This window comes from Martes martes, assembly GCF_963455335.1.
Source record: "Martes martes genome assembly, chromosome: 9".
Classification (NCBI taxonomy): Eukaryota; Metazoa; Chordata; class Mammalia; order Carnivora; family Mustelidae; genus Martes; species Martes martes.
Genome location: NC_137896.1, coordinates 86,420,461 through 86,540,094, shown reverse-complemented (window position 1 = coordinate 86,540,094; position 119,634 = coordinate 86,420,461). Strand labels below are relative to the sequence as shown.

General features: G+C 44.0%; 1 protein-coding gene and 1 long non-coding RNA gene across 6 annotated transcripts; one reads left to right on the top strand and one right to left on the bottom strand.

Moving 5' to 3' along the window:
• Positions 1 to 53,883: 53,883 nt before the first annotated feature.
• On the bottom strand, positions 53,884 to 55,562 carry PCBP1 (poly(rC) binding protein 1). The gene has a single exon (XM_080814842.1). It carries the CDS (start codon positions 55,299 to 55,301, stop codon positions 54,231 to 54,233), a length of 1,071 nt encoding a protein of 356 aa, XP_080670968.1. The 5' UTR covers positions 55,302 to 55,562; the 3' UTR covers positions 53,884 to 54,230.
• Positions 55,563 to 56,034: 472 nt separating this feature from the next.
• Positions 56,035 to 113,548, top strand: LOC308349914. 5 transcript variants are annotated; one of them, XR_013967491.1, is made up of 7 exons: positions 56,035 to 56,093; positions 56,528 to 56,648; positions 57,477 to 57,567; positions 69,218 to 69,375; positions 76,529 to 76,710; positions 89,389 to 89,525; positions 112,876 to 113,548. It is a non-coding gene; the product is annotated as an uncharacterized lncRNA (long non-coding RNA). The 5 variants fall into 5 exon arrangements; XR_013967493.1 differs by lacking the exon at positions 56,528 to 56,648 and having other exon boundaries at positions 56,035 to 56,174; XR_013967495.1 differs by lacking the exons at positions 56,035 to 56,093; positions 56,528 to 56,648 and adding an exon at positions 56,813 to 57,244.
• The last annotated feature ends 6,086 nt before the right edge of the window (positions 113,549 to 119,634 follow it).

Here is a 119,634-nt window from a genome sequence, read left to right as displayed (position 1 = left end):
TTGATCTCATTTCAGACTTACCCCACACTACCACTGCAGGGTGATCCTAGATACTTCCACCAGAAAGGGCTCTTCAGACCCTGCACCCATCTGCTCCCCACCCAGCCACACTCGAACCTGCTATCCATTGTACACCTCCTCCATTAGTCCTAGGAATCTCCCATCCCTGGGAGATAACTGTTCAGCTGCTGCCTTTCAACATTGCAGCCACCATTTGTACCCTGGAGTGAATAGCTCAAAATCCTCCGTATTCACATAGCTACCTGTTTACTGCACGGACTGATCATCATCAGACAGTGTATTAACAGGTCTTAACTTCTCCAGGCAACGTGACTATGCCCCTCATGTGGGCATTATGAGAACAACTTGCTATACCTCCACCTACAACACTTAGGTTCTACCCTATCTTGTCCCTGCTTCTACCAGAACTGCTGTCATCTTAGCAGCTTACTAGCTTAGAGGAGTAATAAGCCGCTCAGAGACCTAAAAATGTGACTCCAGGAACCACCCACCTAAGTGAAGTTCTGTAGGGCTACCACATGGCTCTCTCAAGGTACCGGATGTCATCAGCCCTGTGGCCTTCTGGGCCCAGAAATTCCCAGTCATCGAAGTCCATCCTTTCACTGATTCCTGTTACATCCCGTCTGCCAATAACCTGCGGCTTCCCTCCCACCCACATGTGCACACACACCACATACACTCCAGCCCTGTGCATAAGTAGGTGGCCCCTAGCTCTGGCCACCTACAGAATGTAACATGTGCGTGTCATCTAAAAGGCATTGTCTGTCAATGTCTGGTTCTCCCCCGTCAGGACCCAGAACTTGCCCTCTGCTAGAATAACCCAGGGAAATCCCACTGTATCTGCTGAAGGTAAGAGAATGGGCAGGGACTGCCCTGCTCCAGAGCTTTGAATGACCTGGACCCTCTCAAGTATGTGTCATATATAACACAGAAAAGTCAACCACAGAGAAAAACCTTACCCCTCAACCTATTTCTTTCTCTCTCTTTAATCTTCTAGATTCTGATTTCCTAGTTTTCTTCCTTTCAATTTTGTGATATTTTCTGATACTCCTTATTGGATGCTTTTGTTTGTTTTTAAATGAGCTCTACACCCAACTTGGGGCTCGAACTTACAACCCCAAGATCAAGAGTTCCATGCCCCACCAGTTGAGCCAACCAGGCCCCACTTCCATGCTTTTTTTTAACCCTTCTTACAGACCTTCCTCCCTGACTGCCCTCCCACCATCCTGCTCTCCAAGCTTCCTCCACATCTTTCTACCATCCTTCAGGGGCCTCACCAAGGGAGCAAGATGCCTTGTTTTACAATAGCACTTTAACATGCATAGGCATCACCCAGGGATCTAGTTAGAATGCATATTCCAATTCATAAGTTCTAGGGTGGGAGTCCAAGATTCTGCCTTTGTGTCGTCAAGCTGGATGTAGAAAGTACAGGACCGTGGAGATGCAGCTGGACTCCAGACTGCACTTTGAGAGCAAGACCTAATACCTGACTTGGTACTGTGACTCCCACCGCTCACTTCCACTAATGGGAGAGGGCCTTGCTGGAGGTCGATGACACCTAGCAGTCAGTGGTGGCTGCTAGAGCACTAGCGAACATTGCACCTAAGTGCTTCAAGGCGGCGTGTTACTGTAAGCTGCTTTATGGCACGCTCCCACGAAGTTGCTCCAACGCCTGGAGCCACTAGCCAGCCTCCTCCGAACTGGTTCCAACTAGCGTCAGAGAAGTATAAAGTCTGTCTGTAACCACACACATTCCCCGCGCCGGTTTTTCCTCCCTTCTCTCCAGCACCACTTTTTCATTGTTCCTAAGCCCTGGGCTCAAACCCCGACTCTACCACTCGCTATTAACTGTGTGACCTTGGGCAAGTTATTCAGCCCTATGGCCCGGTGTCCTCATCTGGATAGTAGCTATTACCCTTTCACCTATTGTTTGCACTTCTCTCTTCTACCGTTTTGGTTTTTTTTTCCCCCTAACAGCCTCGAGGCTCCAATGGTGCTTGTTTAATGTAACAGAAAGGCTGGAAGTAAAAATGAAGGGGTGTGTGTGATGTTGGTATTCATTTTGTTCACATCCTTTCCCTTTTTCTTCCCCAAATTTCGTATGACCAACACTATTACTTTCATAAGTTCGAAAAAGGTAAGGTCATACCCATAAAAGAATGGGCATAAAGATGACTCCGCACTCCACAGAAAGGTGGAAGAGAAAAAGAAAGACGCCCCGGGACCGCGGGCGGGGGCTGGTCACGCGGCGGCCACCCGCTACCCTCTCCCCCGCGAGATGACGTCAGTCACGTTCTCCTCCCGCCCGCACCGCCGCTTCCGGCCGGTTTGGCAGCTCTTTCTTCCACCAGGCGGCGCCGCTGCACGTTCTGTTTGCCGACGCCTTCTGCGCAGCCTCGCTGGCGGCCTGGACACGTCACCACCTTCGCGTCCTTTCTGGAGAGCGCGGGAAGGCGAGTGTGCTGGAGGGTGGTGACGACACTGGGGTTCCCCGCGTGGCTCGCGGAGGCGGGGCCGGGGACGTGGCGGGCGGGGGAGGGAGAGGGGAAGGAGGTGGCGCCGCGCGCCGGCTGACTGCGCCCCGCCCGCCTCGTGACCCACTGTGAGGCCGGGCGGCTGAAAAAGGTGCTGACGAGGCGGTCTGCACCGGGGAAGCGGCCCCGGGCCCAACGGGGGGGCCCTTCGGAGGTCGTTCTTGGGCACGGGCCGTTCTCAGACGTGCCGCGGGAGTCCCGGGCGCCTCTAGGCTCGCCTTTGGGCCGGGTACCAACTTTCTGGCACTCTCGTAGGGGCGGGTCCGAGCGCGCGCTGCGACCGGCGCGTTCTCCCGGCAGCGGCGTGGATTCGGGCACGTGGGGCTGGGCCGCACCCCGGCTGCAGACTGCGCGGCTCTTTGGAGAAGGCGTAGCCGCTCCCTCCCAGCCTGTCCTCCTCCCCCGCCTCCGAGTGTTGGCCGGCCCTCCCCCTTGCTGGTCCTCCCTGCGGGGGAGAGAGGAAGAACGTGGGTCCTGCGGGGAGGCGTGGGTTTGAATCCTGACCCCCTGCTTAGTGTTTTCCCTGAGCGAGTCATTCAGTTATCTTCGAATGTCGGTTTTGTCCTTCGTAAAATACAGATCGCACCATCCACTTAACAGATCTACTCGTCTTCCCCTAACAAGAGTAGATGATCAATCAAAATATAAAAATTAATTTCCACTTTTTGCCACGGGTCTGGCATTAATCGCTGGGTGCCCTTAAGAGAAGGTGTAGTTCCGTGTACCGGTTTTTAAGAGACAGGGCTTCCCTTTTCTATGAGCTCCACAGCCTTCCCAGTGGCTTTGTAAGGAAAGAGGGCAAAGGGCTCATCCGTGACCTAATGAGTTGAACCTGGGGTCTAATCAGAATTTGGGGAGGAGTGGTTTCTAGAATTTTCCCTGGGTGCCAGCCCCTGTGAAACTACTTAATGAGGAACCACAGGATTTCCTGCTGGGAGCCCTGTCTACAGGGTGCACACTGTCTTGGGGCACCCTTCAGTTGTCTTCCTTTTGTTGCTGTGCCTTCTCAGGATCCTTCATCTCATATTACATTGCTGTGGCCAAGTCATTTTTCTTGGAATGGTCTGATCCCTGAGGACATGCAAGCCTCCCAGAGCTTATAGGTGGCTGGTTTAACTGAGTAAACAGAATGCAACAGTATCTCCTGGAAGGAGGAAAACTGATGTGTCCCAAAATGCTTATTTAGCATGTGTCACAGACTATGCTAGGTTTTTCGCACAAGTTACCATCTCATTTGATTTCTACAACCTGTCCTGTGAGCCAGGTGGAATTATCATCCCTTTGCATAGTAGAGGAAACTGTGGTTCAGCAGGTTAAATAACATGCCTCACAGCAAGGATGTGGTAGAGCCAGTGTGCTTGGAGACCATACTAAGGTTTGGTTGCATGGTTCTAGCAAGAAAGAGGCAGTGCCTAGTCAGCCTTTCTCTAGGGTATGTTATGCTCAGGACCATCCTAGAGGGTATGCGTGAAGGCATGTTACACTGAGGGCTTCACCTCCATATCCCCATTCTCTGGCCATCCTTGCCGTTTGTATCAAAGCAAAACCAGATTAAGTGACAGATAAAGGGCAGCATTTGTGGCTCCAAAAGACAGAGAAGGGGTAGCTTCCCCCAACTTTGCCTTAGTCATGGATGTGTTAATGGAAGGACTCCTGTATATTAGACTTGGGCCTTTTTTTAGCAGGAGCTAAACCTGGCAGGAGCCACCTCTTCTTGCACCTGCTGCTTCTACAAACCATCGCTCATTTGCCAGTCAGCAACGGAAAAGGCAGAAATGTGGTTGCCTGTGTAATTTGGATCCGATGTACCTCAGGGGGGATGGCTGTGTTCTCTGTATTATGTTGTGAGAACGGCAGCCTGTGCCCACCGCTGAGGTTGTATGTGGAACTGCAAGAGACAAGAGAAAGACAACAAAGGCAGAAATCCCCTCTCCATTTTCATTTTTTAAAATCTTGAACTTGGCTAGTGCAAAAGATAGAGAAATTATGGGGATAAGGCAAGGTAATAAGGACTCAGGTGTTTTGGAGTAGGTCCTTAAAACTCAGGACTTTGTAAGGAAATATTCCTTGGTTTTGAGCAAGGCAGGTAGCTTCTGCTCACGAGAGCAGATGAGCCTACGTGACCCAGGGCTACTTTGAATAGACAGGTTTTTTTCTTTCTCTTTGGTGCCAAAGCAGTCCTTCCTGTCCTGACTCATGGTCATAGTTCTTGAAACCTACAAGACAGGTGGTTATAGTCTAATTGGAGAAATGTTTTCTGTTTTGCCTAATACAGCCTGCACACCTAAGTGACAGGAAATGTTTGCCTTCAGCCCAGTAAAATCACATGTAATGGATGATTAGCTAACCAGGAAAGTAAACCTTGAAGTTGTAAATGTATTGCCTCAAAGTTTGAGGATACCCCAAACACTGATACATGACTGAGAGCAATCTCAGGAAGGAAAGCGGTTGTAATTTAAGTCTAATCGATTGAGTTATAAAGCATTTTGGAGACCTGAACACAAGGGGTTTGGCCATCCTGGGAAGCATAGAAGTAAGCCCCAGCACGGAAAGGGCAGGGTGGGTCTTGACTAAGGGGAGGTGAGCTCCATGATTTCCTTGGTCAGACTGCTCTTGTAGCAGGGAAGAGAGGCCTTGCCCTAAAGGAGAGATGTGACTTCAGATTAGCTACTTTTGTTCTAAGTTCTACACTTTTTAAAAAGATTTTATTTATTTATATGAGAAAGAGAGAACACGAGCAGGGGAAGAGGCAGAGGGAGAAGCAGATTGTCTGCTGAGCAAGGAGCCCTACTCGGGGCTCAATCTCAGGACTCTGGGATCATGATCTGAACCAAAGGCAGATGTTTAGCCAACTGAGCCACCCAGGTGCCACCTAAGTTCCACATTTACTAAGCAGTCTTAAGACCATGAGGAAAAGATCAGCCAGTCAGGTAAATGAAAGCATTCCAGTCCTTTAGAATGTCTGCTATTCTTTGTGTGAATCCATACATTGATTAGCATTTGATTTATATGTCCTTGGGTTCTGTGTGAACTTAGTTAATAGGTGCTTGAGAGATGGGTCCCCTTGCAGTGGGCTAGACTAGAGGTATAAGGCTCAGATCTGGGTTCTTGTTTTAATTCAGCAAGGTGAGTACTGCCTCATGGGGACCTGTGGGAAAAGAGTAGGAGGTGGGGAACAAGGGCAGGAAGCCAGCTTTGCCAAGGAAACACTACCCTTGTCTTAATTGTTGACCTTCCTATTGCAGTCACATCCAGGCACATTATCAGCGCAAGGCAGAAAGTGCTAAATTGTAGTTGAGTGACACAGGCATTGAGTGCTGTGGATTTGGAGGAAGGTGAGATTACTGTGGAAGGTTAAAGGATGATGCCCCAAGAAGGTGGGTAAGACTTGCCAAGTGGATGTGAGTTCAACGGATGGAGATATCAGAGATGGAGAAGAAATACCCGCTGCCACTTTAGTGAAATTCCCCTCCAGGGCTCATGTAAAATATGCCGTCATGTGATCCCTAGCAGTTCAGCCAAAGGAAAAAACCTTGTGGCCGGAGAGAGGGTAGTAAGTCCCAGAGAAAATGAAGTAAAGATCAACTGTTCATTCAACAATTTCTTCACTCAACATTTACTGAGTACCATGTGCCAGGCACTACGCTGGGTCCTATGGATACAGAAATGAACAAAACCAGGAGCTCTACCTTCAGAAAGTTAATAGTCCAGTGAGGAAAGAGAGAGAAAGACTATGAAAGGAAGAAAGGAAAGGAGAAGGAAGGAGGAAGGGAGGAAGGATGGTGTAGTATGTCAGATGTGCTATGGAGAAAATTAAAACAAGGGGTGGGAGAATAGGAGAATATGCTGAGGTGTTTGCCTCCCAATTTAAGTGAATTATTTGCAAGTTAATATAAGGTACAAGGACACACAGTCTTTGATTATTTTCTGTGAGTTGGAAGCTGACCAGGTTGTGACCCAGGAGACAGAATTTGTCTGTGAATATGACTCACTGCCTGGGAAGAAATAAGTCAAGATCTGAGTGGAACATTTTCTTCTGAAAGCCAGAAAAGCCAGGTGTGATGACAGAGGAAAATGGAATTGTACCCTAGACCCATAAATATAAACACTGTGCTTCTAAGACAAAGGTTGTCCTGGTGAACGGTAATAGAGCTAAGCAGGGAAGAGGAAGGAGCCAAAGAAGCACCTTCTCCACTACTTTTCCTGCCCAGGGCGTGGGGAGGAAAGGAAGTCAGGCCTGGAGATGGGTGACCAAGTGGCGGGGGAATATGCTGAGACCACATGTTTCCTCAGGAGGTCCCCCTTTCACAGGTGCAGGCATGAGGGAGAGTGAACCCTGTCCACCTTGTGCTCCGCAGCACTGTTTTTCTGAACCAAGAACTTCGGAACTATAAAGTTCATCATATAGCTCGGTGCCAGAGGTGAAATTGGAACACAGAAATTTTGGCATTCTGAAGACAGAATGGTAGAAGGAAGTAGAAGTTTGTGGTTGAGGAAGGAAGGATCAAATGTGGGACAGTATGAGTACTAGTGTGAACAGGTGGTACCCACCGGAACAAGGTGGAGAGATGCACAGCGGGCCCTCAGAAGTCTGTGCCAACCTGCAAGACGTCAGAGGCTGTGGTCACCTACGTTCTCTTTGAAGCTGGGGAAACGGGAGGAGGTGAGGTTAGTAGCTGAACGAGGCTCAGTAATTTACATTCCTGGTTCTACCTACCACTTTATGTGGTGAAACTTGTACCCCATGTCTGTCAAATCTTACAAATTTGATCCAAGGCTGTTTAAGACAGGGCCCTGTCTGCTCAGAATCTGTGCATGAGGGCTTCCCCAGGCCAGACTCCTTGAATCAGTTCACGTCCCCATAGTCCCAAGCTCTTCTTCCCTGGGAAATAAAATAAAACAAAACAAAGCAAACTGTCTCTCAGATTTTCATACCTGTTTTTGAGTTCTCCTTGCAAGCTGACAGATTTCTGAGAGCCTCAGGGACACAATCTGGCAGTTTCGCATCTGTCGGTTATCTTCTATTTTTCAGTTACAAAACTGTGTTTCAAGCCAGGATGTTCTGACAGGAAACCTGAGTAATATAATGCGCCTTCTTCCTGCTGATGTGTTCTGTGTGGATATGTAGAAGCCACAATGGTGCAGTAGCTTCTTGCTGCTTTTTATAGTCTGTGCTGCTCATTATCCCTTAACCTGGTTGGGCTTTTCCTCAGAGAATAGGCTGATGCAGAATGAATCTCATGGTACCACTCCTGGGGATACTATACATGTGTAATAAGGAGTGGGCATGTAGTCCATGGGGCCTTCTGCTCCACATTCCTAGCAAATTTAACAATGCTTGATGGCAGTGTTCCGGCCCAGCACTCAGCACCCAGCACCCTCCAGGAATATATGGTGTGGTTCTAGACACCTGAATCCCTGCCAGGCTCTGCCTCGCTGAGAATGACTTGCTTTTAGACTCCCATTTGACTTAAGCAGAACCTTTCATTGAACACATCTGGCATATATACATCTCACATTTCCTGCACATTAGCAAAAGAATTCTAGCTAGTGAAAGCTGGAAGCTGAAAGCTATGGCACTATTACGACTAAATTAACACCCTGAAAAGGTTAGTGAATCTTACGTGGATTACGTTGCCTACAGTTTGACCTCTGGCTGTGATCTTTGCAATATAAAAGCTGTTTCCCCAATATTTTAACAAGGGGAGAGGCAGGAGAAAGCCATTCCTATAAGTCTTATTTCTGACACACACAGCTAACCACAAAAATGTCCACAATGCAGTGATATAATTGATACCTTGCAAATGGATTTAAAGAACCTAACTAATGAGTCCAGACACATTTATGAGCTGAGAGTGTCCTAATAGGGTTATTAGAGATGTGGCAGGAGCTGGGTCTCATGTTTGTTTCTGTCCCCAGCACAGGGCCTCTGATAGCCATGGATACATATTAGGTGTCGATGAACAGTCATGGAATTACTAAATGGAAATTTACTGGAGCTCTCTGCACTGTTAGACTCCACACACAAATAGACCTGCCCTGTGGGATCCTTAACAAGAGCAGATAGTTTATGGGAGCTGTCACTCGAGTTGATTGGCGAGACAAAGTGAAACCAAGGGAGTGTGTTTTTAAACCAAATATATTTACTCTGCTAAATTTTACAACTGGAATGTTCTACTTTGGGTGGGGAGTTGTACAAAATGACGTCTAATTTGAGGTTTGTAGGTTTAGGAAAATGCAGATTTTTTTTAAGGCACTGAGATGAACCCAGCAGGGCGAGCTGGCAGGAAGTCAGACTGTGGTCCTTGCCTGTGAGCATGACACAGGCCAAAGGAGAAAAGGAAAATAAGGCGGCCAGAGCTACTAAAGCATTTTACAAAGTTTTGCCGAGCTTTCCAGGTTTTTCTGGAAAAAGGAAGAAAAGAAAGAGGAAAGGGCAAGAAGAGGATTGGTTAACAGCTGGCTTCAGAAATGCTGACAAGTGGTTTTGCCTACTGGTTTTATTTTTCTAAGTCAGGGATAAGGAAACTGAGTGTGGTTGGCCTGGCTCTGCTTGTTGGCAAGGCAGTCTCCCCTGGGCTTTGTGCTGATGCTGTTGTTAGAGCCACTGGAGGAGTCCAGAGGCTGCCCTGTGTGTCTCATTGAGAAGGAGATGCAGACTGCCCTCTAAGGATGTCTGAGGGGTGTGGGACCATAGAAAAGATAGGAGCTTTGTTTTATTTTATTTTGCTTTTAAAATGTTTATATGTGACTACTTTTCGAATAGGTTATACATCTACATGACTCAAAACTAAGAAAATATAAAAAGGTATAGAATGAAAAGTCTCTGTTCTGTTCCTGTGCCCCATCTGCCCGTTTCCCCCACCTCAAATGGATAGCTCTGTATTTAGGTTTTTGTTTATCCCTCTAATGTTGTTTTTATGTATATGCAAGCTAGAACAAAGATACGCTCCTCTTTATTCGATTTTAAATTTAATGGTACCATGTTACACACATCTTCTGCACTTTGTTGGGGTCCCCCCCCTTGACACTGTATTTTCTTTCTTTTTTTTTTTTTTTTAAGATTTTATTTATTTATTTGACAGACTGTGAGAGAGGGAACACAGGCAGGGGGAGTGGGAGAGGGAGAAGCAGGCCAGGGAGCCTGATGCAGGGCTGATCCTGAGATCATGACCTGACCTAAAGGCAGACACTTAACCAAGAGAACCACCCAGGCACCCCAGTCCTGTCTTTTCAAAACATTTCCTTATCGGTAATACAGAGAGCATTGTCTTTTTTTTTTTTTTCGGCTATAGACTTTTACAGTATATGGTTATGCTATAATTTAACTGGTTCCCAGTGAGGGATATTTAGGTTATTTCAAATTACAAATAAAGGCATGGACTTTAAAGACAGATGTTCTTTCAAAACCCAGTCCTGATGTTAAGTAGATGATTGACTTTGGGCCTCATTGCCTCATCTGTAAAGTGGGAATTATTTTAGATTTTTATTACCTGTCCCATACATTGCTGTGAAAGATTAAATAATATAATACACAACGAACTTGAGAGAGAGTACGTGCTCTGTAAAAACAATATAACTTGCAACTGGGCATACTAGAACATACTCTCTTTTTTTTTTAAGATTTTATTTACATATTTGACAGCAGGAGCAGGGAGGAGGGGCAGAAGAAGGGGGAGAAGGAGGCTCTTCATGGAACAGGGAGCCTGAAGTGGGGCTCGATCCCAGGACCCAGGTGCCCCTAGAACATATTCTTGAAAAAGAAGATATGTTGATTGCTCCTTCAGAATCACTGCATATTTGTTTTTAAAAGTCCAGATAAGTAAAAAGAAAAATGTAAATTGCTCATAATCTTATCACTCAAAAAAATTACTGCTAACTTTTGAGTTGTGTCTTTCTAGTTATTTCTCTAACCAAAAGTGCACATAACAATTTCTCAGTGGAATGGTACTGTACGTGCTGTTTTGTAACCTGTCTTATTTAGTTAACAGTGTATTACAATCATCTCTCCATATCATAAAATATTTTTCTCATTGTTTTAAATGACTGTATAGCATTTTAGCTTATGGATATACAGTAATTTATTAACACTTCTCTTTGGGTAGACATTTTCATACGTAACTATTTAATCTTTTTGGAATTAATTTTTATATATAATGTAAGGTCAGTAATCTAAATTTCCTTTTTACAAATGGTTAGCCTAACTTTCTTTTTTTTTTTAAGATTTTTTTTTTAAAGGTTTTATTTATTTATTTGACAGACAGAGATCACAAGGAGGCAGAGAGGCAGGCACAGAGAGAGGAAGGGAAGCAGGCTCCCTGCCGCACAGAGAGCCCGATGCGGGGCTCCATCCCAGGACTCTGGGATCATGACCTGAGCTGAAGGCAGAGGCTTTAACCCACTGAGCCAACCAGGCGCCCCCTTTTTTTTAAGATTTTATGTATTTATTTATTAGAGAGTGCGCAGGAGAGGGGTGGAGAAGCAGAGAGAGAAGTAGACTCCCCGCTGAGCAGGGAGCCTGATGTGGGACTTGACCCCAGGACCCTGGAGATCATGACCTGAGCCGAAGGCAGATGTTCAACTAACTGAGCTCCCCAGGTGCCCTAGCCTAACTTTCTGTATTGAATAAGCCATCTTTACCCTAACAAATCAAATTACTATTTTACTTTTATTTATTTTTAAAGATTTTATTCATTTATTTGAGAGAGAGAAAGCATGAGCTGGAGGAAAGGCAAAGGGAGAGGAAGAAGTAGGGACCCTCTCCCTGTGGGGCTTAATCCCAGGACTCTGGGATCATGACCTGAGCGAAGGCAGATGCTCACTGAGCCATCCAGGCATCCCTTGAATTACTATTTTAATCGTATTCTAAATCTTTATAAATGTATAGGTAGATTTGATTTTAGATTTTATTTTGTGAACTGCCTTCTTTATGCTTATATAGCAATCACAATTTCATTAAAATACATTTAAGTTTCTAGGGGCGCCTGGGTGGCTCAGTGGGTTAAAGCCTCTGCCTTCAGCTCAGGTCATGATCCCAGGAGGTCAAGCCCCACATCGGGCTTTCTGCTCAGCGGAGAGCCTGCTTCCTCCTCTCTCTCTGCTTGCCTCTCTGCCTACTTGTGATCTCTGTCTGTCAAATAAATAAATAAAATCTTTAAAAAAAATACATTTAAGTTTCTAGTGGTACAAGTACTTTTCATTACAGTTCTGTTTTTCAAGAATGTTATGGCCTTTTTTTTGGTCTTGGCCATTCCTTTTTTTTCCCCCTTTACAAACTCTACCCTCTCTTGTCTTGGCCATTCTTATGTTCTTTTTCTTTCATAATTTTAGAATAACTTTGTCAAATTCCTTTTTTTTTTAAGGTTTTATTTATTTGTTTGGCAGAGAGAGACACAGTAAGAGAGGGAACACAAGCAAGGGGAGTGGGAGAGAGAGAAGTAGGCTTCCCACTGAGGAGGGAGCCCTGTGTAGGGCTTGATCCTAGAACCCTGGGTCATGAATCTGAGCCGAAGGCAGATGCTTAACTGAGCCAAAGAAAAAGAGGTTTACTATCAATTGCTTTTTATTCTACATTTGAAATTAGATCAGTGCTTAAAAAAAACAAGTAATTCATTCTTTCCTGCTTTATTTTGCCCTGTCTACTGCCCTGATACTTCTGAACTTAGACCCGAGCAAAAGAGGTCCCTACTCTGGAACCTATACTTTACAGGGCTCCACATGTCACAAAACACATAAAATAATACTTCTCCGCCGGTATCAATTTTCTACTGCTGCTGTAACCATAAGTTTAGTGGCTTAAAAGAACACCAATGTATTATCTTATAGTTCTGGAAATCAGAAGTCCTAAAATCAAGGTGGAATCCTCCTGGAAGCCCTAGGGGAAAATCTGCTTCCTTGCATTTTCTAGCTTCTAGATGCTAGAAGCTAGCATCTAGAATATTATTGTATTCCTTAGCTTGTGGCCCTATCCTCCATCTTCAAAGGATCTTCCAATCACTTTCTTTTCCTTTCTCCAACCTTCTTGTCTTCCTATTAGGACCCTTGTGATTACATTGGGCCCACGCAGACATTCTCCCATTTAAAGATCCTTAATCCCCCCTGCTAAGTCACTTCTGCCATAAAAGGTTAACATATTCCTGGGTCTTGGGGATTAGGATATGGCCATCTGTGGGGGCTATTTTCAGCACACGATAGCAGAGATATAACAAATTCTTGCCAAATAAAGTATGGCTTCCCAGTAGTGCAGAAAATCAGCTTTCTTTGTATTTACTTTGTGGTTACAGAGGTACTCATGGATTAGCAAATATTCACAGGTTTGCACATAACAGCTGAGGAAATGGCCTTTTTCAATATTAAAAGACTCCTATTCTTAAATTTATATATCTGCAATATGCATGATTTTTTGTAAATTAGATATATATTGAATCCCAGAATTATAAATTGTTCTGGTTTAATAGAAATATATCATGTTTAAATTTTTAAAAAACTAAACAAAGTTTTGGATTTATTTAAATGTTTTATAATTCAGCCATCAAAAAAAATTAAATCTTGCCATTTGCAAGACATGGATGGAACTAGAGGGTATTATGCTAAGCAAAATAAGTCAATCCGAGAAAGACAGTTATCATATAATCTCACTCATATGTGGAATTTAAGATACAAACCAGAGGACGATAGGGGAAGAGAGGAAAAAATAAAACAATGAAATCAGAGAGAGAGAGAGACAAACCATAAGACACTCTTAATCATAGAAACAAACTGAGGGTTGCTGGGGGATGGGTGGGGGTGGATGGGGTAACTGGGTAATGGACATTAAGGAGGGCACATGATGTAATGAGCACTGGGTGTTATATAAGACGGAAGAGTCACTTACCTCTACCTGTGAAACTGATAGTATATGTTAATTAATTGAACTTAAATTTTTAAAAAAATTTTTAAAAGTAAAAAAATAAAGTTTTCTATTCATTAATTATGAATTCTATTTTGCCTTTTAATTTTAGTAGATTTTTTATTTATTTCTACTTTTTTAAAGTAATCTTTATGCCCGACGGGGGTTTCAAACCCACAACCGTGAGATGGAGTGACATGCTTTTTAGTATATACTTTTAAATATCTTAGAAGAAATATTATTTGTGAAGACATGAAAATAGCTTTAATTTTTTGGTGGTTTATTTTACATTCTCATGAGTTATTCAAATTTTATACACTTCAAGTACAATCATATTTTAATTCTTTTTTTTTTTTAAGATTTTATTTATTTATTTGACAGACAGAGACCACAAGTAGGCAGAGAGGCAGGCAGAGAGGGGAAGGGAAGCAAGCTCCCTGCTGAACAGAGAGCCCGATGCGGGGCTCGATCCCAGGACCCTGGGATCATGACCCGAGCCGAAGGCAGAGGCCCCAACCCACTGAGCCACCCAGGCACCCCTCATATTTTAATTCTTAATCCATAGGTAAGTGCTGTGTAAAAGAAATTAAATCAAGCAAACAATTTTAAATGTAGTAGCTACATTTTATAAAGTAAGAGGAATGGGTAAAATCAATTTTAATATTATATTTTATTTAATTCAGTGTATCCTAAATATTATTTCATTTTGTAATCAATACGGAAATTATTTTTTTAAAAGATTTTATTTATTTTTTTATTTGACACAGAGAGAGACAGCGAGAGAGGGAATATAAGCAGGGGGAGTGGGAGAGGGAGAAGCAGGCTTCCCACTGAGCGGGAAGTCCGATGTGGGGCTTGATCCCAGGACCCTGAGCCCAAGGCAGACACTTAATGACTGAGCCACCCAGGCGCCCCTCAATACAAAAATTAATTATCTTTTTGTGTGTGTGTGTGAGTTTCCAAAATCCATGTGTATTTTACCATATCATTAGAGATTTGCCAAATGAATACAAGAAAAATAATTTTGTGGCATGTCTGATAATTTAAGAATTATGTATATCTAATTACTCGTTATATACTATGGGTCTTTTAGCAGTGCATCCTGATATAATGTAAAAGTGATTAAATTCAGTCAACTTTGGTATTTTTTCAAACTTTCAGCAATATGAAAATCATAGTTTCACTCACATTTTGCAATTTTGTTGTTATGAAAGTGTGTTTCATATGATATATGGGCCTCTGTTTGGACTCTTGCTGCAAGCCCTGCAAATGCTGAAGGTGGGCCTGATTACTTTCTCTCCATCACAGGACCAGGTACAACTGGAAGGGGGAGTATTAGGCAATATAGAAGCAGCCCTCTGGGATAGCATTTATCTCTGTGCTTGCTGATTCTTGAATATCTTCCCACACTCCCTGTGTGGTTCCCTTCAACCTTTTCCCTTTCAATGAATTAAATGTTACTCACTAAATAAATTAATGTGGGTTATTTTTGCTGTCTATAAGGAGTTTCACATATATGTGTGATATACAATAAACCCTGTGAGGTAGGAAGTAGCAGACAAGGAAGCAGGCTGAGAAAGTTTAGGTGAAACGACCAGAGTTTAACAGTAACCAGGGTTCCTCATTCTAAGTTCTTGCTCTTTCTGCTTCATTTTGTTGTTACTCTATATAAGCCTCTGGGCTAGGCTCTGGGAGATTCAGCCATGGGAAGGAAATCAACTCTCCTGGCCCTCAAGTTTACAATTCACTAGGAGAGGTAAGACAATACAAGAAATGTTGGTCCCAGAGAGGTACACATCAAGGGCTGTGGTTCTTTTTTTTTTTTTTTTTTTAATATTTATTTATTTGACAGAGATCACAAGTAGGCAGAGAGGCAGGCAGAGAGAGAGGAAGGGAAGCAGGCTCCCCGCTGAGCAGGGAACCCGATGCGGGACTCCCTCTCAGGACCCAGAGACCACGACCCGAGCCGAAGGCAGAGGCCCAACCCACTGAGCCACCCAGGTGCCCAAGGGCTGTGGTTCTTTAGAGAAGAAGAAATTCCAGCTATTTGGGAGAAGAGAAAGGCTTTGTGGAATAGGAAAGATTTGGGTTGGGCTTTGATGTGGACCAGGAGAAATAGGGGTTAGGGAAGCATGGTAGGCAGAGCAAACAGCATGAGCAAAGGAGAATACAGTGGAGCCCTGTGGCTGAAGCTCAGGGTCTGTGTTCAGGAAAAACAGAAAATGTGGGAAAGGGACAGAGCTGTCTTGATGAGGTGTTAGATGTGAGGTTAGGGATTCTCCATTTTATTCTGGTGGCAGTGGTGAACCCCTGGAGACTTTTCAGGCAAGAAAATAACACGTTGAGGGGCGCCTGGGTGGCTCAGTGGGTTAAAGCCTCTGCCTTCGGCTCAGGTCATGATCCCAGGGTGCTGGGATCGAGCCCCGAATCAGGCTCTCTGCTCAGCAGGGAGCCTGCTTCCTCCTCTCTCTCTGCCTGCCTCTCTGTGATCTCCGTCTATCAAATAAATAAATAAAATCTTTAAAAAAAAAAAGAAAGAAAAGGAAAAAAGAAAATAACACGTTGGGAACGCTGCATTAAAAAGAGGAAAAGTCAGAACCAAGGAAACCAGGTAGGAGGCTATTAAGCAGTCTAGGAGAGCCTCAGCCAGGGTAGTGGTGGGAATGGAAGTGAAGACACATCATGGAACACAGCATGGCTATAGAATCTATAGAGGCTGACTGCTGATGATCAGTGGAGGGGCAGAGGCATGGGTGAGGAGTCAAACACACCAAATGTTTTATCCTGAATACCTGGGAAAACAAGTGTTTCTGTTGACGTAAGCATTGAAGTCAGGAGGATAAGGTGGTCAGGAGGAGGAGTGAGGCAGGATGGGGTGGGGGTGATGGGGAATTGAAGAATTGGTTTATGGAACCTTACTGAATTACTAGTGGGACATCGTGGTAGAGATACTGGTCAGTGGGGTGCCTGGCTGGCTCAGTGGGTGGAGCATGTGACTCTTGATGTCTGGGTTGTGAGTTCAAGCCCCACGTTGGGTGTGGAGATTACATAAATAAATCTTTTTTAAAGAGAGAGAGAGAGAGAACTGGTCAGCTGTTGGAAAATCAGTTCTAGAGGTCAGGAACAGGTTTTAAACTGGGATAGGATTTAAGGGACTTTTGCACTGCATTCGTATTGGAGTTCTAGGAGTGAAGACATGCAGGAGAAAGGTAAAGGACCAAAGAAAAAAGATACTTAACAAGCCGGTCCTAAGGATGACTTTAGTTGATGCTCAGAGACCAATCTGCCCCACTCCATGCAAAGCAAGATTCTACGTATGGGTATTCTTTACTCCCCAACTCACTGGAAATCCAGCATTAAAAGAAACCAACCTAGGGGTACCAGGGTAGCTAAGTCAGTTAAGGATCCAACTCTTGATTTAGGCTCAGGTCATGGTCTCAGGACTCAGAGATGGAGCACCACGCATGTCAGCCTCTGCTCTGGGTGTGGAGCCTGCTTGGGATTCTCTCTCTCCCTCTCCCATTGCTCCTCTGCCACTCCTTTGTTTTTTTATTTTTATTTTTATTTTTTAAGATTTTATTTATTTATTTGACAGAGAGAGACACAGCAATAGAGGGGAACACAAGCAGGGGAGCAGCAGAGGGAGAGAGAGAAGCAGGCTTCTCGCCAAGCAGGGAGCCCGATGTGGGGCTCAATCCCAGGATCCCGGGATCATGACCTGAGCTGAAAGCAGACACTGAACGACTGAACCACCCAGGTGCCCCATGCCACTCCTTCTTTAAAAAAAGAAAGAGGGGTCCCCGGTGGCCTTAACTACCTTCTTCTGAAAATCCTCTTGCCCCCGCCCCCACTTTTTGGATATGTTATCTCTCTTCTGATTCACTCATTTGTTCACCCAATCAGCAAACATTCACTGACTGACTGTTGGATGCCAGGCATAGTAAAGGTTGCAGGGGACACAAGGGTAGGACAGCTAGTCTTGGCCTTCAGGTTTGTCACTCAGAAAGGGTCTCCCCTTTCCCTGGCTACTCCTCCACTTCCCTCACTTCCCCCGAAAGTGCCCCCAAAGAGAGGCATTTTGTGGTGCAATAAAAAACAGGATTTAAAGGAAGGTAACTGCATAGGGTGAGACCCCACCTCTAGTCTCTAACTAACCACATCTTCTCTTCCACTCAGGCCCCTGAACAGTCTAGGAACTTTCTAGAAGTACATGCAGGGAGACGGAATGGGTTCACTGTGGTAAGAATGGCTGACCACCCACAGAGATCCCTATGGTGTCAGCTCCTCAGAACTTAGTCTGACTGGCCCTCAGCCTTGCCTGGCTCAAGAGCTGATTTATTAACACACAAAGACTGGATCAGCTCTCAGGGGCCTGACTCATTAACCCAGCTCTCAGACACTGATGTACATGCAAGGATCGTATTTTGATCTGCTAACCAATGTTTTTTTTTCTCAGTTTCCTATTGCCCTCTAACCCTCCTTCCCTCTGACATGGCAGTATACTGTGAGGCGTCTTTTTCTCAAGGCACCACTCAACAGCACAGTGCAGGCGACAGAAGACTAAGGACTTAGATCTGTCTGATTAGTCCTCACCCTCCACCCCCACCAGATCAAGTTTTCCCAGACTGGAAATGGGCACTGTCTAGGGCAAGACCCTGGCACTGGGCTCCTGTGAGGATCCAAACTTGCCCCTCAAGTATCCCCGTACCTGAAAGCACAACAATAAATAGCAGATTAAAAACACCATGAGAGACCAAGAGAACAACTGCAAAAGAAAGGAAGAGCCTCTTCCCTTCTTTCATGAAAAAGGGGACCCCACATTTTCATTTCACACCGAGGCCCACAAATTACATAGGTGACCCTGCTGGCGGGTAAGGCATTCCCAAAGGAGTTAGCCAGAAGTCTAAGAATATTCTGGGGGTATTATGGCTTCAGTAAGAATGTAAGTTAGCCCTGCCCAAATCTGGAACAATGTTGGGGCTATTTCAAGCCACGTGAAATGTCAACAGTAGTGACAGAGGACGATTAGCAAAGCAAATGTGAAGTGAATGCACATGTGATAAGGAAAAAATCAAACTTGCTAGGTGTGTGTTGGCTGACCAGCTTCATTTGGAAAAGGCAGATGGTGGGTAGAAAAGGCTGTCTGCGTAGTACCTGATGTAGGAAAGATAATGTTATGGTTTGAAGCTGAGGTCCAAGAAAGAATATTTGAGACTCTTTGGTGCAAAAAGGTGATTTTATAAAAGCCCAGGGACAGGATCCGTGGGCAGAAAGAGCTGCAATTTGTTCATGAGGAGTGACCATTATATACTTTCAAGTTGGGAGGGCCTTAGGGATAGAGTTAGTCTCTGAGGAATTTTGGAAGCAAGGTTTCCAGGACCTTGAGGGGGCTAGCTGTTGTTGGGAAAAGGTCATTTATTACCGCCTAATAAAACCTTAGTCATGAGACCCTTCAGATATATATCGGTGAGCCATATGCTTGGGGGATGATTGCCAATACGTATCTTGAGGGATTTAGAGATAAAGGAAGTTTCCAAAGGAATTTTTATACTTTATAGTAGACTTACAGGATCCTGATGTGGGGGCGGTTCAGGGCTAGGATTGCCTTTCCCCCTTAGCAAAGTGTTAACATTGAGGCAGTTACAGTCCCTTGAGAAATGTCACCCTGCCTGTTTCAAGGACTTTGTCAATGGGCTATTTGTCAAAGGGACTTTAGTAGTTTTTCTTCTGCCTTTGTTTCCCACATCAGTACCCTCATAAGCAAGAACTGAGTTTGTTTATCATGATAATTTGGAATCTGATCTATCAAAACTTCAGAAAATCTTGATTTGAAAACAGATTTGATCTCTTCACATTTTCTTCAATATTAGATGCCATAAAATTCTGGTTGTTGGGCACCTGGGTGGTTCAGTGGGTTAAAGCCTCTGCCCTTGGCTCAGGTCATGATCCCAGGGTCCTGGGATCGAGCCTCAAATTGGGCTCTCTGCTCAGCAGGGAGTCAGCTTCCTCCTCTCTCTCTCTCTCTCTCTCTCTCTCTCTCTGCCTACTTGTGATCTCTGTCTGTCAAATAAATAAATAAATAAAATCTTTGGAAAAAAAATTCTGGTTGTTGGCAATTTATTACTCAACAATGGTCTCGTTTTCATTCAGTTCTTAGGAGAGTTGAACTTACTTCAAATCGGTCTTCTTTAGAAAAGAAATTACGTCAGATGTTTGTCTTCTTTTTTGAACTTCCCATTCATACTCCTCATTTTATTTATTTGGAAACACTTCCTACATATAAAAAATGACATTTTGTTTGTTATATGTGTTACAAATAGGTTTTCCCAGTTTGTCCATTGTCTTTTAATTTTGTTCTTCTGGAATGTCTCCAAGCCACATCATCTGATGGAAATGAATGAGGTCATACTAACAGTAATACTGAAATCTCATTATTTCAAATTAATAATCACCTTATTTACCACTAATAATCCTCAACATTTAGTGAACATGTATGAAGTGCTTCAAGTGCTATTAATCCCCACAGTTAGCCTACAGTGTGGGTACTATTGTCAGTTCTACTTTAGAAGTGAAGAAACTGAGATAAGAGGGTAATTTGCCTAATCACACAGCCTACTAACGGATGGAATATGGGTCTTGATCCCAAACCCGTCTGACACCCATGTCCCATGTTCCAACACTGCACTGTCCAATACAGTAGCGATAAATGGCTGTTGAGCACTTGAAATGTGGCTAGCCTGATTTGAAAGACTAAGTGTGAAAGAAAGAATAGGAGGTAACCTCATTATTAATTTTGATTACATGTTGAACCAGCATTTCGAATACATTGGGCTAAGTATTTTAGTGTTTATTTTTATTTTTTTAATGTAGCTGCTAGAACATTTTAAATGTGAAACATAGGACAGTTCTAACCACTTTCTTATACTGCTGTTCTTTGCATGGGTGAAGGCAGTCTTCATGGTCCCTTGTGTCTTTCATGGTTATCATTCTGTTGGCTTTTAAATTTATTGTTAAACTAAAACCTCCAGTTTTGTTTTTTGTTTTGTATGATCTAAAATCATTCCAGGACCTCACTTTCTTGAATATTCTTAGTTCCCTCCACTCTTTCTCATTTGACCAGGTTTTACCACCTTGTCATCCACATCTGGATATTCTCCAGTGCATGGCTTTGTCTCCCACAACCTCCTAAAGAGAGAATACAGCCTTGGCAAATACAAAGGTGATCCCCCCAAATTCACAGACACAAAGTAGAATGGTGGTTTCCAGGGGTTGGGGGCAGTTATTGTCTAAGGGCTATATTCCGTTAGGATGGTGGTAACATTCCGGAGATCGACAGTGGCCATGGTTGCACAACCATGTGAATGTACTTAGTGCTACTGAACACTGTACACTTAAATTTGGTTACAGCGGTAAATTTTATGGTATGTGCCTTTTATGTACAATAATCATAAAAATGAAACTCATGCATATTACAATATGGAAGAACCCTGTAAACATCATGCTAAGCAAAATAAGCCTGATTTTAAAAAGGACAAATATCGTAGGATTCCAGTTCCACGAGATAATCTAGAATGGGCAAATTCGGAGAAGCCATAAGGAGATCCGAGACTACTCATAGCGGAGTGGGGGAGGTGGGGAGTAAATGGCTGCTGCTGCAGGAAGAGACGAGGGAGTGGGGGCCGCGGGGGCGCGGCGGCGTCAGGGAGAGGGGTGCAGACGGAAGGCCCGCAGGCTGTACGCGCCGGGCCCCTGTGCTCCCCGCCCGGGCGCTCGCGGCTTTTTGTGGATGGCCGGCGGCAGCAGTCCCGGCCGGGGAGTGCCGGCCGCAGAGAAGACGCGACCTGGGCAGCTGGGGCTGGGGCGACCGACGACAGAGCCACCGCCGGCCGCCCCCCCTCCCGTGAGCTCCGCTTTCTCCCCACCCTCGGTTAACAAAGAGCTCGAGGGAACCCTACACTGACTACGCTTGCCGCGCGGACGTCCACGAACTGGAAGTAGCCGCCGGCAGCGAAGCGAGAGGTGCCAGGGGTCCGGTGCCGCTCGGCCTGCGCCGGCATCTTCCCTGCTTCGCGGTCTTTTACCCCCGAGCCTGGGGCCCTAGGCGGTTTTTTGTTTTTATTTTGCGCTTGCTCCTTTTACCCTTCAAGTATTGAGGATTTCCCCCTCTCTCTTCCTCTTCTTCCACCATCCCAGTTTTAGCCAGCCAGCAGATACTTCCGTAATTTCCCCCGTGCTCACGTAAAACCACACTAACACACTCAGCACGCACACGTTTCCTTTTGTTTTCCAAAATGGCATCCCAACATACGCCACTGGCATCTTGCCTTTCTAGCACACGGTGGCAACCCCAGGTCCCAGGCGGGTTCACGCTACCAAGGGGCCGAATATTAGTCCAGGGCGTGAAGGCGCCTCAGCTCCTGTAACAGTTCTGTGGCTCATGCCCTTCCCCTTTGTCTGCTGTGTTTCACCGCCACGGCCGGCGCCAGCCCCCACCGCCAAACGATTCCCGTTCGCGCCAGCGCGGTCTGAGAGCGCGCTCTCCGCCGGCCCGCGAGCACTCCTCAGGTCCCACCGGGGGAGACAGTACCACGTCCGCGCCCGGGATCGCCGGGATGCCATCCGGGCAGCGCCCTCTCCATTTCCCTCGCCGCCTCCTCACCACTCCCACCCGCCGCTCTCCAGGGCCCCTTCTCCTTCCTCGCACCGAGATCTTCCCCGGGGCCCTGGGCGCGCTCTCTGCCCACTCCGGGCCTCGGTCCACCTAACCCCTCCCCCTCACATTTTCAGTCTCGTCGGGCCAAGGTGCTCTCAGGAGGAAAGGAGCGGCCACTCCCTTCTGCTAATTCCCTATTTCTCTCCTGACATTTACTACACAGCTTGGAAGACTGTTTCTGGTTAGTTGACTTCGATTTTATATGCCCAATGCTCATCATCCAAAGATGGACTCTGAAGGGGAGAGCCAGCCGACCCTTGTCTGCTCACCCCCCCCCACCCCCAGGTCACCACCGACAACGGTTGTGTACTTTCACCCCCCTAGAGTTCTAGCGGTGTGTGTGCCACAAACAGCCGCAGAGGCGCTGACCGCTCTGCATTGGCGAAGAACTTCTTGGAAGTCCACCTGCTCTCTCTGGCTCCTCACCAGCCTCTGCCCCATCCTCCCCTTCTGCCCTTCTCACACCGTGGAAGCTGCTTTCTTTCAGGGCCTGGAAACTCCATTCTAGTCCCTTGCCCTATGCTCCCTCCCTTATCTTATCAGGTGCCTTGGGCGCAGACTCTGCAGCTTTTGCAGTGTTTACTTCTCCGTCCCTCCTTTTTTGTTCCTCTGACTCCGCCTTCTTTGGGCCTCATTTGTCACCTTGCCAAGCCACTGCTGTAGTCTCCTGGCTGTCTCCTCCCCGAGGTCTGGCGTTGGTTGATACCTCGTCTTGCCCCTGGTGGTTGATCCCGTATTTCTTAGCAAATACCAGTGCAAGGAAACGGGTCCTTAGTTTCCAGAGATTGATAAAGGCCCCTTTCCCCATCCCCACCCCACCCCCAGGCCACGACAGATAGCACTTGTGTACTTAAGAAGTACACTTAACTGACTGAGCCACCCAGGCGACCCTTTTTTGTTGTTTTTTTAAGCCATCTCTACGCCCAGCGCGTAGGGATGGAACTCACAATCTTAAGATCAAGAGTCACATGCTCCACTGACTGAGCCAGCCAAGCGTCCCTATAACGTAAAAGTTTCCTCAAAAAGCTGAACACTAAATAGTGTATGTGCAGAGGGGTGTAAGAGGAAGAGATTTGCCCACCACTCTTCATAGTTGTTGTTGTTATTGCTGTTGTTGCTTTTTAAGATTTTATTTATTTATTTGACAGAGAGCCCAAGTAGGCAGAGCGGCAGGCTGAGGGAGAGGGAGAAACAGACTCCCTGCTGAGCAAGGAGCCTACATGCGGCTAGAACCCCGGGACTCTGGGATCAAGACCTGAGCCCAAGGCAGACAACTAATCAACTGAGCTGCCCAGGCACCCCTCTTCATAGCTTTTTTTTTTTTTTTTTAAGATTTTATTTATTTCTTTGACAGATAACAAGTAGGCAGAGAGTCAGGCGGGGGGGGAGGGGAGCAGGCTCCCTGCTGAGCAGAGAACCCGATGCGGGGCTTAATCCCAGGACCTTGAGATCATGACCTGAGCCGAAGTCAGTGGCTTAATCCACTGAGCCACCCAGGGGCCCCTCTTCATAGCTTTTTATTAGGCCTCCAAACAGGGCACCTGGTGCCAGAGAACTTGGGACATATTCCAGTGCCTGACTCTTACACAAATAGCTCCCTCCTTGCCTCCCAAGAGTAAGGGATTCAGGATGGAGGAACCAGAAGGCTAGTGCCTCAGAGGAGGACACAGCCTGTCCCAGATCCAAGGGACAGCCCTTGGCCTGCCGCTGTGTCCCTATGATCTCATGTTCCATGGTTTTCTGCACCATTTCTCCCAGCTGGACTGTGGACTTAAGACAAATAGAACCTCTGAGGGCCTGCTTTGACAATTTCCAGAGTGGGTTTACAGGAAAGGCCCTTCCAACAAAAAAGGAGACCCTAAGCACAAACACTGAAGAACTAAGCTCCAAAATGAGGGGCCATGGGCCATAGGAGTGGGCGAAAATAAGCCATCACAGACGATTGGGGAGGCTCAAGGGACTCCAGAGAGAAGGTAGCATTTATGTTGACCATGGAAGGGTGGTAAGAATTTGGCAAGTGGAGATATGATCATTAATATAAAGCTATATGGTTATTATCTTACTCATATTTCATATCCTAGGGTGGGGGGGGAGGTGTTTTGTTTAAAATATTTTTCACCTCTTTATTATAATTTTCCTTACAGAAAATGTGGAAAATAAAGATAAGAAAAAGAACAAACATTTCCTATAACCCTACCAACCAAGCAATGGTTCTCAACCTTGGTTGCACATTAGAATCTTCTTGGGAGTTTTGTTGTTGTTATTGCTGTTTTTATTTTTATTTATTTATTTATTTATTTATTTATATATTATTTGACACAGGGAGAGATATCACAAGTAGGCAGAGAGGCAGGCAGAGAGAGAGGGGAAAGCAGGCTCCCCACTGAGCAGAGAGCCCAATGCAGGGCTCGATGCAGGGCTCGATCCCTTGACCCTGGGATCATGACTTGAGCTGAAGGCAGAGGCTTAACCTACTGAGCCACTCTGGTGCCCCTGTTGTTGCTGTTTTAAAAAATGTTTTATTTTGGGGTGCCTAGGTGGCTCAGTCAGTTAATTGTCTGCCTTCAGCTCAGGTCATGATCCTAGAGTCCTGGGATCGAGTCCCACATCAGGCTCCCTGCTTGGCGGGAAGACTGCTTCTCCCTCTGCTTCTCTGTCTCTCATGAATAAATAAATAAAATCTTTTAAAAAAAAATAAAGATTTTTTATTTTTAAGTTATCTGTATACCCAACATGGGGTTCAAACCACAACCCCAAGATCAAGAATCACATGCTCCACTGACTGAGCCCCCCTCGGGGCCTCTTGCCTGTGGGCTTTAAGCAATGCTGTGAACTATCTGCAGAGACTCTGATGCACTTGGAATGAGGTGAGATCCCACTGCCCCCTCTCCAACACACACACATACATTCGTGCTCATCGCATCCGTTAGCAAATCCTGCCAGCGTACCTTCAAATATATCCAGTATCTGAACCCTTCTTACCACCTTTTCTGCTATCATTCTAGTCCTGCCTTCTGCCTGGGTTTTTTGTTTGTTTGGTTGGTTGTTTATTTTTTAAGATTTTATTTATTTATTTGAGAGAAAGCACACAGGGGAGGAGCAGAAGGAGAGGGAGACATAACCTCCAGCCAACTCCATGCTGAGCGCAGAGCCCAGAAAAGGGCTTCATCCCCAGACCCTGAGATCATGACTGAGCTGAAACCAAGAGTCCAATGCTCAACCGACTCGAGCCACCCAGGGGCCCCTTCTTCCTGGATTATTGCTGCAGCCTCCTAACTAGCCTCCAGTTTCTGTCTTCAGATCTGACTCCCAAGTCTGGTCTCTACATTGCACCTTCCAGAGTGATCCTTTATTTATTTATTTATTTTTAAGATTTTATTTATTTGACGCATAGAGAGTGCAAGTAGGCAGAATGGCAGGCAGAGGGAGAGGGAGAAGCAGGCTCCCCGCTGAGCAGAGAGCCCTATGTGGGGCTCAAACCAAGGACCCCGGAATCATGACCTGAGCTGAAGGCAGACGCTTAACTGACTGAACCACCCATGTACCCCTAGAGTGATCCTTTAAAAGCATAAATTAGGTCATGTGTTTTCTCTACTCAAAATCCCCCCACGGCTCTCTGTCTCCGAGTAAAAGGTAAATCCTTAGAATGGTCACGATACCCTATAAGACATGACCTAGCTACTTCACTGACTTGTCTTCTGCTCTCCTCTTTGCTCAGGGTACTCCAACCACACTGCTTTGTTGCTTTTTTTTTTTTTTTTTTAAGATCTTATTCCTTTGGGGCGCCTGGAGCTCAGGTCAGGTCATGCTTTCAACTCAGGTCATGATCCCAGATCCTGGGATTCCCTGGCTCTGTGGGGAAACTGCTTCTTCCTCAGTCTCTGCCTGCTGCTCCCTCTTCTTGTTCTCTCTGTCAAATAAATAAAATCTTAGGGGCGCCTGGGTAGCTCAGTGGGTTAAGTCTCTGCCTTCCGCTCGGGTCATGATCTCAGGGTCCTGGGATTGAGCCCCGCATCCGGCTCTCTGCTTAGCAGGGAGTCTGCTTCCTCCTCTCTCTCTGTCTGCCTCTCTGCCTACTTGTGATCTCTGTCAAGTAAATAAATAGAATAATAAATAAATAAATAAATAAATAAATAAATAAAGTCTTTTAAAAAAAGGCACTATGCTTCAAGGACAAAATTTAAGAAAAAGAAGAAAAAGATCTTACTCATTTAGCTGAGAGAGAGCACAAGAACAAGAGGAGGGGGAGGGGCAGAGGGAGCTGATATGGCGCTTGATACCCTGACCTGAGAGGAAGGCTGATGCTTAACGGACTGAGCCACCCAGGCGCCCCGCCTTTTTGCTATTCTCCAAGCAAGCAAGTACGTTGCTGCCGCAGGGCCTTCGCACTTGATGTTCATTCTGCCCAGACTCCTTTAGTAGTTCTCACCTTCTTTTCATGTCTCTGAGAAATGGCAACTCATCAGAGTTGGGTATCCTGACCGCCCTAAAAAAAACCCCGCAAAGTTCCTCTATATCCCACAGTTGCTCTACCCTCTTATCTGCTTTAGTTTCTTCCAGGACACTTTTCACTACCACACCTATGATATCTGTTTTGTAATCCCCGGCCCCTCCCCACCAGCTTTAAAAACTCACAAAAATCTCTCTTGAAAAAAGCTTTTCTGCTACAGTCTCAAATCTCTCTCTTGATATTCAACAGTCCCACTGTCCACCTTCCCCAAACCCAAGCCTAGGTTCCCCAAACTCCTCCCTCCTCCTGCCTTCACCTGCCAGCTCAGAAAAATGAACACCCAAGGAGCTACCTGGCTTTCCCCCAACCAATGGCTCAAACTCAAGGCCAGGTCAGACTTTGCTAGGGAACTCTGCCACTCCTGTGCTTGCATGTGTTTATTTATTCATTATGCTTTTTTACACAATGGAGATCATAACATTCCTACTGTTGGACAGTTAAGATGTTTTCCAAGTTTTTACTATTGTAGGCAACCTTGAACACACCCATGATTGTTTCCTTGACATAAATTATTTGAAGAAGAATTATTGAGCCAAAGGGTACATCATTTTCAAGGCTTCTAATGTGTATTGCCAGATTTTCCTCCAGTTTAACTAATTATAGTCCCATCAGCTAGTATGTGATAGCTTTTATGTTTTACATCCCTGGCAAAACTGGGTATTTAAGAAACACGGGAAGGGGGCGCCTGGGTGGCTCAGTGGGTTAAAGCCTCTGCCTTCGGCTCAGGTTATGATCCCAGAGTCCTGGGATCGAGCCCCACATCAGGCTCTCTGCTCAGCGGGGAGCCTGCTTTCCCCTCTGTCTGTCTCTGCCTGCCTTTCTGCCTACTTGTGATCTCTGTCTGTCAAATAAATAAATAAAATTAAAAAAAAAAAAAAAAGAAACACTGGGAGGTGAAAAAATTGTAGCTTGTCTTAATTGACATCAGAGAAGTTGGACATCTTTTTGTTTCCCTTTTTAATTAATTAGTTAATTAGTTAACTAATTTCCCTTTTAAAAACTGGTTTGCCTCTCCCCTTTTCTCTTCTGTTGGGAGATTAGGCTTTTTATCTTGATTTATAACCTTTATTTTTATATTAATATTTATAGGTCTGCGTGGTTTGGTTGGTTGAACGTCTGACTGTTGATCTTGGCTCAGGTCATGATCTCAGGGTCATGAGATCAGGCTTGTGCTCAGCAGGGAGTCTGCTTGGGATTCTCTTTCCCTCTCCCTCTGCCCCCCCCCCATGCTTGCTTGCTCTCTCTCTCTCTCTCTTTCTCTCTCTCTCTCAAATAAATGGGTGAATATTTAAAAAAAATTTTTGTGGGGCACTTGGCTGGCTCAGTTGGTGGAACATGAAACTCTTTTTTTTTTTTTTAATATTTTATTTATTTATTTGACAGAGAGAGAGATCACAAGTAGACAGAGAGGCAGGCAGAGAGAGGGGGAAGCAGGCTCCCAGCTGAGCAGAGAGTCCGATGCGGGGCTCGGTCCCAGGACCCCGAGATCATGACCCGAGCCGAAGGCAGAGGCTTAACCCACTGAGCCACCCAGGCGCCTGAACATGCAACTCTTGATCTTGGGGTTGTGAGTTCAAGCCCCATGTTGGGTGTAGAGATTACTTAAAAATAAAATAATTTTAAAACAAATTTACTATTTGAAATGTGTATGCAAGGTTTTTTTTTCAGTTTTTCACATTTCTATTCTGTTTTGCTCTTTTTAACATAGAAAATTTAAAAATAGGGGTTCCTGGGGGGCTCAGTCGGTTAAGCATTCAACTCTGTTTCAGCTCGGGTTGTGATCTTGGGGTCGTGGGATTGATCCCCACAGTCCCCACGTGGGGCTCAGCGTGGAGTCCTCCCTCCCCCTCTGCCCCTTCCTCTGCTCATGCTTGCTCACTCTCTCTGTAAAATAAATAAGTAAGTAAGTAAATAAATAAATAAAATCTTTAAAGAAAGGGAAAATTTAGAAATATTCACAGGTTTCTGAATCTTTTCCTCTGTGGCTTTTGGTTTTGGTTTCATGCTTCTAGGTGGCAAGTTTTAAATAGCCCCCGTGATATTCCCTGACAGCTGAGACCTCGTATTAACTGGAGAGGATTATAAACCTAGATAGACATTCCAGCTCTCAGTCCACCTACCAGTGGCTTTCAAACTTTTATCCTGTGATTTGTAATAAAAATACAGTTTATATTGCAAACCACTACACACAAAAAATATTCATTTTATTTAAAGAATTATTTTAAAATGTTTCATAAAATCTTACCCTAAGTGCATGGGATATAGTCTGATATTTCCTGTTTGATTAATTCTATTTTATTTCATTAAAAGAAAGTATTGATCTCGACCCAGTGCATTGATTTAACAACACATTAATGGAGTCTTGACCCAGAGTCTGGAAAACACAGACAAACCGTGAAGAGGCTGATTTTTCTCCCTCCCCAGATCTTACCCACTTCAATGGCACTTGCATTCATGTCCCCCTATGGGAGGGTGATGGAGGGGCCCATCATCAGGCCATAGAGGAGCCCTGAAGACCTGTGTACCAGCACTGAGGCTGCACTAAGTTTTGAATATCTAAGAGGCAAAAGCAAAAAACTCTGGTTTGGGATTTCAGTCCTAAGGTTTAGAATAAGGTTCTTTCTAGTGCCGTGGTCCCCAAATCCTTACCCTAACTATACTGCATTAAATGTAGTCCTAGAAAACTCCTCTTGTCTACCGTGTAATCCGGGATTTGGCAACAAATGGTCAACCGGATCTGCTCCAGCTCAGCTGTTCCTGCAATTAGAGCCCAAGAAAAGGGTGACACAATTTTCTTGGGCAGAGAAACTAATCCAGTGCATTCTTTGCACGTGCATTTAGACTGGCATGGAGAAGCCAGCCCCTCCACGTAAAGGTGGAGAATCGTCAGTAATACATTCTCGCAGAAGGCTGAGAACATGAAAGGAATTAAGAAGTGATGAATCCATTAGAAAGTCCTCATGAGATACATCAGCTTGGGATTTGGGTCAGAAGACTGAAATCAAGTCCCCATTCTGTGTGGGGTTTCCCAACATTCTTGTTCTAGGTCAAGTCAGAACTCCTCCGTGCCTCGCTTTTCTTATCCATAAATGGTCATAATAATAGCAGCTTCCTCAGGGGTGCAGAGAAATGTAATTGAAATAGCAGTAAGGTGCCATGCTATGGGGGTGGCTGCTGTTGTTGACTCAAACACAGGTCTTCCTGACTTTGAAATCCTGCCTGAGCTACTGGCTATTTAATTTGGTTAGTGATTTGTGCCTATAGCTGAACTTGAGTTAGAGCTAATGGTTCTAATAGCCTTAAATGAGTTTCAGAATTTAGGCCAGGCACTTCTGGTTATTGCTTGTTAGGATTGGCTGTGCATGGACAAGTTTCTCTGCAGTGAGCCTAAATGCAGTTAATGGAGTCAAATGCATGGCATACATTTTAATTTTCTTTTCTAGAGCAGCCTCATGGGTTCCTGGAGAGTGAACACAGCCTGCCTCCCGGGCAGCTCTGGGCTTTCTGGATTGTATGCTTGCTTTCTTCCTGCCCTGAGCCACCCTCTGACCCACTCAACACCCAAAGGTGTCTTTGGAAGACAAGTTCCAGAGTAGCCACGTTGGTGCAGTTAAGAATGAGTTTTGACACTTTTAGGGGGCCGCTGAAGTCATAACGGCAGATTCGGGGCCAAAGTTTAAGTTTGCAAACCTGGATAACCCTGAAACTGTGAATGGAACAATATGCAAAGTTTTAGGCTGAATTTGTAGCTCAGGACATTTCTATAGGGGCTTTTCCTGGTGACAGGAAAAATTTTCTGTTGTCCTCTCCCTTCCCCCAGAAAATTTCCTGCTGGAGACACACCTGAGGGTCTGCTTGGCCCTCAGGGATCCCATCCCCTCTTCTCTGAGAAGAGCCAACACTTAAGATGAGCCCCAGTGGCCATGTTTGGGATCTAGGACTCCATTTCCCTGGGCAGAGCAAACTGATAGGGCTGTAGACACTTAACCCACGCAGGCAAACTAGATTCCCTCCCCTGGGAATTTGAAACCTGAACAGAGAGTCTCTGTGCCTGGCAAGCTTGGGCTGTATCGCGTGAACCACTGCATTCTAGAGAGATGGTCCCCCAGCTGCCTGGTTCCTGCCGGTCTGGTCCTGTTTGGTAGCTCTGCTTTCGATTCAGTTCTCTGAGCCACCGGTCTCCTTCCAGTAAAGTCCCATTTGCATCAGGCAGTCCAAATTGCTTTGGGAGGTCAAAAAGAAAAAAACCAAAACCAAAACCAAAACCAAACCAAGCCAAACAAGAAAACCTTTATAAATATAATAGCATGGAGTAGAGAGGCATGGTGAAATGGAAAGAGCCCGGACTTTCGATGTTTTTCTTTTTTAACTCTTTCCGCACCCAGGGTAGTCTAGAATCTTGATTCTTTAACTGGCCAGCAGTATAAATTTAGGCATTACTCTTCTGAGCCTTGATTTTCTTGACTGTGAATGAAATATAGATCACCTACCTCATAAAATATGTTCTTTAATTAGTCGTGTTATATTTATTGTGATCACTAAGGGGACATTTTTGCTTATTTCCTAGACCTGGACTGAATGACAGTTGTAGCTTCTGGAAATTAGTGATATTAGGGTACTTTAGGTATCATTATATTTGAATATCTTATTAAACCAAGAATCTTCTCTTTCTCCCTCTTCTTTAAGAATAAAGGATTTTAGGGGCACTGGGGTGGCTCGGATGATGGAGCTTGTAATTCTTGATCTCGGGGTTGTGAGCTTGAGCCCCGAGTAGGGTGTAGAATTACTAAAAAAATAAAAATAATAATAATAAACTTAAAAAAGAGGGAGTGAGGGGATGGGGTTACGATAATGGGCATTAAGGAGGGTATGTGATGGGGTGCCTGGGTGGCTCAATGGGTTGAAAAGAGTAGTGCTGGGGGGGCGACTGGGTGGCTCAGTGGGTTAAACCTGTGCCTTCAGCTCAGGTTATGATCTCAGGGTCCAGGGATCAGGCCCCACGTCTTCGTCTTCGGACTCTTTGCTCAGCAAGGAGCCTGCTTCCCCCTCTGTCTCTGCCTGCCTCTCTGCCTACTTGTGATCTCTATCTGTCAAATAAATAAATAAATAAAAATTTAAAAAAAAAAAAAGGAGGGTATGTGATGTAATGAGCACTGGGTGTTATTTAAGACCGATGAATCACCGAACTCTACCTCTGAAACTAATAATGCACTATATGTTAATTAATTGAAAGTAAATAAAATTGAATGTAAAATTAATTTTTTTTTAAAAAGGGTTTTCTTGGGAACCTGGGTGGCTCAGTGGGTTAAAGCCTCTGCTTTCGGCTCAGGTCATGATCCCAGGGTCCTGGGATTGAGTCCCGAGTCGGGCTCTCTGCTCAACAGGGAGCCTGCTTCCTCTTCTCTCTCAGCCCTCCTCTCTGCCTACTTGTGATCTCTGTCTGTCAAATGAATAAATAAAATCTTTAAAAAAAAAAAAGGGTTTTCTTTTCAAACTCAAAGGGGTTTTTGTTAGTTCACCTTGAAATCTCAATGGACAGAAGGGTTAGGGATGTGGTGGTAGCAACTGCACATTCAGAACGGTCCTTTTTTTATTTTTATTTTTATTTTTTTTTTTTTTAAAGATTTTATTTATTTATTTGACAGACAGAGATCACAAGTAGGCAGAGAGGCAGGCAGAGAGAGGAGGAAGCAGGCTCCCCGCCGAGCAGAGAGCCCGATGCGGGGCTCGATCCCAGGACCCTGGGATCATGGCCTGAGCCGAAGGCAGAGGCCTAACCCACTGAGCCACCCAGGCGCCCCCAGAACGGTCCTTTTTTTAAAAATTGCGGTAAAATACATGTAACATAGCATGTACCATCTTAACCATATTTAAGTGTGCAATTCAGTGGCATTAACTCCATTTGTACTGTTGTGTAACTCTAAGATGGTCTTTTAATATCTAAAATACTTGCATTGTAATTTAATGTGTGTGCGTTACTAAAAATTTACTGAAAATGTTTAGACGTCACTAAAAATGAACAAAAACTTTAAAACCCTTTGTCAGACTGCTTGTCTCTATTTTTCTGGAATGGAAACTGTTAGTATGACTGTGACTTAATATGAACTGGATCAAGTCCTAAGCAGTTTTGACCTCTGTGCAGGGTAACAGCTCTCAGAAGCTAGTGCTGGAAGAGAATTTAGGAATTGCCCAATCCAAGGGCTTTAATTTACCTGGTCGCCCATTTTATTGTCATTCAGGCATCAAATCTTCACTGAGCCTGTGTCCCAGGAACTAGGGTGGGTGCTAGCCGGACACAGCCAGCCAGGATGGCCAAGCTACCATCCTTCCCAGTGGGGCTTGTGGCTGTCCAGAGGAGGTCATGACAGCACCATAGGGCCGAGGGCTGGAGGGCAAGAGAGAAACACACATCTGCAGGTGATGAGATTTAGAAAATGTCTAGGAGCTTGGGTGGTTCAGTCAGTTAAGCATCTGCCTTCAGCTCAGGTATGATCCCAGGGTCTTGGGATCAAGTCCCATGTCTGGCTCCTTGTTCAGTGGGGAATCTGCCTCTGCCTGGCTCTCTCTCTCTGCCAAGTAAATAAATAAAATGTTTAAAAAAATGTATGGGACGCCTGGGTGGCTCAGTCGGTTAAGTATCTGCTTTTGGCTGAGGTCATGATCCCAGGGTCCTGGGATTGAGTCCCATATCTGGCTCCTTGCTCAGGAGGGAGCCTGCTTCTCCCTCTGCCTGCTGTTCCCCCTGCTCTTGTGCGCGCTCTCTCTGACGAACAAATCTTAAAAAAAAAAAAAAAAAAGAAAAGAAAAGAAAAGAAAAAGAAAAATGTAGCCTGGAGACAGATGTTGAAGTACTTCAAATGACAGAAGAGTTTGGGTGCCCCCCCTCCGCCCGCTGTCAGTAGCCAAGGCCGTGGGGTGGTAATGGAACTGGAGTCTGATCTTAGACTAGGGAGTAAAAGCGGTCAGACACAGGTACCTCAGAGCCAGTGGGGGTGGCACTGCAGACAGATGGTAGGCTGAAGGGGTGGGAAGTTGGATTGGGGGCTGTGTGAGAAGCCTGTTGCACTCAACAGCTTGGGAAACGTTGAGGGTCTTTTTAAAATCACACAGGGACAGAGCCAAATTCATAGCTCCATCCCAGGTGAGCTCTGTATCGAAGTGACTGCAATTTGAAGGATTTTTCAAGACTCTGCATATCAGAATTTGCTGATATCTCCTTTCGAAGATGACTCCCACCCGGTCATGTTCTTCCCCTCATTCCATTGCCAGTCCCCCCTCCCCTTCTCCCCACCCCGCTGGAGGAAAGTCCCTCCTCTGAGAATATAGTAGGATTGAAACTTGCTAGAAAAATGTGAAGCATTCCTAACTACGCCACCTCCACACCAGCAGCAGGCTTCGCAATGCTATCTTTGTGTCTTCAGATAAAGAGATCAAAGTTTCTCCAAGATCTGATTCCCCAGGCTGATTTACATGAGGACGGGTGGGGGCGGGGAGGATGAGGATTGGCAAATCTGCAGAGAGACTGCAGATGGAAATTTCTGTTTCAAAGGTGAAGTCTCCATCGAGTTTCGTGTCTGGCAGCGCTGGGTCTGCACTAACAAGCGAACCAGCCCCGTTCTCTGACTGTGGTATCAGACACAAAATCTAGGGCAGAGTCTGACCTCAATATAGAACCCTGGAATATCTATCCTGGAAGGGGCCTTAGGTCTGGCAAGGCCAATCCACCTATTTTACAGATCGGGAAATTGAGACCTCAGAAGTGGCACACCAGACCTAGAGACAAGTGCTCTTGGCTTTCTTTTTTTTAATTGAAAAATATTTTATATATAGCATTGTGTAAATTTAAGGTGTACAATATGTTAATTTGATACATTTATATATTGTGATATGATTGCCATTATAGCAATAGTTAGCACCTCTATCATGATACATAATTATGCTTTCTTTTTAGGGGTTGGAGTCATTAAGTTCTAGGGTCTTAGTAAGTTTGATGATTATAACAACAATATTGTTGCTTATATTCAACATACCGTGCATTACATCTCTAGGGCTTATTTACTACTCACTGCAAGTGCTCTTGCCTTTTATGTCCAGTATACTTTCCACAGTCCCCAGCTGCTTTCATCCACTAGCATGTGGGTATAGTTTAATAAATAAATAAAACTTGAGAGATTAATAAAACTGAACAGAATGTGCCCTAAAGTAGCAATAAAATGCAGCAATTCAGAAAGAGCCTGAGTCAAAATTCTCAGCCTTTAAGAAACTCTCTAGCCCCGGGGCACCTGGGTGGCTCCGTAGGTTAAGCAATTGAACGGTTTGACTCTTGAATTTGACTCAGGTTGTGATCTCAGGGTCGTGGGATTGAGCCCAGAATCCTGCTCCACGCTTAGTGTGGAGTCTACTTCTCTCCCTCTCCCTCTGGTCTTCCCCCTGTGCATGCACGTTCTCTCTTAAATAAATAAATCTTTATTTTTATTTTATTATTTTTAAAGATTTTATTTACTTATTTGACAGGAGAGACCACGAGAGAGGGAATACAAGCAGGGGAGTGGGAGAGGGAGAAGCAGGCTCCCCAGGATCATGACCTGATACTAAATATACTAAATATATAAATATACTAAATATATAAAGATATAAATATACTAAATAAAGATACTAAACGACTGAGCCACCCAGGCGCCCCAAAACAAATCTTTAAAAAAAGAAAGAAAGGAAGGAAGAAAAGAAACTCTATGGTCCTATCTCCCTTCCTTCCTTGTAGTGAGCTCTGTTTACTCTGGCAACCCCATGTCATGAGTTTGGGACACTGGCCAGCTTCAACTGGTTGCCATCAGAAACGTAGAATGGACTGGGGGAGGGCAAATGAAGGAGCCTGGGGCTGGGGGATCCGGTCTCCATTAGACCAGTTAATTTTTCATTCTGGTGATTCTCATCCCTGGTTATACCTGGGCAGCTTTTAAAAATGCCAAGCCCAGGGGTGCCTGGGTGGCTCAGTGGGTTAAAGCCTCTGCCTTCAGCTCAGGTCATGATCCCAGAGTCCTGGGATCGAGCCCCACATCAGGCTCTCTGCTCTGCGGGGAGCCTGCTTCCTCCTCTCTCTCTCTGCCTGCCTTTCTGCCTAGTTGTGATCTCTATCAAATAAATAAATAAAATCTTAAAAAAAAAAAAACAAAAACCAAGCCCAGGTTCCAAACCAGACTAATTACATCAGAATGTCCAAGGATACAGGTCAGGCATCGGGGTTTTCAAAGCTCCCCAGGTGATTACACTGGGCAGCCTAGGTGGAGAACCACTATCCTGAGGTTGCATCTTTACTCCAACCAGCATGCCCTCAAAAGTTAGACAATCTTTGTAAAAGAAATTGGGAAAGGGGTTAGGGCACCTGGGTGGCTCTGTCACTTCAGCGTCACAATCTTCATCTCAGGTCCTGATCTCTGGGTTGTGAGATCCACTCAGACCTAGGGCTCTGAGTTGGGCGTGGAGCTAATTTAAGATTCTCTCTCTCCCTCACCTCTTCCCCACTCCCTCTCAAAAGAAAGAGAGAAAGGAAGGAAGGAAGGAAAAAGAAGGAAAGAAAAGAAAAAAAGAAAAGAAAGGAAAGGAAAAAAGAAAATTGGGAAAGGAGTGCCTGGCTGGCTCAGTGGATAATGCGTGTGACTCTTGGTCTTGGGGTTCAAGCCCCATGTTGGGTGTAAAGATTACTTAAAAATAAAATCTAGGGGCGCCTGGGTGGCTCAGTGGGTTAAAGCCTCTGCCTTCGGCTCAGGTCATGATCCCAGGGTCCTGGGATCGAGCCCCGCATCGGGCTCTCTGCTCAGCGGAGAGCCTGCTTCCTCCCTTCTCTCTCTGCTTGCCTCTCTGCCTACTTGTGATCTGTCTGTCAAATAAATAAATAAAATCTTAAAAAAAAATAAATAAAATAAATAAAATCTAAAGAAAAAAAAAAAAGAGGGGCGCCTGCATGGCTCAGTGGGTTAAACCTCTGCCTTTGGCTCGGGTCATGATCTCAGGGTCCTGGGATCCAGCCCCCCATCGGGCTCTCTGCTCAGTAGGGAGCCTGCTTCCCTGCCTCTCTCTGCCTGCCTCTGCCTGCCTCTCTCTGCCTGTCTCTCTGCCTACTTGTGATCTCTGTCAAATAAACAAATAAAATCTTAAAATAAAAATAAAAGAGAAAAAATTGGTAACGAGAATGCAGATAGATTGCTGTATGTTTCAATAGCATTAAAAACCATTTAAAATGTCTGTGTTCCTGAGGGGGGGTGGGTTTAACTTGGGTGTCCTCTGCCATGTGACAGCTCTTTCACTGTGTCAAGCATGTTATCTGTGATGAACCCCAATTAGACTCCAATGTCCTTGCCACCAGGGAGGCAGTGTGGCCAGCTGGTTAATAATGAAGGTTCTGGGGGCGCCTGGGTGGCTCAGTTGGTTAAGCATCCGACTCCTGATTTTGGCTCGGGTCATGATCTTAGGGTTGTGAGATTGAGCCCTGGGTTGGGCTCTGCACTCTGCATGGTATCTGCTTGAGATTCTTCCTCTCCTTCTCCCTCTGTCCCTCCCCCAGTTGCGTGCTCTTGCTCTCTCTCAAATAAATAATATCCTAGAAAAAAAAATAACGGGGTTCTTTTCACTGACTTATTTTCTTACCTAGGGCAAGTTACTGAATTGGTGCAAAGTGCCTGGCAAGTAGTCAACCTTGTAAAACACTGGAGCTATTAGTATTATTATATGTGGCTTTGTACCTTCATCCTTCCTTGAGCAAAGTCGGTGTCCAATAAAAGTTCGTTTGTTGGTGGGCATAAGGGCAGCACTGTCCAAGAGAAACATCATGGAAGCCACAGATGTCATTTCAAATTTTCTAGCAGCCATATTTTATTGTATTTACTTATTTATGTATTTTTTAATATTTTATTTATTTATTTGACAGAGCATAGCAGGGGGAGTGGCAGAGGGAGAGGGAGAGGGAGAGGGAGAAGCAGGCTCTCTCTCCACTGAGCAGGAAGCCCGATCCGGGCTTGATCTCAGCGATCCTGACCTGAGCCAAAGGCAGACGCTTAACTGACTGAGCTGCCTGGGAGCCCCAAGCAGCCCTATTTTTTCTAAAGTAAAATGAAACAGATGAAATCAATCTTAATAACACAGTTTACTTAGTACATCCGAATATTATTGTTTCAACATGAAGCCAGTATAAAACAGTATTAATAAGTTAATAAGGAGCTATTCTACGCTTTTCCCCCCATACTAAGTCTTTGAAATCTGGTGGGTATTTTAAATCTTAATTTAGACCAGGTGCATTTCATGTGCTCTGCAGCCACATGCTTGTGACAAGGGGCTGCGTGGTGGGACATCTGGGGTTCGCGACCCCACAGCTGGCATGCTCCAAGTTTCCATTAAATGCGCCTCTGGCCTGGCTCTGTCTGCTGATCCCTGCTCGCAGGGGCATCCATGCTCTGCCCAGGCCTCGTATTCCAAACTGAGTCCATTTTGAAAACCCCAGTCTTTATGTGAACAGCCCCTATGCCTTGGCAAGCTCCACTGGGCTCATCCTTGCTTCAGCTTCCCTGCTGACCCAGGAAAATTTGTGGCCATAAAAGGAAATTTACATTTTCGGTCAGAATTTTTACCAAAAAAAAAAAATAATAATAATAAATAAATAAAAATAAAGCCTTCTGCCCAGGGGCAGGGCGGGAAGTTCCCAGGAGCCGCTGTACCTGTGACTCTTCCCACCCGGGCCCCGCCCCGCTGGGGGTGGCAGCCCCGTGGCCCTGGCAGCCCAGCAGCATGAGTCATCGTGGTCACTTGTTAAAGCTCCGTCTCAGAGGCGCTTTTGTTTTTCAGTTGAATAGGCAGCCCAGAGCGGACACACGCAGGCGCACAACACTCGCACTTGCAGGGAACCAAGCTGAAGGCGTGGTTCTTAAGCGGAAAAGCGTATTGTTTGTCATAATTACAATCATAGCCTTGAACCTGGCCCTCCACGGCTGTTCTAGGGATCGCAGGGTCTCCGTTAGGGAAGCTGTCTGTGGGTGAACTTCAGGCAAGAGGTTGGAGTAGAATTCAGATCCTTACCGAAGAGCAGAACAAGGCAGGAATTCGCCCTACTTTGACTGGGGAGACGTTCACAGCACCCCCCCCTTTGCCCCCCAGGAACCCGTGGCTTCAGCCAGAGCACCAGAGCGTCTCCTGGTCCTCCCCCCAGGGGTGGAGATTCAGCATCTAGATGTGCAAATTGCCTTTTTTGACCCCAGCAATTCTCCACTGTGGTTGCCCATTAGAATTCCTGGGGCAGCTTTTAAAATTCCTGATGCCCAGGACGAAAATCAGACTGATTAAATCAGGCTCTGTTAAGGCCTTTACTCTGACCAGGTGGATTTATAATTTCCAGATTCCCTGGGAATCCTAATCTCTGCCCAGCAGCCCTTCAGTCCTCCCTAGTCAGCAGGCCCAAGGGCAGTGATTCCACACCTTCCCTGCTTTCAGGGCTCCTGCCTCCCACCTCTGCAAGTCTGGTGGAGAAAAGAAAGAGGTGGGAAATTTTCTCTAGAAACACAAATCTGTACCCATCTTACATCCTTCCCTCCCACTTAAGAGAAAGCAGAGGTGGAGCCTAACAGGGTCCCTGCATGGGAGCCCATCCCTTCCATCCCCTTTGCGCTTTGCTTGGTTAGGTTTTCCCCCCGTTTCTCAAACTTTAAGTCTTTCTGTCTTTTCCGTTTCTTCTTATAAACAGCTTCGTGCCACTACTACCTGGAAAACCCTAATCCTTTCCTCAGTTCTGTCTCCCTTTCAGTTTAGTACCTCCTCTCTTGGCTTCTCTTTCCTGCTGTGCTTCCTGAAGGAGTCCTTATGACAGCTTGTACTTGATCACCTCCCCTCAACCCACTGCAGGGAACTTCAGCCTCATCACAACACTTATGTACGTGATACTCACTAAGGTCATCGGTGACCTAGATACTAAATCCTTGGCCTGTTTTCCATCTTCCCCCTCCTTACTCTTTGGCTGTGTTCATCACTTCCTCTTCCTTGAAACTTGTCTTTAGTTCCCCATGACTCTTCTCTTTATGGATTTCCATCCATCTCCTTGATGGTTTCCTCTTCCTCTGCTCAGCCTTGAGCTTGGTGTTCCCCAATTCTATCCTTGGCCTTCTCTCCATGCAAATTTCTCTATCCCAAGTCTTCAACTACTGCCTGTATGATGTTAACTCTCAAATCTTTGTCCGGAGCCCAGATTTTTGTACGTACAGCAGTCTGTTAGACATCTTCACACTAACACCCCTCTGAACAAGTCCAAAATGGAACCCATTGTATTCTTCCCATCAAATTTGCTCTTCCTATAGTCGTCATGCTTAATGGTGAGGCACTAGAAGTATTACCATAAAAGTTAGGAACACCTAAAGATGCCCACTGCTATCACTATTATTTAGAAATGTTCTGAAAGAACAATAGAAATCTGAATAGAAAAATCTATTCAGGGGCGCCTGGGTGGCTCAGTGGGTTGGGGCCTCTGCCTTCGGCTCGGGTCATGATCCCAGGTCCTGGGATCAAGCCCCGCGTCGGGCTCTCTGCTCAGCGGGGAGCCTGCTTCCTCCTCTCTCTCTCTTTGCCTGACTCTCTGCCTACTTGTGATCTCTGCCAAATAAATAAATAAAATCTTTAAAAAACCCAAAACTGTTATTGAGAGCCTACAGAATTTCTTAAGCTCCAGAGCTATATTTATGAACAAAAGATGTGTGATCTTTGCTGTCATGAAGCTTACATTTTAGTAACAAGTTACATATTATAGATAGATAGATAGATAGATAGATATAATATTTTTTTTAAAAAAAGATCCCACTTAGAATAACCACCCCAGACATAAAATCTCTAGGAATAAACTTCACAAGAAATGTGTATGACTTCTCAGAATAAAACCATTCTATTTCTTTTCTTTTCTTTTTAGTAAGTAGGCTCCATACCCATTGTGGAGCCCAATACAGGGCCTGAACTCAGAACCCTGAGATTAAGAGCTGGTGTCTTAGCCAACTGAGCCACTCAGGTGCCAGAATAAAATCATTCTAAGACATAAAGGGAATCTTTACAAATGGAAAGAATTACTAGGTATCTAGATTGGAAAATCTAATATGAATTTAAATTATTTGGATATTCTTTGATGCAATAAATTTAGTCAGAAGTTTAGGGGAGAGGAAATCATCAAAAAATGTTGCAAAGGGACTAAGGTTTGTGCTACCCGTTATTACAGTTTAGTACATAGACAGGGTAACCAACAGGGTGGAACTAGCACAGGAAAAGACAGGCCCGTTGATAAAAGAAAGGAAAGTATAGAATAAAAAAGAATGTATTATCTAATAAAGGCTTCTTGCATCATTGGAACAAAGGATGGATAGTCTGAGGAATGACAAGAAACTTCATATTGATGTCATATCTCATAGGTTGGAAGTGGCTGCCTGAAGTTCTAGGAAGGCTATGAAGCCTAGTCTCGGCTTTGAGAGGAGTTCTGTGTTTGATTAGAAATGTCTTCAGGGGGCGCCTGGGTGGCTCAGTGGGTTAAAGCCTCTGCCTTCAGCTCAGGTCAGGATCCCAGGGTCCTGGGATGGAGCCCTGCATTGGGTTGTCTGCTAAGCAGGGAGCCTGCTTCCTCCCTCTCTCTCTTTCTGCCTCTCTGCCTACTTGTGATCTCTGTCTGTCAAATAAATAAATAAAATCTCAAAAAAAAAAAAAAAGTCTTCAGGGAGACTACACTCAGACCACATATTTGTCATTCCTGGATTATTCAATAAATATCATTGGGACAACTAGCTAGCAATTGCTGGGAAAAAATCACTAGCTTTTCCTGTCATATACACCAAAATCAATTTCAGATAGATTAGATTTAAAGGCAAAAAATGTTAGAAGAAAGGACAATTTTTAAAAGTAATTATTGTGGTGAGGGAAGGACTTCCCAAGCGTGAGGCCTAAGACAGAAATTATAAAGTTAAAGATTGATAGAGTTAGCTACTTAATCATTAGAAACTTCTGTAGAACAGAAATTAAAGGGAAACTGGCAAGGCAGCTGGGTGGCTCAGTTGGTTGAGTGTCTGACTCTTGATCTTAGCTTGGGGCTTGATCTCAGGGTCATGAGGTTCAAGCCCCATGTTGGACTTTATGTTGGCTGGGTGTGGAGCCTACTTAAGAAAGAAAGAAAGAAAGAAAGAAAGAAAGAAAGAAAGAAAGAAAGAAACTGGCAAAAAAAAAAAAAAAGAAAGAAACTGGCAAATTAGGGGAAAAAATGCAGTATATCTGATGAAGAGTTAATATTTTACTATATAATGAGGTCTTCAATTAATAAGAAAAATATGAAGACACCAATAAAAGAAGGTGAAAAATATGTCACTAGGTTTTACTCACCAAAGGAGAAATGTAAATAGCTGGGAAACATAACATTTTATTTCAGCCACTGGTAATCTAAGGAATGAAAATTAACACAGTGCTGTGCCATTTTTTTCCCCCACCTGCCAGACTGGCAAAGAAAATGTCTAGTGTGGTGAAGAATGTGGGAAACCGTATTGAGAAAATCCCAGCTAATGGGGCCTAGTCGCCTTGGACACAAAATCCACTTTGTAATGGTTTCTGATTAGTTTTTTCAGAGAGCAGTCAAGTTATTAAAGATAGCATTTACTGGAGAGATCTGAGAACGTTGCAAAAGAAGATCTCTGTAGCTAAACTATAATTCTGTAAATCTGTGGTTAACTAGAATATCCTGTCAGACTGTTTAGTTCTAGTTTCCTTTTCTTATTTTAAAATGTCTCTTCCTAAGAAATGTGCCATGAGTGCTTAGGCCATTGTCCCCTAATAAAGCTTTAACTTCTTGGATATCCAAATCCTTTGCTAAAATTTGGGGTGTAAATTGGCCCCACCTCAGGATAGATGAGACAGCCCCCTGCGGACACCACAGTGTTGGCGTGAGGCCAGGAGGCCCACCCACATGAATTGTCTCCTCCCCTGTGAGGAAAGGAAGATTCAACAAGTCTCCAGTCTTCTGAACAGGTGAGACCCACCTCTTGTCACACAAATGATAAAGCCTACCATTGTCACCTTGTTCAGGGTTGGCAGTTTTCTCCCAAGGACATCTGGTTGGGAACTGTCCTGGGATTGTGATATCAAAGATCATCTTCATTCTGACTCAAATGGGATTTCACTCTCTTTGTGTAATACTCCAATAATCAATAGAATATAAATAGGGAGATTTTGTTAATACTATAAAAATGCTAATCGGGTACATGCGGATGTCTTCCTGGGCCAAACAGGCATATTCATACACTGCCGGTAGGAAATTAGAGGACAATTTATTTGACTTTGGGCAAAAGGAAAGGATAAAACCAGTAAAAATACTGATAGTGGTGGGCGGGGCCTGGCTGGCTCAGTCGGTAAAGCATGCCTCAAGGTCCTGGGTTCATGCTCCACATCGGGCATAGAGCTTTCTCAAAAAAGAAAAAAAAAATACTGACAGGTATTTTTATATAAAAATAATAATAACTTTAAAAACTCTCGCACATCAAAAATATTTTCAGTGTTCATGACAAAGGGCTAATTATCCTCAATATAAAGAGTGCTCTTACAATCATTAAGATAAAAGATGCCCATCTCAGGAAGGAAATGTGCAAAGGATACTGAGGCAATTTATAAGAGAAAAATATAAATTACAAAAATCATGAAAAAAAATTTCAACATTATTAGAAATTGCAGAATACAAATTAAAATCCCAGAAGGAGACTGCTTTTGGCTTAGCAAATTACAAATGTTAAAAACAAACAAGCAGGGACGCCTGGGTGGCTCAGTTGGTTAAGCGGCTGCCTTCGGCTCAGGTCATGATCCCAGGGTCCTGGGATCGAGTCCCACATCGGGCTCCTTGCTCAGCAGGGAGCCTGCTTCTCCCTCTGTCTCTGCCTGCCTCTCTGTCTGCCTGTGCTCACTCTCTCTGATAAATAAATTAAAAAAATCTTAAAAAAAAAAAACAACAATAAAAAAACAAGCAGGGGCACCTGGGTGGCTCAGGGGGTTAAGCCTCTGCCCTCGGCTCAGGTCATGATCTCAGGGTCCTAAGATGGAGCCTGGCATGGGGCTCTCTGCTCAGCAGGGAGCCTGTTTCCCCTCTCTCTGCCTGCTTCTCTGCCTGCTTGTGATCTCTCTCTCTCTGTCAAATAAATAAAATAAAAAATCTTAAAACAAACAAACAAACAAACAAAGAGGATGCTGCCTAATGTTGATGAAGGTTCAGGGAAAAGGGCATGGTGGTGAGAGTATACTTTTGGCTAATTCTTTCTATAGAGCAACATTTCACCGAGTGGTCAGGGATGCCTAGGGTTCCTTGAGACTTGCAGGGGTCAAAATTTGAGAGGTCAAAATTATTTTCATGGCAATACTAAAATGTTATTTGCCCTTTTCATTCCCATTCTCTCACTAGTTCAGAGCACAATTCTCCAGAGTCTAGATGAAGTGTGATGTCACAGTAGATTGATACAGAAGCAGATACGAGACTCCAGCATATTTTATTAAGCCAGACATTAAAGAGTTGCAAAAATGTAGAATGGCTACTTTTCCCACTAACCATATTTTTGTTTCTTTTGGGAAATAGTTATTTTTTTAAATTAAAGATATATCATTTATGCTAGCATTTAATGGGTGCAATGTCGTTATTTTAAGACGAGTGAATATATAAATGTTTAAAGTTTTTCTATGTTTTCATTTCTAAGACAGGTAATAGGGATAGAAATAATACACAAACAAAGCCTTTGCAGAAACTCAACTATTTTTAAGAGTGTAAAGTGGTCCCAACACCAAAAAGTTTAAGAACTGCTACTCTAGAGCAAAGCAATTATATGCATCTAAACCCTTGAAAATAGAGCTAGCCCCTCTTTTAAAAAATGTATTTAATCTCTACACCGAACATGGGGCTCAAACTCACAACCCTGAGATCAGGAGTCACATGCTCTACTGACTGAACCAGCCAGGCACCCCATAGAACCACCCTGGGGCACCTGGGTGGCCCAGTTGTTTAAGTGTCTGCCTTCAGCTTAGGTCATGATCCCAGCGTCCTTTGATCGATTTCCACAGTGGACTCCAGTCCCACATTGGACTCCCTGCTTAGCGGGAAGCCTACTTCTCCCTCTGCCTGTTGCTCCCCCTGCTTGTGCTCTTTTTCTGACAAATAAATGAAAAAAATCTTAAAAAAAAAAAAAAGAAAAGAAGATAGCAGAATGTAAAAACAACTTAAATGTCTAAATAGGAGATTGGTTAAATAAATTATATCAATGTAATGGAGTACTTATGACTAATAAAAATGTGCTTCTATGAAATAGTGTTTATTGTAGTGAAACTGTTCATGATTTATTAAGTTTAAACATAGGAAATAACTTAAAAAAATAGGATATAAGGGAAGAATAGGTTTTTCAACAAACAGGGCTGGGACAGCTGGATATCTATATGCAATAGAACTAATTTGGACCTCTACTCAAACCATACACAAAAATTAACTCAAAGTGGATCAAAGACCTAAGTCCAAGGTCATTAAGATTTATCCTTATGTTTTGAATTTTATTGTGTAAGAGCTGGAGCTGTAAGAAGAAAGCGTTAGCATAAATCCTCATGACCTTATATTAATAAGCAGTGGTTGACACCAGAAACGCAACAATCAAAGAAAAAATAGGTGAACTAGACTTTACCAACATTAAAAACTTCTGTGGCTCAAAGGAAACCATCAAGGAAGTTACGAGACAAAAGAAAAAAAAATTTAAGAGACAACCCACAGAACGGGAGAAAATATTTGCAATCATCTATCAGATAAGAATTTAGTATACAGAATATATAAAGAACTCTTACAAATCAACAATAAAAAGACAACCCAATTTTTATTTTTTATTTTTATTTTTTTTGATAACCCAATTTTTAAAATGGGCAGAATATTTGTGTGTGTGTGTGTGTGTGTGTGTGTGTGTGTGTGTGTGTGTTTTAAAGATTTTATTTATTTATTTGACAGAGAGAGATATCACAAGTAGGCGGAGAGGCAGGCAGAGAGAGAGAGAGGAGGAAGCAGGCTCCCCGCTGAGCAGAGAGCCCAATGGGGGGCTCGATCCCAGGACCCTAGGATCATGACCTGAGCCATAGGCAGAGGCTTTAACTCACTGAGCCACACAGGCACCCCTGTGTGTGTGTGTTTTTAAGATTTTATTTCTGTATCTGATAGAGAGACAGCAAGAGCAGGAACACAAGCAGGGGGAGTGGGAGAGGGAGAGCAGTCTTCCCGCCTAGCAGGGAGCCCGATGTAGGACTTGATCCCAGGACCCTGCATGACCTGAGCCAAAGACAGACACTTAATGACTGAGCCACCCAGGCACCTTAGCAGCATATTTGAATAGACATTTCTCCAAAGAAGATAGTCAAATGACCAAATAAGCACAAGAAAAGATGCTCAATGAATGAAATGAAAATCATAAGGGAAATACAAATTAAAACCAAAATGAGGTACCACTTCACGCCTGGTAGGATGACTACCAAAAAAAAAAACCAAAAAACAAAAAAACCCAAAACACCTCATACTCTGATGGTGGGAATATAAAACGGTATTGCCATTGTAGAAAACAGTTCGGCCATTCCTCAAAAGTTAAACATAGAGTTACCCTATGACCCAGCAATTTTACTCCTAGGTATACACCCAAGAGAAGTGAAAACATATGTCCCCATAAAAACTTGTACAGAAGTGTTCATAACAGCATTATTCATAATAGCCAAAAGACGGAAACAACCCAAATTGTGTATTAACTGATGAGTGGATAAACAAAATGTGATCTAGTTATACAATGGAATATATTCAGCCAAAAAAAGTAATGAAGTACTGATACATGTTACAACATGGACGAGCCTTGAAAACATGTTAAGTGAAAGAAGCCAGTCACAACAGGCCACATGTTGTATGATTCTACTTATATGAGATGTGTGGACAAGCAAATCCATAGAGTCAGAAAGTAGATCATTGGTTGCCAGAACTGGGTTGGATGGAGTGGGTGAGGAATGAGCAGTGACTGGTCATGGGTATGGGTTTCTTTTTGAGGTGATAACAATGTCTGGCAAAAGATAGTGGTGATGATTGTACAACTTTGTGGATATACTAAAAACCACTAAATTCACACTTTAAAATGGTGGATTTTATGGTATCTAAATGATACCTCAATTTAATAAAAAGAAAAATAGCATACAAATTAGTCTGTATTGTATGATCCCATTTTACTTAATTATTATTATTATTTTTTAGAGAAATGAGTATGATCCCATTTTATTTTTATTTTTTAAAGATTTTATTTTATTTTTTTGACAGAGATCACAAGTAGGCAGAGAGGCAGACAGAGAAAGAGAGGGGAGCAGGCTCCCGCTGAGCAGGGAGCCCGATGCGGGGCTCGATCCCAGGATCATGACCTGAGCCGAAGGCAGAGGCTTTAACCCACTGAGCCACCCAGGTGCCCCTATGATCCCATTTTCAAAAAGAGTAGCATATATATGCTACTTTAAAAGAATATTATATAGGTTACGCAAAATGCCAAGCTGGGCCTTGTTGTAAGCCCAGAACACGCTTTTAAAATTTATTTTATTTTTTGGGGTGCCTGGGTGGCTCAGTCGGTTAAGTGTCTGACTTTGGCTCAGGTCATGATCTCCCTACTTAGCAGGGAATCTGCTTCTTCCTCTCCCTCTGCCCTTTCCCCTGCTCATGTTCTCTGTCTTTCAAATAAATAAAATCTTGAAAAAAATTTTTTTAATTAATTTACTTTTTAATTGAAATATAGCTGACTATAGAAAAAATTTTTTTTGTTTATTTATTTATTTTAGAAATCTCTACACCCAACGTGGGGCTCAAATTTACACCCCTGAGATCAAGAGTCACATGCTCTTCAGACTGAGCCAGCGGGGTGAACCTAGAAAATGCTTTTTGTTTTTTTGTTTTGTTTTGTTTTTTAAAAGATTTTATTTATTTGACAGACAGAGAGAGAGGAAGGGAAGCAGGCTCCCTGCTGAGCAGAGAGCCCGATGTGATTCAGGGCTTGATCCCAGGACCCTGAGATCATGACCTGAGCTGAAGGCAGAGGTTTAACCACTGAGCCATCCAGGTGCCCTAGAAAATGCTTTTTGAAGTAGAGGTGAACTTACAAATGAAGGCATAGATTTTCACGTTCATGGAGGTACATTTAAGAAAGTGTGTCTTCTCCCTGTGGGTGAACTGCTCAGGGAATAACTGATTTGATTTCTTCTACCACCCAAGAGTAACTAATGGGGTAGTGTGTCTGCTGTCACTAAAGTACCCCACCAAGGTATACTTAGCCTGGTGGCAGGTGTCTGAAGTGCTAATTTGCCACTGGGAGAAGGGGAACAGCTAGCTACCCTCTCCCTACTTTAGTAGACATGGGTCCAGGGGGCACTCAGGGAAAGCCAGAGCCCTCTCATAAAGCCCTAGTTCTTAGGACATGAGAACAGGGAAAGAAAAGGGGGGCTTGGGTCTGCCTAGGGGACTAACTGTGTCTATATGTAGCCTTCTCTTGTGTGTACACTCTGCCTTCGCCTCTACTGTCCTTGCCTCCTCACCATAACATCTAAAGGTGACAGCACCTTCTGGGAGATTCAGAGTAGATCTCCCTGGTAGTTCCTTCCATCTGCTTCCTCTTCAACCAAGTTCCTCTGAGTGGTTACCCAAAATGCAAAGCTGGGCCTTGTTGTAGCCAGTTGTTGCTTTTTTTGTTTTGTTTTTTTTTTTTTAGTTAACTTCTGTTTTTCTCTCTTAGAGTGTTTACAGAAGGTCTGTGTCAGAAGTCCGCCCTGTGGCAGGACGCAGAAGCAGGGATGGGAGCCCACAAAGGCAGTATTATTTCCCAAGGCAGCCAGAGAATCGTGGATATTATCTTATTCATTCTTCCCGGATAGAAGACTGAGACCCAGAAGGATCTAGAAAGATCTAGAAAGACCCAAAAAGCTTGTCCAAGATCATCCATGGAGCGGATGCCAAAGTCAGGAGTAGAACTCAGTTCTCCTGATCCACAGCAGAGTATAATTTTCCTTTCAGAATGTTCATGCTCAAGGCCAGGAGCCCCAGTTAGGTGTCCCAGAACCCCTGGCAGGTAACAAAGAGGACAGCCAGGGTCAGAAATTATGAAGAAACCATTATTTCCCAGATGCAAGGATGCCCAAACAGAACGACACTGGGCAACTACAAGTCATTCTGTCGGGGAGGCTGAAGGCAGAACCAAGGGACTAGCAGGCCTTTCACTGGTGAGGCTGGTGGGAAGGAATCCTGAAGAGTCCATGAGCTATACTGAGAAGTTTGGATTTTCTCTTGTAGACCATGTATGGAGGAGGTACTTGATGGCCTTTAAGTAGGGGAGTGATGTGGTCAGATTGGAATTTTAGGAAGGCCCCTCAGGTGGCCAAGCCAGGCAAGGTGGCCAGAGGATTTGGCAGTGGAAGGCTTCTCTGGTGGTGACTGCCTATTTATATGTCTGGCTAGGTGCTGTCTCATTGGCAGGAGGTGACAGGCCCAGTGATGCTGGACAGTATGTGGCTCACTACTAAGGGAAGCTAAGAGTAGCAGGGAGTGAGGTTGGTTCAACTCACAAACCTCAAGCTCTTTTTGTTTGTTTGTTTGTTTGTTTGTTTTAAAACTCAGGCTCTTAACAAACACTGCTTACTGTCCAGGTGACAGAAGCTGATCTCACAGTGATCCCAAGAGTGGTGATTCATGTCCCAGCGGCTGGTGGGGGTGGGGTGCGTGGTGGGTTGGGGGTACATGTGTGTAGGTTGAGTGGGTGAGAGAGGAGACTGGGGGTTGGGGGATGACTAGCCTTCCAAACACGTGGGACAACTCCCGTGGCTATGACACAGCAGGTGCTTGTCGACCTGTTCCGTCTTCTCAACCGTGGCAGTGGTTGCGGCCCAAAAGCTGGTGGCCCGAATGGGGCTGCAGCAGGAAACACACCAACTGTAGAGGGGGCTTATCGATTTCTAGGCCTCAATCCAGAAGAGGATGGGGCATGCTCAAGCTGCCCCAAAGAGAGAAAAGAAGAGTCCTGAAATGTAAGTCCTGATAGGAGAGGGAACAAAATGAATTAAATTCTAATAGTCATCCTGGCCTGGCATCTGATTTTCACTGCTCCAAGACCCTCTTCTATCCATAATTGGTTTTTTCCCCCATAATCCTTTTTTAAAGGTTTTATTTATTTAAGTAATCTTTTTTTTTTTAAAGATTTTATTTATTTATTTGACAGAGAGATCACAAGTAGGCAGGGAGGCAGGCAGAGAGAGAGAGGAGGAAGCAGGCTCCCCGCCGAGCAGAGAGCCCGATGTGGGGCTCGATCCCAGGACCCTGAGATCATGACCTGAGCCGAAGGCAGAGGCTTTAACCCACTGAGCCACCCAGGCGCCCCTATTTAAGTAATCTTGAGGCACCTGGGTAGCTTACTCAGTTACTCAGCATCAGACCTTTGATCTCGGCTCAGGTTTCCATCTCAGGGTCATGAGTTTAAGCCCGGCTCTGGGCTCCATGCTGGGTGTGGGGCCTACTAAATAGAACAACAATGACAACAATACCCCCTCCCCCCCCAAAAAAAACCACAACAAAAACAGCAAAACAAACATAGTAATCTCCACACCCAATGTGGGGCTCAAACTCATGACCTGGAGATCAAGAGTCACACACTCCTCTGACTGAGCCAACCAGAGGCCCCTCCATAGTCCTTTCTTACCTAGCTTTTATTTGCAACTTCCCATTGGTTCCTTATTATCTGCCTTTAGTGACAGTCCTTTCAAAAACAACAACCCTCCCCACCAAAATCTTTTATCCAGTCCTCCCCCACTCAGGTTACTGTCCTATTTTTCTCTCTCCTTTGCACCCTCAAGGGTTCGAGCCATCTAGTCTCCAGTCTTCACTTTCTTGCCTCCAGGCCGTCCTCTCTTGGTGTAATCTGGCTTCCTCCTATCACTCTTTTAAATTCTGCTCCCCAAGATACCCTTGACTTTGGAAGTGTCTCCCCTGGTATCCCCTTAAAGTGGTCTCTGAAAATGACTGGGTGGAAGGAATTAAAACAAGAACAACAAAAACTATTAGAAATTAGATTTCAATTTAACATAACTGTTAATATTTAATTTTCTTTTTTTAGATTTTATTTATTTATTTGAGGGTGAGCGAGCACATGTATGCACACGAGCAGCAGGGAGGGACAGAGAGGGAGAGGGAGAAGCAGACTCCCTCCCAGACTCCAGTGTGGGACTTGATCCCAGGACCTGAGGATCATAACCTGAGCAGAAGGCAGCCGCTTAACCGACTAAGCCACCCAGACACCTCTTAATTTTGTTTTCTTACATAATATTTAGAATTATGCTTGTATATAGTTTGTAAATAAGCATGACTAAAATACATGTATGTAATTTATAAACAAATGTGTAATAGTGTACATGCTTAAGACTTTACTGAAGGGGAGCACTTAAAGAAAATTTTTGAAGCCCACTAGTTTTCAGGATACAGCTCATACCCTTTATTATGGCATTCAAGGCTGTTTTAGCCTCAGTTGATTTTGTGGCTTCCTCCACCTTCCCTTCCCTTTCTATTATGTACTGTGCTTTTAACCATAATTAGCTACTACTACACATCTTCCAGTTGTATCAAAATATTAAAGTATTTTGCACAAAGTAAATGTTCAATTCTGTTAAACCTCTCTGTAGCATTGTTGTCCTCCATCAGCTTTGAAACTTTCCTCCTTGACTCCTCTCAAGGACACTATCCTGGTTTTTCTCCTGCTGCTTTGCCCATTGCTTCTTCATTAGGGACTTCTGTATTCATTCTACAGATACTTACGGAGCTCCTGTTAATGTATTATGGTGACAGGCATTAGAGCTACCGTGGTGAACACTGAGACTAAGTCCATTACCCTAAAGCTCAGTCTCTAGCCCCTTCCTCTCACTTACCTGTCTCCCTATGATTCTGACTTCCCTTCAGTTTGTCTATTTCTAGCTACTTGTTGACTTGTTGACTATTTCTCCCTGCAAATAGTCATATCACTATTTCTGAACTCACTGCTCCCCTCGTTCTAGCTTACTCTAGCCTCCACATTCAGTTTCGATCTTCCTTGCGCTGGCTCTTTTCTACATGTATTCCTAGTAATACTACTGTCCTATTCCCAGTAATACTACAGTAATACTACTGTTATTAGAATCCGCTTGAGGTCATGTTCTCGCTGCTCTTCTTGACTTCAGTCCATCCAAGTTGCCCTTCATCCTCTGCCTTGCTGTCTAACTCATTATTTTACAAATTATGGCCAGTTTTGCTTTTGAAAGGGTGGGAGGGGAGAGGGGTTGAGGACAGTTTGAGGTCTACTTTTTATAGGGCATTTGAACCACTTCACCCAGCAAATTTTTAGGGACTCCGCAAAAACCATTTGGCCTGGGTTTGACAGTTCAACTTATTCACTCCTGCCCTACTCCATGCAAACTTGGTTTATGCTCATTATCTCCAGGAGACAACCCATTTCTGGGTTTTCACTAGGTCCTCCTTTACCTGTTCTGGTCCCTTAGTCCAACTGTCCTCTCTCAGCTTGTCATTTAGAACACATTGTTCTCTTTTAAGCATGTCTTTTCTGTCCAAAGACGCTGTGGACAGAAATGGACCTTTGGCTTTCTGCAGTATGAAGTATACTGAAGTCTACTACGTTGTAAGCACTGCTCTGCTTTACAAACATGCTCATTTTTTTTCACAAGCCCGAGATGTGTACTTTTAACACCTCCATGTTATACGGAGGTTAAATAATTTGCCCAAGGCCACAAGTAAGAGGCAGAACTCAAATTCGAACTCAGGTTTTCTCATGAAATTGGATTCTTCAGTGACTGACTCCACAGTGGGTGGGTGTGAAGTGCATGGCAGACCCCAGGCTTACCTCCAGGGCCTCTCGGAAGCAGGTCTGTACCTCAGAAAAAAGCAGATATCCTGTAGAGAGTAAGCCTCAACAGATATTTATTGCGTGTAATACTCCCCTCTCACAGGAGTTTCTCTTTGCTGTTAGTGGATCTCCCACAGTGCCTGGGGTTTGAACTAAGCACTTTGGCACCTAATTGTCCATTGTCTTGAATTGCCTTTTTCTAGTGTCTTTGCCTAATCATAGAGAATTTTTCTTCTTTCATTAAGTCCAGTCTACTCCCACTGGTTGGTGTGGACATGAGGTTATTAGGCCTTCACAGCAAGATCTTCCTAATCCACTGGTAAAAATAATCAGTGGCACTTAAATCTAAGAACCTTTTGGGGTATTAAAAATGCAGTCTCCTGATTAGATTTTGGGGGGTGGGACCCAGGAACCTGCATTTTTACCACCACATTCTTAGGCTACCATCAGTGGATCTAGCTACATTCCTGCCTGTGAGGGCTGCCCCATTTAGGCAGGATTATTTCCTTGTATAATGACTTCTCTAACATTGCACACAGCTGAAGAATTAGAAGCTGGGCCTCTTTTGTTTCTGGATTCACCACTTGGAAGGTGTAATAACATCCTCTGACAGGCTGCTTGCCACAGGTGCATGCTTGCCACGTGCACCCCACTGGTACCATCCCCCATTCAGTCCAGGGGGCCCCAAACCCCTCCATCCCTATCACCACCCCGCCCTTGCCCTCTTCCAAATCCTCAAACCCACCCTTGACCCTTTCCCTTCCCCCACCTCAGCCCCTCCCTCCAGCCCCCGCCCAGCCCTTTTCCCTCCCCCACCTCTCCTCTGGATACCCCCCCAGGCTCCTCCCACCTTAGAACATTTTTTTTGTTCCTAAGTTTCCCCAGTGAGATTGGGTTGGGGGGTGGGGCTGGCTGGTCGGGAGGACACACTGCCATTCATTAGGGTTCCTACGGAAAGGGCTACTTTTTCCATCTCAGAAAACCCTTGTTTTCTACCAGAGAAATGGGCAGAGGCCTCTCTCTGGAACTTGGCTGGAGGTATGTCACTCTCCGGGAGAGACCCTTCGTCTGCAAATACCCCAAAGCAGGCCCAGCCTGCAGTGTTCCTTTGTTGGGACAGAAAGGGAATGGAATCTTACCAATAGGTGAAAAGGGCTAGAGAACACCAAGGATGGGCCCACCCTTCTTCCTACAAAGACCTAACGCTAAAAGGAAAGGGGAAAAAAAACCACCAACAAAGAGTTTAAGATAGTAGTCCCAGCTTTTTCAAATATGAAGCATTTTTTAACCAATCCATTTTTTAATTTTTAAATTCTTGACATTACAGAACTAAACTGAAATTTATTAACATTCCACTCTTACATTTCTTATCGACAAACAGAAATAAAATTCATGAGCCAAAAACCCAAACAAAACTAAAAACAGGGAAAAGCTTATAAAACTAAATATGGATCCCAGCATTAACAGCTGAACAGAGAATGTGATTTTTAAATTCTTAGCGGATGATAAAGTTGTGTAGAAACTGAACACTTACAAATTATTTAAAACCTGGAATCACTGACCAGAAATTACACAGTTGGATCATGGGAAAACAGCAGAAAGGGGTTTTAAGTGAACCTACACTGTTCTAGCTGCACCCCATGCCCTTCTCGGAGGAAAGCCTGGCATTGATTAGATACTGGGCCAGACTAATACTGGCAGCAGAACCAGTGATAGTAACCTGCCTACCAGAGGAGCCTTCCACGGGATTGGCAATTTTGATCTGGGCCCCGGACATCTGGCGGATCTCATTAATGTTGGCGCCTTGGCGCCCGATTATGCAGCCAATTAAGTTATTTGGAATGGTGAGTTCATGGGTGGTTTGAGTAGATGCATCCAAACTTGCCCAATAGCCTTTCACCTCTGGAGAGCTGGAGTCAATTCCGGCGAATCCGGTCCCGCCGTGCATCATGGCAAAGTGAGACTGTTGTCTTGCCACCTGGTTCAGCTTGGCCAGATCGAGCGGAGAAATGGTGTGTTGTCCTTGAATCGAGTAGGCATCTAGAGGTGGTCCCTCCAGGTCATGGGTGGCATGGGGGTAGCCCGCAGCGTCGCTGCACCGATCTTGGCCGCCCGCGCAGATGACTGGAGAGCTGGCCGGCATGGGCTGGTACGGAATGGTCATGACTCTCCCTTGCGGAGACTGGGAGAGCGTCTCCAGCATGACCAGGCAGATCTGCTTGACACACTCGGTGACAGACTGCGGCACGCCAGCAATGGTGATGGCCCGCTCAGTGGAGTTGGGCAGCATATCCCCCGCCACCTGGACCTGGGCCCCCGTACTCTCGCGGATCTCTTTGATCTTACACCCGCCTTTCCCAATCAGGGAGCCGCACTGGGTGGCCGGCACCACCAGCCTCAGGGTGACCGGGGGCCTGCTGGCCGCCGTGCTGTTGGTCATGGAGCTGTTGATATCTTCTTCCAGCTTATCGATGATCATAGCGAAGGCCTTAAAGATGGCATTGGTAGGGCCGGTCAGAGTGATGATTCTCTCCGGACAATTCCCCTCCGAGATGTTGATCCGCGCGCCACTCTCCTCGCGGATCCTCTTAACCGACTCCCCTTTCTTCCCAATGATGCTTCCTACTTCCTTTCCGTGCATAAGCAGCCGAATGGTGAGAGTCACATTTAGTCCACTTTCAGTCACACCGGCATCCATGGCGAGCGGCGGGCGGCGTTCGGGGGAGTTGGGCTCGTTACGTGGTCAAGTCTTTGGTGGCTGGCGGGGGGAGGGGAGGTATAGGCCCAAAACTGCCGGCGCGAGGCGAGCGAGGGCCGCGGGAGCGAGCGGGCGCGGGCGGGAGGCCGCGGCGTCGTCGCAGGGGCAGGCGGCGGCGGCGGAGGGGGCGAGCGGGGCCGGGAGCGGCGGGCGGGCGGGTGGGCGAGGGCGCGGCGGTGGCGACTCCGGCGGCAGCCTCGGCGGTCTGGGCGGGGCGGGAAGCCCGCTTTCAACCCCGCGTACCCTCTGACCCCGGAAGTGCTTGCCGCGCAGGACCCCTTGAAAAAAAATGAGGACCCGTCTTTTTTAGGTCACAAGATTGCGCCAACCTCCACATGGTAGTTTTTAAAAACTCTTTTTAACAGCCTAGCGTTGAACATAAAGCCCCGATGGGCAGACGCTGTGAGCCCGGCAAGGTTTTGAAACAACGTGCATTTTATTAACTCTAGCGGCACTGGCAAATGTTTTGAAATGTTAGTGTTGTGAATGGGGCTGAAACTTTATTTTCCCACCTTGCAAAAAGGGTTTGGAAACGGAGCGACTCGGGCAGCCCCGGCAGTAACTGCAGGCGGCAGCTGGGACGCCGCGGATTTAAAACGTGCGCTTGAGGCGGCTAGAGCGCGTGCGCGAGGGTGTGGGGAGACGGGAGGGGCAGCGGCGGTCTTCCGGGGGGGAAGGGCGGCGAGGCGAGGCTTGTGGGGAGGGTGCGCGCGCGCGAGCGCGCGCGAGCAGGCACGTGGGGCCCCTTCGTCCCCGGTGCCCGGGCGCCCCGCGCCAGCCCCCACCCCTGCCCCGGTCCCCCAGCGGCGGCCGGTGAGGAAAAAGACCGAAATCCCCCCTGCTGCCGCCCAAGTTGCGGCTCTGCAGTTGGTTTCTGGGGAGTGCTGGAAACATGGCCATAAAAAAAGAATGGCGTCCATTTACATAATGCTTTGTTTGCATTTTGCAAGTTTCTTTCGGTTGAACCTAGAGAAACCCCACCTCCTAGTGTCTTTTCAGTCGTGGCAGTCTTGTCAGACATTTAAGACAATGGTGTGCCTCTTGGGGGCCGCATTTATTTAGGGGGGCCGCATTTATTTAGGGGTCCCGAGTAGTGCTGGGGGGGGTTCTTGCGTTTTTCCCCACGCCGTTTAAGCTACCGCTCTGCCTTTCTCCTCTTGGTGCAGACGCCGCGCCCCGCTTTCTTTGGGGGCGGCCCCTGTCGGGCCCCGCCATCTTGGAAGGCCTTTCTTGCAGTTCGCCATCGCACGTTCCTCTCGCTAAAGAAAGGTCGTTTGGGTGGCTCGTGTATGTTTATTTCTGTCCATTTCTCTTTACTCCGGCCAAGCCAGACAGAGAAGGCACCCAGACATACGTGTGCGCAACGTGCTTTAGGATCCCGCAGGGAAAGAGGCTAACGTGGCGGTCCCTCCGCCCCCCTTCCTTCCCCACGGGGTGGCCGCCATGTTTCCAGAACACAAAATGGCGACACGTGTCCTGGATTTGTCGCCAACGAGAAATTGGGGTCGACCCGAAAGCTCCAGAATGCCCCCACCCCCATCCCGTGCGTTTTGGCTGGAGCCTTCCCCTCGCAGCGAGTGCTCTGCCCACCCGGCTCCAAACCTCGGCTGCCGAATTTTAATGCATTTCCTCCATTAATTTAAAATGGAAACGTTTATAACTAAAAAATGTAGGCATAATACTGAATTCTTGTTAGTTTTAAATTTAATACTGAGTAATGAGGGGCAGTACCAGTGGTTAATTTGGGCCCCCCAGTACCGAAGCATTTAGGAATTGCTGCTTTAAGAAATGAGAGAGAAAGTTACTGATTTCCTAGACTTTTATCTCAGGCTGGTGTGCTGGAGAGACCAAGAAATGGTCTTATAAAACAACTTTAAAAAAAGGTAATTTCCATGAAGCCATTCAGGCACCAGTGACCTTTTTCAGAGGGCAGCTGGCTGACAAACCTCAGTTTACCCACACCTGGCATTCACTTTTAGTGTGGAGAGACAGAGACAAATGTTACTGTGCATTTACCAGTGCCAGATGCTGTGCTACCATTTTACTGCATACTATCTTTAATTTTTACAATGATCTTCTGAGGTAGGTGTTACCTCTCTCTCTTTTTTTTAACAGACGAATTCACTTAGGCCCAGAGAGATGAAGTGACTAATTCAAGGTCACACAGTGTGGAGGATGGAATCCCGACCTTCTGATTTCCTTATTGGTGAGCTCATTTTCAAATTTTTCTGTAAGTCATGGTTTTAGAATTCAGGTGCTATCTGGATGTTTAGGTGAGCTTGTCATTTAAAGGAACCCCTCAGGTAACCTTTTGGTGCATAGTTACCCCCAGTTTGTATCTGTTTGGGGATTCCCAGTTTTTCCTGGTATGAGCTCTATCTATAAGAGGCTCAAATGCTACTTTTTTAATGAGGTGTTTGGGTGACGATAGGGAGGGGGAAATGATTCAGCCCTACCCAAAGGCTGAAGTATCTGTCAGTCCAGCCTTGTCTGTGGCACATTTAAATCTACTTGGCTCTGTGGGAGCAAGCAGTTTCTGTGTGTGACTCACTAGCTTCCTTCAGCTAAGCATGGGCATGACTTCCGCCTTCCTCACCCCAATATCCTAACCAAGTAAAAATAAATAATTTGACTTTGGCACCAAGCCTCCATTTCTCTGCAAATATTGAGAGAGCATGACAGTGTTAGGTAAATGGAAGTCTGTGAACTCTTCAGTTTAATGTAACAAATAAATTGTAGGCCAAACAAGGATATGTATGTGCCTGAATAGGGCTCTACATGCGTGGATGTTAGAGATGGAGAGAAGGGCTTTTTACTTCTTTTAACTTATGTTAGTGCCCTATATCATAGTTTCTGAAGTGCTTTTGCATTACATTATATAATTCTACAAACAACTTTGGTAGGTGGGTATGTCATAGCAACAATGACAGTAATGGCACTGAGTGCTTACTATGCCAGGCACTGTTTGAAGCTTTATTCTGTATGATAATTCAGTGGCTCTCATATTTTTTTATTTTAAATATTTTATTTCTAAGTAATCTCTACCCCCAGCATGGGGCTTGGACTCACAACCCCATGATCAAGACTACATACTCCACCGACTGAGCCAACCAGGTTTCCCAACAGTTTTTTTTTTTTTTTTTAAAGATTTTATTTATTTATTTGACAGACAGATCACAAGTAGGCATAGAGGTAGGCAGAGAGAGAAGGGAGGAAGCAGGCTCCCTGCTGAGCAGAGAGCCCGATGCGGGGCTCGATCCCAGGACAGTGGGATCATGACCTGAGCCGAAGGCAGAGGCTTTAACCCACTGAGCCACCCAGGCGCCCCTTCCCAACAGTTTTAAAAGCAAACCACCATAAGAGCTAAATTTTGCAAAATAACTCATATATGCACACGTATATGAAACAAAATCTTTGCAGAACAATACTTGTTATTATGTGCAGTATACTCTGGTAGTTTCTGTTCTTTAACATGAAATAAAAAGGCACATCAAAACTAAAATGTTGAGAAACCTATTATTAGGTTGTGACCAAAATGATTAATATACACATTTAATCCTCACAAAACCTGTGATGGGGGTGATGTTAATTTCCATCTTGCAGAGATACAGAGGGGTGAAGGATTTTGTCTAAGGCACAGTTATTAAATAGGAAAATCTCTATTTGAATGTAGGCAATCTGAATCCAGAGTCTGTATACTTACCACTATGTAAGATGTGGTTTCTGCAGAGGACCTTGTCTTATAGGAGAGACAGAATTGTTTGGGGAATTAAAATTATTAGTAAATATTAAAAACTGAGGAGACAAAAAGAAATTATATATAATTAGGAATTATATCCTGATTCAAACTATTCTGCTTCTCTAAATCTGCCACATATTTATTTTCTCTAAAGAAAATTGTATGCATTGGGTCTTTCTTCCCAACACTGCCTGTTTTAAACCTTTTTTGCCTGAAAATTTCCATTAGTTTTTTCTTATCTGAGTACCTCTAGGATTCTACCTCCTCCTGCCCCTCAATAAAGATTTTCCCTTCCTAGCTCTCAGCCTCTTTGTTTCCCCTAGAGTCCTACAAACCCTCTCTGCCCGCATAGGCCGCATTAGCTGTTGTTTAAATTGTAATGTGTCTTGTTGTTGATTGTTTGTAAAGGCCACATGCTGTGGATGACCCGGAAATCTGATAAAGAGGGCACTGGACTTGGGAATCTGTGGTTCTGGCCGCAAGCTTCAGCTCTGCTACTGTCTAGCTTTGAGAAGTTTACAACCCAATTCAAAACTGGGCTTTGGTTTTCCCATCTGTAAAACAAGAGATTAAATGATGTCTTCTAATTCTGTCTAGGGAGCAATGATATTTGATGATCTTGGTTCTTTATCTCTGGAGGAGGGGTGGGTTATGTAAATATAACTTATGGTAAATTCTCCACTCCCTTCCCCAGACCTGCACTATCTTGTGGATATATAAGTGAATTCCACACCACCCATTTTACAGATGGAGCCACTAAGATATGGAACAATTGACTAAATAGTCACTGCCCCACCCCTGGAGCCTCATGCATGACTCTTCTCGCATTTGAATGACTGCAGGTTAGTTAAGGAGTTTAATGAGGTTGTGAAGGTGAGTCAGGCCTAGACTTTGGAAATTTAACCACAGGATTTATATTCCATTCAGAGGAAGGATTTTTGCTTCTTTTTACTTCACATTGGCATGTTTTGTGAAATAATTTTGAAGTGATTTCATATTAATCATCACAGACAACTTTGCCAGGAAAGTATTATTATGCCTATTTTTATGGAAGAGCCATCTATGGATCAGAAGGGTGAAGTGACTTGCCCAAGGTTGCACAGCTTGTCAGAACCTGAGCTGGGTCTCTTGAATGTTGGTTGTGTCTTGTTCCTCTTCTTGGCTTCTGATGCTTTGACACATGGAATAATTTTATCTTTAACTCAAAAAGCTTTCAATATAGTTTTTATTCTTCTGTCCTAGAGCAGCCAGTCCACTTACATTAGGTTCCTGATTTTTTTGGTTCAAGAAGACCTCTTTCTTTTTTTCTCTAATGTTTACATTTATGGGTTTGGGAAGTGGTGGGAATTATTCCTCTGGAGACTCTGGAGGCAGGGACCACATTTTTTCCCCTTAATCTACCTGGTCCAGCAAGTATACAATAGCTTTTCATATTTGCCCTACCAACATGCATATTAAAAATTTTTTTTTTAAATTTTTAAAAATTACTTTTCAGTGTACTAGAATTCATTATTTATGCACCACACCCAGTGCTCCATGCAATATGTGCCCTCCACGGCCCAACTTCCCACCCCCCACCCCTTCAAAACCCTCAGATTGTTTTTTAGAGTCCATAGTCTCTCATGGTTCATTTCCCCCTCCAATTTTCCTCAACTCCCTTCTCCTCCATCTCCCCGTGTTTAGGCTCCACAAATAAGTGAAACCATATGATAATTGACTCTCTGTGCTTGATTTATTTCACTCAGCATAATCTCCTCCAGTCCCATCCATGTTGATACAAAAGTTGGGTATTCATCCTTTCTGATGGAGGCATAATACTCCATAGTGTATATGGACCACATCTTCCCTATCCGTTCGTCCCTTGAAGGGCATCTTGGTTCTTTCCACAGTTTGGCGACCGTGGCCATTGCTACTATGAACATTGGGGTACAGATAGCCCTTCTTTTCACTACATCTGTATCTTTGGGGTAAATACCCAGTAGTGCAATTGCAGGGTCATAGGGAAGCTAACATGCAGCATTATTTTAAAAAAACATAATTTCATTTTCTCTTACTCCTTCAGAATTTGCTTCTCATTTTTCTTTTATTTCAAATTATAGTAAATTGGGGCTCGTGGGTGGCTCAGTTGTTAAGCTTCTTCCTTAGGCTCAGGTCATGATCCCAGGGTCCTGGGATTGAGCCCCGCATTGTGCTTCCTTCTCAGCGGGAAGCCTGCTTCTCCCTCTCCCACTACCCCTGCTTGTGTTCCCTCTCTCACTGTGTCTTTCTCTTTCAAATAAATAAAATTTAAAAAATAAAATGAAATTATAGTAAATTGAGAGAGCCTTGACCCTATCACTTTCTGGGATACTACAGAGTATAGCTTAAGGAGTATTTGTATATATATGTATTTTTAATGACATTTACCCGTTTATTGGTTTATTTAAAAGGTATTATTTATTTTAGAGAGAGAAAGCAGGAGAACAGAGAGAGAGATTGAGAGGGAGAAATGGACTCCCCACTGAGCAGGGAGCCCAGTGTGGGGCTTAACTTCTGGACCCTGAGATCATGACCTGACCTGAAGGCAGATCTTCCTTCCATTTCTCTTTTCTTTTCTTTTCATTTCTCTTTTTCTTTTCTTTTCTTTTCTTTTCCTTTCTTTTCTTTTCTTTCTTTCTCTCTCTCTTTCAGATTTTATTTATTTATTTGACAGAGGGAGAGAGAGGGCATGAGCAGGCATGAGTGGGAGATGGAGAACCAGGCTCTCTGCTGAGCAGGGAGCCTGATGGCAGGGTTCAATCCCAGGATCCTGGGATCATGACCTGAGCTGAAGGCAGACACTTAGCGGACTGAGCCATCCAGGTGCCCCACTACTTTCTTTCTTTCTTTCTTTCTTTTTTTTTTTTTAAAGATTTATTAATTTATTTTAGAGGGAGAGATAGAGCACACCCATGCACAGAGTGGGGGTGGAGTGGGCAGAGGGAGAGGGAGAGAGAGTCTTACGCAGACTCTGTGCTGAGTGCAGAGCCCAACTTGGGGCTCGATCTCATGACTCTGAGATCATGGCTGGAGCTGAAATCAAGAGTCAGATGTTTAGATGCCACCCAGGTGCCCCTAGCCTAAGAAATATTTTTTACCCATTTTATGGATTGTAACAAAGAGTAATAATATTAATCTCATATACTGATGATCTTGTGCTGCTGTTATGGGGTTATTACTGGGTTTTCTCAGAAACATAAAAAGTATATTGATGTGCTTTACACAAGTGCCCAGGAGGTACAGCAACATTCTTGTCGTAAGTTCTCCTAGTTGGGGAAAGTAATGTCCATGGATTCCTCAGGGTTACTCTGACTGAAATAAGGCATGGAGAAGGGAGTGCAGAGAAAAGTTAAAAGGAAAATGACAACAGAGTACAAATGTGAAGTACAGAAAGTAAGGAAGGAAAAAAGGTAAGAAAAGGAAAGAGAAAAGACTAGTGCAGAGGGAAGAGAAGTACACAGGATCATTGGAAGAGATGTGAAGAAAACAGTTCGGAAGTCCATTGGGCCCTCGTGTGGTATGGGAAGCATAGGCTGCTGTGTTGCACCAAGAAAGAGCAGCTGATACGACAACTCCTGAGCACCATGTCTCTTTTTTATCCTCTCTTCCCAATGACAGGTTGGGAAAATTGCTTTGCTTTTGCTCTCAGCTGGGGATGTAATTAAGATGCTGGTAATTTCAATGTTAGCCTCAGATCAGTTGGTATATCAAGGAAAATGTGCTACAAAGATCGCTTCAGGTATTCTAGGTCAAAAATTATCTTATTCGTTCAGTCAGCAAATAGTTTTTTTCTTTTCTTAATTTTCTCTTCTTTTCTTTTTCACGTTAACTCAACTCCCAGCTTGGGGCTTGAACTCAGGACCCTGAGATCAAGAGTCTCATACTCTACCGACCTAGCCAGCCAGGCACGCCAATCAGCAAATACTTACTGATTGCTTGATACATCCCAAACACTGAGGATACAGAAATGAATGATATCCTGTCCTTGCCTTCGAGATGTTTGTGACCAGGAGAGCGACACTGACAACTAAACAGATTCACAGTATGGTACATTACTATTTTAGAATATGAGTGAGCAGAGGATGCTATGGGCTTAGAAGAGGGTCCTTGATTCAGCCTTGGAGGGGATCCAGAAAGGCTACATAGAGAAGTTGGCATTCAGGCTGAGTCCCAGGTTAGCAAATTGTAGGGTGGAGGGCAGGAAAGGAGAACTCTGAAAAGGGAAACAGAGGCCTAAAGGCTGAGTGTGCACAGTCCATTCAGAAGTTGAAGACATTTCAGAAAGGATGCTTGCATGATCCAGTTTTTGGTGATGATTGTTCTGCTACTTAGAAGTGAGACTTGATTGTGCTTACACACAGAAAGTTTAAGTCTTATTTTGTAGCAGTAATTCTCATTTAAGATGTAGACATCAGAAATTGTATTTCTGGTCTAGAGATTTTAAGGAGAAAATGTAAATAAAGCAGTTTTTGAGTTAGCAAATGATTGTTCACCCTCTGTGAGTAAAGGAAAGAAGATACAGGGCATAGTATATCCCTTTCTTATCCAAGTTTTGGATGTGGGTTATGTTCTGCTTTGTTTTCAAAGGGGTGTGTGTGTGTGTGTGGAAATTTATGGTTTTTGTTTGAGTTAGGAAGGAGGGAAAGGAGTTCAAGAATAACTGCTGCTTTATGGCAGAACAAAAGAAATACATTTAAATAGCTCATTTCTCTGATCCCACCTACTGAGCACAAGCAAGACTTAGTTGGGAACTTTGTTTCAGAGACAATTAATTCAACCAGACAAAGCATTTGTTCAGCATTATTTGCTGTGTAAAAGCTGTTGTGTCCGGATTAAGCACATTGATTTTTGGTTTTGGTTTTTTTGAGACATGGTTATAGCTGCATTAAATAAAAACCTTATGTGTATTCATTGGACAATACTGGGATTTTACCTGGATTAAAAGTAAAAAAGTACTGTGTGGAGTAGGGAAGAACGTGCTTAGGAAGTAGTACACAGATTCTGTGGTCATTCCTCAGTCATCTTGACCTCTCTGTAGCACTGACACTCCCTCCTTGCACTTTAGTTTCATTTGGCTTCTACAGTGCCACTCCCTTGGTTTTCCCCTGCCTCACTGGCTCCTCCTTCTCAACCCCATCCCCCTTTTTTGGCTTCTCATCCCCAGTCCCCTTTTGAATCCTCCTTATCTTCTTAGCCTCTAATGATGGAGTACTCGGATCAGTCCGTGCATCCCTTCTCTGTTTACACTCATTCCCTAGGTGTTCTCTTTCAAGACTTTAAATGCCATTTGTATTCTGACAATTCTCAAGTGTATATCATCAGCTTGGATGTCTTCCCCTGAACTCAAGACTCTTATCTGACTGCCTGCAGGATATCATCTCCACTTGGTTATTTAATAGCTTCTTGAGCTTAACATATTCAGCAAGTTAATTCTGAAACTTCTCTCAAATGTGTACCTCCGGGAGCTACCGGTTGGCTCAGGCATTTAGGCATCTGGCTCTTGGTTTCAGCTCAGGTCATGATCCCCTGGGTCCTAAGATGGAGCCTTGTGTCAGGCTTCCTGCTCAGTGGGAAGTCCGCTTGAGGATTCTGTCTCTCTATCCCTTCCTCTACTGGAGCGCTCGCTCTCTCTCTCTCTCAAATAAATAAATCTTCAAATGTGTACCTCTGCCAGTTCCTCCCCATTTTAGTTTCAGTTGTATTGAATATATGGAGGACTCTCCCTTGACTCCGTTCTTTTCTTTTTAAAGTTTTAATTTATTTATTTGACAGAGAGAGAGTGAGAGAGCACAACCCAGGGGGAGCAGCAGAGGGAGAGGGAGAAGCAGGCTCCCTGCTCCCTGATGCAGGGCTCAATCCCAGGACCCTGGGATCATGATCTCAGCCAAAAGCAGATGCTTAATTGACTGAGCCACTGAAGTGCCCTGACTCTGTTCTTTTTCTTACTTTCCTCATATAGTCCACTAGCAGGTCCTGTAAGTTCTACCTTAAAAAACATCCAGGATTTGAACAATTCTTACTGCCTCACCTGCTACTTTTGGAATAGGCTTCCCTTGGTCTAACCTGAACAGTGACCAGAGTAATCCTATTAAGTGTCTATCAAATTGTGCCACTCCTCTGCTGAGAAGTGTCGTCTGGGTCCCACCCATGTTAAAAATTAAAGTCCTTACAGTGGTCTAGGAGGCCACATAGGATCTTCAGCAGCACCCTCTCCAGGCTGCTCCTGACATCATCTACGACATTCCCCTTGTGCTCTGGACACTTTTGGTCTCCTTGAAGTTGCTCCAACATGCCAAGCCTTGGACTTCTGTAGTTGTATTCTTTCCTGGAATACTTCTTCTTCTTTTTTTTTTTTTTTTGGAATACTTCTTCCAGTTACCAGTATGGCCTCCTCCCTTACCTCCTTCAGGTTTCCGCTCTGTCGTCTAGTTTGTAAAGCATTCCTTGACTTCACTATTAAAAGCAAAACCATCTCCTGCTCTCTGCCTATACCGTTCCCTTTCCCTACTTAATTTTTTTTTCATAGACGTTATTACTGTTTGATGTACTATTCATTCATTATTCATATATTTATTGAGGGATGCCTACTATGTGCCATGCACTGTTCTAGAGACTCTCTTTACCATAGTTCATTATTGGTCACCTGCCACTGAAATGTAAATTTCATGATAGCTAGGACTTTGTTTTGCTTGTTGCTATATCACCATCTCCTAGAATAGTGCCTAGCACTTGGGAGTTGAATGAATATGTTTTTTAAATTAATGTATAGGGGTTATGTACCAGATAATGAGGGGGAAGATCTGTATGAATAACATTGTTTTTGCCTTCAAGTGACACAGTCTAAAAAATGTTTGTTTTGATCTGAATAGTGCTGTGCTCTCTAACAGGATAAAGTGGTACATCATTTTGGAATTGGGGAGGTAAGGGTGGGTTTGCAAGGATACGGCTCTGCTTAGAGATGAAGTCCTACTTTGTCAGGCTTATTGATAATTTGTACTATTTCTGGGGGGGCAGGATTGATGATAGCTCACGGGATTAGTGGCTTTTTGAGTTACAGTTTTTCTTTGGTCTTGTCTTACTAGAGCAGGAATTTCTTTAAAATCCTGTTACAGTCTTGGTTCATTTAGATACTTTCTAGGAACCCTCTATCATAGCCACTTCTTCTCAGCATAAGTGAAGGAGTTTTCTATCTTTACCTTCCTCCATATCTGAAAATTCTTTTCCAGAAACCCTGGTCACCCACGTACTAGCTGTTTGGTCTTGAACCTCTAAGAACCTCAGTTTCTGCACTTGTCAAATGGAGATAATGATGAATGACACCTATCTTCTTGTGAGGATTAAATGACTAAAGACTGATTTTGAGAATGGGGGAGTGGAAAGGGAAAAGAGAGGACAATTTCTTTTCTTTTTTTGCGGGGAGGGGCAGAGTGAGAAGGAGAGAGAGAGAGAGAATCAAGCAGACTCCATACCTAGCACAGAGCCTGACATGGGCTTGATCTCAGGACCCTGAGATCATGACCTGAGCCAAAATCAAGAGTTGGACACTTAACTGACTGAGCCACCCAAGGCGCCCCAAGAACAATTTCTTTTTCTTTTTCTTTTCTTTTTTTTCTTTTTTTAAAAGATTTTATTTATTTAGGGACGCCTGGGTGGCTCAGTTGGTTAAGCCGCTGCCTTCAGCCCAGGTCATGATCTCAGGTTCCTGGGATCAAGTCCTGCATTGGGCTCCTTGCTTGGCAGGGAGCCTGCTTCTCTTTCTGCTTCTGCCTGCCACTCTGCCTGCTTGTTCTCTCTCTCTCTCTGGCAAATAAATAAAATCTTAAAAAAAAAAAAAAGATTTATTTATTTGATAGACAGAGATCACAAGTAGGCAGAGAGGTAGGCAGAGAGAGGGGCGGGGGAAGCCAGGCTCCCTGCTGAGCAGAGAGCCCAATGCGTGGCTTGGTCCCAGGACCCTGGGATTGTGACCTGAGCCAAAGACAGAGGCTTTAACCCACTGAGCCACCCAAGCACCTGACAATTTCTTTTTTTTAGTGAATAGTGTATATTTCTATTTTGGGGGGGGAAAAAAGATTTATTTATTTATTATTTTAGAGAGACAGGGAGCAGGATTGAGAGCATGCATAGGGGTGCAGGGAAGGGCAGAGAGAGAATCTCCAGAGGACTCCCTACTGAGCTTGGAGCCCAATAGAGCATGGGGTCCAGTCAAGTGTGGGGCTCGATCCCACAACCCTGAGATCAGGACCTGAGCCAAAATCAAGAGTTGGATTCGTAACCAACTAACCCATCCAGGTCCCCCTTGAAAAAAATTTTTAACGTGTGTATGTTTCTTTTCTAGCGAGAGGAGTGAAGATTTTTTAATTTAATTTTACTTTTTAAAAGATTTTATTTATTTATTTGACAGAAAGAAACATAGTGAGAGAGGTAACACAAGCTGGGGGAGTTGGAGAGGGAGAAGCAGGCTTCCCACTGAGCAGACCCTGGGATCATAACCTGAGCTGAAAGCAGATGCTTAACAACTGAGCCACCCAGATGCCCCTTAAGATTTTGTTTTTAAAAACAAAGGTGTTAATATATTGTTTTTTTACAGAGTAGGAGATTTTTTGTTTTGTTTTGTTTTGTTTTTTGAGGTTTCTAGGAGTTTTTTTGGTGCAAAAAGGAGATTTTATTAAAGCAGGGGGACAGGACCCATGGGCAGAAAGAGCTGCTTTAGAGTAGGAGGTTTTTAGAAAATACTTCCTTGTCTTTCCACGCAGATACTTACTTCTGTAGTATGAAGGCAGTAAAATACTAGAACCCCACCCCAGGCTTCCCAGTGAGCTGGTGTACCATTTTCCTTCTCTCTTTCTTTCTTTCTTTTTTTAAATATTTTATTTATTTATTTGACAGAGAGAGAGATCACAAGTAGGCAGAGCAGCAGGCAGAGAGAGAGGGGGAAGCAGACTTCCCGCTGAGCAGAGAGCCCAATGCGGGGCTCGATTCCAGGATCCTGAATCATGCCCTGAGCCGAAGGTAGAGGCTTAACCCACTGAGCCACCCAGGTACCCCAGCAACCATTTTCTTTAAGTGAAGTTGGAACTCACTTAAGTAGTATTTGAAGAGGCTCAAAGGGATTGATGATAATAATAACAGCAATAATAGTAATGGCTAACTGATGAACCAGGTACTTTATGTAAATAGTCTTATTTTAATAGCATAGCAACCATGTGAAGGCTGGTTATATGAGAAATAGAGCAGTGTAGGAGTAAGGAGTAAGGAGTATAGACTCTGGGGTCATACTTCCTGCCCTGATTTCTCAGCTTTGTCAGTAACTAGCTATGGCCTTGAATTAGAAAACTGCCTTTTCCCTTATCTATAAAATGAGGGTAATAATAGTACCTGCCTCATAAAGTTGTGATGATTAAATGATGTAAGCCATGTAAAGCTTAGCATAGTGCTTGGCAGATAGAAAGTGCTCACTATGGGCTGGAGGGGAGGTGGGTGGGGGGATGGGGTAACTGGGTGGTGGGCATTAAGGGGGCACTTGTTGGAATGAGCACGGGGTGTTAAATGCAACTGATGAATCATTGAACTCTACCTCTACTCTACCTCTACTATATGTTAATTAATTGAATTTAAATTTAAAAAAAGGAACCCCCCCCCCAAAAAAAGGAAGTGCTCACTATGGGGTACATGGGTGGCTCATTCAGTTAAGTGGCTGCCTTCAGCTCAGGTCATGATCCCAGGGTCCTGGGATGGAGCCCCACATCAGGCTACTTGCTGTCAGGGAGCCTGCTTCTCTCCTGTCTGACATTCCCCCTGCTTGTGCTTGTGCGTGCGCGCTCGAATGCTCTCTCTCTCAATCTTTCTCTTTCTCTCTCTCTCTCTTGCTGTATTTCAAATAAATAAATAAATAAATACATACATACAATCTTTTTTAAAAAAGTGCTCACTAAGTGTCACTTACAATAATTAAAGCAGATGGAGAAGCAGAGACTTAGAAAGAGGTAAGGTATGCCTAAGTGACATAGCAAATAAATGACAGAACAGTAATTTGCTCCTGGGCAGCCAAATTCCGAGGTTCTTGTTTTTTTCTGTCTTTTTTTTTTTTTTCAAATAGGTTCTACACCCAACATGGGACTTGAACTCACTATCCTGAGATCAAGAGTTTCATGCTCTACCAACTGAGCCAACTCTTGTTTCTTACCATTATACTGTACCACCATCATAGATTGAAGGGAAGGGATTGGACATGAACTGCACTTTGTCCAACTTGAGGTGAGCATAGATCTGGAGGTCACACCTGGGCTCAGACCTACGTAAGGTTTATTTGTGATCTTAAGTATCTTATCACCATAGCATGTACTGGTTATTCTCTGAAGTGATTTTTCCCTAGATCCAAAGAAATGAAAGAGTGATGGGTCATTTATAGTCTTCTGCTGAGGGGTTGAGTGTTCCCTGGCTGGGACCAGGAAATGGAGCTGAATAAAGACCTGTATCTTATTGCTTTTGGACCTATGTAGGAGCTTGTCCTGTCTTTCTTGTTACTATGATTGTGTTTCCTAATACAACTGGTAATGATGAGAAGCAGAGCAGTGTATACATTGAATACTTTACGTGCCATGCATTTGACATCTATTCTTTATTTTTTTATTTTATTTTATTTTTTTAAGGATTTATTTATTTGACAGACAGAGATCACAAGTAGGCAGAGAGGCAGGGGGAAGCAGGCTCCCCGCTGAGCAGAGTGCCCGATGCGGGGCTCGATCCCAGGACCCTGAGACCATGATCTGAGCCGAAGGCAGAGGCTTTAACCCACTGAGCCACCCAGGTGCCCCTATTCTTTATTTTTTTTAAAGATTTTATTTGTTAATTTATTTGACAGAGAGAGAGACAACAAGAGAGAGAGAAAGAGAGAGAACAAAGACGGGGAGTAGCAGAGGAAGAGGGAGAAGCAGGCTCTCTGCTGAGCAGGAAGCCCAATGTGGGGCTCAGTCCCAGGACCCTGGGATCATGACCTGAGCCAAAGGCAGACGCTTAACGACTGAGCCACCCAGGTGCCCACTCGCTCTTTTCTTAGGATTTTATTTATTTATTTATTAGAGAGCAAGAGCACAAGCAGGGGGAGCATCATCTATTCCTTAATGTAACCCTATAAGGTAGTCACTCTTACCCTATTTTATAGAAACAAAGAGATTCGGAAACATGCTTAAACTCATATAGTCAGTGCTGGGATTTGAATATGCAATCTGACTCTAGGGTCCACATTCTTAACCTCTACACTCTACCGTTTCTATTCTTTTCTTACCTGTCTAGAGCACATAGTATGAGGCAGATAGCTTAGTAGGGCCTGTCCTATTTTTCCCCATTTGATAAATGGGAGGCTTTTGACTACTGGGCTAGAAATAAGGAGACCTGTGATCTCGTCGACCTTCTCACCAAATTGGCACATCCAGGACTTCAGTTTTCTCAGCCTTATTGTCCTCATTCATTAAACAAAAGGGTCACTCTAGATGGTCTCTGAGATTCCTTCTAACTCTGATGTTCTCACTGACCATTTGAAGTGAGGAGAATAATACTTGCTCAGCTCCTTGATTTTGGAGTGGTGGTGTTTGTGAGCTTTTAAGGACCCTGCTTTGTGCAAGGGAGGATGCCAGATTTCAGGACGGAGAATATTGCCTTCCTGAAGAAGGTAAGTCTGGGCTCTTTTTTTTTTTTTTTTTTTAATTTTTTATTTATTTTCAGCGTAACAGTATTCATTGTTTTTTCACCACACCCAGTGCTCCATGCAATCTGTGCCCTCCCTAATACCCACCACCTGGTTCCCCCACCCTCCCCTGGGCTCTTTTTTGAGGCTAGTTGCCTAGGGAACCTAGCCTCTGGCCAGCAACAGTCAGGAATGCTTTGGTTGAGAGTTGGGTACAGATAACTAAAACAAGCAGCACATTTAGGTTTCACTTTCCACACTCTCCTGCCGTGCGGCCCCCCCCCTTTCCTTTACAAGCTTCCAGTTTTATACACTTTCTGTATGTTAGTACTTTGTTAAGAAGTTTGCTATTTAATCTTCATAGTAACCTTATGAGATAAGTACTATTCTAAATTTACAGATAATGAAAGTGAGGCAAATAGAGTTAAATAGTTTGTCTGTAGTTACTCAAGTGGAAAGTGGTATCCAGCTTACTGTGTTGTACCACCTGGTTGGAACTTAAAAAAAAAAGCAGAGGGAGGAACTCTATTAGTGATGTTTATTTTGTTTTTGTTTTATTTAGAATGATAGACTTGGAGTTGGAAAGGGCCTTTGAGGTAATAGTCAATCTCCTTGTCTCCTGTCTGTCATCTAGTTGCAGGAATGCTTTCCATTATCCCCCTGACAGATGATCATCCAAGTTCTTTTTGAATGCTTCCATTGTTGGGGAGCTCATTACTACTTGAGGAATCCCATTATATATTGAATAGCTCTCTGGTAAGATACTAGTTTTTGTTTTGAATTTAAGTCTAATTGAGATGATTTCTCATCAGTTTTAGACCTGTTCTTTGGAATCATACAGGATAAATACAATCCGTCTTTCAAATTCCAGTCTTATGAATGTTTGAATTCACTCTTCCTATTTATAAGGCATTTTGCAGTTTTCTCATAGCATCTAAACTTGCTTTCAATTTGGATTGGTCTGCACAAAAGCAATCTCTGTTTTTTACTGCTTTAAAGTACAGCCTTGCAACAACAAATACGTATTTTACTTCTTACGGTTAGGCACAAAATATGGACCCTTCCCACATCTTTGGAGAATGAATGTATAGTGAGCTGAGTCTCTACAATTGTATATGAGTCTGGAGAGTTTACAGTCTTCTACTTTTGTAATCTCTAGGACATTAGACTCAGCTACATGCTGTCAGAGCTCACAAAATGGCTGGAAGTTTATCCGGGCATTTGACAAAACTGCATTTACTTCATTGGGCCACTAGGTGATGAACAACTCACAAAGCCAGACTTCCAGGGATGGTTGTGTATAGGACAGTTTCTGTTTATACGTGAAAGGCCATCAGAAGTCATCTGGTTCAGCCTCATTAAAAGGTCTTTTTTGGGGGAGGGAAGACATGTCTTGTGTACACTTTGTCTTTTCCAGCTTTGCTTCAGTTTTAAATATTAATTTGAATAGGATGTTTCTTTCTCTGAGTGATTTTCTTAGAAAAGGGGCATGGATGGTACTTTGAAGGTCCTTATATGTCCAATTGTGTGTGTGCAATGTGTGTAGATATATTTTTGTAAGAGTTTGTTTATTTATTTGGGTAGATTTTACTTATCCATTTTATAGAGAGAAAGGGGAAAAAATCATGTGTGCATGCAGGTGGGGGAAGGGAGAGGGGAGGGACAAGCTGAGCACAGAGCCTGAAGTGGGGCTCAATCTCGTGGTCCCAAAATCTTGACCCCAGCTAAAATCAAGAGTTGGACACTTAACTGACTGAGTCACCCAGGCGCCCCATGAGTTTATTCACAGGTAATGTCTCCACCCAGTGTGGGGCTCAAACTTACAACCCTGACATCAAGAGTCACATGTTCTACCAACTGAGCCAGCCAGGCACTCCTGAATTTTACCATAATGTAGGAATGATGTCTTGGCTGGGTTTAGGATTCTTAAATAGTAGTTCTAGTCTTTACAAAGTCTGTATGCAGCTTTCTGCTGTATTCAGTTTCTAGTGATACAGATGGGAAGTCCAGTGCCAATAGGATTCTAAGTAATTACCTGTTCTTTCTCTTTGGAAGTTTGTAAATTTTTTCTTGCTTAGCATTTCTTCTTGATACGCTTTAGGTGTGTGTCCTTTTTTTTTTTTTTTTTTTAAAGATTTTATCTATTTATTTGACAGAGAGACAGCAAGAGAGGGAACATAAGCAGGGGGAGTGGGAGAGGGAGAAGCAGGCTCCTTCCTGAGCAAGGAGCCCGATGTAGGGCTTGATCCCATGACCCTGGGATTATGACCTGAGCTGAAGGCAGACGCTTAACGACTGAGCAACCCAGGCACCCCAGGTTCATGTCTTTTTAAAATAACTCTGCTTGCCACTTATTGAACTGTTTAGACTTAAAAATTTGTCTTGTCTTAGTTCAAGGAAGTTTTATTGCTTTCCTTCCACCTGTTTCTAACCTCCTTCCTTTACAGATGAGGAAACCATGTCCAGAAAGGTTAAGCTACTTGCTCAGGGTCACTCAGCTAGTTAATAGTGAACCTAAGCAAATAATTTGATTTTTTTTTTTTTTTAAGATTTTGTTTACTTGATAGTGAGAGACACAACGAGAAGGGGAATACAAGCAGGGGGAGTGGGAGAGGGAGAAGCAGACCTCCCGTCGAGCAGAGAACCTGATTTGGGGCTCGATCCCAGGACCCTAGGATCACCACCTGAGCTGAAGGCAGACGGCTAACGACTGAGCCACTCAGGCACCCCAATAACTTGATTTCTTTGATGAACTAGACTTTCATTGTATTGAGTATTGCTCTGTTGAGAGGCCCATCATGAAAAACGTGGACATTTTTTAGTGAGACAGAAATTCATGGGGAGCTGAAGGAGGAGATGATAAAGTTCATTATGATTAAAATGTGGCCCATTTGGGGTTCCAGGGTAGCTCTGTCATTTGGGTATCTGACTCTTGGTTTTTGCTCTGGTCGAGATCTAAAGGTCATGGGATCGAGCCCAGTGTTACAGAGTTTGCTTGGGATTCTCTCCATGTCTTTTTCCCTTCCCCTCTACCCCTCCCTCCCCCTAGGATGAAGAGATAAAATCTTAAAAAAAAATGTGGCCCATTTGAAGGGCTATTAAAAATTCACAAGGTATCCCAGTCACTGGAGTTACCCCAGAGCTCTAAAACTTAATAAAGCCAGGAAGTTAATTGAACACGTGGAGAATTAGATATCTAATTGTCAGGAGCTGGACAAGCATGGTCATGCCCTGTTGTAAATATTGGAAAACGTATAAATATCTGAAGGCTTGGAGACAGACATCATAAACTGTCTTATCAGTGGTCTGGTTTCTGTTTTGAGTTCCAGCCTGGGACCCTTTTCTGCTGGGAACCACCTGTTCTGGCTGTGTTGATCTTTGGACTTCCCCAGCTCTTAGTCCCTTTCAGTTTTGAAATGAAACCTACCCCAGAGGGTGAGGTTAGGTACCGAGAGGACTTTGACAGCTCACACCAGGTTGTTTTTTTCTAGAGTGTGGTATGTGCTGTGTGAAGTGTAAGGCTCAGCGGGCTGTGATATAGACTAACTGATGGTGAATCAGCTGTTGGGTAAGGCTCAGGTAGTGCTATTTCTTTGGGTAACCAGGAAAACATGTAGACCAAATATGGTGTCTTTTATCCTTAGACAGTTGAATGTTAAAGAGTACAGTCATCAGAGATCTGTCATGATCTTGCTCTCTTTGGTTTACTGAAGAAGGAAAGGCATTGTTTCAGTGGCTTTTCTCCTCACTTTTAGAGCCTCCTTTCTTTTCAGGAAGGAGCCAAGTCCTTGGCTTCTTTCTGCTGCTCCAGCTTCTAAACGTTTATGCTGTGCCTCCTGGAATTGCTGCTTTAATGTGAAGTGACTCCTCTAGGTACCCCTAGACATACATACCCCCAATGTCCTGCCCCCACCCCCTTCACAGAATTTGGCTTCCCCTCTTCCATTTGTTGTGAAACTTGTTTCCACTGTACTACAGCACTTTGCTTGGAATCTTTATAAGTGGTACTGGCTATTTATTTATTTATTTGACAGACAGAGATCACAAGTAGGCAGAGAGGCAGGCAGAGAGAGAGAGGAGGAAGCAGGCTCCCCGCTGAGCAGAGAGCCTGATGTGGGGCTCGATCCCAGGACGCTGGGATCATGACCTGAGCCAAAGGCAGAGGCTTTAACCCACTGAGCCACCCATGCGCCTGGCTCTTTTTTTTTTTTTTTAAACTCACCCCATACCACTTCCCCCTGATTTTACCTGACTGTCCTGCAGCCACATCCCTCAGTTTTGCAGAGCTGCTTATAGACCTTCAAATACCTTTCTCCACTGAGACTTTTACTGGGCAGCAAGGCTGCTGGATCCCTGTCCTTGAGATTGGTTGACATCTGTACTCATTCTCCCATGGTGGTTTATTGTTGTTTTTTTAAAGATTTTATTTTTTATTTTTTTTAAGATTTTATTTATTTATTTGATACACAGAGAGAGACAGTGAGAGAGGGAATATAAGCAGGGGTAGTGGGAGAGAGAAAAGCAGGCTCCCCACTGAGCAGGGAGCCCGATGCAGGGCTGGATCCCAGGACACCAGGATCACGAACTGAGTGGAAGGCAGATGCTCAACGACTGAGCCACCCAGGCGCCCAAAGTTTTTATTTTTTAAAGTAATCTCTACACTCAATATGGGGCTCAAACTCAAAACTCCAAGATCAAGAGTCGCACGCTCTCCTGACTGAACCAGCCAGGCGCCCCTCATTCTTCCATGTTTGTTTAAGACTTTGGTGTCTGACCTTTCCTCCTGGGACTCTGGCCCATGCTAGGGGATTGGTGGTCAGGCTTGGCCTGGGTCTAGTGATTCAGGGTCTAGGGATTCAGTTCAGGCTTGGCCTGGGTGTTGTAGTAGACCATAGAATTAGGGAGCTTCGTGTTAATATCTTAGATGTGGGGAGATGGGAATCCTTGAGATCTGAACACCAAGACCATTGGAGGTGGAAGGGACAGAAAATTTAGCATCTGAAGCAAAGGATATCTTTTGTAGGCTCCCATTTAAAAAATTAAGAGTTTTTTTAAGAACAGTTTTAGGTTCACAGCTAAATTGAGGGAAAGATACAAAGACTTCTGTTATTATTATATTTAAGTAAGCTTTGTGCCCACTGTGGGTCTCAAACTCATGACCCTGAAGTCAAGAATCACATGCTTTAGCAATTGAGCCAGGCAGGCGCCCTGAGATTCCCATCACTTTTTGAAATATTGATCTTTATTTTATAGGGAATGTAGTAATATAATATAATCTAAAAAAATTAAAATCTGTAGATATTTTGAATTCTCTTGCTCCCCCTGTTATTTTTGTGTTCCTCGGAGGTGGTAACCTGTTAGTGTTTGGAATTTGTACATACTGGACTTTTTTCTGTTTACATAGATATGTATGAAACCAGAAAAGTGTTATTTTTGTGTCTTATTTATACAAATTGGGGTCACATTTTATGGATCACTTTGATATTTCTCTGATTCAGTAAGGTGCCTTGACAGTATTTCAGGTTGGTACAAAAAGATACTTCTCATTGATTTTGGCTACTGTATAATATTTTATAGTATAGGCAGATATGCTATATTCAGTTATTTTCCTATTGAGAGACATTAAGGTATTTTTTTGTTGTTATGAACGATTCTTACTGTGTTTTAAGTGTCAGTGTTCTTTTCTTAGGCCTTTTGTTTTCTTTTCTCATGTTGCTCTTCTAGGTGATCTCAACTTTTCTGACAGTTCCACTTAACTGTCTACATATGGATGATGCCCAACTCTGTCTGCAGACCAGTGTCCAGCTGCTCATGTGGCTGGCATCACAGGGATATTGTGCACACTCACCACTGTGCGGCCTCCTGCTCCTCCTTACTTGTCGCCTCACCTGGTGTCCTGTGACATGGTAAACAGCACGCAGTTATTAGGCCCAAAAGACTTCCCTTCCCCTCCCACAGCCAACAACCAGCGTGTCACTGGGACTTTTCCTCCCTAGTATTTCTTGGATCCAGTTGCTTTTTTTTCCTCTTCATTGCCACTATCTTGTACCTTAGTTTTGTGGATTTACAAAACAAGAGTACCTGTGAGTATTAAATAAATTAGTAACACGTAAAATGCTTAGAAAAATAGATCGGCTCCCAGTAAGTGCCATGTGAATGTTGTTATCATCATCACATCGTCGTTGTGGGGTTCTTCTCATCTTAGTGTACATAATACCTTTTTGTCTCTACCTCCAGTCTTGATTTTATCCTTCCCCACCTCCATTCCACTCTGCACATTGCAGCCAGAGTGATCTTTAGAATATATATGAATGTTCATGGTCTAACTTTCCTGCTTAAAAAACTTCCATGATCTTGCTTTTACATGATTTGTCACCCCCACCTAGAATGCTTTTTCCCTTGATCTTTGAATGACAGTTTTTTAGGGGTTTGTTGTTGTTTTATTTTGTTTTGAGATATATGTTTTTATTTACTTTAATTTTTTATTTTTATTTTTTCTAAAGATGTTGTTTATATGACAGAGAGCACAAGCAGGGGGAGCTGCAGTGGGAGAGGGAGAAGCAGATTCCCCACTGAACAGGGAGCCTGATGAGGGGCTTGATCCCAGGACTCTGGGATCACGAGTTGAGCCAAACTGATTGGCTTAACTGATTGAGCCACCCACGCATCCGGAGATACCAGTTTTTAAATGTCATGTCCTCAGAGAGGCCTTCCCCTGGCCACTTAATTATTCCAAAGTAGCCACCCATATCCTTTCTGTTGCCTCACCTATTTTAATTCTTTCTATAGCACTTAATATGTGATTTTTTTCAAGTTTATTCATGTGTCTGTTTATATAGTCTCTTTCAATTAATATTTATGTATGTATGTTTGTATGTATGTTTTTTTTAAGTAGACTGCATGCCCAGCCTCAGATCAAGGGTTGTGTGCTTTGCTGACTGAGCCAGCCAGGCACCCTGGTCTCCTTCAGTTAGAATTAAATTCTCTGAGAACAGGAAGGAATGTTGTCTGTTTAATTCACTCTTACATTTCTTGTATGTATAACAATGTCTGGTACATTGTAGACACTCAGTGAATACTTGTGAAGTGAATTATAAAACAGTTTCATACGTATTATGAAGCCCTTTTTGGTCTCTCCAGCATCTTCTGCTTCAGGACACCCTCTGCTTTGGCCTCTCCACTTCCCAGCTCATCCCATCTCTTCAGATGTGTTTTCTTGCTGCAGGACCTTTGCATATGCTATTCCCTCTACTTAGAACACTTTTCCTCAAGTGCCCAGCCTCTGCCTGGGTATCTCCTATTTATCCTTCATGTTTCAGCTTAGGTCTAACTTCACTTGACTGCCCTTCTTAGTCATACAGCTCTACATGCGTTACCTTTAATTATACATACCGTAATTATTTGTCTGTCTCCCTCACTATATGGTAAATTTTGGGGGGCAAAGACATATGTCTTATTCACCATGTATTCTTAGTCGTAACTGCTGTGGGCCAGAAGCATCTCTTGAGGTGGGGTGCTGGGTAGGAGTACCCAGAGTACCAATGTCAGGGTAAGGTCTGGTCATTTGGCCCTGGCTCATCGTTATTCTCCTTATTCCACCTTTGGTGATCCCAGTGTTTGCCTGGATGAACTATCTAACATGCTTGAGATGAATCATCTAAAACATTTGTCTTTCTCTGAGACATATTCATAAAAATCAGTGTACCTGGCAGAGGACTTGCCCAGGAATGGGACATGAGTGCTAAGGATGAAAGTTGCGGATCTGGGTAGGCAGAATATTTACTCTGAGTGGCTGATGGCAGAATAACTGAGAGTGGAGTGCACTTCTAAGCAAGGAAGGAATCAAAAGGCCTTAGGGATAAGGTGAGGCAAAGATGAAACAGGAAGCTGAATCATTAATTCAGAAACCTAGAGAATCAGGATAATGGGTGGAGTGTAAGAATGGACAGGGCAAGCAGTTCATGATTAAGGTCATAAATAATCTTGGGGATTACTTAAATCATCTTTTGGCATTCTTACCTCTTTAGTGTGGAACCAGCTTTTGGATTAGAAGGAGGATCAGGTAGTTGACATATAAAGGTTTGAACTAGATTGCCTATTACTTTGTATTTTATGTGTTAATTATCTGAAAGTCAGATCCTCAGAAATCCTACTGTACCTTTTCCCCACACTTCAGTTTCTGCTCATTTTTAAATATACTAGGTTTAACTAGCTAATCTTTGGAAAAGTTTCCTGTAGCAATCCGTCCTGGTGCTCCTCTTAGGTAGGCTGAGGATACTCCCTTCAGGTAGGGTGAGCACTCCTTCAGGCTGTACCTCCTCCCACCAGACCATGCCTAGGAGCTGGCCTCAGCAGCCTTGGGAGTTCAGGACTCTGCCTAGCCTGAATCTGTGGATTTCTGTCTGAATTTTGGGGAGGGACACGGAAGTGTAAAATATAGGATGGGATTCTATCAGTGAGGCATGGTAAAAGTAGTGGAAGACTGGCCGGGTGTGCATAGAGGTAGGATCTGAAGGTGTGTAGGCAGTGGTTTTTGAAGTCTCTGACCTGGAATGGTCCTTGAGTTTATGGCAGTGTTAGGTGCTCTGATGTGCCAAGTGGAGAATCTTGGTGAGTGGTGCCTGCCATTAGCCCTTAGGGGTGTTCTGTATGTTTTCTGTGTGGCCTGAAGGTCTGCTACAGACTGGTAGCTGGCTTCATGGTGGTTGCTTGGTGAGGGGGAGTTATGGAGATAGGAACAGTACTTATTGAAGATGGGTATGTTTTCTTTGAAGATTGGATAGAGTGATTATGTGCACATCCTGGGCAGTCTAAGGCCAGTCACCTTGCCTCTGTGAGGCAAGGCATCTATCGGCACTCTTCTCCTAGGGTTTTGCTGGGAAAAGTGGCCTAAGAGAGCCAGAGATCATGGCCATTGTTAGTGATTCCCTCAAGAATGCTCCCTGTCTTTGACTCTTCTGTTCTCTAAACCTTATGCTCGGATGTTCTGCCTTCTATTTGCTGCTTTGGTACCTTCAAATTTTTCTTTCTTTCTTTCTTTTTTTTAAGATTTTTATTTATTTGACAGACAGAGATCACAAGCATGCAGAGAGGCAGGCAGAGAGAAAGGGAGAAGCAGGCTCCCCGCCAAGCAGAGAGCCCGATTCGGGGCTCAATCCCAGGACCCCAGGATCATGACCTGAGCCGAAGGCAGAGGCTAAACCCATTGAGCCACCCAGGTGCCCCTGATTTGTTTTTTAAATAGAAACATCAGGGCTCCTGGGTGGCTCAGTGGGTTTAAGCTTCTGCGAGGTCATGATCTCAGGATCCTGGGATCGAGTCCCGCATCGGGCTCTCTGCTTGGCAGGGAGCCTGCTTCCTCCTCTCTCTCTCTCTCTGCCTGCCTCTCTGCCTAGTTGTGATCTCTCTGTCAAATCAATAAATAAAATTCTAAAAAAATAAAAAAATAGAAACATCACTTTTAATGACCAGTTAGGGCCACAACAGACAGCTTCCAGAATAGAAGTAAGACAGTCCCAAGACAACGGAGTGTGAAATCGTCTCAGATAGTTAATAAAAATATGGACTGCTTTACAAATTTGTATGTCATCCTTGTGCAGGGGCCATGCTAACCTTCTCTGTATTGTTCCAATTTTAGTATGTGTGCTGCTGAAGCGAGCACAGGAATCTGCATTTTGATTGCCTCCCAGATGACTCTGACTACAGTCATCATCTGCAGACCATATTTGGAGAAACTGACAGAGGATTCCACTGACCTCTCATCTCTAAAGGGGAAGAAAGGGGATTTGAACACTTTACTTGGATCTAAAGGTCCTAGGAAACCCAGTCTGTCATCCAGTGGGAATAATGGATAACTGCATGTACCGGCACCTCATCTTCTCATTGCCACAGTAGATGCAGAGCCAGATGAGGTGGACAAGGGCTTCATAACTAAGCTGTGGCAGGTCAGTAGCTCTGGGATTTACAGGAAGCTTTGACTTTGGACTCAGAAAACAGGCTAGAATGTGGACCCTGAAGGCTACTGGTCGCGTGGCAGATTTTCTCAAGGGTGCCTCTCTTTTCCTGTGTACATTGACCCTATCCTAGTACAGGTTTTCTTTATTTGGTTCCCAAGCTGTCTTCACTCCCAGTTGATGCTATTGTATACACACAGCTGCCGCTATCCTTCTATAAGAACCTTGTCTTTCCTTTTCAAGTCCTCTGTTACATTCCTGTTACCTATAGGATCAAGTCCAAATGTCTTAGGTTGTAATAAACAGCTTTAGACAATTTGGCCCAAATTATGGCCTATAAGATCGAGGACGATCTGGTCCTTGCCTTTTTCTCAAGTCTTATCCCAAGCCCTTCTCTCATCTCCTGGGCACCCTTATTTGTTCATAGTTCCTTGATCTCTTCTTCTGCTCTCTGGTTTCAGAGCCTTTGTAGTGCTATAGCCTCTGCCTAAGGCTATAGCCTTTACCCTGCTCTTCACCTCATTAACTATCCCTTACTTTTAAGTGTCAGTTGAACATTATCTCCTCTTTTTTTTTTTTTTTAAAGATTATTTATTTATTTGACACAGAGAGAGAGAGAGAGGCACAAGGAGGCAGAGCAGCAGGCAAAGGGAGAAGCAGGCTCCCTGCTGGGCAGGGAGCCCGATGTGGGGATCAGTCCCAGGACCCTGGGATCATAACCTGAACTGAAGGCAGATGCTTAACGGACTGAGCCCCCCAGGTGTCCCCACATTATCTCCTCTTAGAAGTTTTTCTGGCTATTCTATACAAAGCATCTCAATGTTACTTTTTATTTTTATACCTCATTTGCTTCCATTAGACCACTTACTGCTTTTTACTAGTTTGTCTTTCTCTCCTATTAGATTATAAGTTCCATGAAGGTAGGGACCTTCTTGCTCATGGTTGTATCTTCAGTGCTTAGAGGCACTTGGGAAGTACTTGTTGACTATAAATTACTTTTCACCTTCTTGTCAGTAGCTGTGTGGGTGCTTTGTGGCCCTGCACAACTCTCACCCTTTGCATGGATTGTTGCCTCTGCTGAAGGCACCCTTTCTCTCATTACCTGGTCAGATTTTTTTCTTGTCCTTTTCCACTTCTCTAAGCAAGTCTTTGACTTCCCCAGGTAGTGCTGGTTCAATAGAGACAGCTCTTTGGTTCTCTCAAGTGGATTTCTTGCCCTGTGTAGTGATTTCATCTGTATAAGAGATAGATGGTATTACCCTGGGTTTGTAGATGATAAACCAGAAGCTCTGAGTGGTGGATTAACTTGGAAATGGCAGAACTGAGATTCCAGCCCCATTGTATGCATAGAGCCCTCACTCATTCTACCTTGTTGTGATCTAAAAGAAACCAAATAGTAGACTGAGAGACACTGAAGTGAAAGAGATGTTTTTTGTTTTTAATTGAGTAATGAAAGTGTTAGTGTGGGGGTAATGGGGGGTTTATTTGTCTTATATTTTTTCAGGGTTAAACCCAGTAAAAGGTATACTGTTAACAAGCCATTTATAAGGATGATGAAGTAAAGGGTGACCAGAATATTCAGAGGACAATGTGTGTTCTTTTTCTTTTCCTTTTCTTTAAGATTTTATTTATATACTTGAGAGAGAGAGAGCGTGAGAGGAGAGAGTGTCAGGGGGAGTAGCAGACTCCTGCTGAGCAGGGAGCCCAATGCAGGACTGGATCCTGGGACTCCAGGATCATGACCTGAGCTGAAGGCAGTCACTCAACCAACTAAGCCACCCAGACGCCCCTCCTGTGTTTTCTTGATCATCTTTGGTGACAAACAGTCAACATATACTCTAGTAGAAATAAGTCAAGGTGAAACACTATTAAATTCAAACCAAAGCAAGTATCAGTGGTCATTAATAGTTGCTTGGAGGATATATAAAGAGTTAAATCTGAATATATTTTTAAAAAAAGATTATTTATTTATTTATTTGACAGAGATCACAAGTAGGTAGAGAGGCAGGCAGAGAGAGAAAGAGAAAGGAGGAAGCAGGCTCCCCGCTGAGCAAAGAGCCTGATGTGGAGCTCGATCCCAGGACCCTGAGATCATAACCTGAGCTGAAGGCAGAGGCTTTAACCCACTGAGCCACCCAGGTGCCCAAAATCTGAATATTTTTGTTAAGGGAGAAAGATATGCAAAATTGGTGTGCATAGTCTTTAACACATTTTGCTTAAAAATACATCTTAGTATATATTGTTAAAATACTAGTTGAATAGGGCGCATGAGCAGCTCAGTGGGTTAAAGTCTCTGCCTTTGGCTCAGGTCATGATCTCAGGGTCCTGGGATCGAGCCCTGCATTGGGCTCTCTGCTCAGCAGGGAGCCTGCTTCCCTCTCACTCTCTGCCTGCCTCTCGGCCTACTTGTGATCTCTGTCTGTCAAATAAATAAATAAACTCTTTGAAAAAAAGAAAAAGATACTAGTTGAATAGGGATGCCTTGGTGCCTTAGTCGGTTAAGCGTCTGTCTTTGGTTTGAGTCATGATCCCAGGGTTCTGGGATCGAGTACCACATTGGGCTCCCTGCTCAGTGGGGAGCCTGCTTCTCCCTCTGCCTGCTGCTCCCCCTGCTTGTTTTCTCTCTCTGACAAATAAATAAAATCTTTAAAACAAAAATACTAGTTGAATAAATTGTAGTGGATATTGCCATATTATGTAGTGTTAAAAAGAATGAGACATACAGGCACATACACACTGACACCCTGATATGGAACAATCTCTGAGATCCATTATTAAGGCAAAGTGCAGAATAATGTTTGTGGCATGCTAGTATTAGTATTTGTGTGCAAAAGGGGAGGATTCTGTCTACTTACTATACCCAGATTACCTCTTCTTTGTTTTGTTTTGTTTTTTTTGTTTTATTTTTAAAGATTTATTTGAGAGAGAGAATGTATATGTGTGGGAGACAGAAAGTGGGGGGAGGAGCAAAGGGAGAGGGAGAGAATCTCTAGCAGACTCCCCACTGAGCACACACAGCCCAGTGTGGGGGGTTCAGTCTCACGACCCTGAGATTATGACCTGAACCGAAATCAAGAGTTGGATACTTAACTGACAACCAGCCAAATATCCCAAGTTTTATAAACTTTTTAAGTACTTTGCTTTACCCTCTAAATGTGATCCTGAAAAGTTGAATGTAAATGTGTGTGTGTGTGTGTGTGTGTGTGTGTGTGTGTTAACAGGGATTGGGTAGAGAGGTATTAAGTTACATCTCTCTGAACTTCACAGGAAAGAGGAAGAAGGAAGATCCTTTCTGTCTAGTGAATGATCCCTAACTTAATGTATTTCGATTTTGGTAAATGACATTTTTCTTGAAGTGAAACACATTTCTACTGAGAATTGAGCAAAAGGGAGATTGTGTTTGAAATTGAAGATACCCATGTGTGTCAGGATACCCCATTATTTGTCTGTCTGTTCTCCTGTTCGTGCACTAAAAATCTTGGAGCCCCCATCTATAACATGTTTCCTGTGTGTTGATTTTGTTTTTCCAAATGGAGTAAATTCTTTTTTTTTTTTTTTTTGAAGATTTTATTTATTTATTTGACAGAAAGAGATCACAAGTAGGCAGAGAAGCAGGCAGAGAGAGAGGGAGGGGAAGCAGGCTCTCTGCTGAGCGGAGAGCCAGATGCAGTGCTCGATCCCAGGACCCTGGGATCATGATCTGAGCTGAAGGCAGAGGCTTTAACCCACTGAACCACCCAGGCACCCCTGGAGTAAATTCTTGAAGGTGGGAGGCATATCTCATGATTATATCTTATAGTGACAAGCATAATAGAAGTTGCTCAGTAGCCCCTTGGGTGCCTGGGTGGCTCAGTCGTTAAGTGTCTGCCTTCGGCTCAGGTCAGAGCCCTGGGATTGAGCCCTGCATTGGCCTCCCTCCTCAGCGGGGAGCCTGCTTCTCCCTCTCCTACTCCCCTGCCTGTGTTCCCTCTCTCACTGTCTCTCTCTCTCTCTCTCTGTCAAAAAATAAATAAAATCTTAAAAAAAAATAAGTTGCTCAGTAGCTACATATTCAAGGAAGATAAGAGAGAGGTGGAGAGAGAAAGCCACTTCTGTCAAAGAGATGATTGCTTTTGAATTTTCTCTGACTCATCTTTTCTCTTTACTAGTAAAGAATTTCTTCCAGTTGTACTAAGTGTGTTGGAGGATTTTGGGGGTGTGTCTGTGTATGTATTGGAAGGATGTTCCCTGCTGAAAGCCCAGGAAAGAGCAGAAGCTGGAATGGGGCATGAAGGCTGTTGACCTAATGGTGTCTAATGAGACTTCTGTGTTGCAGCCCTGAGGAGAATCTCAGATTGTCTTACCTGTTCTAAATTCAAGCTTGGGTATTCACCTGTCAGCAGGGCACCTGGACCTGTGTGTGCCATAGACTTCCTAAATTTAGTAGCGACATGGTAGGAAAGTTTGGTTAAAGTGATTTGTCATTTTTGGTGAGAGTATATGAAAACTCTTAACACCAGGACTTGTGTATTATTGGTATCCAAGAGGTGAGAGAGAGTATGTGAGAAATATTTTGAAACTGTTACATTTTTCCTTAGATCCCCTGCCTCTCACGTGCCTCCTATTCTTAGCTAAATAGGGGATAGCAACATGGATTCCACATTTGGGAAGTTGCCAATTCCTTGTTGGTGGCTTTATGCTCAGGCAGGAGGTGTAATTGGCTTCTACATATCTGACAACAAATATATCTGGACCCTGTTTGCCAGGTTACTCAAAACCTTACCCCAGACTGAAAACGTCACCTTGGGCAACATTCTTGGTAGGGACCTAGGTTTGAGAATCTTAGTGGGGAAGACTGTGAATCTCTAGGGTAGTCATGCAAGGTGGTGATTGTATGGGATTGGACAGGAGTTTAACTTAGCCAGGATAGCTTCATGGATGTAGCTATGGAGGAAGGGATAAAGTAGGGAGTAAAATGGGCTCAGCTCTGTGTCATTTTCTGCTCCTAGGAAGATGTAGGCACTGTGTGCCAGGGGCAGAGCTCTGGCTTATCACTCCCCTTTGAGAGTCAGTCTTACCCCTGGCTGCCCTACAAGGCATTTGGGGTTCAGTAGGAGATGAAACAGGGAATCTGAATCAGATAGACCTTGCTTCAAATCTTTTTTTTTTTTTTTAAGATTTTATTTTATTCATTTGGTGGGGGGGAGCACAAGCAGTGGGAGAGGCAGATGAAGAGGGAGAAACAGACTCCCTGCCCAGCCGAGAGCCTGACATGGGACTCAATCCCAGAACCCAGAGATCATGACCCGAGCCAAAGGCAGATGCCCAGGCACCCTAACCTTACTTCAAATCTTGCAGATATGCAGGAAGGAAGTGTGTGTCCCAGGATCTGTTTTCTGTGTGCTGAAATAAGGAATCCCATCCAGGTGTGTGGAGGTTTCCCTCCATCCTTCTTAGGCCCCTTCAGCTTGCTTCCATGTTAAGCTTTCATCCTTTTCACCCTGTCACTGGCCTGGCATCTAGAAAGAGGAGGGGGAAGGGTGAGAAAGGAAGGGGAGAGTTAAAGAACTTGCAGGGGTAGGTGGATTTGTGATCCTTAAATCCTTTCTGGAACAAAGTGTAGGGGGTGCCTGTGTGGCTCACTTGGTCGGGCATCTGACTTTTGATTTCAGCTCAGGTCGTGATCTTGGGGTGTGGAGCCTGCTTAGGATTTTCTCTCCCTCTCCCTGAGCCCCTCCCTCCCCCAATAAATAAATAAATGAAAGTATAGGTGTGGGGAGAAGAATGAGTAAGTTGGAGAACAAATAAAGGCTGCCGGTACCACTTGTCTGGCAGTCAGCCTGGACCCTTGGTTGGTATTATCAAGTTCTTTCTGTGTTGTTCCTCCATCCCAATTTAAAGCATAAGCGTATATACACATGTAATTTCATATCAAAGAAATCATACCTTAATACTGTTTTTCTTCTTTATACCATTTTGTAATCTTTTTTCACCTTTCCCCCCACTTTATTGAGATATAATTGGCATATAACATTGTATAAGTTTAGGGTGTACAGTATGATGATTTGAAATGTATATATTTTTAAGTTATTATCATAATATGGTTAACACATCCATCACCTGACATAGTTCCCTGTTTTCTGTGTGTGTGGTGAGAATCCTTTCTCATTTTATAATTTGTTATAGACGCCTTATTATATAAATAAATGTAGAATAAATGGCTAAATTATATTTCTTTTCTTTTTTTTAAAAAAGATTTTATTGGGGCGCCTGGGTGGCTCAGTGGTTAAAGCCTCTGCCTTCGGCTCAAGTCATGATCTCAGGGTCCTGGGATCGAGCCCCACGTCGGGCTCTCTGCTCAGCGGGGAGCCTGCTTCCCTTCCTCTCTCTCTCTCTGCCTGCCTCTCTGCCTACTTGTGATCTCTGTCAAATAAATAAAATCTTAAAAAAAAAAAAGATTTTATTTATTTATTTGATAGAGGTCACAAGTAGGCGGAGAGGCAGGCAAAGAGAGAAGGGAGAAGCAGGCTCCCCGCTGAGCAGAGAGCCCGATGTGGGGCTCGATCCCAGGACCTGGAGATCATGACCTGAGCTGAAGGCAGAGGCTTAACCCACTGAGCCACCCAGGTGCCCCTAAATTATATTTCAATATGTGGATGTACCATAATGCTTTTTATTTTTATCTTTTTTTTTCTTAAGATTTTATTTATTTATTTGACAGACAGAGATCACAAGCAGTCAGAGAGGCAGGAAGAGAGAGAGGAGGAAGCAGGCTCCCTGCTGAGCAGAGAGCCTGATGCAGGGCTCGATCCGAGGACCCTGGGATCATGACCTAAGCCGAAAGCAGAGGCTTTAACCCACTGAGCCACCCAGGCGCCCCTGCTTTTTATTTTTTAATATTTAATCTGTTTATCTTTTTTTTTTTAAGATTTTATTTATTTATTTGACAGACAGAGATCACAAGTAGGCAGAGAGGCAGGCAGAGAGAGAGAAAGGGAAGCAGGCTCCCTGCTGAGCAAAGAGCCCGATGCGGGGCTCGATCCCAGGACCCTGGAATCATGACCTGAGCTGAAGGCAGAAGCTTTAACCCACTGAGCCACCCAGGCGCCCCTAATCTGTTTATCTTACCTGTTATCTATGGGACCTTCCCTGACTCCCTTACTTAAAATTGTAGCAAACCCCCCTTTCTTTCCTATCTCCCTTTTCTCCTTTGTTTTTCTCTGTAGCGATTAACACCACTTGATACACTGTATACTTTTATTTGTTTATTGCCCAACACCTTCCATTAGAATGTAAGCTCCATGAAGACAGAGACTTTTTTTTTCTTCTTTTTTTATTCACTGCTCTCTGTTACGTAGGACAGTTCCTGGCACACAGTTGGTATTCAGTAAATATTTGTTGAATGAATGAATTTGTTGGACTTCCGGTGTATTTGTTGGACTTTTTATTTGCAGTATTTTTTTTTTTTTTAAAGTAATCTCTACACCTAATGTGGGACTCAGACTCAGGGACACTGAGAACAAGAGTTGCACACTCTATTGACTGAGCCAGCCAGGTGCTCCTATTTGCTGTATTTTTGTTATTATATACATGCTGTGATAAATGCCCTGTATATAATCTTTGTACACTTGTCTACTTATCTTAGGATAAATTCTTTTTTTTTTAAAATTTTATTTATTTATTTGATAGTGAGAGAGAATGAGAGGGGAGAAGGTCAGAGGGAGAAGCAGACTCCTCATGGAGTTGGGAGTCCAACATGGGACTTGATCCCGGGATTCCGGGATTGTGACCTGAGCCAAAGGCAGTTGCTTAACCTGTAAGGGCTTATTTAGCCAGAGTGGCCCCACCTCTGTTGAACAGCCATTTTGTTGTATATGCAGTAAAACTTAAACTGACCCTGTCTACCCCCCCAACCAGTCCCAGGTAACAAAGCCCAAATACAAGGATGGGTCAGGTCAGGTGGAGATAACAGCCCAAATGGGGGGATGAGTTGGGTCCAATCAGTAAAGTGCACATACTGTCTCCCTAGCTACCAAGGAATGTGGGCCCCACCTTTTGGGTGCCAATTCTAACCAAGGTGATAGGCTAGTTCAAATAGCTACTATGGGGTGAATTGTAATTCAATTGGCCACCCTTGTGTGACCTAGCATGTCTGTGCAGCTTTCTCTGTGTGTTACAATCTCATTCGCCACCTGTGTGTGGCCAGGCCCAACCACATGGCCTTTGCTCTATAAAGGTTAGTCTGTAAGGCAGGGAGGGATCGCCCTTTCTGTAAGAGACAGCCCCGAATGGTTGGTTTGATTCTAGATGCTTGGCGCGAAATAAAGCTTTGCTTGACCTTCGCTTTATATCAGTCTCGCTCCTTTAATCACGGATCCATTGTTGGGGGACCTTTCAAACCAACTGAGCCACCCAGGTGCCCCACTTAGGATAAATTCTTAAGAAATAGAATGGCTCACAATGAATACTGTTACGCTGAAAAGAAATAAAAAATTAAAAAAAAATAGAATGGCTCAGTTGAAGGATATGCACATTTAAAATGTCAATTTATGGAACCAAATACCCTTAAGAAAACTCCTGCCAATGGCACATGAGATTGCCTACATTGCCAGTAATACTGTGTTGTATGTTTTTCATTTCCACATCTGACAGGTGAAAAGTGGTCTTGTCACTATAATATGGTAGTTGAGAATGTGACTCTGATAGATGTGATGTGATACGGCATATGACTCTGGAGCCCATCTGCTGGGGCCTGATTTCTGACTCAGCCACTTACTGTGTGACCTTGGGTAAGTCATTTAATTTCTCTCTTAGTTTCATCTTTGATAAGGTAAGCATAATGATAGCACCTGTTTCAGGAAGAATAAGTCAATTAATCTAAGTAAAATGCTTCAAATAGTAATGGAGACATGCAGATCAATAAGTAGGACTTAATTTTTTTATATTAAAGATTGAACATCTTTTCAAATGTATTTTGGACATTTATGTATTTTTTTAGTCACTTATGCATGTCTTTTGGTTGTTTTTTTTTTTTTTTTAAGACCTTTATTTATTTGACAGAGAGAGACATAGCCAGAGAGGGAACACCAGCAGGGGGAGGGAACACAAGCAGGGGGAGTGGGAGAGGGAGAAGCAGGCTTCCCGCTGGGCAGGAAGCCTGATAAGGGGCTCCATCCGAGGACTCTGGGATCTTGACCCGAAGACAGATGCTTAACAGGAGGCACCCAGGTGCCCCTGTTTTTTGCATGTGTTCCCAGTAATGTTTTCTTTTTCTTTTTTTTTTTTTTTAAAGATTTTATTTATTTATTTGATAGGCAGAGATCACAAGTAGGCAGAGAGGCAGGCAGAGAGAGATGGGGAAGCAGGCTCCCCGCTGAGCAGAGAGCCCGATGCGGGGCTCGATCCCAGCACCCTGAGATCATGACCTGAGCTGAAGGCAGAGGCCCTAACCCACTGAGCCACCCAGACGCCCCCCCAGTAATGTTTTCTTAATAACTTAAAAGAGGTAAAGTACTGACTATAATATATAACAGAATTGTTCCTAGTTTATCATTTGTCTTTTGACTGTGTTTATGCAATTTTTTTCTCTTGGGAAGTTTTACATTTTTAGGTAGTCAAAATAATCTTTTTTCTTAGTTTTTCCTGCTGCTAGGCCAGTGTTTAGAAAAGGCATGTCTCCCTACCTCAAAAACATAAAAAAATGGTTACTCATTCTCTTTGAGTACTTGGTGTGTGTGTGTGTGCACCTTCTTTTAAATCTTTAAATTTAACCTTTAAGTCTTTGATCCTTCTGGAATTTATTTTGATATGAAGATAGCAGTTGAGATCTGGCTCTATTTCTTTTCGGTCGTGTACTGCCCCAGACCTGTTTATTAAAGAAGACCAGGAGCCTTTAATCTTTTCTCCCCTCCCCTAATCTGAAAGTAAGATACCCTAGAGATAGGAGATCTCCATTTTGGAGAATGAATTTCATGTTTGGACTCAGTCATTCAGTTGCTCAGCTGTGGGATGAATATGCTGTGTAAAGCAGTTTGGGATCAGAACTCACAGCCTGACTAAGCGATGAAACTGCTGCATTCCCTAGTGTAGCTTCCCTGCTGGCTCTTCTCTGGAGGGGCCTTCTCAGTGCATCTTAGTTTGAGGACTGCTCTGAAGGGCCATTGTTAGCTTGGAATGACAGGTTTTGTGTTCTTAAGAAACAAATAAAGTGATTGTGGTGGATATTTCCTTACTCCAGCCTGAGAGTGGGGTGGGGTGTTGATGGGTGGGGGGGCATTGAATGGTAATGAACACATTGTTTTCCTTTTTTTTTAAATTTTTTTTAATTTTAATAAACATATAATGTGTTTTTATCCCCAGGGGTACAGGTCTGTGAATTGCCAGGTTTACACATTTCACAGCACTCATCATAGCACATACCCTCCCCAATCTCCATTTCCCCACTACCCTCTCCCGTCCCCCCTACCCCAGCAACCCTCAGTCTGTTTTTTGAGATTGAGTCTTTTATGGTTTGTCTCCCTCCCAATCCCATCTTTTCATTTTTTCTTTTCCTACCTCCCCCCAACCCCCCCGCATTGCATCTCCACTTCCTCATATCAAAGAGATCATATGATAGTTGCCTTTCTCCGATTGACTTATTTCGCTAAGCATGATACTCTCTAGTTCCATCCACATCGTCACAAATGGCAAGATTTCATGTCTTTTGATGGCTGCATAGTATTCCATTGTATATATGTATATCACATCTTCTTTATCCATTCATCTGTTGATGGATATCTAGGCTCTTTCCACAGTTTGGCTATTGTGGACATTGCTGCTATAAACATTCGGGTGCATGTGCCCCTTCAGAGCACCATGTTTGTATCTTTAGGATATATACCCAGTAGTGCAATTGCTGGGTCATAGGGTAGCTCTATTTTCAGTTTTTTGAGGAACCTCCACACTGTTTTCCAGAGTGGTTGCACCAGCTTGCATTCCCACCAGCAGTGTAGGAGGGTTCCCCTTTCTCTGCATCCTTGCCAGCATCTGTCATTTCTTGACTTGTTAATTTTAGCCATTCTGACTGGTGTGAGGTGGTATCTCATTGTGGTTTTGATTTGTATTTCCCTGATGCTGAGTGATGTGGAGCATTTTTTCATGTGTCTGTTGGCCATCTGGATGTCTTCTTTGCAGAAATGTCTGTTCATGTCCTCTGCCCATTTCTTGACTGGATTATTTGTTCTTTGGGTATTGAGTTTGATAAGCTCTTTATAGATTTTGGATACTAGCCCTTTATCTGATATGTCGCTTGCAAATATCTTCTCCCATTCTGTCAGTTGTCTTTTGGTTTTGTTAACTGTTTCCTTTGCTGTGCAAAAGCTTTTGATCTTGATGAAATCCCAATAGTTCATTTTTGCCCTTGCTTCTGTTGCCTTTGGCGATGTTCCTAGGAAGAAGTTGCTGCGGTTGAGGTCAAAGAGGTTGCTGGCTGCATTCTCCTCAAGGATTTTAACACATTGTTTTCTACCTGTGTCCTCATCAGCTCTTTTTGGAACTCTTGTCCCATCTAATTTCTTCCCTCTAATCAAGATGGAGGGAGAGGAATTCCTCTATAACCGAGCTCTCATATATCCCATGGCAGCTGTCATTTGCCAAAGATGTTGAAGAAGGGTAGCTGACTCTTATATGGCATATGTTATGTGCCAGTAACTGTTCCAAGCACCTTACATATATAAAGTCTTTATGAGATTGGTTCTCTGTACTGAGTTGCATAGTGTCCTCCCCAAAATTCATGTCCACCCAGAACCTATGAATGTGATCTTATTTGGAAATAGGATCCTTGTAGATGTAAGCAGGTTAAGATGAAGTCATACTGGGTTAGGATGGGCCCTAATCCAGTGACTGGTGTTCTTATATGAAGAGGGATACATAGAGGGAAGATGTCCGTGTGAAGATGGAAGCAGAGATTGGAGTTGTGCTGCCACAAACCAAAGAATGTCAAGGATTACTGGCAACCACCAGAAGCTGGAAGTGGCAAAGAAAGATTCTCCCCTGGAGCCTTCACAGGGAGCATGGTCCTGCTGAAACCTTGATTTTGGACTTCTAGCCTCCAGAACTGTGAGAGAATAAATGTCCTTTGTTGGAAGCCACCAACTTTGTAGTGTTTGTTATAGCAGCCCTGGGAAACCAACATATGTTCTTTTATTATCTCCATTTTCAGATAAGAAAACAGGCCCAGAGAGGTCAGATACTCTGAGATCTGTCTAGGCCGCTACTCTGCTGGCTGGGCACTTACTCTGAAGTTCCTGATGTTGCTGTTGTCAGCTCTACACCTTCGCCATGGCCATCACACCTTCTGGTAGTGCTGGCACTGAGCTGCTGGAATGGCTCCTTCTGTAACACAGCAGGCCACAGCCTTTCCCCCATTCTTGCCCATTTCATGCCCTAAAGCCAAAACTCCTCTCAGGGGCTTTTGACTGTAGACTGATCATTTCAGCAGGTTGCTTTGTGGCCCCACTCTTCCAGGTGAAATCAGGCTTTTATTTTCATTTCCATGCAGTGTCAGAGAAATGTGGGTGACAGTTGTGGGGAGGGTCACTCAGCTTCTCCTGGCAGTTATAATGCTTCCCATTTCTGGCCTGCTATGCTTCCTAGAATTCCTGTCAGTAGACAACTCATGTCTTGATTGTTTTTGGAGCTTCAGGGTGTCTCACACAGCCCACGTGCCACATATCAGTTCATGGCTGCGAGCAGAGAAGTGGCAGCATCATGACTGCATTGACTCTGAGGGCCCTGGTCACTTGTTCTTGATTAACCCAACATACTACAGTGGCTCTCTTCTCTGCCAAAGTGAGCGGAGGGGATAAGGATGTTATCTGACCCAGCCCATCCCCCTAAACAGCAGCTCCTTGTTTGCCCATGGCCTCTTTTGCTGGCATCCCAGAAGGGATCTCCTCCCTCGGCATCCCATTGCTGGCTGCAGAATCTTGCCTACTTTCCAATATGAACCTTTTGCTTTGGATCCTGCTCTTACTCTTTTTTGTTTGTTTGTTTTAATTTCATTTACTTATTTTGAGAGAGTGAGAGAAAGCACGAGCAGGGATAGGAGAAGAGGGAGAAGGACAAGTGAGAGAAAGTGTGAGCAGGGGGAAGAGAAGAGGAAGAGGGACAAGCAGACTCTGTCCTGAACGTGGAGCTGGAGGTGGGGCTTGATCCCCCAACCCTGAGATCATGAGCTGAGCCAAAACCAAGAGTCAGATGCTCAACCCACTAAGCCACCCAGGTGCCCCAATCCTGCTCCTGTTCTTAACAACTCTCACTAGACTGAGTTCCAGGAACTCAGGAACCATATTTGTTTTGTTTGCTGCTGTATCCCAGGACTGAGCAAAGACCTGACACTTCTCTAGCCCCTCAAGAAATATTTATTGAATGAAGAACTGAATATTGACCTTGACGCTTTGGAATCCTGGTCTTCTTTGCTTCTTGATAAAGCCAGGGACCAGATTAAGAACTTCGGAGGCCTAAGCAATAGAAAGATTATGATGTCCCTCATATTTTCAGCCCTCAATATGTATTTGAAAAACAATATTTAACACAGAATCAGTATAAGGAAATTGAGCAAAGTATAAGGCAAATCTAGCAAAATTCTGTTTTTTATCATGGTGACTAATTAGATAAATATAATTCAAAATATTTGCAATTACTGTCTCTGCTTTGCCAGTTTTCTAAGCACATGCTTTTGGATAATCCTGCCTGGACCAGTCATTTCCTCCCTTTGGACTTCTTCATTTCATCTTTATTCCATCTGCTAAAGTTGCCAGCCAGTCCCTTTCACCCCCGTAGGGGTGTCTGGCTTCTGAGACCCCCCAGCCTAGACTAAATGCCCTGGGCTCACTGAGGGCTTGCCAAGAAAGTCAAGTTGAACATGCACACTGCTAAAGAGTACCTCAGGGAACTTGCATATTGGGTTACGATTTATAGTCAATATAGCGCATTGTGCCAAGTGATTACACTTGGGCCGTTTTTAGTTGTAATAATCTTCTTCTGTGATCCTGTATGTGGAAACCCCAGAAAAACATCCCTGTGGTCCTCCTTCCTGCATCACTGAGAAGATGCAGTCCCACTCTGCCATTAATTAATCTCTGTTATTCTGGCTTTGTTGAAACCATTCATAGGAGCAAGGTATGATTCTGGAAGTGTAGAGCCCAGGCCTTCCACAGGCTATTCCAAGGCTGTGACTGTAATCAACTCTGTTGCTGTTTCATTTCAAAGAGCTTAAAATAGTGTTGGAAACTTCCTAGGAAAAAAGCACCACTGTAACTTCTTGGCTAAGGAAGCAGTGTGTGCTGGCCAGAGCAGAAGCAATGGCCAAGGTCCCAAGTTCTTTTCTGGACCTGTTGATTTGGGGTGTGATATTTGGCAATCTGAGATGCTGTCCTATAGCTCTGATGGTTCATCTTCAGCACAGAGAATGATGTGGGCCATGCCTGTAGAGAGAGAGGCTGACATTGGTCCCCTGTGATCTTAGGGGAGCCTCATCATTAGATGTCCTTTCTTTCATTTGAATTTCTAGTTCTTTTTAAAAATTTTAAAAATATTTTATTTGTTTAGAGGTGCCTGGGTGGCTCAGTTGTTAAGTGTCTGCCTTTGCCTCAGGTCATAATCCTAGGGTCCTGAGATTGAGCCCCACATCGGGCTCCCTGCTCAGGGAGAAGCCTGTTTCTCCCTCTCCCTGTGCCCCTGCTTGTGTTCCCTCTTTCACTGTCTCTCTCTCTGTCAAATAAATAAAATCTTAAAAAAGAAAAAAAAAAAAGCCAGGATTCCAGAATCAGCTGACCTTGGAAATCTACCTCGTGTTAAAAAAAAAAAAAAAGATTTTATTTATTTAGAGAGTGAGAACAAGTGAGGGGAGAGGCAGAGAGAGAGAGGGAGTGAGAAAATCTCAAGTAGATTCTACACTGAGCACAGAGCCTAATGCGGGGCTCCATCTCACCACCCTGAGATCATAACCTGAGCTGAAATCAAGAGTCTGATGCTTAGCCAACTGAGCCACCCCAAAAATTTTTTTAAAGGTTTTTATTAAGTAATTTCTACACCCAGTGTGGGGCTCAAACTCACAACCCTGAGATCAAGAGTTGGTGTGCACAGAGTCAGGGCCCCCTCTAGCTCTTCTTCTTCTTCTTCTTCTTCTTCTTCTTCTTCTTCTTCTTCTTTTTTAAAAAGATTTTATTCATTTATTTGTCAGAGAGACAGTGAGAGAGGGAACACAAGCAGGGGGAGTGGGAGAGAGGGAGAAGCAGGCTTCCCGCCAAGCAGGGAGCCTGATCTTGACTTGATCCCAAGACGCTGGGACCATGACCTGAGCCAAAGGCAGATGCTTAATGACTGAGCCACCCAGGTGCCCTAGCTCTAATGTAATGTAGAAATCCTCCCCATCTTCCACAGAATTAATGCAGTATTTTATTTTTATGAAAGATTTTTTTTTTAGATTTTTAAAATTTATTTATTTGACAGACAGAGATCACAAGTAGGCAGAGAGGCAGGCAGAGAGAAAGAGGAAGGGAAGCAGGCTCCCTGCTGAGCAGAGAGCCCGATGTGGGGCTCGATCCCAGGACCTGAGCTGAAGGCAGAGGTTTTAACCCACTGAGCCACCCAGGCGTCCCGAATTAATACAGTATTAATACCTACATTTTACTTGAATTCGTTTCATCAGAATTGCTTTGTGGTGTGATTAGATCAGTTCTTCCCCCCCCCCCCCCAAGATTTATTTGAGAGAGAGTGAATGAGCAGGGAGAGGGAGACAAGTAGACTCCCTGCCCAGCAGGGAGCCTGATATGGGGCTTGATCCCAGGTCCCAGAGATCATGACTGGAGCTGAAATCAAGGGTTGGACATGTAACTGACAGAGCCACCCAGGTGCCCCTAAATCAGTTCATCTAAGGGATGTGAACTTTAATAGGGTTTAGGAAAAGAAGGTTAGGTTTGTGTGGGGTACACACCTTGGCCTTGGATAGCCAGAGAGTAACATTTGGGCACCAGGTGCATGATGAGCCAGATGAGAGAGAACAAACTCTTATCCCTGGAGAGCCAGGCATGTATTAGATGCTTTTCATATATTTTCTTATTTAATTATCATAATGCAAACCAATAAAGTATCATCTTCACTTTTGCACATGGGCAAGGTGACGGTCAAAGAAGTTATGTAACTTGTCCAAGGTCAGATAGCTAATAAAAGGCTGAGCTAGGGTTTATTTCTCCTCAGGTCTGTCCAGTTCCAAAGCCTATGCTGTTTTCACAGAGCTCTTCTGTCTCTGACAAGATTTGGGGAGAGGAGAGAAGATGGAGAGATGCATCTTTCTCTACCTCACAGTTTTACTCGTTGAGATGTGTTTAGCCAGAGCATCCTGTTTATAGATGCTAGGTTCTATATATAGAGATGCTGCAACAACATATGTGGGAAGGATACCAATTGGCCGTAGGGGAGGATTAAAAGAAAGCCTTTGTTCTTTACCTCTAAGTTTTCATTGCAGTGTAATCTACAAGTGTCAGAACACCACTGGTGACTCTGGTTCACTGCTTAAGAGGCCCTGTCCTGTTCTCCAAATAAAATTTGTTGATATGTCCCAAGGAGTAAGCCATGATGGGGGCAGAGATGAGGGTGTGGTGTGCCCTTACTGTATGTTCTGGAGCTGGTGACACCTGTTATGTGACTATTACAGTGAATTATTACTGAGTAAACAAGAGGTGTCTCTCTTTTGCCTTTCTAAGGGAGACCAGATGGCATTGGGTGCTGGCCCAGGTCCAGAGGAGCCTGGCCTCTGGGCTGACAGAGAAGACAGCTTGAGTGTGTCAGGTAATGGACTAAGAAGAGACAAGGCTGGACTGTCAAGTGGAATCATTTCAGGGGCACCAAGAATGTGTGTTGCCCCTCAAAGACTTGCTTCAGCTCTTTGCTAGTGTTCAGAATTCCACAAGTGAAATTTATTTCCCTTGATTTAAGTCTTTGAGACCCTATTAAAAATGAAGAGACTCCAGGAAGGGGTCTGACTGTGAAGCATTTTGTAAGTGGAGGTGTGAGTGAATGTGATTGATTTCTGAGAACTGAACTGAGGCAGGGACAGAGAGGAAAGGGCACTCTGCCCTCATCATAGGGACAGGAAGGAGAAACTATTGAGTTTGAGATAAAGGCCCTGAAAAGAGAAGTTGGGTCCCTAAAGAAACACTTTGTTTTCTTTACAGTTTTGACTGAGAAGACAAGCACTGAGGGTGATGGGGTTGGAGGCTCATGATTCCAAGAGGGAGTGTTGCATGGAGAAACTTCCCGTGAGCATGCTGGGTATTCAGGCAGAATGTTGCCTGGAGAACAGCTGACAAGCAGAATGTAACAAGGAATGTAGGACCTTTGGGTCTGTGGTTTGCTGTGATATCCTGAGACAAGACCAGCACAGATCTTAGGAAGTGGGAGGCAGCTTCCCAGAAGTGATGTAAAATGGTGGCGCAAAAGAGGTTGCTGATGACAACATGGGCAGGGCACTTCCTCAGAGGTTGCTGGTCACCGACAACTTCTGGTCTTAATTTCCCAATGTGCTGTGCTGAGATAGGGCTTTACCAGAAAGCAAAATACGCCATGTCAAAAGCAGTGACAAAGCATTTGGGGTGTCCACACAAAGGTGCAGTTTCCTCTTGTCCTATAACTTTGTGGAGCCAAAATAACTAATCCAGAGGCTGCCAGAATAGCACCTGTGATTCAGATCTACAACTTTTTTTGACCTGAGAGCCTTTCTAGTTCACTGTTCATCATCTTTCATCTAGCACTGCTTTCAAACGGCCTTTGTGATCTGAATTCTCACATCTTTTCTCCCCCAGGGAGTCTTTGACAGAAGCAACTCAAATTTCAGTGCCTTTTCCAGCTCCTCACAGTTGGGTTCATGGATGCCCTCCACTTCAGGCTTGAACTTCTACGGTGTCCACGTTCCTACCCCAAGTCTAGAGCATTTTGTTTTGGTTCAATTCAGGCCTCTGGGGTCCTTCTAGCACATTTCCCTAGAAGGCTCTTCTAGGAATAGTCTCCACCTCTCACCTCCTGAAGTTTGACAGGGTCTGGACCTCCCTCCTTAGTGGAATTAGCACAGCTCTGTAGAGTTTCTGGATGTAGTACACCCCTTCATCCCTCCCCAACCATCATAGCCCGATACAGAAGATCTATTGATGTAGCTAGATCTACTATCACCAGGATTTTGGAGCCAGTGCCCCCAGCAGGGTGGGACTCCTGGATAGGTGTACCATACTGTGAGTGACAGCTCTATTACTCTCTGCCTCTCCTTCATCTCACCTTTATTTTGGCTTTTTCCTAAGAGCATCAAGCTCCGTCCAGTTGCCCTGCCTGGACCCCCTAGTCTTGTCTAGGACTATGACTCTGCTCAGTCAGCACCTTACCAGAGGCTGGGGCTTTTGCTTTCCAGGCTTGCTCAGGCCAGGTCCCTTCTCTGATACTAGAGACTCTTCTTTTATCCCCTTCATCCCCCCACTAGAGACTTTCTTCCATCTAGGCTTCTGTGGGTAGAGTCTTGCCCATGCACAGATCGCCCAGTTGTTGACTATCCTGAACTCTGCCTGCTACTCTTTATTTTTGGGCTAATTGGATGTCATGCTAGTCTGCTCAGCTGTACTTTTGGAACAAGCTTCTTAGCTTAGTTGGGCTCTGTCCTGAATTTCATGTTAGTTCTCCAACTGCCTCTGCCCCCAAAACAGCTTTTAATATGCATTTATAAAGTTTCAGAAGGGAGATAGAGAATATAATATTTTCCAAAGTTATTTAAATAAAGAACCATTTTTTTGGAGGAATATTAAACTCTCACAGAATATGGTGTTTGGTGGAGCACAGTTTTGGATAGTATGAGGCTTTATCCTAAAGGAATGGACGTCAAATGGAGGAATTCCAGGTGGAGGTAATGGGACAGTCAGTGAAAAAACACTGTTTGTGGGTAGGAAGTCTCTCTTGGTGCCCTTCATTCAGCAAATGCCTACTGAGCACCTGGTGTTTACCAGTCTTTCTGGCGGAATCACTTCATGTGGTTGACTGCTTAACTGTGTGGTGTCTGCGTAAGGACAGCTCTGATCTGGAGTATAGCTCTAAGGTGGGGAAGACGTAGGGATTCTACATTCTTTCTCGCACATTCAGATCTTCTTCCTCTTTCCACCAAGTAAAACAGGAAGTAGTGAATGAGCTGATGCCATCATCAGCTTCTGGATCCAAAGAAGGAAGCTTCGCTGAGGCTGCTTTGCCCAGGTTTGACCTCTTCCAGGATTTCTCTAGCACTCCTGAGCCCCCCTTCCATCTCACTCTGGGAGTATTTGTCTCAGCATCAGTCTCAGGTCTTACAGCTAGTTCAGGATTTCAACTTCGCCTACAGAATCAGTGCCAAGTGGGATGGAGCTCATTCTTGTGAAATGATTATGGCACTGTAAATTTCTGTTCTGCCTATGAAATTCCTCCTTTATAGCTCATGGGTAGTCCAGACTATTATTTTTTTTCAACCCTTCAGTGGAGATAAACCCATGCCCTGTAGGCAGGCAGTCTTGCAGGTGGAGATCATTTAAATCTGGCAGGGTGGGTGACCAAGTGCCAGGAGCTGCAGCTGGCAGAGCTGGTCCCCAAAGAGGAAACTAGTTGCTTCCTCTATATGCCATTCTCAACCAGTACAGCCAGGAAAAGACCACTTGAAGCAGACAGAAATCTCTAAGACTCCTGATTAAGAAATTTTAGGTCCCTTTGAGACCTTGATGTATGTATGTGTCTTTACTGTCATGAATGAGATCTTTGATTGGCCAATCTTAACTCAGTTGTATGAGCTAATCATGAAATAAACTATATGCAAAGGCTTAGCTTTGATCCTGCTTTTAGGTATGATGTTCATCCAGTTATTAGCATCCTCTACCCACAGGCCCCACCCCAGGGGCCTTGGTCCAGGGCCCTTTTCCATTCTTGCCACTTCCTCTGAAATGCTCAAGTTTTAACTGAAGATCAGGGAGTGAGCTCACTTACAGGAAGACTGAAAGAGGGCTTGAAATGGGCATTTGGAGGTCTTCAGTAGAACCAGTTATTTGGTCCATCTGTTATAAGTATTAGTTGGCACATAACTATATAGATGTGGTAACTATAACTTTGTATAACAGTGGAAGGCTTGTTTGACCCAACAGGCTTCCTACATGAAGACATTTCTTAAGATTCTATTCTTAGTCTCCTTCTCTCCATCTGTATATATACTATCCCTGGGTGGTATCACCTGTGCTTATGGTTTTAGCCATCACTGATATGTCAGGAACTCTTAAATCTCCCTCTCCAACCTAAATCTCTCTTCTGCGTTCCAGACTCAGGATGGCCAAACACTATTACCATCATAACGTGGGTGGCCCTTAGGTATTTAAAACTCAACATGTCTCAAGCCAAATTGTATTTTTCATTATGCCATCCTCTTCCCCTCATTCTTCTATTCCTTCCTATTCCTATTCCTCCTCTTTTGTTCTCAGGAGCATTGCCATCCAGGGTCATTAGTAAACTTGCTTCTGCATCACTGTCTTCCATTTCCCTACCAGGAATTAAGTAGGCTCTAAGTGTAATGTAAGATGTTTAGAATGTCCCTTCCTCCCACCCTCCCTCGCTTGTGCATGTGCACACACTCTGTCTCTCTCTCTTGTTGGGGTTCTTGTCTACAAGGCATCTATAGTTGAATTCTATAGATAAGTTAACAAATAGGAAAAAAAAAAGAACAATTAAAGGTTAAACTGAGGTTCAGATTCTTGGTAAAATGGAAGTTTTGGAAAAGAATCATCTGACAGCTGAAACCTGAGGAGAAAGCTTCATGGAAGAGATTAGAGTAGACCATGCTAAGTAGGGTAGGGACCAGAACACCTCTATGGGAGCACGTGGAATGGGGAAGGTTTGAGGTATAATCCTCACCTTATCTTTTGTGCAAACAGAGTAATTGGCATCTCCCCCACTGGTTTCTTCTGTAAATCACCACTGAACCTCATGTAGTTTGGTCCTTTTTGAAAGCTTTTGAGGATTGAGTATCCAAATATCACCCATTAGGTAGTTGGAACCATCTTTTCTCTTAAAAATTTGGCTCAAAGTGTCATTCTACAGCTTGTAGAGAGTCTCATTCCTTCACCCAGATTCTTCAAATTCCTGGGAGCTCATGTATTTATGGTCATTCTAATTTTGAGCTCTTGCTTCTACTAAATTAGTTCAGATTATAGATGGTCTTACCAACTCAAGCATGCTGTTCCTGTTTCTATCCACATTCACCCAGATGTAGAACTCAAATACCTCCCAGCTACAGCCTTTGTGTGTAGCAGACTTTATATTAAAGATTTAGGGTAATGGAGATTGTTTTCCATTGCCACAAAGCAAGCAACTTAAATTCTAATACTGGCTATCCCTGTCCCTTAAATATATATATTTTTCTGTCTGCCTCTGCATTAGGGATTCATCATTATTCCTATCACCTATGTGTGTGGCTTTGGCCTCTTACAATCTTTTCTCTGTAAGCCTTCCTAATTCTATTGCCACTAAGCATTCTAGATACTTCTTACTCTATTATGCAAAGCAGTTGAATTTTACTCTCTCTTCCAAACTGTACGTCCAAAGTCCACTGGAATGGGTCTGCTGAATTAAAAGTTCATCCACTTCTTTAGCCACACAAAGTATTTGTAGAAACTCTGATGTGTTCTTTTACATTATTTCTCTCCTTTGAAAGCATTTCTTGTTTGGGGTGCCTGGGTAGTACAGTCGGTTAAATATCTGATTCTTGGTTTTAGCTCAGGTCATGATCTCAGGATCATGAGCTCAGAGTTGTGAGGTTGAGTGCCGTGTCAGGCTACAAGCTCAATGTGGAGTCTGCTTGAAATTCTCTCTCCCACTCCCTCTCTCCATGCTCTCTCTCTCTCGCTAAAATAAATAAATAAATATTTTTTAAAAAGGCATTTCTTGTTTTATTTTTATTTTTTAAGATTTTTATTTATATGGGGGAGAGAGAGTGAGCGATTGTACAAGTAAGGAGAAGGGGCATTGGGAGAGGGAGAAGCAGACTCCCAGCTGAGCAGGGAGCCCAGCACAGGACTCTGGGATCATGACCTGAGCCAAAGGTAGATGTTTAATGAACTGAGCCACCCATGACCTGAGCCAAAAGAAGATGCCCAACTGATTGAGCCACCCAGGCACTGTGAAAATACTTATTTTAGTATGACACCCAAGGCAGGAACTATAAAGGAAAAAGTGCAATGTATTAGCCAAAAAGAACAAAAATAAAAAACAAACACCATAAACAAAAAGTAGATGACAAACTGTTGTTAAGAACAGTTTTGGGGGGGGCGCCTGGGTGGCTCAGTGGGTTAAAGCCTCTGCCTTCAGCTCAGGTCATGATCTCAGGGTCCTGGGATCGAGCCCCACATCGGGCTCTCTGCTCAGCAGGGAGCCTGCTTCCCCCCTACTCTCTGCCTGCCTCTCTGCCTACTTGTGATCTGTGTCTGTCAAATAAATAAAATAAAAATCCTTTAAAAAAAATAAAAATAAAAGAACAGTTTTTGGGGCCTATTGGTTAAGTAGCTGCCTTCAGCTCAGGTCATGATCCTGGGGTCCTGGGCTCCCTGCTGAGTAGGGAGTTTGCGTCCCCCTCTCCCTCTGCCCCTCCACACTGTTCTTTCTTGTACCCTCTCAAATAAATAAAATCATTAAAAAAATTAGTTTTCAGCATATCTCAGCATGTACAAAGCTCTTATAAATCAATAGAAAAAAAGCAAAAACAAAAAATGGGCAAAAGTCATAGAAGAACAAATACTAATGACTTATAAAACCCATAGAAAAATGGTGTTTACCTTATAATCTAGAAGACACAAATAGAGATGAGAGCTCACCTCCTGACCCAGAAAGCATAGGAAATGTGAAGGGTTAAAAATGGTTGTTAGTTTATTGTTGCTCACCTGAGTCCCCTTGACTCAGCCTGTAGCCACCTGTTTTACCAGCAGACCACGTTAACTAGCCAACCACAGGCTCTACAGTGAGGGCATGGGGGCAATCTATGGCATGATGGGCAGTTAAATATTACAATTTTAAAAGTATATGTTATTGAATAAAAGATTTTAAAAGAAAAAAAGAAATGAGACATCATTTTTCTTTTCTTTTTTTTTTAAGATTTTATTTATTTATTTGATGGAGATACAGTGAGAGAGGGAACACAAGCAGGGGGAGTAGGAGAGGGAGAGGCAGGCTTCTGGCTGAGCAGGAGGCCCGATGTGGGGCTCAATCCCAGCACCTTGGGATCGTGACCTGAGCAGAAGGCAGACGCCCTATGACTGAGCCATCCAGGCGCTCGAGACATCATTTTTCAACTGTTAGATTGACAAATATTTAAACTAATAGTATTTATTGCTCGTGAGAGTTTCAAGAAAGGGGAACTCATACTCTGGGAATTTAAATTAATACAGTCTGTCTGAAGTTCTGTTTGGCAATATGTATCAAATTTTTAAAAAATATTTATTTGAGAGTATGAGTATGAGTATGAGTTCGGGGAGAAGCAGAGACAAGCAGACTCCCCACTGAGCAGGGATTGTGACACAGGGCTCAATCCCCACTGAACGGGGAGCCTGATGCAGGGCTCAATCCCTTGAGATCAGGACCTGAGCCAAAGTCAGATGCTTAACTGACTGAGCCATCCAAGTGCCCCTGAAGTACACACATTCTCAGATCAGCAATCTGACTTCTAGGTATTTATCCCCAGGACAACGTACAGAGGTATATTTATGAGGATATTTGTCACTACAGAATTTATAAAGCCATCAAAATGGCTATCAGTAGGGAATTGGCCAGATAAACTGGTAAATCCATACAATGATAAATGAAGTAAATCTATAGTTATTTACACATAAAGATGGCTATAATATGTGCATGAAAAATATATAGCATATGAACCTGTTTCAGTTGAAATAAATACAGCCATAACTATATATATTTTTAAAAAATCATACAGTAGGGGTATCTGGGTGGCTTAGTCAGTTGAGTGTCCAACTCTTGTTTTCAGCTCAGGTCATGATCTCATAGATCATGGGATTGAGTGCTATGTCAGGCTCTGTGCTCAGCAGGAACTCTGCTTGAAGATTCTCTTCCTTACTTGTCAAATATATGAATTTTAAAGTTTTATTTATTTATTTGACAGAGATCACAAGTAGGCAGAGAGGCAGGCGGAGAGAGGCGGGGAAGCAGGCTCCCTGCTGAGCAGAGAGCCTGATGCGGGGCTCGATCCCAGGACCCTGGGATCATGACCTGAGTCGAAGGCAGAGGCTTAACCCACTGAGCCACCCAGGTACCCCAAATATATGAATTTTAAAAACAATTAAAAAAAAAGGAAAAAATCTTTTTTCTTTAAAGATTTTATTCATTGGCCAGAGAGAGAGCGAAAGAGAGAGAGGAAGCACAAGCAGGGGGAGCAGGAGGCAGAGGGAGAAGCAGGGTCCCCTCTTGAGCCAGGAGCCCGATGTGGGACTCCATCCCAGTATGCTGGGATCATGACCTGAGCCGAAGGCAGCTGCTTAACTGACTGAGCCACCCAAGTGTCCCCCAAAAAAGAAAATCTTAAAAAAATAGATTCTGACTTGAGGGTGGTGGGTGGGCCAAAACCACAGTTATATTATGCCAAGGTATGTTTCTATCCTGTGAAGTTGGAAAATTACTTGTCATGACAGAAAGGCATAACTGGAAAGGAGAACCACTTTTTAATTTTTTTAAATTTATATTTCAAAAGATTTTATTTATTTATTTGACAGAGATCACAAGTAGGCAGAGCAGCAGGCAGAGAGAGAAAGGGGAAAGCAGGCTCCCCACGAGCAGAGAGCCTGATGCAGGGCTCGATCCCAGGACCCTGAGATCCTGACCTGAGCCGAAGGCAGAGGCTTAACCCACTGAGCCACCCAGGTGCCCCAGAACCACTCTTCTAGAAAGGGGAGACAGATTTGCTTCTTGGAGTTGAATTTGAAGGGCCAGAGTTACATCCAAAAGAAAGTATTCTGTAGACTGGGAATTCCCATTTAGAGGAAAAGGTACTTCTAAAGTAGAAGCAGTAAGTAAGAGTGGGACTCTAGATTTGACACCCTTGAGATGTTTAGGGGAGGAGTGGTCTTATCTTAGTTCTCCCTTTCTTGCTGGGTAGTCTTGACAGATGGTGGAGAGGAGTGCATGGCAGTCGTCTCCACTGGAATCTGAGAGTAGAGCTTGAAGGGAGGTAGGAGTGGGCAGTAATCACCATAGTAAAACAACAGCCATAACATTATTTGAAGGTCACTCTGCAATTTACGAAGGCCATTGTATAGTGACATGGCTAACACAGTCCAGCATGCTATGCATTTTTTTTCCTTCTTTTATATGGACACTGAATCTCAGTCAGAGAGTAGAATTAGGATTCAGACTCAGGTATTCAGGCCTCAAATTCCATTTCTCATTTCTCCACTTTGCATTTCTTCGAGGTGAATCTTCCAAGGAGGGAAAGACTAGAGCAAAAGCGGCATCCTGGAGCTAGGGATACCCACAGTGAAGAGGGGGAAGGAAGAAGAGGGCCAGGGAAGATGCCATGCTATTCACAGTCACTGTCCTGTCCTCTGGCCCTCGTAGGTCCTGACATTTCTCTAAACCAGAGATGTGGGATGTTCTTTTGATTTAAGGGGGAAAAAAGTCCTTATCTGTTCATAAATAGCTTGAGGTGTTTTGGAAGTAAGCTTGTCCAGTTTGGTTACAGCAGAGTTTATTGAATTCTGGCTTCATTTTTTTGAAAGCAATACAGTAGAAGTATATCAACATAGACCCATGAGGGAAGAGCTTGTCTGATTTAATTACATGAAAAAAAATTTTTTTGTAGATTCATTAAGTTTTTTTAGTTTTGGAATCACATGTTAATTCACTTATGCATGTATGCATTAACTAGTTGAGATCCTAAGAGGACCTGCTTTAATCAGTAGAAAATCAGAAGTCTCAAGTTACTTCAGTTTTCTGACTGACAATCATATTTACAATTAAATATGTTAGCTAGCCCGTTCTGATAGCATAAACACAAAAAGCAGTTATCTCCTGTCAGAAATTCTGAACCAACAGGGTCCACTTTAGAGAGGTTCTTGGGCAGTTGCTAGAATGGTGTCTGCTAAGAATTCTGCAAGGCATTCTTGCTGCCCAGTGCTTGGAGGATGTGAGGAAGGAATGAGTGAGTAAGGAAAGGACTGAAGGAATCTTTATCTCAGGCATGTTGAGCTGTATAGAACAATCTTTGTACTATAGTTTGACTTGGGTGGTTTTGAGACTAGTCTTATCACTTGGATTTTGTGTTAGGGAGAGAGGAAACAAGTACCATGGAAGTTTTTGCTCTGTGAGCTGGTGACTCCACAGAGGAGGGATGTTTCCAAAATCAGTAAGCTGGTGTCACTTGAGTCCCAGTCACATGGTCTCTCCTTCTAAAAAGATCAGGCTGCTGAGAAAGCCTCTGAACAAGTGAGGAGGCCCATGAAGGTAAGAGATTTCCTGTTGGCAACCTGGATCTTACCCAAAGAGGGCAGCTACTTTGTAAGTCTGTGGGAGGCTCTCCACCCCCCTTCTTCTGTATTGCTTAGCTTCTAAATCAGGAGCCTTTCTGGCTCATCACTGGCTTTTGCTTTGCCCAGCCTGGCCCTGCCCTCTGGCTATGTGCCATTGGTGATTTTTAGCCCTGCTGGAAATTACACCCTCTGCGAGGGTAAAGCAAACTGGGAGGTTCTGACTCTGGCTCCAGAGGGACTGGAGCCTGTCACCTACCTGGCCCTGCCCTGTGTTTCCTGGCATGTATTCCTGACCACCTTTTTACCCTTACCATGGTCCTCTACACCCATAATTCTTCCTCAGTAAGGATTTAAGGACTGGCTTCTTCAGAGGGACTGTGGGAAGCAAGAATGTCAGTGCTTTGGCTGAAGCTCCTGATAGCAATCTCTGTGTCCTGCTTAAGGAGAGTTATTGGTCTCATGTAGGTGATCTAACAGCTATGTTGGGGATGGTTGGAATATGAAGATTCTTCAGTATCACGAAGGGATTTACCACTGGGTTCCTTTGACCTGCTTTTCAAAATAAAATTTGATTCTCACACTGTAAGTAGCGGCAGTTACTTACGTCAAAAAACCTTTAAGGGGCACCTGGCTGACTTGGTTAAGCATCCCACTCTTGATTTCAGCTCAGGTCTTGATCTTAGGATCCATGCTGGGTGTGGAGCCTACCTTAAAAAAAAACAACCCACAAAAAACACCTTTTTAGATTTTCTAGGCGAACTTCCTTGTTTTAGATATGAGCAAACTTTGGGAGGTTCAACAAGGGCAAAGCTGTGCCTTTGCTAAGGAGCTGACATTCACATTATCTGAAAGGAATTGAAGCAGAGGAGAGCAGACATTGTGTGAGAGGAGGTCTCAGTCCCCCCCGGGAGGAGCATTTCTTGGTTTGTTTGTTTTTTTTCTTTAAAGATTTTATTTATTTATTTGACAGAGAGGGAACACAAGTAGGCAGAGAGACAGGCAGAGAGGAGGGGAAGCAGGCTCCCTGCCGAGCAGAGAGCCTGATTTCGGGGCTTGATCCCAGGACCTTGAGATCATGACCTGAGCCAAAGGCAGAGGCTTAACCCACTGAGCCACAAGGCGCCCCTCCTGGGGTATTTTAGGTGAGGGAGAGGAAGAATGCATTCCTTCTCCTCGAATGCTCACAACCCTTGGGTTGGGTAATTCCTGCCTCACTGACTTTTACCTTAGTCCTTTTGGATTGAACCCAAAACGACACGGTAATACCTCAGTTTGAAACTTTGCAAGGTACATTTAAGTAAGTGAAAACTTACAGGATGTAAGTGACTGAATGTAACTTTATTAATATTCAGTGTGTGAGGGGTGCCTGGGTGGCTCAGTGGGTTAAAGCCTCTACCTTTGGCTCGGGTCGTGATCTCAGGGTCCTGGGATCAAGCCCCGAGTTGGGCTCTCTGCTCAGCGGGGAGCCTGCTTCCTCCTCTCTCTCTCTCTCTCTGCCTGCCTCTCTGCCTGCTTGTGATCTGTCTGACAGGTAAATAAATAAAATCTTAAAAAAAAAAAATTCAGTGTGTGAGAAAGGCCTTATATACTAAGTTAGTAAAATGTCATTAGAGGTTCTTTAGGTGGCCTGACTTAATGAGTGGATTAGATAGATTAGATTAGAATTATCTGGTCTATAATAGGTACTTGTAAATTCTGTTCATTTATCAAATACAGATTAACTGTGGAGAGTTCTGTGATAACTCGAGATAAAATGGTAGGCTATGACAGATACAGACCAGTGCTGTGGGACCTCAGATTGTTTCTAGTTTTTGGATCTAGAGAATCAGTATCGTTTCGGGAAAATAGATTTCTTTGTTTTAAAGAACATTTTATTTTATTTATTTTTTTAAAGATTTTATTTATTTATTTGACAGAGAGATCACAAGTAGGCAGAGAGGCAGGCAGAGAGAGAGAAGGGGAAGCAGGCTCCCTGCTGAGCAGAGAGCCCGATGCAGGACTCATCACAGGACCCTGAGATCATGACCTGAGCCGAAGGCAGAGGCTTAACCCACTGAGCCACTCCCTTAAAGAACACTTTAAATAATCTTGCTTATACTCTAGTCGGAGGTAGTATTGATACAAAGATAAATTATTCTCATTTATATTATTAAAATTTATTTTCATTCATATTATTAAAACTGAATAAATAGCAACATAATGTATTTCCTTTCACTAAGCTTCTTTGCTAATCTCTAAAGCAGTTTTCCAAAGAACAGACCTTTGGCAAATAAGAGCAGTCCACTCTTTTACGAGACAGTACCTCTGCAGCTAGTGAATGGAGGCCAGGTTGTGAATAGAGAGGCCACTCTTACAAGAAGCTTATTTATGACGTAAGGACAGTTAGTGAAGGGGCAACACAGAGCCTAGGGAGGGTTATTTATTTTTTTTGAGACTGGAGCATGTCCTTGTGCTGTGGGAGAAAGAGCTAGTTAAGAGGGAGAAGATAAGGGTAATGTTGGAGATGATGACGTTCTAGAGGAAGAGCAGCCCTCTTAACTTAATGGTTACTTTGGCAGTGTCCAGCAACTGAGGGTTAAAGCGGAGGACATTTGTATTCAAATAGGGGCTGTGTTTTGTGATCCAAGTGGAAGAGTTGGAGTAAGAGGAATCTAGAATATTGGTAGCAAAGTGGTAATTGTTAAGGTGGTTAGAGAAAAGAGTGACTCCAGAGGAGGGCTGATAGGCAGCAGAATGATGGGGGTGGGTGTCAAGGGGCTGGAAGTGTCAGTGAAGTTGAAGAATGAAACTGTAGAAGAAAAAGACAGGGAGAGGTGGAAATATGGAAGGATATAAGAGGTCATGACCAGGCAAAATGTCTGACTTGGAGTGTAAAGCACACTGTGATCAAGGATCCAAAGATCTTGATGACCAAGAAGTCAGTAGTCAACAGTAGGGAGGAGGAGTGTAGTTGTTTGGTATAGATGTTGGCAAAGGAAGGATTTTTTTTTTTATAAGGTGGTAGGAATAATGGCCACATTGAGACAGACCATCTGTTTTTCTTCTTGATACCACTGGGTACTGAAGAATGATTTTATGGGAGAATCTTCATTGCTCGGAACCAAGTTCCTCAGGGAGTGCCAGGTTCTAGCTAGGGGGAGGGAAGCCAGAAGCACCTTTTAGGCCTACTTTTTTTTTGCTCTGTGTGCCTCAGTGCTGTGGACTGGGGGAGGAGAGAGATTCTGCCTAAATGGAGCAACCTCTACAAAGTACTGGGCCTTTAGGTGGAGTTTGCAGGAATAAGGACTAAGTACTCTTTGCAGGGAAAATCCCATTTGGCCATGAGGGTTTTTTGAACTGTTCAGGATCAGATTGAGTCAGTGCTAATCTGTGAGAGGCTGAAGGGAAAACTGTGAAGGTTTCTTGGCTTAAAATTCTACAAGTCAATAGACTCTTGAGGCTTTCTATTCCTGTGGGGTCTGGAATTTATTTTTTCCTTCCATAGTGACAGCAAATAATGCCCTAAAGTTCACACAGTTTAAAAGCGTCTGGAGATACTCAGATTACTGTTTATAAAGATGTTTTTGGGTTTGTTTTTTTTGTTTGTTTGTTTGTTTTATTTGACAGAGATAGAGATCACAAGTAGGCAGAGAGGCAGGTGGAGAGAGAGAGAGGAGGGGAAGCAGGCTCCCCACTGAGCAGAGAGCCCGATGCGGGGCTCGATCCCAGGATCCTGAGATCATGACCTGAGCTGAAGGCAGCGGCTTAATCCACTGAGCCACCCAGGCGCCCCTGTTTTTGGGTTTTTAATGGTTCAGGATTCTTTTGACATTGTTAGTACATGATTCCAACAGTTTAAGAAAGAGCCTCCAAACAGCTGGAAACAAACTAAGTCTTTACAATTCTTTTTGCTACTTCTTTACTTGATTCATTTACACCACCACTCTGGCCAGATGTGAGTAGCTCAGAAAATGATTGACTAGGGACGCCTGGGTGGCTCAGTGGGTTAAGCCGCTGCCTTCGGCTTAGGTCATGATTCCAGGGTCCTGGGATTGAGTCCCCCATTCCAGGGTCCTGGGATTGAGTCCCCCTTGCTCAGCAGGGATCCCGCTTCTCTCTCCACCTCTGCCTGCTTGTGCGCGTAGTCGCTCTCTCTCTGACAAATAAATAAATAAAATCTTAAAAAAAAAAAAAAAAGAAAATGATTGCCTAATCAGCCATTTCATCACAGGAACCCAAGCAAGATTGTGTGGCCCCCAACAGAAGAGGCTGTGTGGCTCAGACCTCGGGTGTACTGCTCCTGTGGCAGTACTTTCTGAATAATTTTTAATTGCTTTTGCCACATAAAAATGAGAAACTTCTGTCTGGCAACTTCCATCTGTCTGTCTTTAACAAAGTTAAGGGATGCCTGGGTGGCTCAGTCACTAGGCGTCTGCCTTGGGCTCAGGTCATGGTCCCAGGGTCCTGGCTTGAGCCCCGCATCAGGCTCCCTGCTCGGCTCGAAGCCTGCTTATACCTCTCCCGCTCTCCCTGCTTGTGTTCCTTCTCTCGCTGTGTCTCTCTCTGTCAAATAAATAAAATCTTTAAAAAAAAGTTAGAAGACATCCAACAGATGGGAAGAAAAATTTTGCAATATATATGATAAGTGATGGGTTAATATCTATAATCTATAAAGGGTTTCTATAAATCAATAAGGAAAAGACAGACCCAATAGAAAATGGGTAAGAATACAATAGTTGAGACACAGCAGGGCAAACTGTAATTTCATCTTAGAAAATGCTTATACATTTCATCCATTCCAAGTGAAACTAGAATTTCATTTAAGAAATGAGCACAGACTTCTCTGGATAGGAATGTTCACTCTTTTGGTAAATATCCATGAATAGGTACTGTGAAATACTATGTGGCTGCAAAAACTTTTTTTTTCTTTAGAGAGAGTGCGTATATCCATGAGTGGGGTGTGGGAGGCAGAGAGAGAATCTCAAGCAGGCTACATGCCCAGCACAGGGCTGAATCTCACAACCCTGAGATCATGACCTGAGCTGAAATCAAGAGTTAGACACTTAACCAGCTGAGCCATTCAGGTGCCCCAGCTGTGAAAACTTTGAAGTTAACTTTCTGTATCAGTGAAAGGAGCAAGTACAGAGAAATATGAATAGAATGTTCCCATTTATTTTTAAAAAAACATTGCTATTTGATTTGGAATGCATTTATTCTGTTTTGAATTTTGTAAAGGATTCCTGTAGGTTAAAAAATATTTAAGATTAGGGATGCCTGGGTGGCCCAGTGGGTTAATTAAGCCGCTCGCTGCCTTTGGCTCAGGTCATGATCCCAGGGTCCTGGGACCGAGTCTCGCGTCGGCTCATTGCTCAGTGGGGAGCCTGCTTCTCTGCCTCTGCCTGCCACTCTGCCTGATTGTGTGTTCTCTCTCTCTCTCTCTCTCTCTCTGACAAATAAATAAATAAATAAATAAAATCTTTAAAAAGATATTAAGATTATATTCTTCTAATTACATTAATGAACGAAATATCAACTCTTGTCTTCCCCTTATGTAAACATTGACCTTAGCCTCTGAGAATTTCAAGACTTCTCACTACCTTTCTCTTTCCAGAAACTAAAAAAATTCCTGAAGGAGGCTACTGGGCCATGGTGTCTGCAGTTACACTTGGTGTGAACAAAGGAATTCAAAGCTCAGAATTCTTTTTTCTTAGGATTTGCTCCATTTTGGTATTCACAGCCTTCTAGAGCTTCTCTGCCTCCTGCCTGTGATGGATTTGAAGGGGCTGAGACCTCCTCTGGTTGGAGGGCTTTGTTGCTCCTGCCCTTGCAAGAAAAAGGAAAATTGCATGACTGGCCCAGGTAGGCAAGACTTAGAGCCAGCTGGAATCTTGGGAGGAAACCTGCTTCTTGCATTTGTCCTTGCCTCCTCTTTGGAGAAGTCTCTCAGCCAGTTTTAGTCTTGATCTCAGGCCCCCCATCAACCTAGGTGAAAGCAGACCTTGAAGCAGATAGCTTAGTTTTGCCTATATCACTGGAATTTGAGGCTCTAGAACTCCAGCCTGAAAACAACAGAATTCCATCAGAGGCTGGCTCAAGGCCAAAAATCTCTTTGTCTATGAAAGACAGGAAACAGTTATGGGACAGAAGCACCACTTTCCTTAATTATAATACCAGTGTCAGTAGACCCCAGTATGGGTGATTGTTGAGGATTGTTTCAGACTTGTAACATAGGCTTTTCTGTGAGCTGGAGAGTTTACAAAGAGCAGTAGAATAAAAACCTATTTAAAAAACCAAAATCGACTCTAGCCAGTTGTGTTCGAAAGAGGGGTGGCCTAATTCATATTTCTAGGGGGAAAAATCATTCCATTCTCTTCACCAGTATAGAATGGTGGTGGTGAGAGAGTGAATTTCAAAACTTCCTTTTGTTCGTCAGTGCTGGTCAGGCGTGGAGCCTGGAGTGATGGTTCACAGTGGGGCTGACTCCAGGTATGGGTCACTGGATATCAGAGGAAGGCGGATGGAGAGCTAAGTTGCTCTGAATAACATAAGGGGAATTTAGTTTCCTGAGCAAAGGGGAGACCTCTTCCAAATATGAGCAGTGTCTGGGGAGGGGGAAAGAACCACGAAGCATGGTAATAATATAAAACCCCTCTGTCTCTTCATAACTTTAGGAAAGTCTGATGAAGACATAGTGTTTCGAGTCAGTTTGTGTATGTGTATTTTTTTTCTTTTTTTCTTTTTGGTAAAGCATGGAAAAAAAGGAGCTGAGTCCCACCTCTGGGACAGCTCAGATCAGAAGGAAGAGATCGGCCTCAGTGAGTGAGATTAAGAAATCCAGCAGGAGCTGGAGTCAGAGCCAAAAGAGGCTGTTAAGAGCATTAGCTGGTGGGAATTTGCAGAAATTGTGGGAGGGTCTTTGGATGGGAGGATCTACACCGTTTAACCAACTGAGCCACCCAGGTATCCCTCAGACTGGATTCTGGTGTAGTCAGGTCCATCCCTTGGCTCTAGATGGAAGACACATGACTGCCAATCAGAACACCAGTTGATGTTGGTATGGTCTCAAATCCAGGCCAATTAGGACTCTGGACTTTTGTCAGTTCTATTAAGAAGTGACTTCTCATTTTTTTTTCCAACTGAGTTGCCAAGCCTGTAGAATGTGCATAGTTCTGAAGCTGCCGGTGATCATCTTGCCATCCCAGGGGGAGTGCTGAAGTCAACACAGGTGAAAGCTGAGTTGTGAGGTGGAGACGGAGCCTAGGTGGCATCTTTGGAGCACCTGGATCTTTTTTTTCTTTTTCTTTCTTTTTTTTTTTTTTTTAAGATTTTATTTATTTTTTGACAGAGGGACAGCAAGAGAGGGAACACAAGCGGGGGGAGTGGGAGAGGGGGAAGCAGGCTTCCCTCTGAGCAGGGAGCCCGATGCAGGCCTCAATCCCAGGACCCTGGGATCATCACCTGGGCCCAAGGCAGACGCCCAAAGACTGAGCCAGCCAGGCACCCCAGAGCACCTGGATCTAACCAGCCATTTACATGAGTCCAGGCTTTCCTGTTTTATTTTTGAAAGTGTGCTTGGATATTTGTCACCTACAGCCAGTAAAGTCTTAATTCATGTTATGAATTGTATATAGTTCTCATTACAAAGTGTGGTTTGGCTTTTCTCATCAAACTCTTTTGTCTTAAAGTGCTGACTTGTAAGCTTGTTATATGAATCAAATGAGACCATACATATAAAGAACTTAGCATTATCCTCTGTACATAGGAAGAAACCCAGTAGATATTGACTACAGGAAGCAAGGAGGGAGGGATCGAGGGGGAAGGGAAGGAAGGTCACATGCTGAATAAAAAGGACCCTGAAGTCCCTAGGGTAATATTCCAGGAACCCCCAAGCCCTATCAGGTCCCCCTGATCTAAATGCCCCAGTGCCCTACACTTTACCCTCCATAAGCCTTTATCATGGTTTGTAATGATACGTTTATGTAATATTTTGGTTAATGTCCACCTCTCTCACTGAACTGGTAGTTCATGAGGGCAATGATTTTTGCTCACTGTTTTGTCCATAGCAGGTAGTTAAATGTGTGGCATTCAGCAAACATTTTTTTTTAAGATTTTTTTTTTAGAGAGTGAGAGAGAGAGAGAGAGAGAGTGTGTGTGTGTGTGTGTGTGTGTGTGTGTTGGGTGGGGGTGAGGGGGTGAGGAGCAGAGGGGAAGTGAGAGGGAGGGGGAAAGAATCTCTAGCAGACTTCCTGCTGAGTGCAGAGTCCTACCCAGGGCTCAGTCTGACCTTAACAACTGAACCACCCAGGGCCCCTCAGCAAACATTTTTTTGAAGGAATTGTCACCTGTAGGTGCCTAAATTGGACTGGCTATCCTCTATTTTTGGGGTTGGGACTGTGGCAGAACTGGCAAAATCAGGGAAAGCTATCCCTGTCCCCTCTGTATCTCCTACACTAGTGATATCCCCCAACACACATACAGACAATTTTGTCTTAATGGGATAATTTTGATTTGGTTGTGAAACCTGGAGAGATGGGAAAATGTTCCCTTCTTACTTCCTAGAATAGTCTAATAACTAAATTGTTATAAAGCAGATTGCAGGAGAAAACCAGATTTTGGGGGCGCCTGGGTGGCTCAGTGGGTTAAAGCCTCTGCCTTTGGCTCAGGTCATGATCCCAGGGTCCTGGGATCGAGCCTTGCATTGGGCTCTCTGCTCAGCAGGGAGCCTGCTTTCTTCTCTCTCTGCCTGCTTCTCTGTGATCTCCGTCTGTCAAATAAATAAATAAAATCTTAAAAAAAAAAAAAGAAAGAAGACCAGATTTGTATATATGGGAGCCCCATAAAAACATAAGGCCCAAAGGGCAGTCAAGTAATTGAAGTTTTATATAACATCCTGAGCTAAGGAAAGGGCTTGGGGTCTGGGGATACAAAGGGAAGGAAGGCTATTCACAAGAGGAGATGTTTGGAAAACAAAGGTTGCCCTTTTGTGCAGATAAGTTTCTTAGGTAAAAAAGTATTTCTGGTAATAGTGTCCTGGTATAGGCACCCTTCCAATGTCAATTTAGGCAGTTGAGGCGGGGGAGGTAAAGAGCTTTTCCTAAATTTGCTGTGTTTTGATTGCTTTTAGCTCAGAAAAAATCCTTATGCCAAAGAGACATGTTTGGGGGTGGCAAAATCTCCCCTTCCAACCCTTTACCGAATCTCTAGTATTTATATTTATAATCTCTAGTTATTATATTTTTATTGGCTTATTTTATTGAGGAATTGAATAGTATGGTGGTTGGAAATAAATGGAAAGCAGAGGAGTAGGTCAGGTCTCCGTGATTAGCAAGCAGTCTTCCTTGCTCCTGTGTCTTAATAAAATCATATATTTAACTGGGATAGTCCACTCTCACTTAGGCTTGCTCAGGAGTGTGTTGGAGGATGTATGAAGGTCCAAGAAATTGAAGAGGGATGTGGATGCTGGAGACTTCACTTTCCAGCAAGGAACAAAAGCAGTTAAAAGGTGGCCTGGGGAGGGCAGGTGACCTGAAGATCACTCCTGTGGGCCTGGTGTCTGAGCCCAGCGAAAGGAAGCTGCAGGGGCATCCCAACCAACCCCCTGCCCGACACAAAAAGCAGCCTCCTTCCAGCTTAGGCTATGGTTCCTCCCTTCCCCCAGCCTGCTTTCCCTGAGGTGGGGAGTGTTTCCCAGGGCCCATGTGACTTCCACTGGCAAGTGACGATTACAGACGGTTTACCAGTCAGTAAAACTGCCAAAGGCTTTTGTGCTGTAATAATCCTTTTCCTGTTTAAAACTCTGGGGATTTTCTACTCTTGCCAATAGCTTTTCAAGTCAGCAATTACGTTGTGGATTATGTAATGGCTAGGTATTAAAAATAGAAAAGACCAGAGTTTGCATCTATTTTAACCAAATCAAAACAGAGCAGAGGGAGGGGAAAGGAGGAGAGGGAGAGACCAGAGGAGGAGGGAAAAAGAGTTTACGTGACAAGAAGCAGCGAGATCCCATCATGTGACTGGGCAATCCAGCCCACAATTTACTGTGCGCTTTTCCTGCCATTCTTGGCCCAAGGGGCTGTACTCTTCCTTGGCCTCCTCCAGGGAGAGGACCCTGAGGAGAATTCCTTTATTCCTCAGCTAAGCCTGGGGTGTTTGCCTGCCTCTGACAGGCGAAATGACTAAGGGCGGAGGGGATTGATTCTGATGTGATTAAAAATGATTTGCTATGAAAATCCACTTTTATTATAGCTACTGCCAACCCTCCAACTTCCCCACTGTCACTCTTCCCACTGGATTGCCATCCCTAAACCCTCATCTGGCAGTTCCAGGGCTGCTATTTGTTGTTCTAATGTGACTTCTCACTAATTCTCCACCCTCACCCCAAGTGAAGAGGTCTTTGTGTTTTTCTGGGAACCTGCTGAGTAACTTTAAGGGCCCTCTAATGAGATTTTAGGTGCCAGGTGGGTCTGGAGTAGGGGGGGATATTTTTGGAAGGGAAACTTCATGTAAGGGCCTGATAGATCATACCAAAATATACCAGGCTTCTACTGTGTCACCTTCGAAGTCCCTCACTCCATTCTGGATACAGACGCAGCTGCTGAGGCAAGTCTTGAGTTAATCACCTCTAGCCCTTGGGCCTACGTAGAGCACAGGCTGAGCAACCAGATTTAGTAGGTCTGGGGGGCGGGGAGTGGTGCGTGCATCGAAGCAGCAGCTTACTGTTTCTGAATATTGAACCCAGATAGCTTTGGCGGGGTTAGGAAGAGAGACCTGAGAGTCTAGACCAGCGATAGGATAGGTAGGATAGGACAGGATTGGTAACAGGCAATATTAGAAAGTTGTGTCCTCATTGTTACTTCCATCCCACTTCTACCTCAGTCTTTGTCTGACCTGGGGTGGAGCAGTGCCAGCAGCTCAAGGGAACACTGGTCCTAGCTTCACCCAGCATTGCCCTGATTAGTGGAAGTACAGTGAAAGGAAGAGAACTCTAATTTGGGGATTATAGGCATAATTTCACTAGATAGGTGGAGGGTGTGGGCACTCTTCCTTAGGGCCTTTCAAATCCTAATACCAACCTGGACTAGGAAGTGCCTGTGACTCAACCTTGGGTGTGGTCAGTGTCACTGCAGCATCAGTTTTCTGTTATCTGACAGGCTGGCTACTCCAGACCCAGGTAGTTAGCAGAAGTTGTCGGTCTTCTGAGTATCTGTCCTCTACATACCATCCCACCCCTGAGGCTTTGAGCAAGGTTAGGAGTCCACTGAAGCACCTGCCTTCGGGTCAGTCAGAGGCTAAATCATTGCAAGGTCCACCAAGGAACCTTTTCTGTCTGAACTCAACTTTCTGTTGTGGCCTCCTTCCCACTCCTACCTGCCCATGACCTTACAGTATGACCACAGCAATATTACATACATCGGTCATCCCCATCCTGAAGGAGATCACCTTTTCTATCATTATTATAATATTTAATGGATTTCCACTGCCAAAACACACACACACACACACTGTAGTGGTGGTGCTTTCTGGTGTCTGTTGCTTGAGAGAATGCTCGTAGTCACAAGCTGGTATAGACAGAGTAACACATTTTAACAGATTTAACTTTTTTCATCCAGCTGACAAATTAGAGACACAGTAGTGCTTATATGTGTTGGACATTCATTTGGGCCACAGAAGTGTAAGGTATAAAGGATAGATCTCTTGCATTAACTCCCACTAACAGGACTCAGAGCTAGGCAACTACTTCCCTTTACTACACACACCATCACACTCCTTGGACCCCTTCTCTATCCCATTCCAATATCAGACTGAGAAATGAGTTTGGGGACGGGGTGCCTGGGTGGCTCAGTAGGCTGGGTGTCTGCGTTTGGCTTGGGTCGTGATCCCAGGGTCCCAGGATGGAGCCCCATGTCAGGCTCTCTGCTCGGTGGGGAGCCTGCTTCTCCCTCTCCCTCTGCCTGCTGCTCCCCCTGCTTGTGCACTCTCCCTCTCTCTGTGTCAAATAAATAAATAAAATCTTTAAAATAAGTTAAAAAAAAAAAAAAGAAATGAGTTTGGGGAATGGACCTAGACAGGCGAGGGTTAGGCTTCAGGCTTCCATGTTATTTGCTGCAATTCCTGTGGCCAGAAGTACCAGGTGGTGGGCATGGGAAGAGGGCTGGATGTGGGGAGAGGTGGTATAGCACTTGAAATGACTCCAGCCACCCCTGGAGCTCCTGTGTCTTCCAGCAGAAGGTCAGGGAGAGGACATTGGGAGAGGGAAGAAGAGGAGAATGAAAGGAGAAGTGAGGAAGGGAGGGAGGGAAGAATCAGGTAAGGGAAGAGGGGATTGTAGGCGGACCCTTTGGGCTGGGCAGAGCCAGATTAACAGGGACAT

Excerpts from the sequence above, each read along its gene's own strand:
- PCBP1 (XM_080814842.1), bottom strand. The coding sequence starts at position 55,301 with ATGGATGCCGGTGTGACTGAAAGTGGACTAAATGTGACTCTCACCATT.